The 121,896-nt window shown below is 38.9% G+C and overlaps 1 protein-coding gene and 1 pseudogene across 1 annotated transcript; both read left to right on the top strand.

Annotated features, from left to right (window-relative positions):
• The first annotated feature begins 10,023 nt into the window (after nt 1-10,023).
• On the top strand, nt 10,024-118,605 carry CPE (carboxypeptidase E). Its single transcript, XM_029236056.1, has 9 exons — nt 10,024-10,494; nt 88,645-88,841; nt 90,501-90,668; nt 99,785-99,902; nt 101,331-101,513; nt 107,960-108,099; nt 113,221-113,320; nt 115,887-116,005; nt 117,586-118,605. Exons 1-9 carry the CDS (start codon nt 10,191-10,193, stop codon nt 117,682-117,684), a joined length of 1,428 nt encoding a protein of 475 aa, XP_029091889.1. The 5' UTR covers nt 10,024-10,190; the 3' UTR covers nt 117,685-118,605.
• Nucleotides 86,532-87,126, top strand: LOC114903215 (annotated as a pseudogene).
• Nucleotides 118,606-121,896: the final 3,291 nt, after the last annotated feature.

Below are 121,896 nucleotides of genomic sequence, written 5' to 3'. Positions count from 1 at the left end.
ATACACTAGTAGGCGTGAGAGAGGTGATTCCTGCCTTCACAAAATGTAAAGTATAAGGGAGATAAAAGTTGATTAAACAAGTAATTATGAAAGAGCTCTGAGAAGGGAGAGAGGCACGAGCAACTTTGGGGTCACAGAGCAGCAGGATCTTTCTTGCCTGATGGAGGCTGTTAGAGAAGGTTCACATAGGAAGTCATGTTTATCTGAGACCTGAATGACAGCAAGTTACCCAGGAAGTTGGGGGGGGAGGGAGGGCAGAAGGGGATGATTCATCCAAGTCAGGGGACTTCATGCTACGATCTGGTGATGAGAGAGTATGGAATACACTGCCATACACTGAAAGAAGGATGGAAGCAATAGGGGTGAAGGTGAGAGAAGCTGTGCTTGTGCTTGGAGTTGTTTGGGAGACACTTTAGACAAGAGAGATTGCCCTGCCCTGTGGCCGGCAACTAGAGGCGAGCTGGATGGAAGAATGGCCGAGGGTCATGTGGCTCATTTTCCATCAGAGCACCCGTGACTCTCACTGGCTCACTCTTTCCTCTCCTACGTAATCCCATCAGTTCAAGGTATCATTTCTGTGGTGCTGTTGCTCAGCCCCTGTCAGCTGCCCTGCTGAGCCTGAGTCACTCATAGACATCCAGGGGTGGATGAGTTAAATGGCTAATGAAATAGCAGAGGTTGGTAGGCAGCCTGAACAAGATAAGGAGATAAAAACTAGCTCCTAGGAAGAGGTGAAACTAGACTAAAGATGGGACAGTAGTTGGGCTATCAGGGTTTCGCAAGTGTAAAATAAAATATAAGCAAAGTCAAGAAGTCAAAAGGTTAATTTCCTGAGGCCAGGAATCAGACAGAAGTAAGACACTGAAGTTTGGAAGAATCTTTCATAAAACAATTTGAGCAATGTGGTGGCTGAACCTAATTTCTTTACCCAACTAGGAAGACTTAATGACTCAGTGTGTTTGGTGACACTTCCTGCCACAAGTGGGTTCCCAAACAGCTAGAGTGTAGTGCATTCTGAATCTGTGAATTAATTACTTGACCAATCTAGTTATTGGATATTTATTGTATATCACTTTCCAGGTGTTTAAAACACTCAACAAGTCACTTCTTAATAGTATGTGTTTTTCCCAGACTTTAATTCTGCTAAATCCCAATTAAAACAAACTCTCCCATTCACAGTGAACACACTCATCGTGGACAAGACTATCTTGGGTTTCCACACTGGAGAGTGAGCTCTGAGCTCCTCTCTGGCAGGAGCTATGTGTTAATCAATTTTGTATTCCTCACTGACCACATTCCACCAAGTAACTACCAAGTACCTGGTTCTAAATAAAAGTTTGTTGGATGAACAGGTGAATTTAAAGCCCTACAGTACTCCATGGAAATAAAGCCATGTTTCTCTACCATCTTGCTCTCATCACTTCCTATTCATATAAACTTGTACTAATTATTTAACCTCTCTAAACCTTAGTCTTCTTATCTGTAAAATGTGGTAAGATGCTGGAGGATTAAAGCCAATAATTAGTACAGTGCTTAGTTCAAAGATTTTAGATATTGAGACTATTAGAAATGATACTCTTCTTTTAGAGGTAAATTGGTTATTTCCATGAAATCTTTAAAGTTTAAAAGGCACAAAGTTCTTGTGGACTTAAATTAACATGTTAGGACATGTCTCATTTTTCAACAAATATTTATTATCTTTTTTATGGGCTAGACTCTGGTGGTAGGGGCCTACCATTAAGTTGCTCACCTTCTCAAGGGAAAAGAGACAACACAAGTAAAGAAACATTACCTTGTGATGAGTGTGAAGATGGAAATGAGCCTGAAGACTTGACAGGTGGTAACAAGGGTGCCTGGGAGACCTAGGAAAGGAGATGGGAGAGAGGAGATGGGAGAGGGAGGGGGAGGGGAGAGGTGATGGGAGAGAGGAGATGAGGGAGGGATGTGCCATGCACACCTGGGCAATGTTTAGAGTTACCACTGTAGATTCCTGAGCAACTTAACTCACACCATAAATAAAGATCTTATTTATTTACAAGACTGGTTAATTTATAATATTTAAAAATTTGTAAGATGGTCAACATAAATATCATAGCTAAAGAGTGTATTTGTGACGTGGTAGACATAAACTGACAACATAGACAATAATAATGAAGACAGAAATAGGAACTACATTATATAAAATGAGAACATTAGCAAACGACTTGTTACATGCAAGCAACTTGGTAAATATGGTTGATGAGTGCAGAGGGAACTGAACTGGCTGTGTCACACCTAGGAAGGGATCCTGCAGGAGAATGTAAGAGCCCAGGAGTTTGCAGAGTGAGCAAAGCATTAAAAACACAGGCATAAGTCTGAGTGCCAAAGGTAGAAGGTAGATGGTGGCAGTAGTACTTCATCCACTCATGGCAAGCATACTGAGCCCCAGTGGCCGTGGCTCTCACTGTGCTGGGCTGTGGAGGCAAACACACAAGCAGGCCAGTCTCTGTCTCTCAGTGGGAGGGAATAGATATAGGACTCAATTTTAGGAGCTACAAACAGGGCAAAAGAGAGGTGATACTTGACACCATGAGCACGGATAAGTTCACCCAGACAGATCACGTGAAGAGAGAGCAGAACAATAGGCTGAGTGTGGGCTTGAGGAAGCCCAGGCAAGGCCAGAGGACGTTAAGTCTGGTTGGGTGGGTAGAACCCACAGAGTAGAAGTCGAGTGGGAGGGGAATGAGCAATGAGAAAGTTGAGGTGTTTGGATGATAACTAACGGGGAAAGGAAACTCAAATGAGAATTTCAGTTTTTTTTCCAGAGGAGAGAAGAGGGTTGACCAAAGGGAAGTGCAAGGAGAGCAAAGAGGTGCAGTTTCAGGAGAGAGGAAGCCTGCCTAGTGGGGACGTGGGGCAGGAGTTGGGTGGGGGATTAAGGCTGGCCTGGGGAGGGGGAAGGACGGCACAGCGTAAGGATGGGGTAGGTGTAACTACGTTGTTGCTTGGGGGATGACGGTGCAGGAATTTGAGAGAGAAAGTGTGGTAGTGAAAGAAGCAGGAGGGGGCACAGGAAGGAAGTGAGCTTTCCTAAGGCTCTCTAAGGAATTCTTTGAGGAAGAGGACCACGGCTTTGGCTTTGATCCCTGAGTGATGGACAGGACAGGATGGTGGATGGCATAATCAAGGTGAATGATGGAGAAGGTGGTTTTGGCAGCAAGATTAGAAACTGAGATTAACTGGTGATGAGAGGAATAATCTTCAGGGGAGGATGTTGCCATAGTCCAGGCAAGAAATAACCAGAGCCTGGACTAAGGCATTAACTGGGAAGATAAAGCAGGAGGAATAATTTTAGAAGATAGCAATATAAGAACAGCAATATATCTCAACTGTCCAATACAGCTGTCACCAGCCACTTGTGGCCAGTGAGCTCTGGAAATATGGCTAGTCTGAATTGTGCTGATGTGCTGTGATGTGAATTACACAACAGGTTTTCAAGACTTAGTATGAAAAAAGTATTTCATTAATATATTTCTATTGTTTACAAGTTGAAATGATAATAGTTGGAATATATTGGGTTAAAAATTTTACTATTAAAATTAATTTCCCCTCTTCCTTTTTACTTTATTTTTTTTTAACAACATGGCTACTAGAAAGGTCCAAATTACATATATGGCTCAAAATATATTTTTGTTGGGCAGTGCTGCTGGGAGGTCAGTAATACTGGGGTGGCCACTGGGGTACAGAGGAATTGGTACACGGCAGAGCTGTAGTGATAAACCATATTTAATTTGAGTTGGTAATTAGGTTTCAGGCTGTGATACCTATACATGGAGTTTTGTCCTGCTGATCCATTCAGGGGGTTCAGAGTGCCTTTGGCTGTTACCTGCCTGCTATGGTACATCCACCTTCTCGGCTGATAGAACTGGAATATGCAGTGGGTGGTTAATGGAAAAAAAATCAACTAAAGAAGAGAATCATAAAAAAAGAAGCACAGGGCTTCCCTGGTGGCGCAGTGGTTGAGAGTCCGCCTGCCAATGCAGGGGACATGGGTTCGTGGCCCGCTCCGGGAAGATCCCACATGCCGCGGAGTGGCTGGGCCCGTGATCCATGGCCGCTGAGCCTGCGCGTCCGGAGCCTGTGCTCCGCAACGGGAGAGGCCACAACAGTGAGGGGCCCGCATACCGCAAAAAAAAAAAAAAAAAGAAGCACAAAGCACACTTTAATTAGTTTATTTAAACTTAAAACATGTGTCCACTCATCCATCAGTTGGTTGTTGGTTGTTGGAACGAGGCCTTCTCCCCACAATGTATTTTCTACTGTTACAGCTTCTTTAAAGTGACAGGTTTTGAACAAATTTAAGAGCAGAATCTTTAAAGATTTTTATCTTTTCCTCAGGCCTTCACTGTTTTTTCATTCACACCTAATTCCATTTTTAAAATTCAAGTGTTTCCTGGACTTTCCTGGTGGTGCAGTGATTAAGAATCTGCCTGCTGATGCAGGGGATACGGGTTTGAGCCCTGGTCCAGGAAGATCCCATGAGCCGCAGAGCAACTAAGCCTGTGCGCCACAACTACTGAGCCTGCGCTCTAGAGCCTGCAAGCCACAACTACTGAGCCTGCGTGGCACAACTACTGAAGCCCACGTGCCTAGAGCCCATGCTCCACAACGAGAAGCTACCGCAATGAGAAGCCCACGCACCGCAACGAAGCGTAGGCCCCGCTCGACGCAACTAGAGAAAGCCCGAGCACAGCAACGAAGGCCCAATGCAGCAAAAAATAAATTTATTAAAAAAATTTAAAAATTCAAGTGTTTCCAAAGCACCCAACGTTTTTCTACTCTTGTATTTATCAGTTTACCCAGTTTTTTAACTTAATTACACAATGACAAGTAAAAGTGGCATGAACATTTTGGTGACACCTGCCTGACACTTGGTTTGCACACAACCCAGTGATGAAGGAAATGGGAAACGGGAGAAACGAGAGACCGGTGAGACGAGCTGCGGCCCCGGTCAGGTTGGGGACACAGACTCCCGACAGTGGGTGGCTTCATGGTGTGGACGGGAGAAGGTCAAGCAGAGTTTGGTCAGAGGATTTCTTCAGGGCTTCCCAGGAACGCCCGGCACTGGTGCTGGGAGTTCACGGGGGAGGGAGGATTCTGAAGCAGGATGTCTGGATGGGGCTGCAGTGCCAGTGAGATGTACCACGACTGGGGTCTGTCCCAGCAGGGAGTGAAGGGGCTCAGAAGGCTTTGTTTAGCCGGCACTCCTCTTGTGCGCGCCTGCCTTGCAGGCGTGGGAGGACGGGTATGACGTCGAGCTCAGCCCTGTGGACCAGGGCACACTGAGTCTCCGCTGGCCCAGAGCCCCTTCGAGGCTCTGTCTGGGCTGGGATCCAGCAAGCCGTACAGGAATGCGGGGACGACCACCTGCCGCCCTCATGACCTGCGCCCGCCTGCGGGGTGTCCATGCGGCCTCTGTGTCAGAAACAGAACAGTGTGGTCGTTGAGTTCTTTTACAGAAAATGAAGTGCGTTTGTATGTAGATAAATTCTTATTTATTCAGCACGTAAGCTGGGGAAAAAAACCAAAAAAAGGCCTTAGTTCGTTTTCCATCTTCTTTCCCCGGCCTTCCTTGGCTTGGCGGCTCTTTCCTCCATCTTCCAAGCCAGGAGCATAGCATCTTCTCTCTTTAACTCTGCTTCCCTCTGCTTCCATTATCACGAGTTCATGGGATGCTCATCGTGCCCCTCATTTTGGGGTGAAGTCACTGAGCAGCTTCCAGAAACAAGCAGACCTGGGATTAGCACGCTGTCTGTCAAACCTCAACACCAGTCTCCTGAACCAGTGTCCCTCCAATCCTACCGTGCATCAGAGTCACCCTGAGGGGATGGGGGTGGGGGGAACTTATTCAAGCGCAGACTTCCAAGCCCCACACCCAGCTGAAAATTGGATTTAACCGGTCTGGCATGTGGCCATGCTCACCAGGTGATTCTGATGCAGCAGGTTCATGAACCCTGAAGTTCAATGCAACATGGCCTCTCCGGGGGGCCATAGAGGAGGGCCAGACAGAAAGGGATACTGCTGAGTGAGGAATGGGGCCTGGAGAGGGAAGAAGAGAGATTTGCTGGAGCTGGTCATACCAGCTTGTGTGGAAGGAAAATCAAATGCAGGCGGGACTGCTAAGAGAGCTCTGAAACGAAGCCTCAAGGCCACTGAGGAAGTGATTCCGGATGAAATCTGACCTTTTGACCACTTATTCTCTTAACGCGGGCATGCAGAACATCAGCCCAATGTTCCAGAAACTCGAGATGCTTATTGGACCCTTACCCCAAATATCAGCTTGCACCAGGGTCAGTCATGATTCTTGCCAGACAACTTTAACAACCTTGTGGCTTTTGCCTTTATAAGCCCCTGACTCTTTCTCTTCCTTGGAACACTCGGTTTTATCTGAATCTGTGTCTCTAGTATTGCAATTCCTAAGACCCCCCAATAAACTCTTTTCTTATTTGCAGCCTTGTGTGTTTCTTGGTTGACACTTGCAAGAGCCAATTGTTAAAATTAAAGGAATCTTATGAGTCACTTGTTAAACACAGCCATTATTTATAAAAAATAAATTATATAAACTTGCAATTAAATAAATTATATGAAGAAAAAGGGAATAAACACTCAAAACCCACCACTTGTTCATTATGCTGCTATATTTTATTATCCTCTGTGCTCTCGAGGTTTTTTGTGTCTATTGTATCTGTACAGGAGAGATGCTGTATGTATTAGTTATCCTCAGCATATGGAGCTTGAAACAACACACATTTATTCTCTAACAGTTTCTGTAGGTTGGGAACCTTTTGCTGCCTAGCTAGTGGTTCTGGCTCAGGGTCTGTAAGGAGGCTAGAGTCAAGCTGTCAGTCAAGCAGCCCTCCCAGACTTGACTAGGGCTGAAGGATCTGCTGTTGATAGCCCTCAGTAACTCACAGCCGCTGGGCTGCAGACATAGGTCCCTCTCAGGCTTCCACAGAGGCCTTCCCAGTCCTTGCTGTGTGCATCTCCACAACATGGCAGACAACTTGCCCAGGACAAGTGATATGAGAAAGAGGGGGAGAGAGAGTTTTGTCATAACCTAATTTTAGTAGATATATCCCATCAGTTCTGCCATATTTTGTTCATTAGAAGCGAGTCACTAAGTCCTGCCTAAACTCAAGTAGAAGGGAATTAAGCTCCCCCTCTTGAAAGGAAGGAGTGTAAAGAATTTGTATAAAAGTGTGCTGTGTGCCTCTCCTCAACGCTGTGCTCAGTGATATCACATCGGCAATTTGGAATCAGCCACGGTGGGAATATTAGTACCACAGAAATCAGCAAACACTCTAAATCAGATTTTACCACGCATGGAGAGCTGAGTGTCAAACATTTACCAGCACACCACTAACAGGATATAAAGCTATGTGTTTACAGAACCTTTGTGGACTAGATGAGTTTTAGACATGGCTTTGGAAGGAGAGAATACAGGGTTTGGGATATAGGAAGAGACAGTTTCTGGGTTTGAAAATAGTGGAGGTGATGCAGGAAGTGAAGGTTTGGGGAGCTTAAATATGCTCATACAGATGTTCAGAAATAACACAAAAAACAGATCTCTTTCTTCCTTGCATGCGTGTGCATGCATGTGCATGATTTAAAGTGTGGGTGCACACTAGATTTAACTATGGGTACACAGGGTCAAACACATTAGACAGTTAGCATGCAAGATTTTCTATGAAGCAATTGGGATGGGTATATAACCTTTTACATAATTGCTTATGAAACCACAAAAGTAATTATGCTCCGGTGAAGCTGTCCTACACCTAAAATTGCCCAGAAATTTAAAGACAAAGTTTTAATTCCTTTGAACTGATTCCTTGGTGTATGTGGTGTGTCCCAGAGCTTTGGTGAGCAGGAACTTTTCTCAAAAAGAAAACTTCCAGGATCACAGCATTTGAGATTTTGAAAAGACTTCAGAAAACCCATAGAACAAACACTTTGTTGAAGTATGTTTGTCAATCAAACATCAAAATCAGAAATACCTGGTATTCTTGTTAAAACCTGGAACCTTGTTAACACCTGAAACCCATCGCAGACTTTCTGCATTGGTGGGCGCTTGGGAATCTGCATACTTTACAAATTCTCTAGATGATCTGGCTGCACATGAATGAATCCAAATCTTTCATTTTATAGATAAAGAAAACAAACTTCTAAGATTCACAAAAATCTCCCGCAAGTGAGGCCACAGAGCTGGTGGGATTCCACCCATTTTCAAAAAAAGTTTAAAAAGAAATCCATAAAACTGAGATTTGGGAGAAAATAGAAAACACCCTTTGTTCGAAGAGAAGCTTAAGGGCAACAAGACTTCACTGAATCATACGTTGTTTATGTGTGTCATTACCAGTATATGGCCCACCTTGCCTCAAATTAGTGTGGTTACCTTAAATTGCTAACATGAAAATCCTAACCTTCTACTTCTGAAGTTATTGGCTTTGGCTACACTGTTTTCTTTTTCTAGATTTCCAAGATTGCTCTTTTGGGCATGATTTTAGAAATCTAAGTATAACTCTGGTTTCAAACTTCTGGACCATGTAATCAAACTCAGACTGGTCATAGAGAAAAATATATGGTTCTTAGCTCTGCCTACATTGACAAGGATCATGGTGGGGTCCAAATTCAACTGAGTGGCATGTCTTTATAGTGGCAGCTTTTTCCAAAAAAAATCCAAAAAGGAAGATCCATGCTGCTGTGGAAACGTAGACAGTCAGAGGGTTTTGAAACCAACCTCTCCAGCAGCATTTTTTTTTGATCCAATAAAATCATTTAAATATCTGGATTCTTTTCCAGAAGAAAGTTTTTATTCAGTGCACTGCACTGTTAGACAGGTGGAGAAAGAGTAAGTTAAGAAAAAAATGGCTAACGTGAAAAATCACCCACATGATGTCCAGTTTTACTGTTTGGTTGAAATACCCAATGGATTATTTATTTATTTAGATTTGTGCTATTTTTTAATCCAAATGGCAACCTCTTCAGAATAACATCTGCTCCAGAGTTGTTCCGGGACTACAAATCCTGTGTAAAGGCTGGGTATTTAAAGCTGTAAATGATTTTATATTTTTGCAACAATTATGGGAATGGAGATCTTATCTTTCACCATCAGAGTTTTCTTTCTATAACAGGATTTGATCTTTTATTTTTTTCTTGGATGAAGACTCTCCAGCCCCATTCAAGCCTTTTAGATGACTGCACTCCTGGCCAACATCTTAGTTCCAACCAGGTAGGAGACCCTGAGCCTGAACCACCCAGATAAGCTGTTCTGGAAAGATTTAACCTTAATATCAAACTAAATCCCTTGTCCAGCACTCCCCAGCGGCACTCTGTTTTCCCACAGGAGTTAGAGAATGGGGTTGGCATAGGCACTGGCAGATGACATTATCTCACTTGTGCGTCCCCCCCCAAGAATCCAGGAATGTGCATAAATACAATTAAAGACAGTATCTACAAATTGATAGAATGCATTTTTAGTCTCTTAAACCTCTGAGTCACAGTGCATTGTGTTCTGTTTTCCAGCCAGACCTTGCAATCAATGAACATCCAACCCGTGGGTTTGTGTTTGGACTATCAGTACAGTTATTAAACACACATCACGGGGAGAAGGCAAGCGGCTGCCAATACTTCTTTTGTGCTTCTTTTTTTCTACAATATTCTCTAGTTTTTGGAGCATCAAGATAGAAACCTGGTCGGCTTGGGATTGATGGCACATTAAAAGGCTGCACTAACAATCCCAGAGTGTTTTTTCCATAGGCAAGTATCACGGGTCTCTCAATGACAGCAACATATCCAGACCCAACCTTAGCTGTCATCCCACCTGGGTCGTTCCGGCGCCATTTGGCTCTGACGTAGCTCCGAGCCCGCAAATCGCGCAGCTGCCCCCGGTTATCCGCAAATCCGGCCCGCGGCGCCGCCCCGCCCCGCCCCGCCCGCGCGCCCGCGCGCCCCGCCCGGCTCCGCGCCACCTCCCCTTCGTCCCGCGCTCGGCGGCGGTGCGTCCTGCGCTCCGCTCAGGCTCCGCGCTCGCTGCTCGGGTCTTCCCTCCGCTGTCTGCTCCAGGCCGCCTGGAGGCGAGGCAAGGGGACCTGCGGGCTGTGCGCCCCGAGGCGCCGGGCACACAGGAGGCCGCACGGGAGACGCGTGGCGCGATGGCTGGGCGAGGGGGCCGCGCGCTGCTGGCGCTGTGCGGGGCGCTGGCGGCCTGTGCGTGGCTGCTGGGCGCCGAGGCCCGGGGGCCCGGAGGGCCCCCTGCGGGCGCGAGGCGGCGCCGGCGGCCTCAGGAGGACGGCATCCCCTTCGAGTACCACCGCTACCCCGAGCTGCGCGAGGCGTTGGTGTCCGTGTGGCTGCAGTGCGCCGCGGTTAGCAGGATCTACACGGTGGGGCGCAGCTTCGAGGGCCGCGAGCTGCTGGTGCTCGAGCTGTCCGACAGCCCCGGCGTCCACGAGCCGGGTAAGGGCGCCGCGCTGGGTGGGCTGGCGGTGGGGGAGGAGGGAGAGGGGCACCCGGGGTGGACGATGGGACGTGGAGGGAGGGATGGCGATGGGGATTGCCGTCACCTAGTCTCGGCCAGCCGCCCTCCCCAGCCTCGAGGCCCCCCTTGGGTGAGCACAGGCCCGAGGGGCTGCGGCGGATGGAGGTAGGAGCTCAGCGAGCAAATATGCGCGCCTGCAAACCCGCTGTCACCCCCACTTCGCTGTACCGAAGACCGCAGGGAATAACTTCGAGGCCTCTGCAAGGAGGTCGCCCTTTCTTGCAGACAGGAGCAGAACGATAAGGTGCAGAAGGCAGGAGCTTGGAGGAAATGAGGAAAAGTCAATTATCATTTGTTTCCTAATTTCCAGTTTATTGGTGCTGATGACTCTACGTACCCGCCTCTACCTGTATGTGCGCATTAGGTACACGCGCTGCTGGGATACTCAGGGAATGTTAAGGATCTTGGCAACACTGGGTGGTAGAGGGTGAGAAAGTGGCCTCTGGCAGGCATTCCGATCTTGAAACTGCACACAGTTTTTCTAAGGAAAAAGGAATATTCCATTTTCTCTGCTCTAGCCCTTGGAGATGAGTAGTTTGTGACCAGGATCTTATTCCAACAGATGTTTCCATATAGCCATCTTATGCATCTTCCTCCTGAGTGTGTTAGGGCACGTTTTAACTTATGTTAAATGTTATGCATTTGGTATTAATAAAGAGGTATTTTAAAAAATGTTCTTGGTGCTTCTTTTTCATTGCTTTTTGGAAATGATATAACTCTTAAGGCCTGGTCTTATGTCTTATGATCATAAAGGTACTGTTGAAGTTATCTGGGCTAATGACATTAGCATGGGATGCTTGTTTTTTTGTTTTTAATGACAAAGAAAGCAAGAAAACAGGTAAAAATTCTCAATGTAGCGCCAGGTTAGTTTTACAATGATATTTATAAACTGAGAAGGGATGAAAATAGGTGATCGATGGAGACACTTTGATCCTGAACTGGAAATAGTATGGGTTGATAAATAATAAATCTTCAAATGGGAAATATCTCTTATCTTCAAATAATGTATACAAAAATGTGTAATTTTGCAGTCAAAACCCTAAAATCAGATCCTAGAAAACATTTTCAGTAATGCTCTCTAGCAGGATTCAGCATATAGAATTGGAAATTTGGAAAATTAATTTCGTGTTTGTATCTAAAGATAAAGAAAAATTTTAAATGTGACAACTCATTTTCAGTTATTTCAGATAATCAAAGTCAAGACATCCTAGGCTTAGATAAAGAGAATCTAAATATTTGTGATTCTCCTACCTACTTAATTAGAACCTTTTGTTATTCTGTTGTAGGTTGCTCCTCACATTTTGTTGTTTCTTCAAAGAGATTATATGAAAGCGAATGTTAACTTTTTGTTGTCTTGCTTCAAGTTTAGAAACAAAATTGTAAAGCGATATTACTGTTAGAATGCGATATGCTTTTGAAAATGAAAACCATAATTTTTTTCTTAAATATCCGGAATGTATAGTCTGTCAAGATCTGCAGATCCCTCTCAGACTACAGGCTCCATGAGGTAGGGCTGTATCTCCAGCATCCAGGCCGGGTCTGGCACATAGCAGACACTCAGGTCACATTAGGGAAAAAATGAATCAGTCATTTGCTGAATAACACAATGCCTTCAATGTTTTATTCCTTTTAAACACAAAATACACCCATTAAATTCATTTTAAGAAGGTGGACAAAGAAGCGTTTACATGTTAAATGAGGGAAACTAAGTTCATGGTATTACTTAATAAATAGAATACAAAATGTCTACCCATTGTATTTTTAAAGGTTGAAGTAAACTATTATGAGCAAACACTAAAAAACTATAGGGTGATTTCCCCCTCCACCACCTTTTTAGAGGAGCTGAGCAGGTTGGAAATCTTCAGGGAACTAGTGTTAAAAAAAATTCAACTGGGTAAATTTTAAAGATCTTATTGACTTTATTCAGTGATTCATGAATTAAACGTCATTCAGTCTAGCAGATAGAAAGGTGTTCTAAGATCTGTACAAAATGAAAGACTTTTATAGGCAGAAGGGAGCAGGAACAAGGAGGTTACACTAGGCAAAAGATGGGTTGGTTATCACAAGATTACTTTCTTTTAGGGAATGGCAGGGGTCCTTGATTACCTCACTTGTGCTGATCACAGGGTTCCTGATTGACCGGTTTAAGTTTCAGTTTGGTGATGTGGGACTTAGCATAAGTGACTCCATTTGGGGCCTATTGTCTTGTTTTTAACATTAGTGAATGCAGAGATCTGATCAGTATATGAGTTTGATAGCACTTGTGGGGATTAACTTTTTAGGAAGTTTTGAATGAAGGAAAGTATTCACCATTCTTAAATGGCCTTCATATTCGTTTTTAGATTAAAATATTTTAAGAAATGAGAAGGGAATTTCCATACTTATTTTGAGATAGAAATGGATGCAATCAGTGTGTTTTGAACCACCCACACACTGTAGATGAGGCAAGTCGTATGGGCTGTGCAGTGATACACAGGATGGTCCTTGCCCTGTGGGGGATTGAGAATTGGGAGGTTGGAGGACAGTGTCAAGGTGGTCAGTGCTGCAAGAAGGGAGTGGGGGGCCCAGAGAAAGGAGGCTGCGAACCTTAGGTCAGGGCATTTGGTTATTGAAGAATAGATGACAAGAAGGCAGGAATGTACAGATCAGTGAAATTTACCAATTCCAGTGTAGCTCATATAGATGTATGTTTTAACAGAGCCCCTGTTTTTGAAAGAGGGCAACTGTCTTCACTGTTTTCACATTATAAGTGTTTTGGGGAAGGTTAAAATAAGGTTTCTGATGATGCTATTCAGAAATAATATTTAGCTTAACAAGTTCATTTACTTGACTAAAACTTTGATCAAGTTGCCCGTATTCATTTTATCCTCCAACAAGAGAGAAGTGTCAGGTTTGTTAGTCCTCTTAGTCTAAATTCTTTTTCTGAACTTTAAAAAAATAGAGCTGACGTCTAAGTATTTATCATAATAGAAACACTCTCCCCAAACAAAACAACATATACATCAAGTCTTTCCCTGTGGTAGAAGTTGATGTGGTTAGATTTGCAGATTAGGGACAGAGGGAGTTCCTGGATCCCACCAGCTCCCTTCCTGAGCAGAAAAAAGTGATCATTGGACTTGTTTGGTACCAGGCCATGGGCTGAATTTGAACTGATCTCCTGAAAGTGATCAATTCTCTCAGATATTCCACATTTGAATTCATCAAAAGGGAAAGAAAATTCTATTTGGAATTGGTCAGGGAGGAATATCCATACCTATTCTGTCTGCTTGATTCCTGACCAGCTGGACGTTGGGTCTCAGTTTTCATTTTGATCACTTTGGAGGCCTGCACAAATCTACTGGAGGAGGGTGGTGGGTCTCAGCCATTCTCAGAAGAACTGCGCGTGGTCTTGGCCCCAGTCTCATCTCCTCACACATCATGAATCTGGACACCAGACATGGGGCTGGGATGGAGCCTTGGCTAAGATTGAGTCTCTGCTCTTGGGTATGTTCCCATGAGGTGTGATACCTGCCAAGCCTGATCATGTTTCCCGTTTTTCTTTCTGTTTGCTTATATTTTATACATTTAAAATGTTTCTACACATAGGGACTCATGTTCTCAAACCCAAATATATGCGCTCCTAGGCATGCATGGCAATTATTGCAGTACTCATAAAAGAAGCCTTTCTTAATTTATGTCTAAGCAATAGAATCTGTATTCCCAGACCACTCCTCCTAGGGTTAAACGTGAGTTAAGATTAGTTTGTTTAAAACACTAATTCTTTCACGTGTAGTTTAAGATTGCTCTTGGGGAGAATATCTGATTTATAGCTAAAATGTTATCTTAGAAACATTCTTTAGGGCATAGATTTTCCTCTCTCAAAGGCTGGAATGATTATTTTGGACTTGTTCCTCCCCAAATATGTTCACATTTAAAGTGTATGAATGCCAGTGTGCATTTGCCAAATATCGTGAGCAACACTAAATGCTGGCAAAATTTCTATACAACTCAAAAAAAAAAAAGTGGGGTTTTGGTTATTTCATATGGCCTCTTTTAATACCAGATTAGTGTGAATTAGTGGGCAATGATTACAGCTGAGTAGCACCTTACAACTGGTGAATATTGACATTAGATTCTGGAGAAGGATCTAGATATACCACATGTGGTCAAGAGTTATTTTTAGACCCAAGTGAGTCAATGTAGCTCTTGCCAGAAATAATGTACTTGATTGACTTGTGATTGGCCAAAGGAGGAGAGGAAATTGAGTTGACCCCTAACATTATATCCTGTACTCAGACAAAATAAGTGTCTTTCTATGGAAACTGATTTGAGAGGTGGCAAAGGAATCATCTGCCCGCATCTCCCTCATTGTGTAGCACAGAGGATATTCCAATACCCACCCACCTTTACCGTTCTTTGGGAAAGATATTTTTGACAAATACAAAAACAGCTCCAGTAAGAAGCGGTGATACATAAACCAGCTTTTCCCAAAGTGTATTCGATGGAATATTAGTTCAGCTTGGTTTGAGAAGGATTAAGTAAACAAAGATAAACAGGTTTATATATTGCAAGACTTATCAGAGCCTTTAATATGCTAATGTATGTTTCAAACCTCCAACTTAGATGTTTGCTGTACAGTATTTTCCAACCTTTTTCAGCATGGAACTCCCTTTTATCCCCCAAGGAGCTTATTTTGTACCTGGTATTGCACTAGTTAGAGAAGCACAGCACTAGCTCATTATTATTCATTATCATATTTTGAAGGATTGATTTGGTAATTCTGTAGCAGAGACACTCAAATAGGGAGTTCCTTAGGGGTGGGGAGCATATGTTTTCCATTTTTTTGCCCATAAACAGCTGACTTATTGATTTATGTAGAGTAAGCTCTTAAGTTATGCTTATTGAATTGAGAACATGATTTTTGAGGCAACGAGGCATAGGACAGATGCTTTCGATTGGAAAGATTAAAGTGACGAATGCATTACCATTGTTTTATTGTTACGTAGCTTCATGCTTTTAACTTCTGTGTACCTCCTTTTCTTGTCTATAAAATAGGAATACTTTAAAAACTCAAACCTCACAGGGCTGCTGTGAGGCCAAAGTAGTATAGAAAAGAATTTAATGAAGTTGCTTTCATCTAGTTATTAAGAACATGGGGTAATTTGTTAAAATGTTTCTTCCCAACTGGAAGTTGGTCTGGAGTGTGCTCCATCGGCTTTCATCATTGGGAGGGGGCCTCCTTGGTGTGTCATCACAGGAGACCTTGGATGCTTACCTGTTCCAGTGGAAGCCCATCTGCACAAGCCCGGCAGGCGGCCCTGATGGACTTCTACCCTCTCATCGTCAATGTTTCCTCGTTCACAAACGTTTGTCTTCTATTGATTTTTAAAATTTAGGACATTCCTGCTTTGCTTCAGCTTGACATCTTATTTTGCTTCATTCAATGGAAACAGTGTAAGTGTTCATCGTTATTTGATGAACTATATCTTCAGGTAGCTAAACAAATCTAGGGCAATTCCAGCATTTACTTTGGCAAACTAACTTATTTTTCTGAAGAATTTATAATAAAACTGCTCAGGTCCTGACTACTTTATTCTTTTACTGACTCAATGTAAGTGAAAGATCTTCGAAACCTCCTTTCTCACCCCTCCCTAATTTTCTTACCCCTACTGGGGTCTTTTCTTTGTGTTTCCACAGTTCTTTGAAGAGAGGTGAGGTAGCATCAAGGTTTACAGTATATGCTTCAATGTCAGGGGACCTGAGTTTAGATCAGGGCTTCCTATTTTAAACTAAATATTCTTGGGCAAGTCACTTAACTTCTCTCAAAGCCCCAGATTCGTCACCTACAAAATGACAATAATGTGATGATTAGATGAAGTAGTAAATGTAAAGCTCTTAAGTAAGTATGTCAACAATTATTATTATCTTTATTATGGCATTTTCTGTTGTTGGTATACGTGTTCCCCCGGTAAGCTGTGAGATCCTTGTGGTCAGGAGTTGTATTTTGCGCATTTCTTTATCCCAAATGTCTAGTTCTATGCTTAGGACATAGCAGCCACTCAGTGAATGTTTGTGGAATAATTGAAATTTCTCAAACAGGCAAGAATGGGCATCACAAAACAAAGCTGTGTTGAAGTTCGGTGTTGAGTTAATACATGTTAGCATGCCAGAAGCATGATATCAAGAAAGGATCGAAATGGTATATTCCTTATGTGAACACTTATATTTTGTTTTGATGCATCCGGTTTTGCATAATGGAGAAATCCATCTACTGCACGTCTTTTCGAGTGTGTTTATTGTAAGTGAAGTAGTATGAGGCTCGTTTCCTCTTGGCCTGTTTCCTCTTGAGACATTTTATTGATAGAAAGTTAAGCTGCTTTTTAAGCGTTAAATAAAAGTTCTGAAGATAATTAGTAAAAATTCACTTAGTAAAATTTTTGGCTTTTAAGATATCTATTCTGATTCCTTAGTATGGCTGTTTTACACATAGAAGCCATACATCTCCAGGTTTTAACTTTCCTTCCCTCATGAAAATGGCATTCAAATCATGCACTTGAAAATGCTGAAGAGGAGGAGATTTATCTGAAAGTTAGCTGATGGGTCAAATGAGCTCAAATTTGAGACATGTTTAAATTTGCTCTTTCCTTCCCATCTCATTAATTGCAGGAATTGCTGCCAGTCCATTGCTCTGCAAATGTTTCTTTTGAAATTCAGGATGTGGTGTTTTGTAGGCCTTCCAGCAGCCAGCCCTTTCTAATACAATGTGGCCTCAGAGAAGAGACTGTGTTGCCAGTACCTCTTACTGTGTTCCAATGCTTTACCTACAACTTTTAACTGTCCCTACGTAGTAACTTTTAAGGTGGCTCATGTAGAGAATTACAAAGTTGATTCTTAAACAAAAATAAATAAGTTAATTATGATAATAAACCCTGAAACAACATTCTACTACCGGTAAATATTTTGTTTTTTTAATAGAAATCTGTTTACTATGAAATCACTCTGAGCATCATAGTTCAATAATAATAATGCCATTCACTTTAAAGGTGTTTGAGTTCAAACAGAAGCTGTTTATTTAAAAAGTGGATACAGATTACTTATTTTTTAAATGGGACCTTTAACTTAAATCCAGGTTCTAAAAAAATCCCTTGCTGTGGTGATTCATGTCAAGGTAATTGGGAAAAGCAACAATTATCTCATGTATTTGCACATGCAGGCAGCTACTCAGATGTTCAGATCCCAAAGTGATGCCACCAGAATGGGCCTACACAATTTCCCTTCCTGCATAGCCTAAAGTATTCAAAACCAGAAAATCTTCCTTCACTGCCATTCTGTAATTTTTCCCCAAGGAATATCTTGTTTCTAGAGCTCAGTTCAGCAACTTGTACAAATCATAAGCTTTGACCATGAGTTCAGGGTAGGAAAACTTGAATATACAGGTTGGACCATCACATCCCTGACCAATGTCCTGAATACTGTTATTTTTATTTTCCTAGCCAAGGGGTAATTTTTAAAACAACCTTTTCTCATAACCTTTATAAAAATTGCTGTGTATCATTCTAAGCTAAAATTGACTTTCCAAGAGGAAAAGAAGCTGTAGGCTTTTGTCAATATAGCTAGTACTGTCAATTTAATTTAGGGAATAGTTAACAAATGCCCACTCTGTATATGCTATTTTACTCTATCTGCCGGTCACCCTTTTAAGAAGTTCCTTTGCATATTGAAATGTGTATTTGGGTACTGGTCTTGGATTCACTCTTTCGCATGTTGAGCTTAACTGACGTGTTTTATAACCAGTGGACATATCCCTTGATTCTACAGAATATATGCTGCATATAGATGCAAGGGTCAAATAGTTCCCTATACTATTCTTGATGTAGCAGATATAAAGACAGTATCTGTAGGTGAAACTACTGGGAATGTTAGACATTTGCAAAATAAAATGTTTTTTGCCCTTTTTGTGTTTTAGGTGTGGTGTCGGACATCTGATTTTAAAGTACAACAGATCTATTGAAATAGTTCCATTTGTCTCAAGTCGTGACATTGTTCAGCATAATTTTTTAAAATTTTATTGGAGAAAACCAGTGTTATTCATTGTGGGAACTCAGTAAATGTCAGGCCAGATTCTGCACATAATCAGCATCATGGGAATTAAGTTAACGTACTTTTGGAAACAGCACTAACTCTACGTAATCAGCAGAACCTATACAGCAAAATATTTAGAGAGAAATTGCTTGTTAAATGTATTTTCTGGAGTCAAATTCAGTTTTTGGAAGATGTTAAAGCAATATAAAATATAGGTAGATATTTCTCATGTGAATATTTTATAGATGTATAGTGACTAATGCTATATTGACACATGGACTGAAATACTGTATAGACATTTAGGTTTTGTCTAAGTCTTGACAGCAGGATAATCATGAGTGGAGCCGTCATTTTACAGTATTTTAAATTTCACTTGCATCTATAAAATACCCTTCAATTTAATTGTTTTTACTTCTTTCTATAGCTTTTATCAGGAATTGAAGAATTTTCTCTTTTATCTAAGTGGCTTATATGGAAAAAATCATTTCTCAAAAGTTTTTTTCTTTCAGGAAGTTTTCTTGGGCTCTTGTTGCCTTCTTTAAGTATGGTCAGATATTCCACCAGGATTTTAAGTATTTGGCCAAATTTGCCTTTACTTTCACGAGGATTCTGACTGGGTACCCACTGAGGCGGGTTTGGAGACCCTAACAGATGGATGTGCCCCTGCCTGTTCTTCTCCCCCGAACCCCTCTGCTTCCCCCTCTTCTGTGGGTATTAGAATAAGAAAGGGTCATTGTCTGGGTATCAGCTGGGAGGCTTTCATCTGATAAATGTGGGTCATGAACCCACTGGGACATGTGTTGGCTCATTTGTCAGCCATTTACTCGATGGTTCCCCATAAACAACCTCGTTTAGTCCTAAATGAACAGCTTTTTCATACCTATCACAGGTGAGGAATTAGATAATATTTACCTTTATGGGGACTTAAAGATGCAGGAAGAGTCTGCCTATTGTGGAAAAGTATTTAAAAGAAAAATTAGAAATGTGGATTTTCTTGTTTTTTAAAGATCTTGTCACAATGATCTTAATTCCCTCTGAAAAGTTACATAAATTGCTGATATTTATGGTGTTATTATGCTGTTATTTATGTTTTGGAGAATCTTGTGAGTCTTGAAATATGCACATTTTGGTTAAGTCTGTGTAGTCATCCCTCATCTACAGGGGATTGGTTCATATGTGTGAGTTATACACAATCTTACTGTATCTCTCAAACCCACGTTAGTGCCTAATTTGCTCTTCACTGGTACCTGTGGACTGGCCTGGAGAAACTTCGTTGACAGAGTATATTAATTTCACTTCAGTGTCTACATGGGGGGCTGTATGTTGAGTACAATGCTAGGCCCTGCACGAGTGGTAAAAGCCATGAACTATGTGATAAGTGTTTTTAATATTTTTGAGACCTCTTTTCCATTATTTCTAGATTTTTTGGTGTGTTTTTCATAGTTGATTCAAATTCCTGGATAGATGGGAGTTGGGGGCACCTGGTATTGTTCTAATAAACCATTTCCCCTTCTCTTTGGACTCTACTTCAGTTTGCACAAACTGTATTTTAAAAAGTGACATGTAACTTTTAGGAACATCAAGCATTTTTCCTGAATAGTTTTAAAACTTGTATTGTTGCTGTTGTTATTTTAACATTGAAGCTGAATCGCTGGCAGCGGTAATTCTATGACCTGTGTGCACAGGGAGAGGGAATGAATGAGAATGTTTTTCTGAAATGAATGTACAGAGGGTGAGACTGGCTGGTATTTTCCCCAAACTTATAGAATAAAGGTAAAGTGTTTATAGCCTCTGTAAAGACAGTAGCATAAGCAAAACATTCATACCCCTACCAGCATTTCCAAGAGGCCAAGAAGGCTCTCCTTTATAGCCCATACCACATTTTCCATGATGTCCTCAGTTCCCAGACCAAGGTAGTAACACTTTATTATTTTTAGACCCTACTAACAACTTGCAGGTATAAATCACCCGAATTGGACAAATCACCAAGAAAACTAAAGTCATTCATTCACTAGACATTTGGAAACACCAGATAGAAATGCTTTTAAATCAGTTCACATTTAGAAATCAAACTCTTGAGTACTGCAGGTCAGAACGAAGTACATCTTTCATTACTGTGTGTGTTATTATATTTGTAGTTCAAATGTATTTCACAAGAGTTGCCAAGTACCTGCTATATTAGTGATATTTTGCAAATTGAAGAGATACTTACAAAAGGAGCAACAAACAACAGTATTTTACAGAGTACTTAAGATGAAGATATTAATTCAATTTCCACAGGAAGTTGAGAGAGATCATCAAAGGAGGGCTTTCAGAAGGAGGCGGGGACTTGAGCAGGTCTTAAAGGATGAACCGCATCTGGAAAGTAGAAGAGAGGACTTCATTCTATGCCAGTGTAAGATCATTCACGCTTCTTGTGTCTTTTTCTCCACTATCCCCCATAGCGGTGACATACCAATATTCAGTAAGTATTGTGACAGATAATTACATTCCATTAACATGTGAAATTTCCACCTTGTTAGAATATAGTTTTTAGGGTGTTGTCCTTTAGGGTTGATTTCCCTCATCATGAGGGTAAAACTATTTGGGATGGAGATTATGATATATATATAATGATATGGCTATATATATCATATAATGATATGAAGCATATAATGTATATTGTAATAGGCAATAATTGATTACAATTCCTTTTCCCCTCTAGGTAGCTGTTATTGAACACTCTCTTGAAGGCATGGAGTAAAATGATGTCAAGTAATTTTGATTTTATTAGGTCAATTTCCAGCAGTTATATACTGCTCAATTCATGTTCTGTTTTGATTATGCATTTCAAAAACTGTATTTAACAAAAATAAGAACCACAGCAAGGAAGTACTATAGTCTGAGTTATTGAAGGAGGATGCAGCCCATAGCTGCATCCATGCCCTGCAGCCACTCCAGAGCATTCATCTAGCTGCTCTTGTCTAACACTTATATATGACCATGTAGTTTGTTGGATGCTTTTGGGAGAAAAATTCACTATGCAGAAATGTTTATTATTTAAAATTTCCAAGTATACATTTTTGATTAGGGTAAATTTATTTTGAATCACTCCTTGTGTTAAGCCCAGTTTTCATTAATGTTACATAGAACTGTGAACATTGAATTATAGTTTTTTTTTCCTAGCTGGAAGGAACACTTTTATAGATGAATAAATTGAGTTTCAGAGAGATTTTAAACAACCTGCTCGAGCTTGTGTAGCCTCGGAGGAGGCTAGAACCCATTTCCTGATACAGGAAGTTGGGCATTCTTTTCAGAATATTCCTCACAGCAATGTATACAGATGGGGGATAAACATAACTTCTGTGGCCCTTGAGGGTCATGAATTATTTACGTGGACTGAAGTCTGTGAGGGAGTGTACAGGAATGTAACTTATCAGTGTGTTTTCAATTTCTTAGAGCAGTTTCCTGACCTATGTGCTGTAATGGGTATGGGTGTTTCCAGGTGGAGGGACCGGGCCTGGGTGGTGGGAGAGTATGTTGAGTGGCAAAAAAATCCAGAAAGGATTGAAGTAAATCACTTTAGTATACTGTAAGTATATACAGAAAATATTATTTTTCTTGGCAGTAGAATCCTCTCTCAAGGAAGAAACAAGCTTTTGTTGAAAGGCTGTTCTGATGAACTCTTTTGAGGTCTGGGCCTTCAGGGCTCAGGAATGGGCTAAACTTACTCAGTTTAAATACATAAAAATATTGAATAAAAAGAAGAGGCATATTTTCAGAGGCTGGGTGGAGAGTCAGAGAGGGAGAAAAAGACTTAATGGCTGGTGGCTTACAAGAACTTTGGGGATAACAGACATGTTGAATGGTGACGTCACAGAATCTTCTATGCTCTGTGATACTTTGTGTGGTAGATTGCTTTGGGAGATGGGATGAAATACTTAATCTTGCTTCAAGATTGGCAAAACCAGAGGTTGTCCAAGGAAGGACAGTTACACAGAAGTTACAAAACAAGAACTTATTAACCTTATTAATAAAGATCAGATATATACTATACCATAGTGCTTCCTAGAAGACATAAAGGCAATTTTTTTGGAATGTCAGCCAGACATCCCCCATCTCACTGAACATTTACAGTGAAATCCCACATTCCTGAGTTGTGTATTCCAAATTGGGATCCTGATCCCAGGAGAATGTAAACACTGGGAGAGAGCCTTTAGGTTATGGTTTGTAAGCCAATTCGAGGTTCGTGTGCGCCAAGCAGAATGAATTATATGTTGGAGATTAGGGGCGTGGAGTATAAATAACTTAAATTGGGTGAGGTTTCCTTTCAGGAAAATAGTGCTCATGTTGACCTGTTCATGTGTCTGCATTAAATTTTAATGTTAAAGAAGTTATTTGTGCTGAAGAGGATTACGTATTCAGAATTTTTCCAAACCAACAATCAGCATACAGTTTCTTAAAGAACTTTCTTTCCATATTTGTGAATCCTTTATAAAACATTACTATGGTATAAGAATTATTGATATATTACATATCTAACAAACAGCCTATATTAAAAAAATAAATATGTATAGGAACTATACCTGGAATAAAGTGCCTCCTTAAATTATTGTTCAGGGGCTTCCCTGGTGGCTCAGTGGTTGAGAATCTGCCTGCCAATGCAGGGGACACGGATTCGAGTCCTGGTCTGGGAAGATCCCACATGCTGCGGAGCTACTAGGCCCGTGAGCCACAACTACTGAGCCTGCGCGTCTGGAGCCTGTGCTCCGCAACAAGAGAGGCCGCGATAGTGAGAGGCCCGCACACCGCGATGAAGAGTGGCCCCCGCTCGCCGCAACTAGAGGAAGCCCTCGCACAGAAACGAAGACCTAACACACACACACACACACACACACACACACACACACACACACAAAAGTATAAGGTAGAAAATAAAGTTTAACGATGAAATAGAAAGGCTAAACAAGCGTATTTAAATGTTGTGAAAATGAAACGAGTATACTTTTTCTCCCTCATACTTAAATAATGCTTAGTATATGTCAAGTACTGTTTAAAGGTTTAACTCATCTAATCCTCAACCCCTATGGAGTTGATACTATTATTAACCCCATTCTATAAATTAGGAAGCTGAAGCGCAGAGAGATAAGTGATTTGTTCCCTTACCTGAGAGATCATGGGCTTATAAGTGGCAAAACCAAGATACGAAAAATATATTTATATATAGCTACATTGTTAAATAAATACAAAAAATCAGTGCATCAGATACCATTTGCTTCATCCCCTTTCCTTCTTCTGAATTGTCTCCTTTCTTCTTGCCTTTCTCCCTTTCCTTTTTGGAGAATTCTTCTTACCATGTGATTTGAGTGGGAGCTGCTGCCATGTTCTAAGATACCCTGTCTCCTTGCTTCCAAAGTAAGCCTCCTTTCCACCCCCCCCATCATATCTTGATTCTACAATATATTTCCAAACATTATTTCAGATACCCTGCATTTTCATGAGGTAAAACAAGATCATCTCCCTTGGGGAAAATTATCATTTCAACTTAAAAATGAGGCTGTATTAAAAGTAAGATTTAATTGTTACTTTGAACATTCATATTGGGTATCTTAGGTAACAATACAAATGTCATTCTGGTCTTTCCACATTATTTTTTTGATTATTCTCTTGAGTCAGATATAATAACAGACTGATAAGAGTATGTACTGGTGAAAAATTTCTAAGACAGTAACATTTGTCATTATATTTAGAACTGTTAGCCTGCAAGTATATGCACATACACACACCCCTTTAAATGGAGTGTGTTTATCTAGGAAGTCAATAAAGTTAGAAACTGAATGTACATAAATATTTTTAAATAGAAGGGCAAATGGCTTTTCATAGGTAGACCTGTTTTGAGATGAGTGAGAAGATCTAGGCAGTTCTTTTAGCTGAAGTATCTGATCATAAGCTTGGAGGATACTGGAGTTTTAAGACGGGTGGCCCATTTATCTTGAAAATCCAGTATTTTTTCTGAACTAGATGTTGCCATGGTGACAGAAAGGCTTAGCAACTGAAGACTAATTTCATTGGTTGAGTGTCTGCAGACTTGCTTGTTGAGTAGCATTAATATGTTGCCTCCTGCTGTTTTGTTATTGAGGAGACCATCTGGCATTAGCCGTATTTAAAGGTACAGTTCTGTTGGACAAAGAATACCGGGTGACACACACTGAGGCGTTAAAAATAGGTTTTGCTGGCGTTCATTGTTTTAACTAATCAGTGACTAAGAAGTTCTACTTCAAATCACTGCCTATTATAGCCAATTAGTAATTCATAATTCTAGGCTATGACACTAGGAATGAAAGGGCTTTACTTTTGAGCTTGCTTAAGTTATACAAATTTAATTGTTTAAATGTACACCTTTACGTGGTCACATTATTTTTGATGTACCTAAAAATGGACCCATTCAATAAAATGTTCTCTCACATTGCATGTCCATAAACTATATAGTTAGAGATATATTTTTCAAAATAATGATTACTAAGGATGCTTAATATGTCAGTTTTTCTTTTGTATTTGAGGGTGATAAACATAATGGATTTTCAAGTAAGGAATGAAAAGGTGTCAAGTGCATCTATTACACCAATGACAACTATCCATTCTAAATAATAAATAGCTGTTGTGTATCTATTAAGAGACATACCCTAATTTTAAGGAGCTTCCAATATAGTAGGGAGGATAATGTACATGTTATGTACATGTTGTGATAATCAAGACAGAATATGTCTTAAGGACTTGCAGTGCCATAGAAATACAAAGTTGAGTTTGAGATTAAAGAATGGCGTGGGACATTCAGTAGGGATACCAAGAAGTCCCTGTGGAAGAAGTGGGGCCCGATTGGCCAGAATCTTAGCCAGTGTAAGATGAAGGGAGAATTCTAGAAGAAGCAGTAGCATTCATTAAAGTTATAACCCCCACCTCTCTAAGAGTGGGTTCCCACATAATGTGCAGTGAATACTGACAGAACACTTTGTGTCTAGGGCTTACTGCATGTGTAGTAGAAGCAAAATCTTAACAGGTAGGCTCTAACCATACCTTGACTACCAGGCTGAGGGTTTAGATGTCATCTGTGTGGCAATTTGTAGAAAAGAAAACGTACAGATTGCTGGTTTACAAAGAAGGTAATGTGCAGTTTTGACAGGTTTGGTGATGTGTTGTGGACCAACTCTTGGAGAGAGATGTATGGTCCTTCGTTTGAAATGAGGATCTTCATTTTAGGAGAAAGTTTTGAGGACAGAGGAGAAGATTTCAGACTCATTTGTGTGACTGGTGAAGGTGAAAGTGGTGATAGTGGATGAGACCACGAGGGAGAGAGAATAAACAAAAGAGAGAAGGTGTCTCAGGGCAGAAACTTAGGATATATTGATGATTTTAAGGTTAGGAGAGGTAGATGAGAGCAGAGAGTAGTCAGAGAGATAGGGACAATTGATAAAATTCAGTGCCTCAAAATCACGGCAAGAGAGAGTTTGAAGGGCTAGCGGCGTAGGACAATGCAGATGCTGTGGAAGTGGCTGAAGCAGAGGACACTCATTCTCTGCCTGAGCTGGTTGGAAATCACTGGTGCCATTTGGGGAAGCAGTTTCAGTAGAGTTGAGAGGAAGGAGCCAGACAAAGGAAGAAGGAGGAAGTGGGGGGCGGGTTCCCCTCCAACAGTAACCTTTTTGTTACCCATCAATCAAACCAAAGTTCTTGAAAGACTAGTCTCTCTCTCTCTACCTCTTCATCGCACATTCATTCTGAACGCACAGCAGTGTGGCTTGCACTGCATCTCTCTGTTGAAACTGTTTGTATGAAGGGCACAGGTGACCTCTTTACAGGGTGTCCATGTGTCCTGGTTTGCACGGGACAATATTCCATGGTCCTGGGATATTTGCTAATAGAGCCCTCTTTCACTTTGAAAACTGTTCAGGTTTGGATGATAAGTTCTGAGTCACCCTAGCTCTTAACCAACAATTCCAGTGAGCGGTTTTCAACCTTTACCTTACTTGACCTTACTTAATTTTTTTTGCTTTGTGGGTTGATCATGCTCCTTAACTGTGACTTGAAATTCCTTTTCTCTGACTTGTGCTGGGTAACTCTCCTGGTTCTCCTCACATCTTCTCAGTATTTTCCGAGCTCCCCTTTTGCTCAGAATTCTGTTCCTGTTTTTTCTCTTTTTATTATACTCCCTCTCTGTGGACAAGCTCATTCTTAGAGATAGGTACAGCTAACCATAAGACAATAACTGCAAAATATCACTGTAGTTTCTCTTCTTGAACTTCAGATTTGCATATTCATCTGCCCAGTGGACAGTTTCGCTGTAAGTGAAATTCAACGCGTGGGCAAGAATTTGAGTATTGGAGTAAGACAGACATAGGTTGCCAGCTGTGCCATTTAGTTGCTTAGAAGCCTTAAAGAAGATATTTAATCTCTATGTGGCTCAATGTTCATTCTGTAAAATCAGGAAACCTCTCACACACACATTTATGTAGGGAGAGAATGAGATAGCACATGTAATGTGCCTTATGTCGTTCATGGCACATGATAATCTTTAGTAAATAATGGGGACTGTTATTATTCCCCAAACCTCATTCTCCTACCATATATCCCACCTTGATGAAATGTAGAACACCTACCTGTCTGAGTGGAGGAGGGTCCATGGTTGCGGGAACACAAAATATTTTTGAAAAGACTGAGTGTTACTGCAATATATGAGACCCTGAAAGCTGGACAAAGAAGCTTAGAGACGATGGTGGATAATAGGGGCATCTGTAAGCTTTTAAGTATAGGGGTGGCTCTATGAAAAGTGGTGTTTTACTAAACTTAGTTATTTTATTATCAAGCCAGATGTATTAAAAGTTGGGACAGGGAAGAGGGCCAGGAGCCTGTTGAAATAATAGTGGCATAATTTGATGAGGACTTAGAAGAGGGTGGTGACAGTGGGATAAAGAGGAAAAGATAGGTAGGGGAAGGTGATAAATCTGTAGATTACTTTTTTTTGTATCAGTTTTTCAGAAGACGATAACTTCATTGATATATTTATTAAAGATTTAGTAAAACTTCATTATAGATCAAGATATCATGATTTTTTTGAGCCACTATATGTGTGAGAGAGAAGGAGAATGTGTAATAATGATGGAAAATGTCTTCAGCCGGATTCACCCACTGTTTACTTAGGTGTTAATTTGCCTCTTCATATCTTGCATGACTTTTGTAAATGACTGTTTCCAGTTGTGATGTCTTTATTATTCTTACAGTTACAGAGACTTCTCCTGTTACATAATTCACTTTTGGAGGATATTTGTACCTCAAGTGATTCTGGCCTGTTACATGTTACCATGTGAGTTAAGATATAGACTTCCAAATATATCACAGAAAGATTTATCTCTACTGAAGAGGAGGAACGATTCGATATGGAAATCTAATAAATTTGGCAAGTTGAAAAATGGAAAGGAGAAAACTACCTATGTCTTTAAAGTACTTGTAAAAGTTTTTCTTTTTCTTTGGAATAATTATTGCTTTGAAATCTGGAATGTAAATTGTCAGACTTCCTCCTCTTTTCAAGATTTGAAACAAATACTGGGAGATGGTCTTGAACTGAAGTGTAGACACACCAAATTTGAGCTCAGATTTAAGAAGTCCAGCACTGGGAAAGAACTAAAAATGAATGGTGATTATGAAGAGTTTTTAGGTTGCTACTTGATTCTTTTGTAGTTCTGTATAACTATCTAGACAAGATATTAAAAGGAAAAAGCTGAAGGGTGAATGGATATGATGTATGTATATCACAAAGAAGACCATCACCACCTACCAAAACAACAAAGATTCAAATGAGCAAAGCTTGAAAAGAAGACAGTGTGAGAAAATTGAGATAAAAATAAATCTGCATACTTGAGGCCATGAAACACATGTTCCAGAAGACAACTTATTAGAATTGCATTAAGTAAAAACTAATGTTTGCATACTAGAGGGGAAGTAATGTGGAATGGTATAAAAAATGGTAGAGAAGTTTATTTTTGTAGAAACTGGGAGTTGAAATAGACAATCACTAGGGCCCCAGCTCCAAAATCTTGCCATTACTATTAATGTGACAATGGTTTAATTTTTGAGCAAGATTTAAATGACAATATATGCCTTGGGAGATGTATTTTCTGGTTGCTAATGACATAAAAATATGAAGTCACTAGCCCCTTGTAATTCACATTTTTAATCTCATTTTCATCTTTTTAAAAAATTTCCTTTGACACACTGTAATCAAGAAGAATATAATTGAACTGACGTCACAGTTTTTTTCCCTGAGATTTCAGTCATACTGTTCTCAAGCTGTATCCTAAACCTTGCTTCTTTTATTTTAATGGCCAAAAAGCCTTGCTGTTTTATTATTTTATTACAGTATATTTATTACAATAAATTTTATTTATTGAGATAGATATCACACACCAAACAATTCACACATTAAAGGATGAAATTCATTGGTTTCAGTGTATTCACAGTGCTGTGCAGCCATCACCACAGTCAATTTGAGAGCATTTTCATCTCCCTAACGAGGAACCCTGTATCCATTAGCAATCATTCTCCATTTCCCCATTTCTTCCAGCCCTCGGCAATTACTAATCTACCTTTTGTCTATATAGATTTGCCTGTTCTAGGTATTTCATATACATGGAATCATACAATATGTGTCTTTTGTTAACTGGCTTCTTTAATTTAGCATAATGTTTTTAAGATTCATCCATGTTGTATCATGTATCAGTACTTAATTCATTTTTATTGCCAAGTAATATTTCTTTATATGAATATTCCACAATTTATCCGTTCACCTTGATAGACATTTGGATTGTTTTCCACTTCTTGATGATTATGAACAATGTCACTATGAACATTCATGTACAAGTTTTTGTGTGGACATACGTTTTCATTTCTTTTAGGTATATTCCTAGCAGTGAAATTGCTAGGTCACATTGTAACATTTAGCTTAACATGTTTAGGAAATGCCTGACTGTTTTCCAAAGTGGCTGCACCATTTTACATTCTTACCATCAATATATGAAGGTTCCAATTTTTCCACATCCTATTGACCTTGTTATTTTCTGTCATTTTGATATGGCCATTCTACTAGGTGTGAAGTGGTATCTCATTGTTATTTGATTTGCATTTCTGTAATGGCTAATGATGTTGAGCATCTTTTCATGTACTTATAGGCCATAGTTATATCTTCTTTGGAGAAATGCCTTTTCAAATCTTTTGCCCATTTTTGATCAGGCTTTTTAGTGTTAAGTAGTAAGAGTTCTTTATATATTTTGGAATCAAGTCTGTTCTCAGACATGTGATTTGGAAACTTTTACTCCTGTGGATTCTCTGTTCTTGATGGTGTTTGAAGCACAAATGTTTTTAATTTTGATGTAGTCCAATTTATCTACTTTATCTTTTGTTCCTTGTATTCTTGGTGTTACATCTGTTACATCTGTTACAACTGTTGCCTAATCCAAGGTCACAAAGATTTACACCTATGTTTTCTTCTAAGAATTTTATAGTTTTCACTCTTTTACTTAGGTCTTTGATTCATTTTGAGGTAACTTATATATGGTGTAAGATAGGGGTCCAGCTTCCTTCTTCTGCATGTGGATATCCAGTTATCTCAGCACCAGTTACTGAAAATTATTCTCTTAAAATAACCTTCCCCCACAGTATTTTCAGCTGTCATGAATGGGTTTTATTGGTTTCCCCAGATATCAGGGATAATTCTGTGAGGTCAAACTTTTCTAAATCCCAGACTACAATATGGGAGGAAAGTTAGCTATTTCCAACTGAAAGGAGTTATTTAGCAAATAACTGCTATAGTATAAAGTTTATGTGGGTACCATAACTTATTCCCAGTGAGTTTTACAGAATTTGGGAGATTGATGGGATATTTATCTCTAACAGAGAATGGAATTCTTATTGTGGCAAAGATATGGCAGGAATTTGAGATTATAGGAGGGTCATTTTGAGACAAAGCAGTCAAGATTACTGACCTGGCATATTACCTCATTGGTGTTTTATGTGACTTTCCTCCTTATGCATTACCTGTATCTTTCAGTGGTGTTGCTTGCAGGTACATTACCATTTGGTTCCCAGGGATTGTGTCTATTCTTCTCATTCCATTCAGTTCATTTCATTCAATTAAGTAAGTAAGTATGGAGGGCAAAGTATTTTCACAGTGTTGACTAGACACCAGTTTTGAAGATACAAAATATAAAGGCAGTAGTATTTACTGAGGTCTTATTAAATGTCAGGCATTGTTTAATATTCTCTCCATTTCACAGATGAGGAGAGGCAACTCAGAGATGTCAAATGACTTGCTTAATGTCGTCATCAGTGGTACAGCAGGAATTAGATTGTCTGCTTCCAAAACCCAGACTTGTTCAAATATACCAGAGGTTCTCAAACTTGACCCTGCATCAGAAGCACTTAGAGAACTTGTTGAAACATAGGTTGCTGGGCCCTACCTCTAGAGTTTCTGATTCAGTAGATCTGATTTGGGACATGACATTTTGCATTTGTAACAAGTATCCAGGGATGCTGATGCTGCTGGTCCAGGGACCACACTTTGCGAGCCATTGTAAGACACTGTCGTGATTCCGCTATGTATGATTCCTGATACTCAAAGAACTTTCAGTTGGGATGGAAGGAGACTTGAGAGAAAATAATATAAAGTCAATATAGATAAAAGGGGCCTAGAGGGCACAGAGGAGGGAAACATTAATTCTGGTTAGACAGTTGGAAAAAGTTTCTGTAGGAGGCATTATGGGAATGGATTAATTTATGGGTAAACTCAAGAATGGGAAGAACAGGATCATATGTTAGCTCTATTTTTAGTTTTTTAACGAACCTCTATACTGTTCTCCATAGTGGCTGTACCAATTTACATTCCCACCAAGAGTGTAGAAGAGTTCCTTTTTCTTCACACCCTCTCCAGCACTTATTATTTGTAGACTTTTCAATGATGGCCATTGTGACCAGAGTGAGGTGATACCTCACTGTAGTATTGATTTGCATTTCTCTAATAATTAGTGTTGAGCATCTTTTCATGTGTCTTTTGGCCATCTGTATGTCTTCTTTGGAGAAATGTCTTTTTAGATCTTCTGCCCATTTTTTCCTTGGGTTATTTTTATTTTATTTTTTTGATACGGAGCTATATGAGCTGTTTGTATATTTTGGAGATTAATCCCTTGTCGTATCATTTGCAAATATTTTCTCCCATTCTATAGGTTGTCTTTTTGTTTTGTTTATGGTTTCCTTTGCTGGGCAAAAGCTTTTAAGTTTAATTAGGTCCCATTTGTTTATTTTTGTTTTTATTTTCGTTACCCTAGGAGACAGATCCAAAAAGATAATTGCTGCGATTTACGTCAAAGAGTGTTCTGCCTATGTTTTCCTCTAGGAGTTTTATAGTATCCAGCCTTACATTTAGGTCTTTAATCCATTCTGAGTTTATTTTTGTGTATGGTGTTAGAGAATGTTCTAATTTCATTCTTTTACATGTAGCTGTCCAGTTTTCCCAGCACCACTTATTGAAAAGACTGTCTTTCTTCCATTGTATTTTCTTGCCTCCTTGGTCCTGCAATCCCACTCCTAGGCATATATCCAGAGACAACCGTAATTTGAAAATATACATGCACCTCAATGTTCATTGCAGCACTGTTTTCAATAGCCAAGGCATGGAAGCAGCCTAAATGTCCACCAACAGATGAATAGATAAAAAGATGTGGTATATATGTACAATGGAATATTACTCAGCCATAGAAAAGAATGAAATAATGTCATTTGCAGCAACATGGATGGACCTAGAGTTCATCATACTAAGTGAGGTAAGCCAAACAAAGACAAATATCATGTGATATCGCTTATATGTGGAATCTAAAAAAAGGATACAAATGAACTTATTTATAAAACAGAAACAGACTCACAGACATAGAAAACAAAGTTATGGTTACCAAAGGGAAGTGCGGGGCAGGATAATTAGGAGTTTGGGATTAAAATATACACACTACTATATATAAATTAGATAACCAACAAGGACCTACTGTATAGCACAGGGAACTGTACTCAATATCTTGTAATAACCTATAATGGAAGGGAATGTAAAAAAAAGAATGCATGTATTTACATATATATGTATAACTGAATCACTTTACACCTGAAACTAACACAACATTGTCAATCAACTATATTGCAATACAAATTTAAAAAGTTAAAAAACCACCTCAAGCCTTTGCCTCCAGCTGGTGAAATCACGGAGCAGAACTATCATGTTTGTTTTGTCACAAATATGCCTAGAGCTGCTGAGCTGTTGAGTGCATGGGCAAGCTTATTGTGGAGGGGGTGGTGGTTGGGGAGTGGTTGATGGGAGAAGTACAGAGAGAGCAGCTGGACTGTGAATCTGAATCAGGAAAGTAATGTGAGTGAGGCTGGTTATAATCTTCTATCCCAGTCGGGTTCAGTGAATTGACGCCATTTGTATGAGAGACTAAAAATAAGTAATGGACTTAATTTGATGATTCTTTTTGGCTTTAAGTCTTTCAAAGTACAAATGAAATCTCGATAAAGAAAATATAAAAATAGCAGTGTATCAATGCTTTTCTAAGAAGCTATGAAATACTGTGGTGATCTCGCTCATCCTGCAGCAGACATGAATGGGCCAGTCTTTATTGTTTTACACTATAGTTTATTTAGACTTTATGCTCACCTAGTAACCTTCATATTGCTGAGTTCTGTAAATTCATTGCAGAAGCAATATTAATGGGATTTACAGAATCTCAGGATTGTGTACTGGTTGCTCCTCTATCAACCATACAAGGCTTTTAAATTAATAAATTAAAAAAAATCAGAGATGTTAATGGATCAGTCTTGAACTGTATGAGCAATCCATTTCAGAAGAACAATTCAATTTATAAGCATCAAAAAATAATCATTGACGCCCAGAGCTATGAACTGATCCCTTTTTGATGCAGCCTGACTATTAATGGTCCTATTCACAGCTGTGCCCAAAGTAGAACTCACACCCTTGCTGGGTGAGTAAATGAAAGAGACCAGTAACTCTCTCAGCTGCCAAAGACCCAGCTATTAATGGAGATTTATTTTCATTATACATTTGGATGGATTCTTGTCATCCCAGAATGTGGTGAAATAGAATCTCAGTACTACTTGAGTTGAGACAGAGGTTTTATAAGTTTGCCGCTATTAAAAAAAAAAAAAGAAAAGATAACTAAGGGGACTGGACCAAATTTGTCTTCACTTTTGTTCCTTTCCCCAAATGGAAGGTGGAATAATTTACTAACAGATATTTTAAAGACTTAACTGAAAGCCTGGGATTAGTTTAGATAATGAGAAAATCTTGCTCTAAATTTCTTTTCTTTTCGCTTATGGTGCTACCTTTTGCCCCTTAGGTACATGGTTTCTGTGTGTGTGTTGGGGTTCCCTTTCTGTGGATGCTACCGGATTGAGGCTAAAGGACAACAGTTCAGCAGGAAGCCTGGTTTGGGGGATGTCAAAGGTGATTTCCGGACTACATGGGGAGATGAATCCAGGACCAGAGAGAGTATGAATGGAGGGCATTACTGTCTTTCAGACCTGAAGGAAATAGGGGAGTGATTATTTCAGCATTACCGTAAGGGATCTTGACCACACTATTACTTAAGGTAATAATCTAGCTCATTGTTTCTGAGAGTTGGCCTTTTTCTTCTCTGGAGGAAATACTCCTGCCCTTTTTCTCCTCTGTGAAGAGAAATTATTAAAACAAAGAAGTATTATTAGGGAGTTTTTTTAGTCACATAAGAGAGGTGCCATCAGTACTTGTTTATTTAAGAATGGCCTTTCTTTGTCAACTTTTTTCCTCCATCTTTCCCATTTTCTCTTCCTTTTCCTCTTTCTCCCTCCCTTTCCTCCTTTCCCTCTCTCCCCTCCTCCTAACTCCTTCCTGCTCTTTCCCCTCAACTTCCTATAATCCCTTGTTTCATTGAGTTTATCTCATTCTGGGGCTCACAGTCAACCATCTGGTAGAATCCACTTGACATTGAACACAGTTGGTCAGTCAGTGCCATAGAAATTGCTGAATGGCCAACAACAGCCTTGATCAATGAATGTACCTTCCCCTCCTTATTCTCCATTGAATGAAGAGGGAAACCAGGGTTTCCTCTTTTTTAGGTATGGCCGCTTGAATTCTAATTCTTTATGGTACACAGTGGAAACCTTGTGATGTGATTGAAGCTGCTTTCTCATGGGCATCTAGCTGCCTGTCAGGGGGTAGGGGTACATGGCAAACACATTTTGTTTATGATCAAGTGATTAATTCAGTTTTATTCAAAGTGAAGAGTTTGCCCTTGTTACAGTATATGGTGAATTGTTCAGTGGATTCTGGCCCTGCTGGATGAAGCACTACACCTGTTGCTGATGATTCGAGGAGAAAACCCTTCTTTACCTGAAAGAGTGGGGAGAGGGGTATGTGGAACAGTAGGGTCTTAGTATCTCTAAATTCCTCCACGAGAATGATCCCTCTCTTCAGATATGAAAGCCCTTTCTTTCTACAGTGGAACCATCTTTTTTGTAATCATTCATAACTTTTGGCACAGCAAGTGGCTGCCATCACCCAAGAAACAGCTCTTCTGGTGTAACAGCGTCTGTCCATGGAACAGCTTTTCTGGTGGAACAGCGTCTGTTCATGTGCAGAGCAGATTTAGGTGATGTTAGAGGGCATTTGGGCCCCAGCCAGCCTGAAACTTATGGTTAACAAATGCATTCAACAGAAGGGGTTTTGTTTGAAAGAATAAAGCACATTATGGAAAAGGAAGAAGCAAAGGAGAAGGATGTAAACTTACATTTTATGTTTAAAAGAACAGATGTGCTGTTAACAAAGATTGTGGATTTTTTTAGTACAGTTTGTTGGTGGGGAAAATTGGAGATGATAAATACATTTTATAGTTATGGTGACTCCTTACAATTACATAATCCTTTATAATTTTCAACTTAATATTAACATTAATAAGCACTTACTACATACCAGGCACAATTCTAGATGCTAGAGATAAGGCAATAAATAAAACAGGCATTATTCCATTAAATCCTGTCAACAAACACAATTTATTAGGTACCAGTACTATCTCTATTTCACATATTAGGAAACCGAGGCACAGAAAGGTGACATAACTTGCCCGAAGTTTCATAGAGAAGGCAGAGCAGACAGGATTGGAACCCAGACTTTCTCACTCCCGAGTCGGTGCTCCTACGCACCGCATGGCCCCGTCCAATGCAGTCAGCACCCCGACTGTGTGGTGTCTTAGCCTTAATGATGGCCCATGAAGCAGGCAGGGCAAGTATTTTTCTCCACATTTAAAAAATATGAAAAAATTAAAAATTCAGAAAGTGCCCTATTTGAAGAGGTACATCAGGGAAGTTCTGGAGACTGCTCCTCCATCTGTAGCTTGGTTAATGCCCCAGGCTGCTCACTGGCCTCCATCCCCATTCACCCCACTGTAGCAGAGTGGTTTCCCCCAAACACAAATCTATACTGCTTCTCTGTTCAAAACCCTCCAATGATCCGCTTGTACTCAGGTCGAACTCAAACTTCTTAGCATGCTCTCTCTCTCTTTTTTTAAATTGAAATTTAATTGACATACAACTTATAATGGAGAGTCTGAGGGACTTCGTAATCAGATAGCTCTTAATTGAATTACGGCTTTATCACTTACTACTTTTGAGACTTTAAGCCAGTTACTTAACCTTTCAGAGCTTGTTTTCTGAAATAAAAAAGGGATGACTAAAATGGCTTGGAAACTTTTGTGTGGGAAACTGACTTAACATAATTATGGCGCATGATGCATATTATGGGATAATGTTGTGGGAACACAGAGGATGGCAGCTAGGGCAGCCCAGGGGTCCAGGAAGCCGACATTGAAGCTTGTCTTCATCTTCCTTAGAGCTTCTGGCATAGACGTGCCCAGAGATACTGAACATTGGCCAGCTGTTTATCTCTCTGGAAAAGTGTAGTCCAGGGTCTTTCTGAGTATTGGGATAGAGCAAGTGATCTTCCATTTATGCATATTTATGATTCTATTCTAGGTTAAATTATTAATAGCACTTGGAGACTACTGTTTTTAATATGGACAAGAAGAATGTTCAGTTTGAAACATTTTCTGAGCTTGCTTATAGCTTACTGGGAAAAAAAAAGTCTTAGCTTTATTATTTTCTCAAAAGATTTGTTTATTTTTCCTGGAATAGAATAGCAAAATAAAATCCATGAAGGATTTAGAATTTTTAAAGCTATGTAATTCACATTTTAAGTTTTTACTCTTTCATCAGTTTTCCTAAAATAACTTGAGGAATTACTCCTTGAAGAGGCTTCATGTATCAAATTGGTCAGATGAACATATTTTGAAAATAGTTCTGCCTCTTTGGATAAAATTTATTTTATTCCAAAGGAAGCTTTTTCATGACAAATGCAAGCAAAGCTATAAAATTTAAAGAATCTTGTAATGAATAGGATGACCTGCTTTAAAGAAGGGTGAATTTAAATAATGAGTGTATTTGTATACAACTTAAAGCCAGATGTTCTTATTGAAAAACAAAATTTGTTATGCTTCTAAGAATAGTTTTTATGTAAGAAAAATAAAAAGTGATGCAGTCAGGAAGCTAAGAATATTTTTCTTTCATAAATTGTGTGTGTGTATTAACAGGCTGAACAGTGTTCCCTTGAAGGCTGCCTGGCTCCATCGTTATAGTAGTTTGACAAAAATCAACTGGTTTATACTATTTGTCCAAAGAAATGTTTGACAAAAATAACCTGGATGACATATATGTATATATACATATATATGTGTGTGTGTGTGTTTGTGTGTGTATATATATATAAATATATCTATGGAGTAAAGTAATTCAGAGAAATGCATCCAGAAATAAAATTGAACTTAAAAAGTACCACCTCACATGACCACAGTGACAGCTGGTCATTTGCTTAGAATAATATTTGCATTTTGAAGTGAATTTTAGTGACTTTACAAAGTGCCAGATTGGGAGGGCAGGAAGCCAATTTTTTTGTTTGTAGCAAAATTAACACTAAGAATGAGTTTTCCAGTAATTACTTCACTATTATAAATTAATTCCAAATTAATATGTTTGAGGGCTTCTCTGGTGGCGCAGTGGTTGGGGGTCCGCCTGCCGATGCAGGGGACGCGGGTTCGTGCCCCGGTCCGGGAGGATCCCGCATGCCGCGGAGAGGCTGGGCCCGTGGGCCATGGCCACTGGGCCTGCGCGTCCGGAGCCTGTGCTCCGCGACGGGAGAGGCCACGGCGGTGGGAGGCCCGTGTACCGCAAAAAAAAAAAAAAATATATATATATATATATGTGTGTGTGTGTGTGTGTGTGTGTGTGTTTGAAAGAAACATTGGTCTAGAATCTTTATTTCATCCTTAGTCTTGCTGATCACAAATCTTAAACAGGTAAAATTAGTGAAAATGTTAATAATGCCAAACCTGAAAGTTTCTCTGCATCACTGACCTTCTGGTTGGGAAAACCTTCACAGAAAGGTTTTTACAGGTTTCTGTGGCAGTGAGCTAATCTGCTTCTAAACACACAGGAGTGTGTTTCTTCCCATGTCACTTGTAGAATCAGTTCTCTAGGGAGCGATTGTGTAAGAACAGACTTGGAGTTTCTTTTAAAGCTACTGCTACCTGGAGGGTAATTTTAATAAATTATTTTACCATTTGGATTAAATACAGCAAAATGAAAGCGTCATTAGGGTAGGTGTCACCACAGTCTTTAATACTTTAATACTTTCTCAGTATTATTTTCCCTGAAGGTATGTTTTGGGATAATTAACAATGACTAATACTTAAATTTTCACCACAAGTACAGCCTTTTTGGTGATCATTTATATTCTGTGTCTGTCTCTGTTTCCCTAGCATCACCTAATTATTTCATAACTTGAAAGTATATAATCTTGATTATGTAGAAATGTATAGATCAAAATTAATTCAAGTATATTTTTGTCATGCTAAGTCCTTTGTCTGCTTTGTAAGTAATATGGGAGAACTGGACTAAACTTCATTATCGTATTATATATAGCTCTCAAAAGGAGACAGCCTTTTTGGTTGGTTGTTTAGTTTTTTTTTTTTTTTTAGGATCTAGATCCACTAGATTTAAACAGTAAATGTAAAATAGAGAATTCGAGCTTGGCTTGGGTTCTCCAGTTCTAGGCATGGCACTTATGCTGTTTTGGAGACTTAGGTGCTGGTCCAGGTGAGGCACGTTCCCACTTGTGCTCCCTGCCAGCTCAGTCACCATCCACACTCCTGTGCCAACTCAACCGTAACTTTAACTGAGACCAAATCAGTGCCTTCTGGTTCAGTGCCAGGAGACTCTGGCCTCTTTAGTCAGCCTGATCTTCCATGCTGGGTGATGGAGGGAGAAGATGTTTCCACGGAGGGTGTAACCAAGCCTGGCCCTGACTCTGCCCACTCTCCTTCACTCACCTGCCCCTCTGTGCTCTCAGCAGTTACGCTTTCACCACTGGGCTGGTTCCGAGGGGCTGCTCTCCTAATGCTCTCCCCCACGTGGGGACACAAAATACTGTTTCAAACTTCCAGTAGCACAGCTCATAGCAGGGTGAAGCACTTACACATGGGGGAGGTAGGGTTAACAGATTGGAAACCAGAAAGGGGAGAAAATGCAATAGACGATTTGAGCCCTTCCATGTAACTTGCTTCATTTCCACTGCTCCAAAACACTGTTCCATTCCAGGCTTTGCACATGCTGTTTCTTTTGCCTAGACTACTCTTCCCACCATTGTCTGACTAGCTTCTTCTCATTCTTCAGATTTCACAGTCAGTAAGATGCCCCCAATTCCCAAGGCCTGGCTTAGACTGACCCCATAAGCTCTAGTAAACCCACAGCTGCCTGCTTATCACTCTCTTTTGCAGTCACACATCCCATTAGGCCTTCCATTTGGAGAGGTGGGCACTTTGTCTGTCTTTTCCAGCACTGTATCCTCAGCACCCAGAACAGTGCCTGATGCACAGTGGGCATTTAATAAATAGGACGAGGAAAGTCAGAACCATAAATCATTTTCTGTTCAGTATTAGCAAAGTCTGACTTTTTTCCCCCCCCGTGATTCTGTGTAAGGGGCATTTCACTGAATGTAAATTATGAAGGACTTCAAGGATCAAATTCAAGTGCTACTGTTACACTCACTGTTGGAATGAAATTCTGAGAAGAACTGAGTTTCTTGTCCTCTACACCTTTACTCTAAGACGGAGGATTCCAGGACTTCACTGGTGGTCCAGTGGCTAACACTCCATTCTCCCAATGCAGGGGACCCAGGTTCGATCCCTGGTCAGGGAACTGGATCCCACATGCCGCAGCTAAGGGTTCACATGCTGCCACTAAAAATCCTGCATGCCACAACTAAGCGTCCGAATGCTGCAACTAAAAGACCCTGCATGGATCAACCAAAGATCCCACATGCCGCAATGAAGATCTTACACATGACAACAAACATCCTGCATGCCTCAACTGAGACCCAACTCAGCCAAATAAATAAATAAATATAAAAAAGATAACAAGACAGCATACCAATGCAGCAGTCGTTCAGAATAATAGATGCAGGAATTTAATAAATGTGTTGGCTTAAAACGCAAGCATCATCAGCTGGCAGCAAGGCAAACACATTTTGTGTGAATGAGAGCTTAGCCCATTGATTGACATTCAAAACCCACTGGAAAAACCAGGAACACATGAGTACGAAGAGCTGGGACTTGATCAGACTGCAGCAGCTCTCCGAAAATACAGAAGGCCAGGAGGTGGTGAGAAAAATGCCAGACAACAGACTGTGCAGAAAAGGAAGCAAGCCAAGAAATGTTCTATTTGGCCTTAAAAGAGGCAGAGGGTGACAGGAAGTATTCAGTGAGCAGTGATTGTGCTAAAAATTACAGACTATAAAATTATCCATCGGTATTTTGAAGTTTTGGGGAAAAGTTAAAACTCTTGGCTAGTATTTATTACAAGAAAGGGCAATAGTACAGAAACAGAATATTAAGTGTGTATTTGTGTCAGGATGCATTATTCCATTAGAAGTTTTGTTTACTTAGAGATTGTGATGAAAATTATTTTAAAAGTTTTGTTTTTCATAAAAGGAAGGACTGATTTGTATTAAATCTGTCGCTTTCACATTTTTGATGTAAGAAACAATTCTCCTAAGAATGGTAATAAGTTGCTAGGATGGCAATAATAATTTTCCAACTGAAAGAATATACAAAATATTTTTTTATTTTTTTTCCCGTAGAAAGGTCTTTGGTGTGGGATATAGAAAAGGAGAAATAAAAATGTTGAGACTTAAGGTACAGAATTTTAATTAGAAAGTTGAGGAAAAAATATAACAGTGAGAACCGATCATTTCTCATTATTGGGAGAATTTGAAAAAAAATTCATTGTCAATATTTTAAGGCAGATGCAGTCAAAAAACATTTAGAATTAGGATTTGTTTTTAAGTAAATTAGGACCTAATTCTTTATGCTTCAATTATTTATTTATTTTTATTTATATTGCTTTATTGTCTTATTTTTGATTTTTCTGTGGACTTTCCCCCTCTTTTCCTGACTTCTTTTTGTTTTGAATTTTAGTTATTTATTTATTTTATACAGCAGGTTCTTATTACTTATCTGTTTTCTACATATTAGTGTATACATGTCAATCCCAATCTCCCAATTCGTCCCCCCCCCACTCCATTTTCCCCCCTTGGTGTCCATACGTTTGTTCTCTACATCTGTGTCTCTATTTCTGTCTTGCAAACTGGTTCATCTGTACCATTTTTCTAGATTCCACATACATGCGTTAATATACAATATTTGTTTTTCTCTTTCTGACTTACTTCACTCTGTACTACAGTCTCTAGGTCCATCCACGTCTCTGCAAATGACCCAATTTCGTTCCTTTTTATGGCTGAGTAATATTCCATTGTGTATGTATGCCACATCTTCTTCATCAGTTCATCTGTCGATGGGCATTTAGGTTGCTTCCATGACCTGGCTATTGTAAATAGTGCTGCAGTGAACACTGGGGTGCAGGTGTCTTTTTGAATTATGGTTTTCTGTGGATATATGCCCAGTAGTGGGATTACTGGGCCATATGGTAATTCTGTTTTTAGTTTTTTAAGGAAGCTCCATACTGTTCTCCATAGAGGCTATATCAATTTACATTCCCACCAATAGTGCAAGAGGATTTCCTTTTCTCCACACCCTCTCCAGCATTTGTTGTTTGTAGATTTTCTGATGATGCCCATTCTGACCGGTGTGAGGTGATACCTCATTGTAGTTTTGATTTGCATTTCTCTAATAATTAATGATGTTGAGCAGCTTTTCATGTGCCTATTGGCCATCTGTATGTCTTCCTTGGAGAAATGTCTATTTAGGTCTTCTACCCATTTTTTAATTGGGTTGTTTGTTTTTTTAATATTGAGCTGCTTGAGCTGTTTATATATTTTGGAGACTAGTCCTTTGTCCGTTGATTTGTTTGCAAATATTTTCTCCCATTCTGAGGGTTGTTTTTTCATCATGTTTATAGATTCCTTTGTTGTGCAAAAGGTTTTAAGTTTCATTTGGTCCCATTTGTTTTGTTTTTATTTCCATTACTCTAGGAGATGGGTCAAAAAGATCTTGCTGTGATTTATGCCAAAGAGTGTTCTGTGTATGTTTTCCTTTAGGAGTTTTATAGTGTCCGGTCTTACATTTAGGTTTTTAATCCATTTTGAGTTTTTTTTTGTGTATGGTGTTAGTGAGTGCTTTAATTTCATTCTCTTACATGTAGCTGTCCAGTTTTCCCAACACCACTTATTGAATGGGCTGTCTTTTCTCCACTGTATATCCTTGCCTCCTTTGTCTTAGATTATTTGACCATAGGTATGTGGGTTTATCTCTGGTCTTTCGATCCTGTTCCATTGATCTATATTTCTGTTTTTGTGCCAGTACCATATTGTCTTGATTACTGTAGCTTTGTAGTATAGTCTGAAGTCAGGGAGTCTTGTTCCTCCACCTCTGTTGTTTTCCCTCAAGGTTGCTTTGGCTATTCGGGGTCTTTTGTGAGTCCATACAAATTGTAAGATTCTTTTGTTCTAGTTCTATAAAAAATGCCATTGGTAATTTGATAAGGATTTCATTGAATGTGTAGATTGCTTTGGGTAGTATAGTCATTTTCACAATATTGATTCTTCCAATCCAAGAATATGGTATATCTCTCCATCTGTTTGTGTCATCTTTGATTTCTTTCTTCAGTGTCTTATAGTTTTCTGAGTACAGGCCTTTTACCTCCTTAGGTAGGTTTATTCCTAGGTATTTTATTCTTTTTGTTGCAATGGTGAATGGGATTGTTTCCTTAATTTCTCTTTCTGATCTTTCGTTGTTAGTGTATAGGAATGCAAGAGATTTCTGGGTATTAATTTCGTATCCTGCAGCTTTACCAAATTCACTGATTGGCTCTAGTAGTTTTCTGGTAGCATCTTTAGGATTCTCTGTGTATAGTATCATGTCATCTGCAAACAGTGATAGTTTTACTTTTTCTTTTCCAATTTGGATTCCTTTTATTTCTTTTTTTCTTCTCTGATTGCGGTGGCTAGAACTTCCAAAACTATGTTGAATAATAGTGGTAAGAGTGGACATCCTTGTCTTGTTCGTGATCTTAGAGGAAATGCTTTCAGTTTTTCACCATTGAGAATGATGTTTGCTGTGAGTTTTTCGTATATGGCCTTTATTATGTTGAGGTAGGTACCCTCTGTGCCCACCCTCTGGAGAGTTTTTATCATAAATGGATGTTGAATTTTGTCAAAAGCTTTTTCTGCATCTATTGAGATGATCATATGTTTTTTATTCTTCAATTTGTTAATATGGTATATCACATTGATTTATTTGCATATATTGAAGAATCCTTGCATCCCTGGGATAAATCCCACTTGATCATGGTGTATGATCCTTTTAATGTGTTGTTGGATTCTGTTTGCTAGTATTTTGTTGAGGATTTTTGCATCTATATTCATCAGTGATATTGGTCTGTAATTTTATTTTTTTGGTATCTTTGTCTGGTTTTGCTGTCAGGGTGATGGTGGCCTCAGAGAATGAGTTTGGGAGTGTTCCTTCCTCTGAAATTTTTTGGAAGAGTTTGAGAAGGATTGGTGTTAGCCCTTCTCTAAATGTTTGACAGAATTCACCTGTGAAGCTGTCTGGTCCTGGACTTTTGTTTGTTGGAAGATTTTTAATCTCAGTTTCAGTTTCATTACCTGTGATTGCCCTGTTCGTATTTTCTGTTTCTTCCTGGTTCAGTCTTAGAAGATTATATCTTTCTAAGAATTTGTCCATTTCTTGCAGGTTGTCCATTTTATTGGCATAGAGTTGCTTATAGTAGTCTCTAATGACGCTTTGTATTTCTGCGGTGTCCATTGTAACTTCTTTTTCATTTCTAATTTTATTGATTTGAGTCCTCTTCCTCTTTTTCTTGATGAGTCTGCCTAAAGGTTTATCAATTTTGTTTATGTTCTCAAAGAACCAGCTTTTAGTTTTATTGATCTTTGCTATTGTTTTCTTTGTTTCTATTTCATTTATTTCTGCTCTGATCTTTATGATTTCTTTCCTTCTACTAACTTTGGGTTTTGTTTGTTCTTCTTTCTCTAGTTCCTTTAGGTGTAAGGTTAGATTGTTTATTTGAGTTTTTTCTTGTTTCTTGATGTAGGATTGTATTGATATAAACTTCCCTCTTAGAACTGCTCTTGCTGCATCCCCTAGGTTTTGGATCATTGTGTTTTCGTTGTAAATTGTCTCTAGATATTTTTTGATTTCCTCTTTGATTCCTTCAGTGTTCTCTTGATTATTTAGTAATGTATTGTTTAGCCTCCATGTGTCTGTGTTTTTTTTTCATTTTTTTCCCTGTAATTGATTTCTAATCTCATAACGTTGTGGTTGGAAAACATGCTTGATATGATTTCAATTTTCTTAAATTTACTGAGGGTTGATTTGTGATCCAAGATGTCATCTATCCTGGAGAATGTTCATGTGCACTTGAGAAGAAAGTGTAATCTGCTGTTTTCGGATGGAATGTCATAAATATCAATTAAATCTATCTGACCTGGTCTATTTTGTCATTTAAATCTTTTGTTTCCTTATTAATTTTCTCTCTGGATGATCTGTCCATTGGTGTAAGTGAGGTATTAAAGTCCCCCACTATTACTGTGTTAACTGTTGATTTCCTCTTTTATAGCTGTTAGCATTTACCATATGTATTGAGGTGTTCCTACATTGGGTGCATATGTATTTATAATTGTTACATCTTCTTCTTGGATTGATACCTTGATCATTATGTAGTGTCCTTCCTTGCCTCTCATAACATTATTTTAAAGTCTACTTTATCTGATATCAGTATTGCTACTCCAGCTTTCTTTTGATTTCCATTTGCTTGGAATATCTTTTTCCCTCCCCTCACTTTCAGTCTGTATGTGTCCCTAGCTCTGAAGTGGGTCTCTTGTAGACAGCATATATACGGGTCTTGTTTTTGTATCCATTTGGCGAGCTTGTATCTTTTGGTTGGAGCATTTAATCCATTCATGTTTAAGGTAATTATCAATATGTATGTTCCTATGACCATTTTCTTAATTTTTTCGTGTTTGTTTTTGTAGGTCCTTTTCTTCCCTTATGTTTCCCACCTAGAGAAGTTACTTTAGCATTTGCCGTAGAGCTGGTTTGGCAGTGCTGAATTCTCTTAGCTTTTGCTTGTCTGTAAAGCTTTTGATTTCTCTGTCAAATCTGAATGAGATCCTTGCCAGGTTGAGTAATCTTGGATGTAGGTTCTTCCCCTTCATCAGTTTAACTGTATTGTGCCACTCCCTTCTGGCTTGTAGAGTTTCTGTGGAAAAATCCGCTGTTAACTTTATGGGAGTTTCCTTGTATGTTATTTGTCATTTTTCTCTTGTTGCTTTTAATAATTTTTCTTTGTCTTTAATTTTTGTCAGTTAGATTACTGTGTGTCTTGGCATGTTTCTCCTTGGGTTTATCCTGCTTGGGACTCTCTGTGCTTCCTGGACTTGGGTGGTTATTTCCTTTCCCATGTAAGGGAAGTTTTTGACTATAATCTCTTCAAATATTTTCTTGGGCTCTTTCTCTCTCTCTTCTCCTTCTGGGACCCCTCTAATACGAATGTTGATGCGTTTAATGTTATCCCAGAGGTCTCTTAGGCTGTTTTCTTTTCTTTTCATTCTTTTTTCTTTATTCTGTTCCGTGGCAGTGAATTCCACCATTCTGTCTTCGAGGTCACTTATCCGTTCTTCTGCCTCAGTTATTCTGCTATTGATTCCTTCTAGTATAGTTTTCATTTCAGTTATTGTATTGTTCATCTCTATTTGTTTGTTCTTTAATTCTTCTAGGTGTTTGTTCTTTAATTCTTTCCATGTTTGTTAAACATTTCTTGCCTCTTCTTAATCTTTGCTTCCATTCTTTTTCCGAGGTCCTGGATCATCTTCTCTATTGTTATTCTGAATTCTTTTTCTAGAAGGTTGCCTATCTGTACTTCATTTAGTTGTTTTTCTGTGTTTTTTTCTTGTTCCTTCATCTGTTCCTTTTCATTTTGTCTATCTTTCTGTGAATGTCGTTTTTGTTGTACAGGCTGCAGGATAGTACTTCTTCTTGCTTCTGCTGTCTGCCGTCTGGTGCCTACCTAAGAGGCTTGTACAAGCTTCCTGATGGGAGGGACTTGTGGTTGGTAGAGCTGGGTGTTGCTCTGGTGGGCAGAGCTCAGTAAAACTTTAATTCACTTGTCTGCTCTTCGGTGGGGCTGAGTTCCCTCCCTGTTGTTTGTTTGGCCTGAGGCAACCCAGCACTGGAGCCTAGAGGCTCTTTGGTGGGGCTAATGGCGGACTCTGGGAGGGCTCACACCAAGGAGTACTTCACAGAACTTCTGTTGCCAGTGTCCTTGTCCCAGTGGTGAGCCACAGCTGCCCCCCACCTCTGCAGGAGACCCTCCAACACTAGCAAGTAGGTCTGGTTCAGTCTCTTACAGGGTCCCTGCTCCTTCCCCTGGGGTCCTCATGATGTGCACACTACTTTGTGTGTGCCCTCCAAGAGTGGAGTCTCTGTTTTCCCCAGTCCTGTTGAAGTCCTGCAGTAAAATCCCACTAGTCTTCAAAGTCTGATTCTCTGGGAATTCCTCCTCCTGTTGCCAGACCGCCATATTGGGAAGCCTGACATGGGGCTCAGAACCTTCCCTCCAGTGGGTGGACTTCTGTGGTATAATTTTTCTCCAGTTTGTGAGTCACCCACCCAGTGGTTATGGGATTTGATTTTATTGTGATTGTGCCCTTCCTACTGTCTCATTGTGGGTTCTCTTTTGTCTTTGGATGTGGGGTATCATTTTTGGTGAGTTCCAGTGTCTTTCTTTCAATGGTTATTTGGCAGTTAGTTGTGATTCCGGTGCTCTCACCAGAGGGAGTGAATGCACGTCCTTCTACTCCACCCTATGCTTAAATTTTTTAAATTGAAATATTGTTGACATACAGTATTATGTTAGTTTCAGGTATACTACATAATGATTTGACATCTCAGTACCTTATGAAATGATCACCATGATAAGTCTATTTAGCATCTGTCCCCATACAACATTATTACAATATTATTGACTATTCATTATAGTGTATGTTACATCTTAGGATTTATTTATTATATAATTGGAGGTTTATACTCTTAATCCCCTTCACCAGTTTCCTCCACCCATTCCCACTGCCCTCACTTTTGGCAACCACATTTGTTCTCCGGATCTATGAACCTGTTTTCATTTTGTTTGTTTTGCTTTTTAGATTTCACATATAAGTGAGATCATGCAGTATTTGTCTTTCTCTGTCTGACTCATTTCCCTTAGCATAATACTCTCTAGATCCATCCATGTTGTTCCAAATGGCAAGATTTCATTTTGTATGACCGATTAATATTCCATTGTATATATACACCATATCTTCTTTATCTATTTATCAATTGATGGACACTTAGGTTGCTTCCATATCTTCGCCAATGTAAATAATACTGCAGTGTACATAGGGGTGCATATATCTTTTTGAATTAATATATTTTTTTTCTTTATATAAATACCTAGAAGTGCAACTGCTGGATTGTGTGGTAGTTCTATTTTTAATTCTTTGAGGAACTTCAATACTGTTTTCCATAGTGGCTGCACTAGTTTACATTCCCACGAAGAGTGTATCAGGGTTCACTTTTCTTCACATCTTCACTAGCACTTGTTATTTGTTTTCTTTGTTGATAGGTGTCAGGTGACATCCTGATAGGTGTGAGGTGGTATTCCGTGGTTTTGATTTGCATTTCGTTTTTGGTTAGTGATGTTGAGCATCTTTTCATGTGCCTGTTGGCCATCTGTATGTCTTTCCTTGATAAAATGTCTATTCATATCCTCTGCCCATTTTAAAATCGGGTTGGTTGTCTGTTTGATGTTGAGTTGTGAGTTCTTTGTGTATTTTGTATATTAACCCTTTATCAGGTATATAGTTTGCAAGTATCTTCTTCCATTCACTAGGCTGACTTTTCATTTTGTGGTAGTTTCCTTTGCTGTGCAGAAACTTTTTAGTTTGTTGTAGTCCCATTTGTTTATTTTTGCTTTTGTTTCCCTTGCCTGAGGAGAAAGATCCAAAAAAATATTGGTAAGACTGACATCAAAGGGTGTACTATCTATGTTTTCTTCTAGGATATTTATGGTTTCAGGTCTTACATTTAAGTCTTTAATATATATTGAGTTTAATTTTGTGTATGGTGTGAGGAAGTAGTCCAGTTTGATTCTTTTACACTTAGCTGTCCAGTTTTCCCAATGCTGTTTATTGAAGAAGGTTTCTTTTCCACATTGTACATTCTTGCTTGCTTTGTTGTAGATTAATTGACCATATACATATGGGTTCATTTCTGGGCTCTCTATTCTGTTCCATTGATCTATGTGTCTATTTTTGTGCCAGTACCATACTAGCTTGATTAAAGTACCATTGTAGTAGAATTTAAAATCAGAAGTTTGATACCTTCAATGTATTTTTATTTCTCAAGTTTGCTTTGGCTATTCAGGGTCTTTTGTATTTCCATACAAATTTTAGAATTATTTGTTCTAGTTCTGTGAAAAATGACTTTGGTATTTAGATAGGGATTGCATTGAATCTGTAGATTGTATTGGTTAGTATGGTCATTTTAATAGTATTAATTCTTCTAATCTACAAGCACAGTATATCTTTCAATTTGTTTGTGTTGTCTTCAGTTTCTTTCATCATCTTATAGTTTTCTGAGCACAAGTCTTTTACCTCCTTGGTTAGATTTATTCCTAGGTATTTTATTCTTTTTGATGTGATTGTAAATGAAATTGTTTTCTTGATTTCTCTTTCTGATAGTTTGTTGTTAGTGTGTAAAAATTGAACAGACTTCTGTATACTAATTTTGTATCCTGCAACTTTACTGAATTTATTGATAAGTTCTAAGTTTTTTGGTGATATCTTTAGGACTTCTTATATATAGTATCAGTTGTGTGCGAACAGTGACAGTTTTACTTCTTTCCAATTTGGATTGCTTTTATTCCTTTTTCTTGTCTGATTGCTGTGGCTAGGACTTCCAATAATATACTAAATAGAAATGGCAAGAGTGGGCATTCATATCTTGTTTTGTGATCTTAGAGGAGGTGCTTTCAGCTTTTCTCCATAGACTATGATATGGCCTTTATTATATTGAAGTATGTTCCTTTAGGTGTAAGCTTAGAATGTTTATTTGAAATTTTTATTGTTTCGTGAGGTAAGCTTGTATTGCTATAAATTTCCTCTTAGAACTGCTTTTGCTGCATTCCATAGATTTTGTATCATTATGCTTTCATTTTCCTTTGTCTTCAGGCATTTTCTATTTCCTCTTTGATTTCTTCAGTGACCCATTGGTTGTTTAGTAACATATTATTTAGCATCCACATGTTCATGTTTTTAGAATTTTTTTTGTAGTTAATTTCTATTCTCATTCTGTTTTGGTAAGAAAATATGTTTGATATGATGTCAGTTTTCTTAAATTTGTTGAGCCTTGTTTTGTGGCCTAGCATGTGATCTGTCCTGGAGAATGTTCCATGAAAACTTGAGAAGAATGTGTATTCTGCTGCTTTTGGATGGAATGTTATATATATACTTATTAAGTTTATCTGGTCTAATGTGTCATTTTTATAAATTTTTATTTATTTATTTATTTTTTTGTGATACGTGGCCTCTCACTGTTGTGGCCTCTCCCATTGCGGAGCACAGGCTCCGGACGTGCAGGCTCAGCGGCCATGGCTCATGGGCCCAGCTGCTCCGCGGCATGTGGGATCTTCCCGGATTGGGGCACGAACCCGTGTCCCCTGCGTTGGCAGGCGGACTCTCAACCACTGTGCCACCAGGGAAGCCCTAATGTGTCATTTAAAGCCAGTGTTTCCTTACTGATTTTCTGTCTGAAGTATCTGTCTATTGATGTAAGTGGGGTGTTAAAGTCTCCTAGTGTTCTGGTACTTCTATCAATGTATCCCTTTATGTTTGTTAATATTTGCCTTATGTATTTAGGTGCTCCTATGTTAGGTGCATATAGTTTACAATTTTATATCTTCTTGTTGGATGGATCCCTTTATCATTATATAACGTCCTTCTTTGTCTCTTATTACAGTCTTGTTTTAAAGTCTGTTTTGTCTGACATTAAGTGTTGCTTCCCCAGCTTTCTTTTCATTTCCATTTGCATGGAATACCTTTTTCCATCCTCTTACTCAGTCTGTGCTTGTCTTTAGATATGAAGTGTGTCTCTTGTAGGAAGTATAAAAATGGGTCTTGTTTTTTTAATCCATTTACCCACTCTGTCTTTTATTGGAGTCCTGTTACCTTTAAAGTAATTATTGAAGGTATGTGCTTATTGCCATTTTGTTAACTGTTTTCTGGTTGTTGTTGTAGTTTTCTATTTCTTTTTCTTCTTTTGTTCCCTTCACATGTGATTTGATGAGTGTCTTAGTGTTATGTTTGGTTTCCTTTCTCTTTTGTGTGTGTGTGTGTGTGTCTATTATGGGTTTTTGTTTTGTGATTACCATGAAGTTCATACATATATGAGATTATTTTAAATTGATCTTCTCTTAAGTTTGAACACATTTTAACAACCCTGCATTTTTACTCCCTCATTTTCATTTAATATTTTTGATGTTATATTTTACATCTTTGTGTTTTTTGTATTCTTTGACTACTTATGTAGATATAGATGATTTTACTATATTTACCTTTTTACTATATTTACTTTTTACTATATTTACTTTTGTCTTTTTAACCTTCCTACTAGCTTTACATGTGGTTGATTTACTAGCTTTATGTATATTTGCCTTTACCAATGAGATTTTTCATTTTGTAATTTTCATGTATCTAGTTATGGTCTTAGAGAAGTCCCTTGAACATTTCTTATAAAGCTGGTTTGGTGGTGCTGCACACTTTTAGCTTTTGCTTGTCTGCAAAACTTTTGATCTGTCCATCAAATCTGAATGAAATATAAATGAAAGGTTTGCCAGGTAGAGTGTTCTTGGTTGTAGGTTTTGTCCTTTCATCATTTGGAATATATAAAGCCATTCCTTCTGGCCCACAAGATTTCTGCTGAAAGGTCATCTGAAAGCCTTATGGCAGTTCATAAGATTTTCTCTTGCTCCTTTTAAGATTCTCTTTTTATCTTTAATTTTTGCTGTTTTAATTATAATGTGCCTTGGGGTGGACTTCTTTCAGATCCTCTCATTTGGGACTCTCTGTGCTTCCTGGACCTGGATGTCTATTTCCTTTCCCAGGTTTGGGAAGTTTTCTGCTATTATTATTCAAACAAGTTCTCTGCCCCTTTCTCTCTCTCTTCTCCTCTGGTACCCCTGTAATGCAAATGTTAGTACACTGATAGTGTCCTAGAGGTCTCTTAAACTATCCTCATTTTTAAAAAATTCTCTTTTCTTTTTTCTTTTCAGCTTGGGTGATTTCCACTACTTTATCTTCAAGTTCACTGATCCATTCCTATGTATCATCTAATCTACCTTCTAGTTTATTTTTTATTTCAGTTATTATATTCTTCAGCTGTTTGGTTATCCTTTACATTTTCTAACTCATTTTAAAATTCTCACTTCCTTTCTTCTCCTGAGTTTATTGAGCATCTTTATGATCATTACTTTGAGATCTTTATTGGGTAGATTGCTTACCTCCACTTGATTTGGTTCTTTTTCTGAGGTTTTGTCTTGTTCCTTCATTGGAAACATATTCCTCTGTCTCCTCATTTTAATTCTCTGTGTTTATTTTTATGTGTTAGGTAGGTTGGTTATGTTTTCTGATTCTTGGAGATGTGGCCTTATATAGGAGCCATCCTTTGGAGCCCAGCATCACTCTCCCCTCTGGTCACCAGAGCTGTATGATCTAGGCATGCCCCCTGTGTGTGCTGAGTGGACCCTTTTGTTGTGGCAGGGTTAACTACTCTGGGCATGCTAGTAAGCAGGGCTGGCCACTGGCATACTTAGCTGCCAGGATCTGGTTCATGCAGTGGCTTCTGGCCCACTGGTGGATGCTGCTGGGTCCAGGGACAGCTGGCTGTGGGGCTGGGTGCCCAGTGGTGGGCAGGGCCAGGTCCTGGGGTGGCTGCCTGCCAGGGCTGGGGGTCCCATGCTGGTTTTAGCTCATTGGTGGGTGGGGCTCAGTCTTGGAGTGATTGGATGCATGGGCTTGGGGGTCCATCCTTGCCTCCTTGTGGGTAGGTAAGCCTCCAGTGCTAATAGGCTACAGGGATGATTCTGAAATGGCACTTGCCAGTGCCATTGTCCTCATGGTAGAATGAGATCCTTAAAATGGCTGCTGCCAGCATCTATATCCCCAGGGAAAGTCCCAGTTGCCTCCCACTTCTCTGAGAGGTTCTCCAAGATCAGCAAGTGGGTCTGACCCTGGCTCCTTTCAAAATGCTACTTCTGCCCTGAGTCTCAGCACATGTGAGATTTTGCACACGCGCTTGAAAAGCTGAGTCTCTGTTTCCTAGAGCCCTCTGGCTCTCCTGTACGGAAGCCCTGTTGCCCTCAAAGCCAGACATTCTGGTGTCTCATCTTCCTGGAGCAGGACCTCTGGGATGGGGAGCCTTATGTGGGGATCAGATGCCTCACTTCTTGGGGAGAAACTCTGCAATTGTGATTATCCTCCTGTCTGTGGGTCACCTACCCAAGGGTGTAGGTCTTGAGTATACCATGTCTCTGCCCCTCTTTTCCTTCGTGTTGAGGTTCCTTCTTTATGTCTCTAGTTATGGAAAATCTTTTCTGCTAGTCTTCAGGTCATTTCATAGGTAGTCGCTCTGTAAATAGTTGTAATTTTGGTGTGTCCCCGGGAGGAAGTGAGACCAGGTCTTCCTACTCTGCCATCCTGGCCATGCCTCCTTCTATGCTTAAATTTTAATTCAGATCTACTTATTTCATTTTTTTAGGGCAGTATCCAATTTAAGGAATCAAAGAAGTCTGAGTTTTTATAGCCTTCTTCTAGACCACCTAAGCATTTCTGCTGTGTGCTTGAACATGTCTTTGATTTCATGTGTAAGAAATATTAGATGCTTCACTCTCCTTCTTTAGAAGAAATTATTAATAGTTTAATATATTGGATTCTTATCTATTTTTGTTGATTTGCTCTTGGATTTTTAAACATACTGACCAGTAAGTTTTGTGTTTTAAGTTTAAATGGCTACAGTGAAAGGCTGGGGGGTGGATTGTATAGTGGTGCTTCTGCCTTTTACCTTGAGAACTGAAGGCAAAAAAGCATATATAAAGTTGACCCTTGAACAACATGGATTTGGACTGCATGGATTCACTGATAGGCAGTTATTTTCTCAACAGTAAGTACTACAATACCTCTTGGTCCTCAGTTGGTTGAATCTGCAGATACAGAACTGCAGACAAGAGGAACTGTGAATATAATATGGAGGAGGTTTGCATACGGTGGACTGACTATAAGTTGTACATGTATTTTCGACTGTGTGGAGGGTTAGTGCCCCTAACCCCTGAATGGTTCAAGGGTCAACTGTATCATGAAAATTTATTTTACTTTTTAAATGCACGGTTTTCTAGACAGAGAAACAAGTTTGTATATTGGTATATTTTTAAATGAATCAGAATCATGATATCTAGACACTTTAGTAAGTTATTTAATCCTCAAAATAACATTTTAACAGTTATTATCTTCCCTACTTTATAATTGGGGAAACAAAGGATCATAAAAACCAAGTCAATGTCTTCACCTAATAAGCGACGGAGTCAGGATTTGAATTCAGTTTTGTTTGTCTCCCAGTTCTTTCCATTGGTAGTGCATCTTAATAGGGGGAGGAGTTTTGCAAATAGATCCCATTGTCCCCTAGACTACTTGTCCTTTACACTTGTCCAGGGTAGAGCCTAAGCATATGTATATGGAAAAAGTTTCAGAGGAGATTCTGATTCCAGCCTTCAGTTGGGAACTGCTAAAGTTCAAAGTTTCCAAACCAACCAGCCGACCAACCCACGCATCCACCCACTAAGTCTTATTGTATGGTGGTAGGTGCAGACCTAAACATTATTTTCTACAAGTTGCTAGCCAATTGATCCAACCTCCTTTATTGAATACTATCTTTAAACCAAAGATTTAGAATGTCTTTTTATCAGGTATTAAGAAATATAATAGGTTATTTCTGAGAGATATATGTACATGTACACATAATTGTTTCTCTCGTGCCCATATTTTTTTCACTTTTATGGCTTATATGTGTGGGTATCTCATAATATCTTTCAGGATTAGTGCTTTCCTCACCCTCATTCTCAGATCTCATCTCTTTAATTATTTTCTTTGTTTTGTTATTCTCACCATTTCTGTTCTATAAGAGAACTTCAGAATCATTTTATCATGTAACAAAAATATCCTCTTTTAATACTGACTGAAAATGCATCAAAGAATGAATCTGGAAAAAATGAAAATATTTTATACCTTTTGTTTCTCAGAAAATTCTAGCAGTTTATTAATATTGGTAATATACTTTTCATTATAGTCATTCCTATATAAACAATATTTTTATTACTACTGTGGATGAATTGTCTTTCAATTATATTTTAAAGTTATTGCTGGAGTATAAGAATTATTGATTTTTTGTATATGTATCTTATTTTAGGCCATTTTGCTGAACTCTCAAGTCTAATAGTAGTCCAGTTGATTCCTTTCAGTTTTCCTGAATATATGATATAATTTGTATACAATGTTTGCATTTGTCAAAGTTTATATATCTTAATTTCTTCACATGTGTATATTAAAAGTTAAGAATTTCTAGTGCATTGTTACATAATAATACCATTAGGTGTCTCTTTCCTCTGACTTCTGAGAGAATGGCTCTTCTGTGTCACTGCGTGATGGTCCACATGCCTACACTTCTGTACTTGCAGATTCAATATGTTAAGCCTTTACAATAATTAATTAGTTTTATCAAATGTTGTTTTGACTTGAAATGAGTTTTTATTTAAAAGATATTAAAAACTCTGATTGGGGCAGATTGTTCTTCTAATATATTCTGTTTTCTGATATTTCATTTAGATTTTTATATCTGTTTTCATAAAGGAGATTGACCTTGTCAGTGAAAAAATGTTGCCTGCCATATCAGTAATCAAAGGGTGTTGCAGCCTTCAAGCCATCACATAACAGCCACCCTGACAGTGTGCACTGAGGGGACTCAGGATAGAAACAGGGTGCCCTGCCATCTGGCAGTCAGACACTGCAGCCAACCCCCACCTGTGCACCTGAGGGGATTCAGGATGGAGAAAAGCAGGATATGGCCCTAGATAGCTAAGATGTGTTTCAAAGGAATGATTTCAGTGAGCCCAGACTCTTGAATCTTCCCATACAAAGAAAAGTGCTAAACTCATTAACTTGAGATGTCTGGTTGTCTTTAATTAACAGTAATCTTTTGATGTTCCGACTGCCTGGTCTTTGTTGCAAAAACTCCTGTGTAACCTGGCTCCTCCCTGACCCCTTCAGAGCCATCTTCAGAGCTGCTGAGACCTGTTTCCCCAGCTTAAGTCCTCAGTTTTGTCTGCCAAATAAAACATAATTCTCAACTTTAAGGTTGTGCTTTTTTTTTTTTTTCAGTTGACAGCCTATACTTTTCTATTTTATATAGTTTTTGTCAGATTTGGAATTAGAGTTGTAATTTATTTTCAGAAAATTATTTAATGGAGATCTACATATTTATTAATGTAATGGGAAATGTACTTAGGTCTGTATCATACAGGAAAATTACATAAGTATTACAGTTCTTAATACTCTGCCTTAATTGCCTAAGACTGGTCAAATTAAGCATGATCTTAAGGCAGACATTTAAGTGCAGTAGTAAAGTAAAAAATATTTTATCATCTAAATCTGTTTTTTTCTACTCTCCCTGTAGTAGGATTTGGAGACTTTTCATTGCTGTGCTCTGTAGGCTGATGGTTTCTTCAGGGCACAAAACAACAGGTATATTGAAAGATTTACTTTCAGGATGTGCATGCCTGGCTCCTTTTCCTCCAGTGGGCAGAGAAGGGATTGAATCTTAATTTTTATGTCCCTTGTGTGGCTGGTCAGCAAATAACCTCTGCCCCTATTCCATTCCCTGAACTTGGCAGTTTAAAGCTCCCGTCCCGGTGTCTCACTGTCTGAGGTAGGGCTTATTCCCAATGGGCGAATTCCCTTTTCTTCTCCAAGTTTGACCAAAGTACCCCTAACATTTGCCTAACAAATCCCCTATCCTTGCTTTTAAAAGAGGAACACTTGAAGCTTCTTTGTCTCCCTTCAAATAGCCTATCTTTTCACCTGGGAAAGGACAATTTGAACTGCAGTTATAGAATGCTCACTTAAAATTGGATTTAGGCTAAATATTTTGTGCTCACGTTTTCTTCCATCTTATAATCCTAATTAATATCAGGTCCTGATTTAAAACAAAAGTTAAAATGAGAAGGCAATGCTTTCTTAGTGTGTTCTCCCATTTTAATTAATGTGTGTGCATAGTACCCCATTTTAACACATTTTTCTCTATATATTATTTCCATTTTATTGTTTCTAATCTAATCATTTCTGCTTTTTTCATTAATAGTTTTGCTAGGGGTTTGTCTAGTTCAGCATTTTGCAAGCTATTCTCAGAATACTAAAAAAGAGGGCAAATAAGCTTGGGAAATTGTAGTAAATACCCTTCTTAAGGATTCAAAGTACATATTAACATAAGAAAAGATCTGAGAAGTTTCAAAGTAAAAGGGAAAACTTGTGAAGTCTATTTAATGTTTTAAAGAACTTAAAAATAAAGAACTTATTTGTGTAGAGGAAGACTTTTTCTTGGCACAGTTATTGACTTTCCTTAACACCAATTTGGCAAGTGTTAGTCTATTTCATCAACATCATTATTTCTTCAAGTAAGGAGTTTTGGAATTTGTTTATTCAAGTCATAGTTTTTCTCTCTAATTTTTTTTACTTTTAATTATTTTTAAAGGAATTTTTCTTTTTATAATTTAACAATAGTTTTGTCCATTTATTTTAATATTTAAATATGAAAAAAATAATGGCAGTGTCTCTGAGTACATATACTTTTGACCAATCCTAAAGGTTTTGATAAAACAAACTCATTATTGCTATTTGATTTTAATTTTTTCTTTAATCTCATTTTCTAGGAAAATGTTTTAAAATTTCTAATTATATGCCTCTTTTCAAACTTTTATTAATTTCCAGTTTTATTGTATGGTTATTAGAGAATGTGATCTGTAGTCTTATTTATACAATTTTGCCTTTTGAAATTTCTCAAAAATGTCTTTATGACCAATTATGTAATTAGTCATTATGTTTCATTTGTAAGTTAGAAGGTGAATTTCCCATTTCTAGATTATCAAATTGGATATGTTTTGATTAATTTTCATCTTTCTTTTTAAAATCTCCCCATCCTTCTTTTTGTCTGCTTGACCTACTGAAAAACCGGTGGAGGACAGTTGGTCTCTTATGTAAGTGTACTTTGACCATTTTCTACTTATATCTCCAAAGGTTTTTGTGTATATACTTTTCTTGATGCCTTATTCAGAGTTATATGTACTCAGTAGATATTGTAACTTCAAAATATTACTTACTTCTTAGAAAAAGATAAAGTCAACTTTGCATAATTAGTTCACTTTCTTATTTTTGGGTTTGCTTTATGTGCATTATACATATTCTTTTTTAAAAAAAATATTTCCATGTTATTTTATTTTAGGTATATTTACCAGAAGTTGTAGAATTAGGCTTAGGCCTTTATCATTTTGATAGTAAAATATAAAAGATTTATAAAAGTAAAATATAAAAGATTTATATTGATTGCCATAATTATTATGTTTGATTTTATTATTCTTATGGTTTTATTTTTCATTACTATTTACTTTCTATTTTGCATTTTACAACAAAGGCCATCATCTTTATTTTTAGCTTATATAATGATTTTAAAAGTAGAAGCCTCTTTTTAATTTCACTGTTGCTTACCATAAAGATAATATAGATTTATAATCTTTTTATTCTTATAAAAATATAAATCTTTCAACATTGGTTGGTTCTGTATATTTGTTAGGAGTTTTTACTCTGATTTTTTAGCTTCTATACTTTTATCTTGTTAAAAAACTGCTACAGGTCTTTTTTTACTGCATCTTCTGGTTCTTGAATTAATCTCCTGAGTATACGGAATTTGTAAAACTCTGCTCAAGAAATATTTTGGATTAATATTCCCTTTATGTGCCTACAGATAGAAGATAGGGTGAAAGCTTTGCCTGATTCTTGCTTAGGAAAATAGAAAATTCAACCTGCCTGTTTCTTAGTTGGATAAAGATGAGCCAGAAACGAAAGATAATCTGTCAGAGTTGCTAAGATATTGATAATGCACTCAAAATCATACAAAGATTGCTCAGAGTCAGATATGTTTACAAGCAAAATATTCCTCTAAAAACTACTTAATACCAGTAAGTTCAAGTAGATGTTTTAGATTAGTGGTTTTCAAGGGGAGATTTTGCTCCCCAGGGAACATTTAACAATGTCTGGAGACATTTTTCATTGTTACAGCTCATGGAGAGGTGTTACTGGCACTTATTGGGCCGAGGCCTTAGGTGCTGCTAAACATCCTACAGTGCATAGGACAGCCCCACAATGAATAATCTGATCCCAAAGGGCAATGATGCCGCAGTTATACCTCCTTTAGCTTAGGTGATACCTTAGATTAAGTGGTTATGTACGGTAGTAGATGTTGTTTTTTTTTTATAATGTTGATGTGCATTGTATAACTTTTCTAAGACAGAAGCAAAAATCCAAATACATATCCATGCCTGAATGAATTGCATGAAGACGTCAGCAATAAACTTTTCTGTATTCTCTGTATTTTGGATTTCAGGACTCTTACTGGCTATGATCTAGAGTTTTCAGCCAAGTCAAAATAACTGGTAATTTTACCACACTGAAAAAAATTCTCTTGGAGAATGCCTTTCAAGAGTAGAACTTTAAGGCTCTATTTTAGTGGCTCAACAAAAGCCTATGTAAATCTATAAATACTGTTTCTTCAAGAAGGATGTGAAGCAAACTTCTGTATTTTTAAATTTTTTTAAATTTTTTATTTTTTTGCGGTACGCGGGCCTCTCACTGTTGTGGCCTCTCCCCTTGCGGAGCACAGGCTCCGGACGCGCAGGCTCAGCGGCCACGGCTCACAGGCCCAGCCGCTCCACGGCATGTGGGATCTTCCCGGACCGGGGCACGAACCCGTGTCCCCCGCATTAGCAGGCGGACTCTCAACCACTGCGCCACCAGGGAAGCCCAAACTTCTGTATTTTAAAAAAATAAAATTGAAGGCTAGGTTATTGGAAAATTTCTTTTTACTGAGTTAGTTTCCAAGGTTAGCCTTTGTTACGTATGGTGATTCATTCTGTTTAAACAGGTAGGAAAAGTGCTAAATCCCACATCCAGTTATAGCGAGTAAGTCATCTCAGGTGCTCCACGCCACCTGCTCCCTGTTTCTTTCCTTGCTGCCTAAAGTGTGGTGCCCACCCCGCCCCCTCTACCAGCAGCACTGACAACACCTGCCTTAGAAGTGCAGGCTCTCAGGCCTTAGACAGACTCACTGGATCAAAGTCTCCGTGTTAACAAGGTCCCAGGTGATTCCTATGCACAGTAAAGTTTGAGACACCTTTTGTTGGTCTTGGTTTTACTTTTCAATTTCAGTGTCTAGTTTATGTAATGTTAAATTATGTAAGCTGCCTCAAATTCTTTTAGAAGTAGGAAGAAGTAAAAATCTCCTGTGTCTATCTGAGGTGGACCATTTCTGGTTTATAAAAGAAAGACATGCACACACATTTGGGAAAATTAAACATATAAATAACCACAGTAGTGCTTTGGCATTACTCCTTTTTTTGTCCTCTTTCCATGCATATGTGTATGTAGATATTATAGTTTTGTGTATGTAGGTGTTATAGTTTTGTCTTGCCTTTTTAAAGCATTTTATCAGAAACATCTCCTCAACCATTTCCTACAGGGATTTGGAAGACATATTAATGGTTGCATAATACTCCATTTTATGGATGTAGCATAGTTTACTTGTTTTGTGGAGAGTACTTTCTGAATTAAAAAGAAAAAATTATATGGACATTGGGTAAGAACCTACAAAATTTTTTGATTCTTTCTTTCTGAATATTAGATCCTCTAAAGGAGACCCTGTCTTCTACAGAATGGACAGAACTCCCTGCTGCTGATGCTTTACATCTCTAAGACTCTGTCAGCAGTATCCATTATCCTTGTTACATGAATACAAGTGGATATAACTCATCTCAGTAGTTTTCATCGAATTTCCTCTAGCAATAGGGGATAGTGATTTAGAATCTCCAACAGCCTCGGAGTGTATTCCTAAGCACCCATACCTTGTACATTTGATATTTATTTTAGGTGTAATTTTCTTCTTGAAAAAAATCGTATGAATTTGTATTGCATTCTATAACATAAAAATAATGTGTTTTAAAAATTTTATTTATTTTTATTTTTGGCAGTGTTGGGTCTTTGTTGCTGTGCGTGGCCTTTCTCTAGTTGCAGTGAGCGAGGGCTACTCTTCATTGTGGTACGCGGGCTTCTCATTGAGGTGGCTTCCCTTGTTGCGGAGCACGGGCTCTAGGCGCGCAGGCTTCAGTAGTTGTGGCACGCGGGCTCAGTAGTTGTGACGCACGGGCTTAGTTGCTCCGTGGCATGTGGGATCTTCCCGGACCGGGGCTGGAGCCCATGTCCCCTGCAGGCAGGCGGATTCTTAACTGCTGCACCACCAGGGAAGCCCCCAAAATAATGTTTTTATTACTTATTAGTGAAGTGGACTCTTTCCTTAAGATTATGTACTTTATGCTGTACTTTCTTACTCCTTGGCAAGTTTTAAGTATTCCAAAGTGAAAACACTCAAAGAATGACCTGCTGCTCAAAGAGAAAAGATTTATCTGTAATGGGAGATGATTTTTCCTTTGACGTCATACATAAAGACAGCCTGTCTCCCATATACATGCATTACCCATTGTATTAGTTTCCTGTGGGTTCTGTAACAAATTACTTGGTGGTTTAAAACAACAGAAATTTATTCTCTACAGTTTTGGAGTCCAGAATTTCAAAATTAGCATCGCTGGGCTGAAGTAAAGGTGTTGGCAGGGCCATTGCTCCCTCCAGAGGCTCTAGGGGAGAGCCCCTTCCTTTCCTGTTCCAGGTTGTGGTTGCTGCCAGCATTCCTTGGCTTGTGGCCACCTCACTCCAGTCTCTGCCTTTGTAGTCACACTGCTTTCTCCTCTTCTGTATGTGAAATCTCCTCATAACATATGGAGTCACTATTGCTGAGCCCCACATCACCAAACCAAGACTTAATTACAGTTTCAGCTCTCCCAGAAGTGGAATCTTAACCCAGTCAATTAGGAATCACCTGATCAGCACTAGTAGCACTAGTAACCTGCCTGATAGACCCCTGCCATCCACTGAAGGAAAGTAACCTTGCAATAAGCAACCTGCTTCTTTTGCCTATTATAACTTCCTCATTTGTGATCCCTTCTGCCTGTAAAAATTTTCCATTTTGTACAGCTTCTTGGAGCTCCTTTCTATCTGCTAGATTGGATGCTGCCTGACTTGAATCGATTTTTGCTCAAATAAACTCCAAAAAATTTTAATATGCTTCAGTTTATCTTTTAACAACATCAGTCTTTACTGTTTCTCTTAACCAGTGTTGTCACTCTTCTCTCCTGTATTAGTTTGTTATCTATTGCTGCATAACAAACCACCCTCAAAACTCAGTGACTTAAAAACAATCATTTGATTTTTTTTCATAAATCTGTAGGTCAGCAGTTTGGGCTGGGCTCAGCTGGGCAGTTCTTCTGGGTTTGCCTGAGTTCGCATAGAAGCTGGTGTGTTCATGGCTGCACTTATATCTGCCTGCGCAGGCTGTGGGTTACCAGCAGGCCAGAGGGGATGGCACAGGATGTGGACTCAGGCAGTTGTGATTCTTTGAGAGCCATTAATTTAACAGTTTCTAACAATTCCCTGCATCTCCCATATTTAATACTTTTGGAAATCCAAGTTTGTACAAAAGCATTACCAGAGTAAGCATATTTGGAAGATTCTTTGTTCTTTTACACACACTTTAAAAATTATTAAGCTTCTGTCATGTTACCAACACTTTAAATTTATAAGAAAGATTAAATATACGTACATATAATATAAAAACAACCACCACGACAAACCATAAGGGATTACAAATTCTTGTTTATGCTGTGCTTGTGGTTCTGGATTATTTTTCATGCTGTATATATGACTAATGGTTAGATAAAAAAGGTTTTATGCTTGACTTCTAATCCCTAGGGAAGTCATAACCTCAACTGGCATGAGTCCAGCCAGGATTGTGTTGGGACTCATTATAAAGCTGAGTGTAAATATCAAAGAAAAATAGAAATAATGTTATTATTGCTACCATACTCTTTACAATGGATTGATTTTAGTCTTTTTATCTTTGTATCAATTTTTAATAGATATAGAAATCACATAGCCTAGAGGTAGTTTTCATTTAAAAAAGTTAACTTATTTAATATAAGTAACCATATGTGGCCACATTGATTGCATGTGCTGACTCAACTTTGGGAAGAAGTAATCTTAGTCATACTTGCTACAAGACTTCTTGTTCCTGAAGAAAATGTCACTTTGGGAAGTTTGCACAATTTTTTTTTAAAGCAGTGCAAAACAACGTGTGACAAATTAACAAAAATATTTTTGGGGGGCCTGATTCCAAACCCAAGTGCTTGTGTGGGATTTCAGAATGATGTTTATAGATATATTCTGCAAGATCCCATTTCAGTGACATTTTGAATGATGTTTATACATATATTCTGCAAGATCCCATTTCAGTGACATTTTGAACAGACTAGAACTGTTGTCAATTAATATTAAGCTTCATCATTTCTAGCACAGATCCCAAAAGGAAGATGATAAGAGCTGTCTGAAATTCACAGTATGATTGATGGTTGAAACTGTGTGCTGGTAAAATGTATAGTTTTCATTCCATGTTGGAGTTTGAAAAAATTATAGATCTGCATGAAAGTGATTTTTATTTATATCTACTATATATGCCTTACAAAAGAAATGTAAACAGAAAGTTATTTAAGGATATATACTTTTCAGGCTTACTAAGGGAGAATGAAATTTAGAGTGAGGAAGTTGTATTTCAGAAAAAGCAAAAGGAACAATCAGAAAATGGTTTCAGTTAAATATTTGGATTTAGGTTGAAGGATGCTGACACAGTCCAGAGGAAACTAAGGACTGAATGGGACTCTGGGCAAGTCCAATGCAGCACCTGCATCCTGTTACTGATGCAGCACCTTCCCTACTAGAGGAAACTCTGGCTTTGGTGGTTGCTCCTGACCAGCCCTGCACTCTGGCCTTTTCCAGTAAACTTGCCTCCAGAGATAGCCCTTCAGCACATGGCCTCAGCCCCCTGCTGCACCTGCTCACTCTGGAAAGATGGAGCCCCAGCCCCATTTCCTAATGAGTTTCCCACATGTCCCCTGCCTTTTCCCAGCCTCCTGGCTTTTTTCCCTTAGATCTCCTTATATTGATCTATGAGCCATATTTCCTCTGAGCTCAGGAGCTGTAGTGTTGAGTGACATCCATACCTGTCAGATCCTGCTCTGGTATGACTCCCTCGTCCTGAGGGGACACCTCTGTTGCCCACTGTCCATGCCTACATTACGCCACCCAGGTTAGCATCAGCGTTTGTTTTTGCATCTGCTCCCTACCTGTCTGGCTGTGCTTTAGGCGTGTTAAAGCTACAAAATCACCCTTACACAAAGGGTAAAGGGCTAGCAGAACTGATTGTCTTTCTCTATAAGAGAGAGGAGGGGAAGGGAAGAAGGGGAAGAAGATAACTTGGGGACACTTTCCATATGTAATCTCTGTATTTAATTCCCTCAGCTCTCTATGAAGCAGGTGTTCATAGCCCCATTACGTCAGGACACACAGTTAATAATAGGAGGAATTTTTCTGACAAAAATCATTCTTTTTCCACCACAACATGCTGCTGCCTTACAAGTTTGAAACATTTGAAATGGAAAGTTTCTGCTTTTTCTGTATAACATACAATGGTGATAACTGTAATTAAGTACTTGAAGAACTTGGAATTTGGGGTAGAGACTTGTGAAAGCTGATTAGGCTTCTGTTTGAACATGAAGGCATTAAAATATGGTAAAGGATGATAAAGATCCCAGAGTCATAAGAACAGTTAAATATATGAGAAAAGATCTGAAGGGAAGGGCATATATTTAGGGCTTCACAGAATAAAGTAGATATTCCCATCCATGGCAGAGGCTAATAGAGAACATAGGTAACAAAGGCGAGAGAGAAGAATGTGGTAGATAGAAACACAGAACAAAACACATCCACAGGGTTTGGTGTCCTAGCCATGGTTTGCTGAGGATCCTGCTTTACACTGTGGCTAGTGATGCTTCTTAAATGCAGAGTGAATGGTGTCAGGCCCCTGCTTAACGCTGTTTAATGTTTAATTGCTTCTCGCAGCTCATGGGAGTAAATTGGAAATGCCCGCGTCTTTGTTCTGCTTATGACCCCCTTCCTTCTTGATCATTTTGAGCCAGTCCTTTTGGCCTTATTTCACAGAGGTCCTTGGAAGCTCCAAGTTCCTTCCTGACTTGGGGTCTTTATACAAGTTGTTTTCCTTTCCCTGGAAACCTTCGCTTTCCTAACTCTCACTCAGCTCTCAGCTTACATGTCACTTTCCCAGGGAAATCGTCCCTACCCCCTTCCAGACTAATTTAGTTTCTTTCTGCTATATCCATACCTTTTTTTCATAGTTTTAAACTCAATTTAATTAAATAAATAACTTGTGTCATTGTTTTTTGTTTTTATTTTTTGCTTGCGCTGTGTGGTATGTGGGATCTTAGTTCTATGACCAGGGATCGAACCAGCACCCCCTGCATGGGAAGAGCAGAGTCTTAACCACCGGACTGCAAGGAAGTCCCAGTTGTGTCATTGTTTGTCTAACCTTTAGCCCCTTACTAGACAGTAAAGCCTGAGGGTCAGGAAACATGTCTGGAGTTTCACCTATGAATTCTCAACATCAAATCCTGTGCCTTTATAGTAGGCACTTAGCAAGTATTTGCTAAGTAAATAAATCTATAATTGCTATCTGTAATGTGAAAATTGATATTAGAGAAACTGTTTCTAGTTTCTAGTATCAAGGTGAAATGGAGATTGTTGTAGTGTTTGGCTAGCAGCTATGGAGGACATACAGATTTTGCAAGAAAAACTTTTTCTGCAGAGGCTGAACCATATGAAACTGCTTACATTTGACTATCCTTGACCTACAAAAAAAGGCAATTTCATCTTACTTCCAACACCCAAAGGACTCATTGGAACCAACAAACACCAACATAGGGATCACAGTGCCCACCTGGACCATATTGCCTTTAACACTGGGTTTAATGAGCTATTGATGGAGATGAAATCCTGGAAGTAAGAGTGAGGGAAACTGCCTGTGAGCAGGTACAAGAGCTGTAGCAACACCTGGTGATTGATGTGTGATAACAAAAGATCATTGGAGCTAGTTGGTCAAACCTATAGGAAAAAAGATGGAAAAGTTATAGCCTCAAATACTGTATACAGCCTCCATGAAATGAAAAGAGACCATGATTTTGCACATCATGACTTTCTGGGAGAATTGAAATGCTAATGCTTTTTGGGCTATAGGAGAAAACATACCTTGAAAAATAATTCAGAGATGCAAAGGAAGAAAGGATGAGTTTGTGTTTTTATAAAGAGTAGATATATAATTAACTCATGTATAATTAACTCATTAGTGGAATATGTTATGGGTTGTTTAATTATAGGAAATAATTATAACTATGATGTGAAATATTAACAATTCCTGAAAGTTTTGGAAATATGAGGACTATGACCTCTTGTGTGCCCTCTTAGCTTTATGATTCATAAAAGGTATAGAAAGGGAGCAAAAAATAATATGACACATACATTTGAACATATTTTATATACCATGATTGATACCATGTGTACTGACATTTATTCACTTCATTGGTGTCATGTCCCTCACACATTTTAAATATCAATCTGTGCCATTTTACTGCAAAACCTTTGTGTTGGAATCTTGGCTTTCCTTCCTGTTGAATAAATTCCAGTTAAGCTTTTGCTCCCTCAACCCCAGTGAAAGTTACCATCTCCATCACCGTCAAGACTGTGCCCACGTTGCTGATACGGTAGTAATTGAATTAGCAGTTGACCTTGCTGGTCATTTCTTACTTCTTCAAGCAAACACTTTTTTAAAAAAATTAATTAATTTTTGGCTGCATTGGGTCTTCGTTGCTACGTGCGGGCTTTCTCTGGTTGCAGCGAGCGGGAGCTACTCTTCATTGTGCATGGGCTTCTCATTGCGGTGGCTTCTGTTGTTGAAGAGCATGGGCTCTAGGCGCATGGGCTTCAGTAGTTGTGGCATGTGGGCTCAGTAGTTGTGGCTCGTGGGCTCAGTAGTTGTGGCTCATGGAGTCTAGAGCACAGGCTTTGTGGCACATGGGCTTAGTTGTTCCATGGCATGTGGGATCTTCCCGGGCCAGGGCTTGAAGCCATGTCCCCTGCACTGGCAGGTGGATTCTTAACCACTGTGCCACCAGGAAGCCCAAACAAACACTTTTTGACTTGGCTTCCAGGACTTGGTTTCTTAGTTCTCCTCTTTCCTCATTGGCTGATTCTTCTCTATCTGCTTTATAGTTCCCTTCAACTCCCCAGACTCAAATACTTAGGGTATCTGGGACTTTGTTCTTCAGCCTTTTCTCTGTCTGTATACATTTCCTAGTTCAGTGACTTTCAAACTTATTTCGATTCCTAGGTAGTTAAAAAAAAATACATTTTATGACATTCCTGAGTACACACACGCACACACACATACACACTGAGTCAAAGTCCTCACAAAACAATGCACTTCGATTTATTCTTTTTTCTATTTCATTAAAAATTCTCTTCACATCCACTAAATTGATTGCACTACCCACTTATGAGTCACAACTAGCGGTTGAAAAAACATTTTTCTGAGTAGGTCTCACACAGTCTCATAGCTTTAGATGCCACTTTTGTGCTGATGATATGTAAATATATAGGCAGTTTTCACTTTGTGTGGCAGTATAGGATCATAAAAATGACTGGTCATGCAGAGCAGTCTTCATGATCAATGGGAAAACTTACAGTCTTTAAAACTTCTTTGTTAAAACATTAAAAACTCTTACTCCTGAAATATATAGGGAAATGAAAAAGTAGTAAGCTCGCTATTATTTAGCATGAAGACTGGGAAGAGGCAGAGATGCTTGGACTGACTCCAGTGCTAAGACTGATCCCTTTCACACTGAGCAATCTGGCATAAGACACTCCTGTCTAATATGTGTCCTGGTGTTTTAAAGAGTAAGTGTATTTTTCAGAGGTGACTGATTTGCAGTCAGGAAGAGACTTAAACCTTCAGAGAATCTGGCTCGTATAATTGACACAGAAAAAAAGGAATAATGAGAAACCCTTCATTTGCCTGGTTTACTAAAGATGTTTTTGGATAAATAGTCCAGCTTCATGTTTGAGAAAAACCAACCCAACCAACTCAGTTAACAACCACCCCCAAACAACCCCACCCCCAAATAGCAAAAACATAAAAACCAGTTGTCTGGTAATTGCCAAAAGTGGCCTTGGGTTAAGCCAACTTTAAAATTTGGCAAGGCAACAAAAAGATCATCTGAAAAGGGAAATAGATAAGGTAGAAGAGGGGGAAAAACATAGAATTAACTGGGGAGGGTTAGGGTTAGGGAGGACAGTAGACCGTGACTTTGTTGTTTATTTTATTTATTTTTTATTTTTTTAAAATTTATTTATTTGTTTTTGGCTGCATTGGGTCTTTGTTGCTGTGCGTGGGCTTTCTCTAGTTGCGGCGAGCAGGGGCTGCTTTTTGTTGCGGTGCGCGGGCTTCTCATTGCGGTGGCTTCCCTTGTTGCGGAGCACAGACTCAAGGCATGCGGGATTCATTAGTTGTGGCACGCGGGCTCAGTAGTTGTGGCTCACAGGCTCTAGAGCACAGGCTCAGTAGTTGTGGCGCATGGGCTTAGTTGCTCCGCGGAATGTGGGATCTTCCCAGACCAGGGCTCGAACCTGTGTCCCCTGCATTGGTAGGCTGATTCTTAACCACTGTGCCACCAGGGAAGCCCTGTTTATCATTTTGATTTATAAGTCAAGAGGTGGGTCATAAAAGATCTTGCTGTGATTTATGTCAAAGAGTGTTTTTCCTATGTTTTCCTCTTAAGAGTTTTATAGTGTCTGGTCTTACATTTAGGTCTTTAATCCATTTTGAGTTTATTTTTGTGTATGGTGTTAGGTAGTGTTCTAATTTCATTCTTTTACATGTAGTTGTCCAGTTTTCCCAGCACCATTTATTGAAGAGGCTGTCTTGTCTCCATTGTATCTTCTTGCCTCCTTTGTCATAGATTAGGTAACCATAGGTGCGTGGGTTTATCTCTGGGGCTTTCTATCCTGACCCACCTCCTAGAGTAATGAAAATAAAAACAAAAATAAGCGAATGGGACCCAATTAAACTTAAAAGCTTTTGCACAGCAAAGGAAACCATAAACAAGATGAAAAGAGCACCCACAGAATGGGAGAAAATATTTGCAAATGAAGCAATGGACAAAGGATTAATCTCAAAAATATACGAACAGCTCATGCAGCTCAATATCAAAAAAACAAACAACCCAATCAAAAAGTGGTGGAAGACCTAAATAGATGTTTCTCCAAAGAAGACATACAGCTGGCCAAGAGGTACGTGAAAAGATGCTCAACATCACTAATCATTAGATAAATGCAAATCAAAACTACAATGAGGTATCACCTCACACCAGTCAGAATGGCCATCATCAAAAAATCTACAAACAATAAATGCTGGAGAGGGTACAGAGAAAAGGGAACCTTCTTGCACTGTTGGTGGGAATGTAAGTTGATACAGCCACTGCGGAGAATAGCATGGTGGTTCCTTAAAAAAGTAAAAATAGAACTACCATATGACCCAGCAGTTCCACTACTGCATATACCCTGAGAAAACCATAATTCAAAAAGACACATGCACCCCAGTATTTATTGCAGCACTTCATGGAAACAACCTAAATGTCCATCGGCAGACGAATGGATAAAGAAGATGTGGTACATATATATAATGGAATATTACTCAGCCATAAAAAGAAATGAAATTGGGTCATTTGTAGTGATGTGGATGGACCTAGAGTCTGTCATACAGAGTGAAGTAAGTCATAAAGAGAAAAACAAATATCGTGTATTAACGCATATATGTGGAATCTAGAAAAATGATACACATGAACCTATTTGCAGGGCAGGAATAGAAAGGCAGGTGTAGGGAACGGATGTGTGGACACGGGGAGAAGGGGAGGGTGGGATGAATTGGGAGATTAGGTTTGACATAAATACACTACCATGTGTAAAATAGATAGCTAGTGGGAACCTGCTGTTTAGCACAGGGCGTTCAGCTCAGTGCTCTGTGATGACCTAGATGGATGGGATGGGGTGGGGGGAAGTCCAAGAGGGAGGGGATATATGTATACATATGGCTGATTTGCTTCACTGTACAGCAGAAAGTAACACAGCATTGTAAAGCAATTATACTTCAATTAAAAAAAAAAAAAAAAAGCCTGTGCTGGAAACCCTCACTCCAGAGGAGTGGTTAAGAGCAGATTTTGGAGCCAGATTGCTTAGGTTTGAACATTGGTGCAGCTCTGACTAGCTGTGTTTCCTCGAGCAAGTCACTTAACCTCTCTATGTCTACTTCAAAGGGTTGTTATGGAGATTAAATAAAGCATATATGTGAAGCATTCAGAAAAAATAAGGCAAGAGGAATTCATTTCGTAGTTAAATTGTTAGAAGTAAATTATTCATCTGTGTTCTCTATTGCTAATTTATCCACATAGGAAAAACAAAGTATTGTGGCAGAAGTCTGCTGAAGCAATTTTTTATGTCACTTTGAAGATTTACTTCAGTTTTAAACTTATTTCTCATGTAACAGAAAATTCATGCTGCATTTCCTACTCATAAAAAATTCAGAGAGACTAACAATAAAAGGACACTGTTACTAATGATATAAATCTGCAGTTGCTGCTAGAACTTTCCAGAAGATTGGGGCAACCATCTGGTTAGAAAAGGGGAGCAGATTTCTTAAATTGAGAGAATGTCAGTGTAATAGCTAAAAGAATGTTGAGGTGATGGGGAACTGATGGAGTTATGAGTGAGCTAAACCATTCCCAAGATCAGCTCATTAACCCGATGAATGAACAAAATACAATTTGCTCGTTTGAAGATTTACTTCTCTGCTTTCTAGAAATTTTTAGATTTTTTTTTTTAGAATTTTTTAAGATATTTTTTCTAGAAATTTTTAGATACCTTAGCTCAAACACACTAATTTGCATAATATAATTAGGCTGTTATGTAGCTTCACATAAGACTTCCACATCAGCCTTTCTTGCTTTGTTTAGTTTTTCCTACTAAAAACACTGTGTGTATATGTGTGTTTTCTGTTTTTATTTTCTGTGTATCCTCTCCAAGTTTTCAACATGCTTCTCATGCTGTGATGTCTTTAACCAGAAAGGCTCCTAGTTTTTTTGTCAGTGCTGAATCACTGGGCAGCAGGAATATTGGTGGTTTTAGAGTTAATCTTCACCATCACAGAAAAGAACTTTGTCTCTTTAATTATTCAGAAGTCAGATCAGCTAAGCCCCTCTTATAACATACATGTTGGCAAATGGAAGTATTACCAAGGTATTCATTTGCAGCAGAAATGAACAAAGCATAAGTTTCAGAATTCCCCCAGCTACTGCCATACCCCTTCCCAAGCTGTGGCTTCTGGAGCAGTGGCATGACTTTCAGGGTTTTGGGAAATGTCACTGATTTTATGATTCATGTAAATACCATGCGAATGAACAAGAGTAAATTTTTATAATTTATATACTTTAAGCCTTATCCACTTTACAGGATATCCTCTTCATACCCTCCCAATTGAGCTCCTTTATAGTGTCACTATGACCTATAGTCCTTAGTAAATATAAGCATCAATGCTGGGGGAATTCCAAGGAGTGTGCAAGAAAGTATGGCCACCTGTGTCTCTGTATCTCCAATGGGGAAATGCTTGCCTTGAGGGGCTTGCCTCAGGGACCTGTGAATTTTTGATAAGCACTGGCTACTGAATGTCTGACATCCCTCTCTGAGGTAGGGGCTTCTTGGTTCCCAGTGAGACTCCCATGCTCCTTATCGCATGGACAGCGTTAGCAAACGTCAGTATGAGGTAAATCTTAAAAGTCCAGCCCCTACAATCTAATCTCATCAGTAAAAGAAGAATGTAAAATGCTGGTACCTTAAAGGAACTGCAGGATGTCACTGGATGGAAAATTTCATCAGTACAAAGGAGACAAAGTGAGGGAGATACAGGTGCTGAAACATCTCCTGACCGCAAACTGAGGCCTTTGCACCAGATGCCCAGCATTGCTAGCATAACCACCTATCCTGGTTTGCTCAGGATGCGCTGGTTTATGACTGTTTCCCTGGAGTAAATTAGTCATTGAGAACTCTTGTACTCTCAGGAGTCCCAGTTTGGTTGGTTATCTGCTGAATGTTGAAGTGTTTTTAATGGCTCAAATGCATAAGTATTGTTTATCCAGAGAACTGAAGCAACTTGGAGAAGAGGTGGCTCGTGTATATCCTGAACTCGTAGAGAAGACTGATCAGCACTTGGTGGATCTCAGCTTTCCTGTGACAGAGGACATCACAGTAACTCAGCTCCATTTTGCTAAAGAATGATGCCATCATTTGAATGTCCTGTCAAGGCCTGCCTCTGGAGTAGGCCACTGTGGTCCTTTGAGTCTTCAGGGCACTCAGTCGCAAGCCAGCTCCACACACGCACTAACTCTGTTTTCCAGGTAGCAGTCTAGAACCAATAATAGTAACTTTCAGGGTAGGCATTTTCCATAAGGTCCTGGTTTCAGTTACTCTCAATTATTTAACACATCATATTTGGGCTTTCTTTACAGATCCTTTTTATTTTCCTTTGGCTTCACTCAGAATCTTGGGTTTGACTTTCATCACGAGCTGGAGGGTGTGGGTTATGGTTGAGGACCTATGGATGTTTTGACCACACCAAAATGACCTCTATTGCTTCCATTCTCTCGCTGCTGCCCTAGGTTGTGGATGCAGATGTGTTCAAGGTGACTTTTGTAAATGGTTCTAATCATTGGTCATCTCTGCTGCTAAAAAAAGGGAGTAAATTCTTATTATTCAGATAGAATTTCTGGTTTGGCAGAACCTTTTAAAATTTCCCCACTAAGGACAGTTTCTTTCTACAGCAAAACAATGAGTTTTTTATTCCAAAATATAACTGCAGCTTTTGCTTGTTTGTCCACAGTAGTGCTTCTGAGTTTCCTTCCAGTACTCCTCAAACCTTTCTTTTTGTAATGTAAATAAACTCAGCATACAGGGAATTCATACAAAAGTGCCAAATTCGGTTTCCAGATTTTAACAAACAAACAAAAAAGCTGTAAGGAGTTTAGTCTTGTGTTCTTCAGTATGGTAGCCACATCTATTTAAATTAAAATTAAGTATAATTAAAAATCCAGTTCTCAGTTACACTAGCCACATTTTGGGTGCCCTCGTGTTACTACACTGGACAGCACAGATGTAGAAGATTGCCACCGGTACAGAAAGTTCTACTGGATGGCGATGACAAAGAGGAATAGGCAGAGCTTGTATAAACAGTCCTTTTATTCTCTGGTGAAAATATAGTTGATCAACCTGCAGTGTGTCTTCAGTTCCGAGTCTGTGCCAGTGAGTCAGAGCTCTAGGAGACACCCTTGTGTTAGTTTGAGGAAGAGCAATGAAACCTAAAAGTTGTCCCAGAACTCAGAACCCAAGGTCCAGGAGACTTGAAATTTCATGAACGTAAGGTCTACGTCTGCTTTCTTTTCCATTGTAATTCCAGGGCCTGGCTCATAGCAGACACTCAATAAACACTTCTGTGAGTGAATAAATGAAAGAACTCAGCAAAGACCAATTAAAGGGTCCTTAAGTACAAAGATGTGAGCACCTCTTGCTTGGGGTTTGGATCATTTTGAAGGTTCTCTAGGAATTATGAGAAGGAGCAGGTAAGAGTCATTGGAAGTGTCTTCCATGTAGAAGTCAGAACAAAGAATTTAGCAGACAGTTTTCTGAGTGCTTCCTCCTTTTTCCTCTCTTCCTTCTTCTCCCGTCTATCCTCCCTCCTCTTCGTCATCATCATCATCATCATTATCAAATAGTTAACCTTTTGGGGCATTTATTACATGCGAGCCATTATGCTAAGTGCTTTTAATAGATTTTCTAATTTAATCCTCCCAGTAGCCCTATGAAGTAGTATTATTGTTATTCCTGCATCCGAGTTGAGGAAGCTGAGGTACAGAGGATAAATACCTTGCCCAAAGTCTCCCAGCTGGTAAATGATGGAATGCAGATAAAAATCTATCCTGTATGCCTCCAGAGCTTGCATTTTTAACCCCTTGGAGAGGTACTGCATTTTCTTAAGCTGGCAACCCATTTGGATTTGAAATGTATTAGAAAGAGAAATAACTGTTGATTGAGGTGGAGCTTTGGGGGTGATGATGACCAAGTAGGGAAAACAGGTCACAGGTTAGATGTAGTCCCACTTGTTTATTTATCTTTTGTTGCTTTGGTTTTTTACTACTAATAAAAGTTATTTTAACTTTGTCTACATTTATAGTTCTTTTTCCTTTTTTCTAATAGTATGTAAATTTCTTTTATCTTTTTTTTCTTTTCAGACTCAACAGAATTTATATTTTATTAATATTTCCTACCTTAGTGGTTAATTTTTGCTTGTAGCTTTGAAAATTCCCTACCTTCTTTTGTTGATTTTGACATTTTCTTTGCATTTGAAAAAATAAAAGAAACAACAAAAAAGTTAACAGTTTTTTAAAAATAGTACCAATAATAAGTTACATATCGTATTGGAAAAATATTCCTTTCACAGTTATAGATCCATGAATAGATTTAACAAGAAAGGCGCAGCTTCTATGTGAAGAAGGATGTACAGTTTTTTTAAGAGGAGTTGAATAAATGGAAACTGAATTCACAGAAATACTTAAAATCATGAAATAGTAATTCTGAAACTAGTAATCATGAATATAGTAATTCTTCCAAAATGAATGTGCATTTTTAATGAAATTCCAGCCAGAGTCTTATGTTCCTTATGAAGGAAATTATCTCCACTTTTACGTGAAAGAATGAATGTATCAGAATTCTAGAGAAAATCTTGGAAAAGGAAAATTATATTGTCTTACCAACTGTTAAAATATACTTTTAAGATTATCTAATCAAAACAGCATGGTGTAAAGTCCAGAAAGAAATAACTAGTAGTATAGAAAGACATCCAGAAATAGACTGAAGTATATATGGAAATCTAATTTGTGATAAATGTATAATTTAAATTCAGGGGGAAAATGATGTTGGTGTAATTGGCCTCCATCTGGAATAAGATAAAGTTAAACACTACCTCACATCATATTCATATATGGAAGTGGAATAAAGATCTAAATGCAAAAATTAAAATGATACAGTAATAGAAGAAAATTTAGGATTACATTTGTTTAATTTTTCTTAAAAGAGAAGAAAAATCTAGATGCCATTTAAGAAAAGAGTTGGATAGTTTTTGACTAGCAAAATTAGGAGTTTTTATGTGGGAAAATATATGACAAAAAGTAAAAAATTAAAATTATAGACTGAAAATATTTACAAGACTGCATGATAAACTAGAAACTTGTACTTAATGTACTATGAGCTTCTATAAAAAATAAGAGAAACAGAAACGTAATAGAAAATAGGCAAAACTTGCAATTAAGCAAGATACATATGATGGAATGCAGATGGCCAATACAAATGAATGAAATATAGGAAAAAGGTTCAACTTCTTTAATAAAAGAAATACAAGTTAAAATGAAATTGAAATTATTATTAAAATTAAAAACAGACAATAAGCTCCATTGCTGGCCATGGTATGGGTAAACAGATACTGTCTTACATTGCTTATGGGCATGTGAATTGCTATAACCTTTTTGATAGAAGCTATTGAAATATACTTATCTATCTGTGTAGATAGAACTGTATACATTTTTGTTTGTTTTGATTTCATGCAATTTCATGTGCAATTTTTCTGTTTTTTTTTTTTGTTGTTATTTAATTATGTTCCCAGAAAAGAAATTCTTTCTCTTGTTGGGCTTGGGATACAGTTATTTTTCTTTTTCTGAGCTGTTAAGCAATTAGAAAACCTTTTTAAATGGAAAATTTTGATACACATGATGATTTGTATCATTAAACTTGAAAGCAGACAACTTTATTTTGTTCACCAAGAAATGTTTCAGTAAGACTGTTTTTGACAAGATATCTCAAACCATCCAAATACAAAATCTTAAATAGCTTTAAAAGAATTGTGAATAAAAACAATGATAGCAAAAGCAATAATAAGGTTCAATATAAAACTTTTTGTTGACATTTTGGGATTCTAGATATGGTTTATTTGTGATCACATGAAATTAAAGATGATTAGTTAATATTTAGGACATTATTTCTTCATTGTCTTTATTTCTTCATTGAAGCCATGTGGCTTATATTTTATTTAGCAGAACATTTCAATATTATTTTTACTTTTGAATGCTTGTAGAACATTTATTTAAATTAACATAAAAGAATCCCTAAGGGAAGGAAAAGTTAAAATACTAATATCGATACAAACTAATATAAAATATTATAAGATCAGAAATCTCTAGTCTTTTGGGGGCCACGTGTATCTGTTTAGTTAGTTGTCTACTTGACCTCATATGAGATTTTGTCCCTTATTTTACCTCTTCTCTTCATTGCAAAAAAACCCCCACAAATTCTCTATAGGTTTTATCTTAGTCTCCGAAGAAATAAAAAGGGTAGCAGAAAATGGGTGAGATGGAGTGGGAGGTAAAATTAGAATAGTTTCAATCAGTGAAAATGTTGATAGTACTTTAGTGAGAGAACTATAAACAAAATAAAAATATGATAGTACATAATCCTATATGACTCTAATTACTCAATTTATTCATAACTATAATAAAAATTTAACCCTGTGTATAATTATTTAATGTATATTTAAAGTGTAAACATTGATATTAAAATCGAGAAGAGCAGTGTACTTTCCTATGATCTGAATAGTTCCGGAGCATTATAGGGTTATTTCAGTAAGCCCTGTAATAGTCTACCATCTTCCCACATCTAACATTGGGTTCAGTGTACACCAGCAGATACTTTTTTGGTCATGCAGTTTAGCATTTATTGTGAATCTTAGACCTAAGGCCATGTCATGGCCTCCAGAATTATGCTGTGTCCCTTTGGGGAGGTAGGCACTCAGGTTGGTTGGAGTAACCCAACAATAAGAAGAAGCACTCAAGTTTCTAAAGGGTTTTTTTGTTATTTAAAAGTCAGTCTCTCTTGCTCTTTCTCTCCACTACTCTTGATTTTAGAGGTTTCAAATAGTCTTTCTACACTGAAAGAGTGGTCCATAGACCAGCAGCAGTATCTCTGAGGAGATTATTAGAGCTTCAGCCTCTCAGGTCCCACTGCAGACCTACTGAATCGGAATCTGCATTTTAACAGGATCTCCACGTGATTCACATGCACGTCCAAGCTCGAGGAGCCTGCCATATGGGATAGGTTGACACTAGGCTGAAATTATTATCTACACTCCTGGAAGGACTGGTTAGTTTTCCAAACCCATTTACATTCCATAGCTCTTTGAAAGATCCCAACGCACCTCATATTCCTGTTGGAAGCTTCTAGCTTCTATATGCCTTGAGTAGAGAAGATTGTTCGTATTATAACAGCGTGGGTCATGGGCAATATTATTTCCATTTATTGATTACCTACTATTTGTTGGGCATGGTGCAGAATGTCTTGTCTATATTTTCTCATTTAATCCTCAACAACTCGACAAAAGAGGTTTTAGTAAGCCAATTTATAGAAAAGAATACTAGGGCTCAGGGAAGGGGTTGCTTGCAGAAGTTTAGATATGTTAGAGCTGAAATTCAAACCCAAGTTGGTCTCACCAAAGTCCATGCTCTGGACCTCCCCAACGTTTTAAAACAGTGCCAAGTTGCTGCTGTGCTGCCATGTTCCACATGCAGGAAGGAAGTGCATGCAATAGTCTCCTATTTGTCTGGAACAGAAAAGAAACCTGTGTAAGAGATTGATATTTATGGTGGCTATGATTTCCCCTCTTTCTTGACACGTAACTGTTTAGTATAATATTCCTTAAGTTTGTAAGATCTTTGCATAATTTTGTGGATTTTTTTTCCTTGCAAATGTGAGGGAAGAGAATTCATAGTTTTGTTTAAATCAACTTCTCAAAAAAAGTCCACGACCCGCAAATTGTTAAGAACGATCACCCTACTCAGGCTGTATCCTGATGGAATTGGCTGTTGAAATTCCCACCTGTCTGCTGGCATTATCGACCTCCTCTCTACCTTTAGACTTTTCCTGCACCTACCTCCTTAACCACTCCTTCTCAATCCTGGAAGGGCACCAGAATCACCTCTAGATCCTTTAAAAAATACATGTGTTCAGGCCCCTTCTCAGACTTTTTGAAGTATGATCTTTGGTAATGGAGCTCAGAAATCTGTATGTATAGGAAGTCCACAAATGATTCTGACCTACAGAGCTGTTAAGTCAGCACACTTTTCTTTAAAATCTTTGAAAAAAGAGGATACTTCATGCATGCCCTGGTATGGAGTAATCTCCTGGAGGGAGACCTGGAGTAGACTCAGTCCTCCCACAGGTGAGTCATCACCAGCTAGGTATTGAGGCAGCACAGAGACCAGACTCCATTTGGCCCTTTACTCATCTTTGAAGATTCTACTATGTTGCCCACTTCTGCTGAGACTGGTATATATTTAGCACTGCAAGTCTTTAGTTATGATATTGCAAAAAATAACATCTTGAAGATGTTTTGACAAATAAATTTGACTTTTCAGTTATTCCTGAGAGAGTTAAAAAGAAAGTTCCAAGGAGTTTCTGGGGAGAGATTGTTCAGCTAAGCTTTTACATTGCTGATTTTGCTTTAGGTAGTTACTTGTGCTACTACCTTATCTGCTTATTAGCAAATTGAAGTTTTTCTTCTTCATTCATCCTTGCCTGCTAGAAATGCTTGTCATATTCCACCCGTACAGGTTCTGATGACTTCACTTTACTCATCCTCTCAAATATTCATCTTTGAAGTAAGATGAGCTCTTTATTCATGGGCATAAAGAGAGATGATTGGTAGAAATGGACTCGTGCTTTTCCATTACATTTCATAATCATGTCTTAGTTCACTATGATGATCCACCATTTTCTCTGTTTCAGAGAAATATCAAAATTGTCAACTATCATGTATTGAGGGCTATGATTTGTATAGGACAAGTTTAGAAGCTTGAGTACCAATAGTTTGTCAAAGGCCCTGTTTCAGTGGAATCATAGGATGTTTTAAGAGACCATCCAGTCCAACCTCTATACCGTATCTCTGAGATAGCTTTGTGCCTTCCAGGGGAATTAATGACTTCATTGCAACCATTCTGTCTTCCGAGAGCTCTAGCTGAAAGAAGGTTTGTTCTTCAGCTGTATTAAATGCTCTCTCTCTGAACCTTCTAGTTTCAATTCTAGTTTTGTCCTTGGACTTTGGCAGAGGCAAATCCTTCCCCACGTAACAACCTTAGGAAACTTAAACTTCAACCTTCAGAAACTTGACGCTGCACCTAAATTTCTCTTCTCAAGCTACAAAAAGAGTTTCTCATAAGCATTGTTTTCCAGAATAAACATACCAGTCACAACCAAATACATTAGTGAGAGAGTTGGCAAAGACCTGAATCATAATCACTTGTCTGAAACTGGGTCCTTTCCTGTTTCCTCTCTTCTAGTGCCAGTTCATTTAATTCTGTTCCTGGCCTCTTAGATAAATTTAACTTTACATTTTATTTTATTTGATAAGAATACTGGTGAAAGACAGCAGAATCTTCTAAGAGAGTTATCTAAAATAACTAGAAATTAATATTTCTGAAGGATGCTTTAAGGTCCAAAAGCCACCTTTAGTAAATGAGTGTACAAAGGCATCCTGCCAAGCATTTGGGGAGATCCATAACTGTTGCAGTGCTTTAAAGCAATTCTGTGATTAGTATTACAGAAAGATAATCTATCGTGAAACTACATCATTAAAATAATCTCTGCCTTATCTCATTTCTGTATTAAAAGTTCTCTGTGTTCACTTCAAATGCTCTTAAAGATTTTTCTGAATCTAAAGGCTTTTGTAGGCAGTCTCTCCTCAGTAATTATAAAGTGTTTCATGTTACTAATTTTAATTTAAAAAACATTTAAAAATTTATTTTATTTATTATTTTTGGCTGCATTGGGTCTTCGTTGCTGTGCACGGGCTTTCTCTAGTTGCGGCGAGCGAGGGCTACTCTTTGTTGTGGTGCGCGGGCTTCTCACTGCAGTGGCTTGTCTTGTTGTGGAGCATGGGCTCTAGGCGCGTGGGCTGCAGTAGCTGTGGCACATGGGCTCAGCAGTTGTGGCTCGTGGGCTCAGTAGTTGTGGTGCATGAGCTTAGTTGCTCTGCGGCATGTGGGATCTTCCCCGACCAGGGCTCAAACCCATGTCCCCTGAATTTGCCACAACTGTGCCACGAGGGAAGCCCCATGTTACTAATTTTAAATAACTGATTTCTGTGAGTGGGCACAGAAATTATATTGCCTTTTCCACTGTAAAGATAGCCTCATAGGTCAAGACTGTAGGAAGAAAAGAACAGAGGAACTTTGAAAATGTGAAACTGCTGATAAATATTTTAGAAAAACTATTGACTAGGTTACATTTTTTTCATTGATTTATTATGGGCAGATTTAGAGCAAAGGGTGATATAATCCAGTGCATTAGTCCCTTCTGGGATAATTAACTCAACCAAAAAAATTCCCCACTTCTCTCTATCTTCCCTTCCTCCTAGAATGAATGGATGATGGTGCAGTGCTTAGGAAAACAGCTCTATATGAATACAAGAAAAAACCCAAACAAACCTCTTTTAATTCTTCCTGTATAAAATTAAACATAAAGAAAGACAGTAGAGTAGAGACTAATCTGATTATATTTCTTATCATGTGTTTGAAAAGTCTTCAAATATCCTAGACTTCAGATTCCCCTTCTGGAGGACTTATGAGGAAACTGGGAGCCATACCTCCCAAATAATTGCTGTCCAGTGGTGTGCTAGAGTAGGCTTGTACTGGCTTAGGAGACCTATTTTTACTATTCAGTAAATTTGTGAGCTAATTGACCTCATATAGATAGCTTCAAATTGGCCATGGTAGGAGTATTTACACCATGGAAATTGGCATATGCTACAGATCAGAGCTGGTTGTTAAACATTTACCAGCTTCTCACTGTATCTGACATACTCATGTGAAAACAAACATTTTAATTAAAAAAAATTGAACGTATTCATTAATATTATAACTCTTACATTGTTTTATGGACTTGTATGGCTAGAAATATCTTCTGGTCTTTTGTTTACCCTCTTCAAGTAGAATATTACTAGAAACATTCTGGATGTCATATGTAAGAAGACTTTAAAATTATGTGTAAAGGCTAATACATAATATTTTCAAAAACAATTCTGTAATTCATCTCTACAGAATAATTCTGTAATGTATTCTATTTTGACTGCCCATTAAAAATCAGGTTTCCCTTTCAAGATGTCATTTAATTATTTAAAAATATTACTCTGAAGGAGGGAGTGAGGGGAGATAATATAATCTTCTAATTCTGTAATTTCTTCTGCAGCTGTTTTTTATACTTTTGCCTTTCCTTGGTTTCTCTTTCTCCCTTCCTTCTTTATTTGCTCCTCATCTCTTCTGTAGAAGAGGAATCATTTTTTATAAGCGTATCCATCCTCTTCCATTGTTTCTTTGGACCCTGAAGATTTGCATTTCTTTTAGGAATTTGCTCAGCATTTTAGGTTGCTAAGATGTGCTAAAACAGGAACCAATTTATGACGTATTTGTCCACGAGTTCTAGGAAACTTGCAGGGTTCATTCTGTAAGAATGATTTACAGGCTATAATATGTTAGAATGTCAAACAAGTGGAAACCATTACCAGCACTAATGTCTTAACCCCAGTTTCACAACTGAGGGAGGAACGTCATCGATTAAAAGGTCCATCTGTTCCAAAGGTGTGTTTGACTTGCTTGCCCAGTGTTTTGTGAATCAAGTCAGTTCAGTGATTGTGCTGCTTGCGTAACTGCTTATCAGTTTCTCAAAATCATTGGTTATGAGAGCATTTTACCATGATATCTTTGAGAAATGGGGTTTTGTTTTTAGATGCTATAGTTGTTCAGCAGTGTGTTTAGTATATTACATGTGCCAGGAACATATATTTTGAAATTGTCCCTAGCTCTAAGAATTATATAATCAGTGAGTTAAGTATATACACTTCGAAGGAGTTAGTGAACTTATATTTTGGCAATAATATGATGTTGGAGGATTCATCTCAGTGTGAGTTTCATCTCTATTTACAGGATGAAAGATGAAGGGTTCTGTTACTATGATCAAGTTCTTTCTTAAAATACGCTTAATCTACTTATATTTTCTAAATAATGACGCTATACCTCTTAGATAGAACTTCACAATTTACCACCCACTTTCACATTTATCTCATTTTCCATTAGATATTTTCCCTCTGCAGTTTTCTTCCCATATAAGGTCATTGAATAATTGACTCTGAGATGTGAAAGGGACCTTACATTTATCTGATCAATTACTCTACCCAATAGTCAGCCTGTCTGCTAGCTATTTTGAGGAGGAGAAAATGTTAGAGAGACTAATTGGGTCAAATAAGGAGGTGAAAGTAAATTTTGCTTTTTGTGGGAAAGGCAGACAGTATTATTTTTTTTACTTTTGCCCCTTTATTTGATCATTTTTTTCAGGATCAGCCTATTGAGTATGGATTTTGCTTCAGAGTCTCTGGTCACCTTGAGACCATTAATTCTCCCATTTGGGGGCTTTGCCAGTCTGCTGTCAGCTGCATACTTGCCTCAAATGCTGAGCCTAAGGGTGTGGGGTTCTGGGGTGTAAAATACTTATGTTTTATTTTTAAAGCAATAGAAATTCATTCCTCCCTCCCTCCCTCCCTCCCTCCCTCCCTTCCTCCCTTCCTCCCTTCCTCCCTTCCTCCCTTCCTCCCTTCCTTCCTTCCTCCCTCCCTCCCTCCCTTCTTCCCCTCCCCATCTCCCTCCTTACTGATTTAGTTATTTCAAATTACATCAATACACAACTGGGGCAAATTAAGAGTTACAACAAGTATGGAATTTAAAATTATTTGTTTGCTCCAGGTGGGGATTTATTATTTCTGACTTCAATAAAAGTTTGGATCTTATGTTTAAAAAGTCTTATAAGTTATTCTTATCTTGTTCTGATGAAGAAAATACAGATCCACTCAGGTACATTAATTGTTCTACGGCACAGATGAGGAAGATAGAAATGCAGCCCAGCCAGGCTGAATGTGGTTTGTGAGTTGATTGTCTTTTAATGCTAGCTTGATTGATGACTGTGTGCCATGTGAAGTGACTGGAAAACTGAAAATTGGTGCAACAGGGAAACTGTACTTCCTGAGCCAATGTGATGCAGGCTGTGCAAGTGTGATTCCTCAGGAACAGGGTAACTACTTTGTAAAAAGATAATGAGGGAAGTAAGATGAAGGTAAAAACAACTGTCCCCCAGTGTACTAGGAAGAGTGCCTGCTGCCTTTTCCTCCCGTTGCCAGGAGAGAGATGAGCCAGTGCCTGGGTACATGTGCATCACCAGTTATAAACACAAGGAATGACGTCTTGGTTAAACCTGGCATCTGGTCCACGCAGACACTATAAACAGGAATGCATATGTCATCCTGTTGTAAACTCCATCTTTATAGCCACAGAAAAGAAAATTAAGTGCTGAGGAAAAGCTGTCACCCCTTTGTTAAACAAGTTGAAAGTAAATTGACAGCGAGAGGCTTATTCCAAAATCTTCCATTTTATCTCTATTTCTGGATTAAACATTATGGAGGCAAAGTCTTTTCAGAACCCTTTGTTTAGACCTTACAACAAAAATAGCCTTAGGGAACTGCATGCCTGGAGAGCTTTATGGTTCTCTGTGACCATGGAGATTAATCTTTTTGGGAAATCAGCTATCCACAACACTGCTGCCTTCCTCTCCAAAGAATTTCCATTCCTGTCTGAGAATGCGGGATGGGGCAACAAGCACTGAGGACTCGGGGCGCAGCCTCCCTGACACTGCCTCAGGCCCCCTTCAGTTATTCCCTTCACTGTTCCAGAAAGGAACATCTCAAGGGGAAGCTCTACTCTCAGCTATGCTGCTGGGAGCATGGGATTTAGGAAAAGACCATTCCTCTATTCATTTAGTCATGAATTTATTTAACTGATATATCTGTGCTCTCACTGCATAGATGCCAGGCACAGGTGATACATACATGAGCTGACATAGACACCATCTCACTACATACAGTGTGGGATGGGGATTAAGCACATAATCACACTGATTAATGTACATTTTCCAACTGAGGTATTAAAAATAACAGAGGAACTGGACTTGGATGAAAGATACTCTAAGGAAACCATAGTTATCCGTGATCAGAGGGATGAGAGGGCAAAATATATGTGAGGAGTAGACAGCATCACAGAAGAGCCCTGTGCTGAAGGAGGTGTGGCTGGAAGACTGGAGAGGAGATGGTGCCTCAGGAGATGAGAGGTCCTCAGGCCAGGCCCCTTGGGGGTTAGAGATCCTATTGTTCTTGTGAAAGTAAGGTTCTTGTCTCCTCACAGAAAGAATTCAGAAAGGAGACAGGGAGGTTAAGAAAGTAAAGTGAGAATTTATATAAGTAAGAATATGCTCTCAGAGGGAGAGTGGGCAGACAGGTAAGGAGCTGCCCTGGGTTTCTTTGGCAAGCCAGTTATGAGGGCCATACAAATGAAGGGGTGGAATTTCACTGGGGAAGGAGAGGTTTGGGGGTCGTCTTCCCTGATTTTCATCCCAGCTCCACCTTCCCAAGGGGAGGAGGGATTTCTGTCCTTATTTAGCTTTGATTGGAAGTGTCATAGCTTTGGTGCGTGATGGGAATTTCTTATCTGCAAGGCTAATTTTACTGTAATGAGAGCATAATGAGCAACAGGTTACATTCAGACACTGGAGATTCCTGCCTTTTCCCACCTTTCTTTGTCTGTTTCCAGGATACTTATAACCCCAAAATGTGTGGTTTCCTTTCAGTCTGGAAGTTCCTGCTTTTCTTTATCTGCCCGTGAACCCGCACTGTTTACAAGAGGCGTGGTTTCCTGCCACCTGGCCTCTGCTTACACCTAGTTACCTGCCTGTTCTAACACTGTGGAGAACTTTGGTGTTTATGGTGAAGGCCAGTGGGAAGTTAGCTGATGGATTTTCAGGTAGAGGGAACTATCTTTTGCAAAGATAGCTCTGGCTTTGGGAGGATAAAGGGCCAGAGAGAGGCCAGAGAGGTGGTGGTAATATTTCATTTTGGAGTCTTGAAGATGGTTGGTTGTGGATCCAAAGTTCCTGCATGGTTGCCTCCCTCATAAACACTGTTCGCATGTCAGCGCCCTCCTCCAGACCCTGTGTTCCCTGAGTTCAGGAATGCTGCTTTACTTGCTTTCGGGGTCCCTGTAGTGTCTGACACTGGGCTTTGCATACATTCAACAAAGGCTGTATTTAAACTGTGGCTCTTCCCCAACTCACAAGACGTGTCAGTCACCTTAAAAGATCACAGCCCTTCTGTATTCTGGTGACAGTATTATCTAGCGATCTAATTTGTTCCTTAAGACAGAGGAAGTGTATAAAAATACACTTTCCTTTTCTTTTGCTAACTCATATATGCCTTGTACTTTATTTCCACACGTTAATATCTTCTATAAAATGACCTTTAGAGTCTATCTTTATGTCAACCTAAAGCATTGCTAGTGTCATTACTACCTCCTTACAAATATAATAGACATATTGGGGAGATTGGTTCCTGAGACTTCCTACAGAGCAGGAAGCAAAACCACATTGGAAATTTTCTGACTCTGGAAACATAAATAAATAAAGCAGTGATATGGAGTGGTACGGCCTGTGGCAGACTGGAAAAAGCACGCTCTATCCCAAGCATTCAAATTCAAACACAAGATAGTCTCTGATAGCCAAACAAAACACTGGGATGCTAAGTTTACCTGCGTGACTATGAGTTTGCTATTCCTCCTTCAAGTGATTAAAGAATTTTAGTTTTTCAATCCAGAGGAATAATAGGAAATTTCAATGTGCTCACGTACTCATTATGAGTTGTGGGCCAAGCTCTTTTGAGTGACAAAAGCTCCAAAGTTGTGTTGGGGTAAAGCAGCAGGACCAGAAAGCCTCCAACACTGCAATCTTCTCTAATAACTTTGGCAGGGAGGCTTCTGAGACCCCACTGACTTCCTGGTCTCTTGCTTTCTTCCATAGTGGACTGGTGCAGTGTCCCCTGTGCCTCAATCCCACTAAGACACACACTGAAGGGGTGAGTTTGACAGAAAGGAGGAAGATTATTATGACTTGAAATCAGAAGCAAAGAAAATATCTCTTCCCACATGCATACCTTTGGCGCGTGTCTCTGGAGGTGGTTTAAGTGAGGCTTTCTTTCCCTCTAAGTGAAAAATGAGGGACATATAAATACAGCCCTGACCCTGCTCCCACCTGATCCTTAGATTAAGATTAGCTTCAGCTCAGGCTGAGAGGTCACACAGGACATGGTTTCTGCAGCTGCACTCAAATCACACACCCAGAAATCTCATGCAAAGAATATTTAGGTAACATATTTCTAAGAGAAGGATAATTCCAACTTCTTTTTTTTAACCAGGGGTGGGCAGTCCTAGTGATTTTGTAAATGGGAGGATCTTGTTCACTGCAGAAATTGGGTCTTTTGGATGGATGAAGCAGAAAGGAGAAGAACAATAGGATTAATTAAGATTATTTTGGATTTTGGGGGCCGGGTGCGGAGGTGATTGCACACTCAGGAGAGCACGGCGGCAGGGGTGGTATTGGCAGCGTTCGTGTGCTCGGGTGTGAATCGTCGAGGGAGGAGGCGGTGTAGGAAGAGGTGGTGGCGGTCATAGTGGTGGCGGAGGAGGCGGGCACCAATCAGCTGCGGGCGGAGACATGGCCAACATCGCGGTGCAGCGAATCAAGCCGGAGTTCAAGGAGGTGCTGAAGAGAGAGCAAAAATCAAACTAAAGTAGATCTTGTAGATGAGAATTTTACAGAATTAAGAGGAGAAATAGCAGGACCTCCAGACACACCATATGAAGGAGGAAGATACCAACTAGAGATTAAAATACCAGAAACATATCCATTTAATCCCCCTAAGGTCCGGTTTATCACTAAAATCTGGCATCCTAATATTAGTTCCATCACAGGGGCTATTTGTTTGAATATCCTGAAAGATCAATGGGCAGCAGCAATGACTCTCCGCACGGTATTATTGTCATTAGAAGCACTACTGGCAGCTGCAGAACCGGAAGATCCACAAGATGCAGTAGTAGCAAATCAGTACAAACAAAATCCCGAAATGTTCAAACAGACAGCTCGACTTGGGGCACATGTGTATGCTGGAGCACCAGTTTCTAGTCCAGAATACACCAAAAAAATAGAAAACCTATGTGCTATGGGCTTTGATAGGAATGCAGTAATAGTGGCCTTGTCTTCAAAATCTTGGGATGTAGAGCCTGCAACAGAATTGCTTCTGAGTAACTGAGACATAGAGCTGCTGATATAGTCAAGCTTGACCCTTCTTGAGGAGCGTCAACGTCTGCTATTTTTAGGATTCTGCATAGATTTCTTTTAAACTGGCATTCTTGCCTAATGATGTTATCTAGGCACCATTGGAGACAAAATAATCTCTGCTCTGTAAATAAAGCTAATTAAACGTCTCTGTAAATTAAAAAAAAAGATTATTTTGCTGCCATGCTCTGCAATTTTATTACTCCTCCTAAAATGCAGTGGGATAGGCAGCATGATTTATGTTTGAATTCTGGGGCCTTCAGCAAAATTTATCCTCTTTGGCTGCATTTCTACAATAATGATAATAAAACTATCTGTCTCCTGTATTTTAGTGGGCTGTTATAAAGAGAAAACTAGATTATGTATGGTAAAGCACCTTACAATGACAAGACAATGTGATGTAATGATAATAATATTAAAAAATATAGCAAACACATAGCACTGTTTTTTGCCAGGCACTGTTCTAAGCACTGACACTCATTATTTAACTTTATAATAACCTTATGAGGTAGAATCTAGGATCTCATTTATAAATGGGGAAACAGAGCCACAGAAAGCTGAAGTAACTACTTGAGGCCAGCCAGTAAGAATTGGTGCCAGGATTTGAAACTACCCAGTCTGGCTCTAGAAGTTAATGCTTTTAGTCACTATGGTTTAAAAAAGAATGAAAAAAAAGTAGATTTTTAACTAAATGAGAAGACCAGCATTTGAATCCTGGGCTCATTGGCTGTGTAACTGAAGTCAGGCCTCTCAAGCAGTCTGAACTTTAGTTTGCTCACCTTAAAATACAGATGGGTAATAATACCTATTTTTAGCTGTTTGGTGGGGACTAAATAAGAAAACATGAAAGTTCACTGTTTAATGGTAGGATGCACACGATGTACTATTATTAGTTATTGGGGGGGTGTATATTTGTCTGCTCGGGCTGCCATAACAAAATACCACAACAGACACTTATTTTCTCACAGTTCTGGAAGCTGGAAGTCCAAGGTCAAGGCACCTGCAGTGTTAGTTTCTGATGAGGCCTGTCTTCCTGACTTGCAGGCAGCTGCCTGCCTGAGGCGTCCTCATATGGCCTTTTATTCATGCATGTGGAGAGAAAGAGACAGAATCTTTGGTGTCTCTTCCTCTTCTTATAAGGACAACAATCCTTCTGGATTATGACCTCATTTAACCTTAATTACCTCCTTAAAGGTCTTATCTCCAAATACAGTCACATTGGTACTTAGGGCTTCAACCTATGATTTTGGGGGGCATAATTCACTGCATAACAAGTGGGAAGCTGGGGAGAGAGAACTAGAAGGACAGAGGGGCATTTGGAGTATTTTATTTTTAGTGCAGATTTCTTAGGCATCAACTGTGGAGGGCAAAGAAGTTATCAGCTGTGTGTAATAAATTGGTAACTATACAATACTTTTTACACTATATGTCATTTGCCTTCTCTTTGGTGCGATAGAAAAAGTCTCCATACTATTTATTTTTGCGCTTTTAGGTGAGCCTGAATTTAAATACATTGGGAATATGCATGGCAATGAGGCTGTTGGACGGGAACTGCTGGTTTTCCTGGCCCAGTACCTGTGCAACGAATACCAAAAGGGGAATGAGACAATCGTCCAGCTGATCCACAACACCCGGATCCACATCATGCCCTCCCTCAACCCTGATGGCTTTGAGAAGGCAGCATCTCAGGTGGGTGTGGGCCAGCTCACAACAGGGCATGCTTGCTTTTTTTTTATGGTTTGTACATATATGCTCACATATAAGGAATATACGCTCACATGAAGCTTACAGATAGTGCAGGGGCGGGTATAAGTGATATGGTGTTTAATTTGCTGGTAAGGAAAAAGTGCAGAAGGTAAGGGATGGTGGGCGAGGGTTTCTTCAGCAGAGATTGCGAATGAGAAATTTTGTTAGTCAATATTAAATTAATGTTTTGTTTTCGTTGTTAAATGAATCATATTTATTCATTCATGTGTGTGACTAGGTAAATTTCTTCCTAAAAATCTAGAAGTTTGAAAACTATCTACTGCCATGTATTGAAGAGTGAGGCCATTGCTATCTCTGAATGAGGCGATATCATAGCGCCCTCTACTGAAATCAAGGAATGAGGATTTTTGGCCAATGTTTCACTGATGTTTAATCCTTATCTATATGTGATGTGTAAAGTAAAAACAAACAAACAAATCAAAACAAAACCCTCCTATCTACAAATCAAAATTAATTTAATACATTTTAACTGTTAGAGAAGCTGGGAAGTAATTATGTTTTCACAGTTAAGTGTGCTCCCTTTTTGTTTAGACAGGGATGGAGGACATTTTATTTTCTACAGTTTGAAATAATTTTCTTATTTTACGGGAACATATTAAAGCATATATTTAGTATGTTAATCTATAGTTAAGAAGTTGTTTTGTACCTTAAAAATAAAAGATCAAGTGACCAGACAGTGAATTTCTGTAAGTATAATATTGATATAATTTCTAAAGTTATGAGAGAAAAATTCTAGTAACGTAGAGAATTAAATTATTGACTATTTTAAGGTGATATTCAGAACTGTAAGACAGGATAGACAAAAAACTGTCATTGCTATTTTCTGTCTTATAGGTTTTGATTCCTCACAGTCTAAGGTATCTGAGTTTACATGACTTTAAGAATATGGGCATTATCTCTATATTAGAGATCTAGTAAAATTTAACAGTAAAACAAGAAAATCTACATTATGGAATATAACTGAATATTCTGGAAATTTATTAAATTTCCAGATTATATCATTAGTGAAATGAAAGGTTTCAAATTGAACGAAAAATTTTCAACTTACAAAGTTGAAACAAAAGTTCTAGAGCTCATATATTTTCATGAAGATGGTAAGAGAGAGGTATATTATTAATATGTAAACAATTCATGTTAAACTCACTTTAAGCATCTAACCTTCTTTAGTAATTTATTCTTTTGAATATTTAGAAGTAGTTGCTGTGGTTTTCAGAAGCAGTGAGTATTTTACTTAAACCAAGTACAGAGTGGCATGCTGTGAGATGGCATGCCATCTACTACTAACACACATGGACTTTTTTTGCAGTTTGATGTTGAATATCTTTTAAATAAAATTATTATTGACATTTAAAATATTGTTCGTTGAGAATATTTTCAAAATATCCATAATATATACTTTAAACCTGATACTTTCATGTGTATATCAGTAAGATAGTGAAAATGCCATTGTAGGAGGATATTGTTGAAATGAATAATCTTAATAAATTATTTTAAAAACCATTAATGAAGACCTTAAATAGATGGTAACAATAATAATAAATAACTGATGATTTTCCTCTGATTTTTTTTTTTTTTTTTCAGCCTGGTGAGCTGAAGGACTGGTTCGTGGGTCGAAGCAATGCCCAGGGAATAGATCTGAACCGGAACTTTCCTGACCTGGACAGAATAGTTTATGTTAATGAGAAAGAAGGTGGTCCAAATAATCATCTGTTGAAAAATCTGAAGAAAATTGTGGATCAAAACACAAAGGTAAAGAACATGTATGGTTTTCCTGGGTTCTGTCCTCCAGCCTAAGGAAAGATGTCTATTATCTTCATCACAATGAAGGACACAGGAGTGTTGTGAAAGCTTGTATGGGATAGTTCACTATGGCTGTGAAAGTCAAGGCTGGGACGCCTGGGGCCTGGAAACTAGTCCTGCCCCTAGAAGTGGTCAGGGCTTTAGGGAGTGGGAGGCAGGGACAGGGGTAGGAGGGAGAACCCAGTTGTCTAGAAAGTCTTTTTGGCCTCTTTAGAGGCCCTTTATCAGCACATCTGATTAGCAACTCCTACAGCATTCCACCTTGTTGAACTTTTTCTTATTTTCCAGAACTTTCTCCTCTTCTGCCTTGCACAACTGCACTTCCTCCTACCTCTTCTAGTACCTTTCAAACCACTCCTCAGTTTCTTTCCCTGCTTCTCTTCTGCCTTGGCCTGAACGCTGGCCTTCAGGGTCCCATCTGCTACCCTCCTGTCTCTCCTTGGGTTTCCATCCTCTCCTGGACCTTCAGTGTTGTCCGTTATACAAATTCTCCCAGATCTCTTTTGCCTGCTCACTGAGTCCCTTTATCTGGTGACACCTGGGGCCTCAAGCTCAGCATGACCAGAAATAAATCATTCCCTAAGAAAACACTATTCTCTCATTTACTTGATCGTCAAAGCCTTGATTTTTCCGTCTCTGTCACCACTCACCCCCCCATGTAACCAGATCTTGGCGATTTGGCCTCCTGACACCTTTCAGCCTCTCCTTCCTCTGCCAACTCAGGCCCTGTGGTTTGCTCTGACGAGGAAGGGAGCCCCCATTCCTGTTTGGGGTTCAGCCTCTCCCAGCTCCATTCAGTCTTCTCAAATTCCTCCAGATTGATCTTCATACACAAATTATTGCTCTATTGCTGAAAAACCCTAACCTTGCCGGGTCTCCACCGCCCAGAGGATAAAGGAAAAGACTCAAAATGTCAGAATAGTGTGATGGTTTAGTGTGGAGGCTCTGGAGGCAGCCACTTTGCTTCAAATTCTGGTTCTGTCCTTGCTGTGTGAGTTTTGCAAAGTTCTGTAACCACTGTGTGCTTCCTCCCCTTCATCCGAAGTGTGGACGTGACAGTAGCATCCAGCCCATAGTGAGGTTATGAGGATTGGATGAGCCAGTACATGTGAAGTGCTGGAGGCCAGGACCTGGAATTGTCAGCGTCATTGCTCAGTGCTCTGTTATGGACCACAAGGTCAGATGGACGCACACACCCACTAAACACTGGGTTTGAACACTATTTTCAGTTCCACAGAGGGGAGGCGAGCCCATCACAGAGGAATGGCAAGGACTGCTGGGGGCAGCCCCCACTGCGTCTTGTGTCTTTCCAGGCAATTCAACTCTGGCTTATCAGCTTCTTCTAGTATTTTTCCTAAGTGAGAGCTTGGAAAAGACGGTGTCTCCATTTTATTACAGTTCCAGGGCCATTCAAGTTTCCCTTGGCTGCTGGCAGCTGCCAGCTCAGCCACTCTTTAATCTGGCTTTGATATGCCATGTACTCCCTAAGCATACTGTCTTCTACTAACTTTATGTTCACAGTGCTCTTCCCTTTCCTTCCATGTCACCTCCTCTGTGAAGCCTTCCTCTCCTCCTCCAGACAGATCCTGTTGAGCCTGCCTTTATGTTCTTTATATATATTTCCAGTCTGGTGCTTATAGTTGTATAGAACTTTATAGATGTTATATTATTATTTGTTTACACAGCTGTTTTTCTTTGATTCTAGATTTCAGTCCCTTGATTACAGGAATTAGAATTCCTATTTGAGTCTGACTCATAATAGGCTTGAAGCCTATTATGAATGAGTGCAGTCCAGCCTGGCAAGCAGATCGCAACACCAGCTGCTGGAGTTCCAGACACGCACTCAGCACGTGGCTGGGACACTGTGTAGAGGATCCAGGAGAGAGGGAGTCTCAGCTTATTGGTCTAAAATTCTTCACATTCTCCTGCCTGTATTTAAAGTTCATCCCAGAAACCTGGACTGAGCCTATAAGTGGGGACTGGTCTGTGAAAAGGGCTGCCAGGGGCTGAGGATTTTGGCAGAACTTGATAAGTGACTCACTTAAACACTCCTGTTTCTTATTTTTTTTTAAATTAATTAATTAATTTATTTATTTTTGGCTGTGTTGGGTCTTTGTTTCTGTGCGAGGGCTTTCTCTAGCTGCGGCGAGCGGGGGCCACTCTTCATCGCAGTGCGCAGGCCTCTCACTGTCATGGCCTCTCTTGTTGCAGAGCACAGGCTCCAGACGTGCAGGCTCAGTAGTTGTGGCTCACGGGCCTAGTTGCTCCACGGCACGTGGGATCTTCCCAGACCAGGGCTCGAATCCGTGTCCCCTGCATTGGCAGGCAGATTCTCAACCACTGTGCCACCAGGGAAGCCCCAACACTCCTGTTTCTGAGTCACAGATTTGCAGTTTCTCAGCCCCTAAACCATCTTTCCCTGGAGAAGGGAGAGCTGGAAAAGCAAAGGGCAGGGGTAATTAGAGGGGAAAAGAGGGTAGTCTTGTGTGATGACCTGTGAGGCCTAAGACTGAAATGAAAAACTGTTCTGGAAGCCCAGTGTGGGTATCAGCCCAAACCTTCCCCCTTGCCCATGCTGTCTGTTAAAACTAAGAAATGAGAGAAAGAATTCCTGTCACCTATCATAGAAGAATTGTGAAATAAACTCACGTTGACAGGATATGAGATTAGCAGCCTTCATGTAAGTGCCTTCATTTTCAGCCAGCACTGCCTTCCTCTTCCTCAATGGGACTTGTATAATATTTATATTAGATGTTCTCATATTTCTAGTTTAAGCAATACTTTTTAAAAATGATGCTTGTTCAAGGCACTTTAAAAAAATTAGAGCTTTTATTTTAAATAGTCTCAATGTCAATACTTTTTCTGGGTAAAGGTAAAATTAAAAAAATGCATAAAAGTTAAATTTTAGTCTCTTTTCTGGAACAGAAGTAAGATTTGTTTACATTTTACTAAATCTTCAGTAAACCTGCTTAAATCACGGGATGATATCGCCCACGTCTGGCTCATATCCTTTTTCCATCTTTGTCAATTAGACACAGATAGTGTTTGGACCCAGCCCAGTACAAGATACATAGTAGATATTTCATTAATGTTATTACACATCACCCCTTTCTCACTTTGCCTTCTTGGCCTTGTAGTGGTGTGTGTGTATGTAGGTATGTGTGTGTGTGTGTGTGTGTGTGTGTGTGTGTATGTATTTACTGAGGTATAATTTATAGCACTATTTAATTTGAGGTGTACAACATAATGATTTGATATTTTATATATTGTGAAATTATCACCATAATAAGTCTAGTTAACGTCCATCACCATACAAAGTTACACATTTTTTTTCTTGCGGGGAGAACTTGTAAGATCTTCTCTCTTAGCAACTTTCAAATATACAGTACGGTATTATTATCTATCTACTCTATGCTGTACATGGCATGCCTAGGACTTATTTATTGTTTAACTGGAAGTCTGTACTTTTGACTCCCTTCACCTATTTCATCCACCCCCAGCCTCCTGCCTCTGGCACCCACCAATCTCTTCCCTGTTTCCTTAGAGTGGTTTTAAAATCTCTATGGTTGTAGGAATCAGGGGTTAAATATACAGATTCCTTATTTACAACAGCCAAGATATGGAAGCAACCTAAGTGTCCATCAACAGAGGAATGAATAAAGAAGATGTGGTACATCTATACAATGGAATATTACTCAGCCATAAAAGAGAATGAAATTTTGCCGTTTGCAACAACATGGATAGACTTGGAGGGCATTAGGCTAAGTGAAATAAGTCAGACAAGAGAAAGATAAATACTGTATGATATCACTTATAGGTGGAATCTAAAGAAAGAACAGGCTAGTGAATATAACAAAAAAGAAGCAGACTCACAGATAGAGAGAACAAACTGGTGGTTACAGGGAGGGGGGAGGGGCAAGATAAGGGTCGTGGATTAAGAGGTAAACTACTATGTATAAATAAGTAAACTACAAGGATATATTGTACAGCACAGGCAATATAGCCAATATTTTATAATAGCTACAAATGGAGTATAACCTTTAAAAATTGTGAATCACTATGTTGTACACTGAAACTTATATAATATTGCACATCAACTGTACGTCAATTTTAAAAACTGTAGATTCCTGTGATTGCTGAATCAAGAAGCCTGGGGTGTATATGCTATGGGAATGAGCGATAGAGAGGAACTTACATTTTACCAAGTCCTCCAGAGGCTCTCCTTGCTCTTCCGAACCTCTCTGAATACAAGGTCTCTCCTGCTCCCCGGGGTTTTTCCTGCTAAGTCATTTCTCATCTGCTCTCAAGCTCTTCAGCCTGGTCACTTCCACTATTATCTGGGCTCGGTACATGAGCCTTGGCTTGGACTGCATGGAAACAGAGTGATTAAATCAAACAATTATATTAAATACTTGCCTTTAATGGCTAGAATGGTGAAGAAAATGGAATAAATATAGCTTTGATATATTTTAAGAGCCAAAGCCATCTACTTATAGAGCATAACATTTGAGTTATATTTACAGTCTTTATGTAGTTTTTTTTCTTTGCTGTACGCGTGCCTCTCACTGTTGTGGCCTCTCCCGTTGCGGAGCACAGGCTCCAGACGCGCAGGCTCAGCGGCCATGGTTCACGGGCCCAGCCGCTCCGCGGCATGTGGGATCTTCTTGGACCAGGGCACGAACCCGTGTCCCCTGTATCGGCAGGCGGACTCTCAACCACTGCACCACCAGGGAAGCCCATATTTACAGTCTTTAAATGGAAGTTTTAAAGATAGGTCATAATTGGCTCTGGATTCTGTTAAGGGCTCCATCTAAGAGGTGCTCCAAAGCCTTCTCTATGGATTAGTTAAATATGTGATTACAATACCCAGGAGATTTCAGCATTTAGTCAGCCTAAAAGACTCTATTAATAGTCAAAGAGAAATGAGTTCAACTTATCAAATTGTGGAGTTTGCTTGCTTGCTTTTGAACATCTAGTAACATGAATATTAGCAATAGTGTATGTATAGGAACTAACAAGAGGCTAAACCTAATAGCCACATACGACTTTGTGTATTCAGGACTGTATCTTTTTTTTTCTTTTTCTCTTTTAAAAAAACAGCTTTGTTGAGATATGATTTACATACCGTAGAACTCACCCATGTGAAGTGTACAATTCAGTGGTTTTTAGTACATTTACAGGTAATGAGCAACCAATACCACACAGTTTCGGAATATTTTTATCATCTCAGAAAGAAACCCCATACCCTTTAGCTATCACCCCACTATCCCTCCATCCCACTCCAGCCTTAAACCACTAATCTGCTTCTGTTTCTGTGGGCTTCCTTGTTCTGGCCACTTCATATGAGTGGAATCGTATAATATGTGGTCTTTTGTGCCTGGCTTGTTTCACTGAGCATGTTTTCAAGGATCATTTATGTTGTAGCGTGTGTCAGTGTTTCATTTCAGGACTGTATCTTTAAATTTGCTTCAAAAAACATTTTCTTTAAAAACTTTTTTATTAAAAAATTAATATTTTATTATAAACAAAAAGATAAAGCAAATATAAATAAGCAGAAAAATAACCCATTACCCAACATTCTTAAATGACCACCATTCACATTTTGGTATGTGTCCTTCAAAATTATTTCTTACACATGAATCAACATATAAATATATGGAAACATGCCATTTTGAACCCTTTCAGGTGAATAATAAATACAAGAGTACAGTCTGCCGCAGAATGGCGTTGCCTCCTGAGCTCACATTCAAACCTATCCTTCGCTCCAGGGAGTATTTGCTTGCTTCTCTTTCCAAATCTACCTTATTTTTCCCCCGAGACATTGTGAAGTTCCATCTCCTTCCTGAAATCCTCAGTGATTTTCCAAACCACAGAGATTTCTGTCTCGTCTGAACTCAGTGAAATATTTGTCAGAGCCAATCACTGGGTTTTGAATAAATAGGGAAGATGGGGCAGATGTACAAACAAGAGGACTGACAAGAAATTCAGCAGTAAAAGAAAAACTTCTGAACAGAATATTATAGAAGAATGTGTGACAAACCCATATCATATAATATTAATGCCATTCTTGAGCAATCGAGCCTAATAAACTGTAAATTCATTGCAAAAAAGCATAAACGTTATAGATTTTTTGATTAAATTGTCCTATATTAGTTATTTTAAAGTTGATTTAAATTAAAATTTAAACTGGATTTGATTTAAATTAATTTAAACTTTAGAAACAAATTTAAGTGTGTATAAGAATTTAGTTTATGATAAGGGAGTGTTTCAGATTATTATGGAAAGAATAGATTATTCAAAAAATGGAATTGAGACAAATCCATCTCACAAATATTAGCATAGATCAAAATAAAATCTAGATGTATTATGACTTAAATATAAAAAATATGAACCTAGTAAAAGAAAACTTTGGTAAATTTGTCATTTTTGGAGTGGGATAGAACTTTGTAAATCCCAGTATAGAAAACTGGCATATGGTGGCCGCTTAATAGTTTTTGAATAAAGGAATGAAATATAAAAGCAAAGGACGAGACCATAAAAAAAGATCAGTAGATTTGACAACATAAATATCTTAATGTTTTATATTTTAATTATTATTCTTAAATTTGAAAGGCAAATAAGAAACTTGGACCATATCTATAATATGTAGTAGATAGAGGGTTAATGTTTTTAATAAATAAACAACTCTTGCAAATTAATAAGAAAATATGCATTTTAATAGAAAAATCAGTTAAACCATGTATAAACATGTCACCAAAGAATAAACCTAAATGGTCACTAAACATATAAAAAACTGCTCTAGTTTTATTAATCAAAGAATGAAAATTAAAAAAAGTCTATTTGTCATGTATCAAAGTGACAGACTTAAAAAACACATATCCCATGTTGGTAAGAGTAATTACAAATGACAGGTTTATTATACTGTTGCTGGGTATATTGTTGTATCTTTCAGGGGTGCAGTCTGGAATACATTTTAAAATTTTTTCTAAATGTGCTTAGTTTTTGGTCAATTCTTTCCATTTCTAGTGAAATTTCCCTTAAAAAAATATGGATCTGCACAAAGAGTGCAGCTACAAGTGTGTTCACAGCATTTTCTTTCATAGTAAACAAGTCAATACCCAGCAATTGGCGATCCACCCCCCACAGCTCTATTGAAGTATAATTGACACATAAAAATTGTATAGATTTAAGATGTACAGTGTGATGATTTGATATACGTATATGCTGTGAAATGGTCACCACAATCAAGCTAATTAACACATCCATCACCTCCCATAGTTACCTTTATTTTTCTTTTGTGGTGAGAACGCTTGTGACCTACTCTCTTAGCAAATTTCAAGTACACAATACAGTATTATTAAGTCATCTGGGGATACATTAGATTCCCAGAGCTAATTCGTTCTGTAACTGAAAGTTTGTACCCTTTGACCAACATCTTCCTATTTTCTCCTCCTCTTCCACCAAGTGGAGATCGCTAGTGCTCGTGTAGTAGCTCTGAGCCATACTGCTGGGTTTGAGTCCAGTCCTACTACTCCCAATGGGGTGGCCTCATGCTATTCCCCGACTTCTCTGTGTCTCACTTTACGCATCAGTAAAATGGGGGTATGTGCAGTCCCTATCTCATAGGGTGGATGTGAAAATTCAGTGTGTCACACAGAAAGTGTTTAATAAGTATTAGCTGTTATTTTTTCATGTTTAAGAATATGTCCATACATTGGATACTACTCAGCCATTGAAATAATAATTCAGTGACATGAAAAAGTGTTATCTGTTGAGCAAAATAGGTGGTATACAAAATGGTATATAAATGATATTAATTTCCTTTGTGTTTATCTCCTCTACATTTTTTACAATGAACATATTTTTTTATAGTGAGAATAAGATAAACCAAACAAATAATAAAGACAATGTCCTATTCTAAATCACAATCACACTTTTCCACAATTAGGCGTAGCCTACATGAAAAATAGGATAGTTTTGATACATTAAAGCTGACATACTGAAAATAATGTGGGATTTATAGTTTATATACTGGGTTTGAATCTTAAATGTCTGAACTTGGACACGTCATTAACAGTCCCAGCTCTCAGATTCTCCCCTGCAAAATGGGGATGTATATCCCCTATCAAATGGGGGTGTTGTGAAGCTCAATAAAATAGTGTATGTGAGAGCTATTCATAAACTGAACAGAGACATACAAATACAAGATCTAATTATAACCATCAAAACCTACTGATGCTTTTAGTTATTCTGTCCCAAAGAACAATATGAATCACATCTCCAGTAAAAAGCTTTCTTTTTTTTAAATCAGAGAGGTACTTGGTAGTTTGAGAGTCTTCCTAGTTGCTATTAAAAACTCTTCACATAAAAGTATCAAGCTTTTGGCTCAGTTTAATTCTTTGGTATACATTTCGTTCCTCCTTTGTTTTGCTTCCAAGGTATGAGGGGCTGTGAATCATTCAAAAGACAACATGAATTCCTGAAACTTTTGCCTTTGTTTTAAAATTTAAGGTGATCATCCCAAAGTAAACTATTTGATGGTGACATCTGGAAGAGACCCAATTTAATGTTTTTCTTAGGAAAAATGTTTAAAGTAGTTGAAGGGAATTGGAAAAATAGTAAGCAAAAATTGGAAGGAAAATCAACCATGTTTCTTCAGTTGCACCACCACAGAGAAAGAACCCTGTTCTGCGGCTCAACTATTTTCTTTTCTCCTTGTCTTATCCTTAATTATTATTAACAAAGATCAGATGGAGTTGTGCCCAAATTTGTAAGTGATTTGTATGCTGTTTTTCACGTTACAAAGAAAGAAAAGCTGGCAGCTTTTAAGTAGAACTTTCAAGGAAATTGAAATATTTTTTATAAGTCTGAGAAAGATAGAGATGGGGAATGCTGCTCCTTTCTTTCTACGAAAACAATCACAGAGTGCTTGGAATATGACCAGCTTTCAGTTGTTGTTTTTGGTTTTTGTTGTTGTTTTTACCTTTTCTATGTCTTTTCTGTCAAGTGATCCCACCAATGACTGCCACATTTAGAATCCTTTTAATCTCCAATCTTTAATACAGCTTGCTCCTGAGACCAAGGCTGTCATTCATTGGATTATGGATATTCCTTTTGTGCTTTCGGCCAATCTTCATGGAGGAGACCTTGTGGCTAATTACCCATATGATGAGACTCGGAGCGGTAGGTGTCCTTCCTGCTTCTCTAATTGGTTCAAGGTTTACAGTTCTTTTACAAGAGTTTATTGGATGATTTCTGTAATATTCCTTTAAGGGACTGGTCATTCAATGATTTTGCCTGTAGAAATACATCTACTGAACTGGAATATCCCCTATTTCATGTGGTATTGGCATATATATCTGGCAGAAAAAGACTATAAATTAAAAAAAAAAGTTTAGGTGAAGAGAAACATGATCTTGACTGAATACTTAGAGAAGAGAAAGGGAGAAAACAGAAGTCATGAACTTGGGTCACTCTTGGACTCTGGTAAAATGGAGGAGTAATGGAATTTATGTAGGTTTATGTACAAGATAGCTTAAAAATGGAGGCAGCCTTTTGGCGCTCCATCAGGGCCCATATACATCTCTGCATGTGTCTTTTTGTGCACTCACGCTTATGCATTTGTGGGTTTTTTTTTTTTTTTTTCGGTACGTGGGCCTCTCGCTGTTGTGGCCTCTCCTGTTGCGGAGCACAGGCTCCGGATGCGCAGGCTCAGCGGCCATGGCTCACGGGCCCAGCCGCTCCGCGGCATGTGGGATCTTCCCGGACCGGGGCACAAACCCGCGTCCCCTGCATCGGCAGGCGGACTCTCAACCACTGCGCCACCAGGGAAGGCCCCACTTCTGCATTTGGAACTGTTTCTTGGTGGTGTCAGGGAGGGGAAGTGATGCTTTGGTTTCCTTTAACTAGTTTTAGTTAAGCTCTAACTAGTTTTAGTTAAGCACAGCAAACTTTAGCCAGATAGATATTATCAGCTTAATTTTTGTTGTTCGAGGAAATTTCCTGCTTTGAATGGATTCTTAGGAGACTTTGAAAAGTTAGGTCTTTGTAAATACAGGATAACTGTAGGTATTGGAAACTGAGTTTTGAAGAGTCTTTGGTAAAACATCCTTAAAATTTGGAGATTTTGTGGTTTGTCAATAGCTGGAAATTTAAAGGACTGGCATAGTTGATAATACAGAATAAGAATACCGTGTACTAAAATATTTATTTCAGTAATACACATAGGAGATTTTTTAAAACTGTAAATTTAGATACTGAAAAATATGTGTGAGAGTGGTTCATACTCCCTGTGGAGTTAACAATGGAAATCTCCTTGCTGTCTTCCCAAGTCCAATTTACTATGAACTTGTCACCTTTTCTTGTGAAGCTTTCAATTCATAAGCAGAATGTACATTCTACCCAGTTTCTGCTTTGTGGTATTAGAAGTGGACGTTATACAACCTAAAAACTAAGGTGTAATTGTTGAGTACGTAAACCTTCACTCCTTTCCCATAGTGATGTAGCTAAAAAATACGTCAGCAAGAGATCAACACCAAATCACTCTTCAGAAAACACGCAGTGCTCCTCAGCCTGTGTCAGTTTCTTTAGTCTTGTGGGTTTATTTTCCAGGTAGTGCTCATGAATACAGCTCCTGCCCAGATGATGACATCTTCCAAAGTTTGGCTCGGGCGTACTCGTCCTTCAACCCCCCCATGTCGGACCCAGATCGGCCCCCGTGTCGCAAGAATGATGACGACAGCAGCTTCGTTGAAGGAACGACCAACGGTGCAGCGTGGTACAGCGTGCCTGGAGGCGAGTTTCCCTTTCGCTCTTTATGTGATTAGTGGCTTTTAAAAAATAATTACTGTTTACATTTAGGGAAACTTCAATCTTCAATCATTAAGAAATAGACTGAACCTATAGTTCATCCATTAAAATTAGTCCACTTTCTGCATGAATGATTGCTATTATAGTTTTTTGTTGATTTTTAAGAATCAAGATGCTAATTGAAGAGCTGTAGTAAACGAACTGAAGACATCCGCTGGGAAAATATAGATTGAATATTGTTAATTACCCTACTTTTCAAATTCTGGCCTTAGGGAATAAGATACCATCCCGGTTATATGTTAGTCATGCTTCGATTGTAGGTAAATGTATATTTTAGAGGGCTGGCTTTGGCCTTTAGTATATCTTGGTCCACATACCGTTTGTTTTTATTTAAAAAATTTCACTTCATGTGGAATGTTTATTTTGTATTCACTGCTGCAGTAAACACTATTATTAGATCAGGAAGCACTTCACCTTTTATTGGGTCTGAAAAGGGAAAAGCCCACCTCAGCACAGCTGGAGGAAGCATCTCTAGACACCAAGGCAGCTCATGTGGCAATCTAGCATGGACTTTGAAGAGCTCTCATTTTTTGAAGAGCTCTCATTTTTCGGGCTACCTGGATCACTCATAGTTGTGTAATATTGCCTCTACCAAGGATGAAGAGTGAAATGTAAAGATACTGATTGTTTTTTCCTCTGCCTAAGAACAATTTTCTGTGGCCTACCTGGAAGTGAAAAGAGAATTTAGGACAGTAGCAGCAGTGGCTAATTATAGGATTTTGGTTTGTTTAATATGCTTTTTTTTTTTTAGTTGAATTATGCCCTGAGAAAAATATTCTTCCAGATTTTTTCTTTCTGATATATGTTTATTCTGTTTTTTTAAAAAATTGAGGTATAGCTGATATGCAATATTATATAAGTTACAGGTGTACAACATAGTGATTCACAATTTTTAAAGGTTGTACTCTATTTATAGTTATTATAAAGTATTGGCTGTATTCCCTGTGCTATACAATATATCCTTGTAGCTTATTTTATATATAGTAATTGTACCTCTTAATCATCTACCCCTATCTTGCCCCCCACTTCCCTCTCCCCACTGGTAACAACTAGTTTGTTCTCTATGTCTGTGAGTCTGTTTTGTTGTTGTTATAGTCACAGCTTTATTTTTTAGATTCCACATATAAGTGATATCATACAGTATTTATCTTCCTCTGTGTGACTTATTTCACTGGGCATAATACCCTCCAACTCCATCCATGTTGCTGTAAATGGCAAAATTTCATTCTGTTTTATGGCTAAGTAGTATTCCATTGTGTAAATATACCACATCTTCATCCATTGATCTGTTGATGGACACTTAGGTTGCTTCCATATCTTGTCAATTGTAAATAATGCTGCTATGAACATTGGGGTGCATGTAACTTTTTGAATTAGTGTTTTTGTTTTTTTCGGATATATACTCAGGAGTGGAATTGCTTGGCTGTATGGTAGTTCTATTTTTAGTTTTTTCAGAAACCTTCAAAATGTTTTTCACACTGGCTGTACCAATTTAAATTCCCAACAACAGTGTTGGAGGGTTCCTTTTTCTCTGCATCGTTGTCAACATTTGTTATTTGTGTTATTTTTGATGATAGCCATTCTGACAGGTGTGAGGTAATATCTCAGTTTTTTTTTTTTTTTTTTTGCGGTACGCGGGCCTCTCACTGCCGTAGCCTCTCCCGTTGCGGAGCACAGACTCCGGGCGCGCAGGCCCAGCGGACATGGCTCATGGGCCCAGCCGCTCAGCGGCATGTGGGATCTTCCCAGACCGGGGCACGAATCCGTGTCCCCCGCATCGGCAGGCGGACTCTCAACCACTGCACCATCAGGGAAGCCCTCAGTTTGGTTTTGATTTGCATTTCTCTGATGACTAACGATGTTGAGCATCTTTTCATGTGCCTGTAGGCCGCCTGTGTGTCTTCTTTGGAAAAATGTCTATTCAGGTCTTCTGCCCATTATTTAATCCGGTTGTTTGGTTTTTTTTGATGTTGAGTTGTATAAGTTCCTTATGTATTTTGGATATTAACTCCTTATGCAATATATGATTTACAAATACTTTCTCCCATTCCTTAAGTTGCCTTTTCATTTTGTTGACCATATCCTTTGCTGTGCAGAAGCTTTCAGTTTGATGCAGTCCCACTTATTAATTTTTGCTTTTGTTGCTTGTGCTTTTGGTGTCATACCCAAAAAACTTTACTAAGACCAGTATTGGGAGCTTTGTCTCTGTTTTCTCCTAGGAGCTTTACAGTTCAGGTCTTGTATTTAAGCCTTTAATCCATTTGGAATTAATATTGGTGTATAGCATAAGATAAAAGTCCAATTTCATTCTTTTGCACATGTGTATCCATTTTTCCCAAAACTTTTCGTTAAAGAGACTGTGTCTTATTCCCATTTAGTATTCTTGGCTCTATTGTCAAGTATTAGTTGAGTGTATACATCAGGGTTTATTTCTGGGCTCTTGATTCTATTACAGTGGTCTGTGTGTCTGTTTTTATACCAGTACAATTACTGTTTTCATTATTTTAGCTTTGTAGTATAGTTTGAAATCAGGAAGTGTGATGCCTCCAGCTTTGTTCTTCTTTTTCAACATTGCTTTGGCTAGTCATTGTCTTTTGTGGCTCTATATGAATCTTAGGATTGTTTTTTTTCCCCCATCTCTGTGAAAAATTCCATTGGAATTTTGATAGGGATTGTATTGAATCTATAGATAGCTTTGAGTGGTATGGACGTTTTAACAATATTAAATTTATGAACATTGGATATCTTTCCATTATCTTTGTATCTTCTTCAATTTCTTTTATCAATGTCTTATAGTTTTCAGTGTACAGCTCTTTCATCTCCTTGGTTAAATTTATTCCTAAGTATTTTATTGTTTTTGATGCTATTGTAAATGAGATTGATTTCTTTATATGTTTTTTGGATAGTTTGTTATTAACATATAGAAATGCAACTTATCTTTGTATGATGATTTGGTATCCTGCAACTTTTATGAAATATTTTATTAGTCCCAACAGTTTTTTTTTTCTTTGTGTGTGTGTGTTTGTGGAGTCTCTAGGGTTTTCTATACATAAGGTCATATTGTTACAGACAGAGATAATTTTACTTCTTCCTTTCCAACTTGGGTGTCTTTTATTTATTTTTCTTGCCTCATTTCTCTGGCTGGAACTTCTAGCACTATGTTGAATAGGAATGGTGAGAGTAGGCACCCTTGTCTTGTTCTTGATCTTAGAGGAAAAGCTTTAAATCTTTCACCATTGAGTATGATGTTAGCTGTGGTGTTGTCATATATGGACTTTATTATGTTAAGATATGTTCTTTTTATACCCAATCTGTTGAGGGTTTTTATCATGAATAAATGCTGAATATTTTCAAATGCTTTTTCTGCATATTTTGAGATGATGATATCATTTTTGTCTTTCATTCTATTAATGCAGTATATTACATTTGTTGATTTGTGTATGTTGAACCATCTTTGCATCCTAGGGATAAATTTCACTTGATCACGGTATATGACTTTTTTTTTATGTACTGTTAAATTCAGTTTGCTAGTGTCTTGTTGAGAAATTTTGCATCTGTATTCATCATGATAATTAGCCTGTAGTTTCTTTTCCCGTAGTGTCCTTATCTGGCTTTGGAATCAGCATAATGCTGGACTTGTAAAAAAAGTTTGGGAGTGTTCCCTTCTCCTCAGTTTTTTGGAAGAGTTTGATAAGGATTGGTGTTAATTCTTCTTTAAATGTTTGGTAGAATTCACCAGTGAAACCATCTGACCCTGGGCTTTTCTTTTTAGGAAGTTTTTGATTACTGATCCAATCTCCTTACCAGTAATTGGTCTGTTTTGATTTTCTGTTTCTTCATGGTTCAGTCTGGGTAGGTTGTATGTTTCTGTGAATTTATCCATTTCTTCTAGGTTATCCAGTTGTTGGCTTATAATTGTTCACAGTAGTCTTTTATGATCCTTTGTATTTCTATGGTATTAGTTGAAATGTCTCCTCTTTATTTTCGGATTTTTTTTGAGTCCCCTCTTTTTTTTTCTTGTTAAGTCTAACTAAAGGTTTGTCTATTTTGTTTATCTTTTCAAAAACCAGCCCTTAGATTTGTTTATCTTTTCTATTGTTTTCCTGGCCTCTATTTCATTTATTTCTGCTTTGATCCTTATTATTTCCTTCCTTCTGCCAACTTTGCCCTTGGTTTGTTCATTTTCTAGTTTTTTGAAGTGTAGGAATAAATTGTTTATTTTACATATTTCTTTTTTCTTTTAAATGTAGGCATTTATCATAATAAACTTCTTTCTTAGGACTGCTTTTGCTGCATCTCATAAATTTTGGCAGGTTGTGTTTCTGTTTTCATTTGTTCAAGATATTTTGGCTTCCCTTTGACCCACTGGTTGTTCAAGAGTGTGTTGTTTACTTTGCTACATGTTTGTGAATTTTTCAGTTTTACTCTTGTTATGATTTCTAGTTTTGTAGTACTGTGGTTGGAAAAGATACTTGGTATGATTTCAGTCTACTTAAGTCTGCTGAGATTTGTTTTGTGACCTATCATATGATCTACCCTGGAGAATGTTTCATGTATGCTTGAGAAGAATGTTTATTCTGCAGCTGTTGGATGGTATGTTCTGTATGTCTGTTAGGTTCATATGGTATAAACTATAGTTCAAGGCCAGTGTTTCCTTACTGGTACTCTGTCTGGATGATCTATTTATCTATTATTGGAAGCGGGGTACTGAAGTCCCCTACTATTATTATACTATTGTCATTTCTCCCTTCAGACCTGTTAGTATTTGCCTAATATATTCAGATGCTCCGATGTTGAGTGTTAATATATTTTTGATAGTTATATCCTTTGATGAATTGACCACTTTATCAAAATATAATGACCTTCTTTGTCTCTTGTTTCAGTTTTTGGCTTAAACTGTATTTTGTCTGAGATAAGTATCACTACCTCTCCTCTCTTTTGGTTTCCATAAGCATGGAATATTTTTTGTCATCCCTTCAGTTTGAGCCTACATGTGTTCTTAAAGCTGAAGTGAGTTTCTTGTAGGTGCCATATAGTTGGGTCTTATTTTTTTATTTATTCAGCTACTCTATGCCTTTTTTTTTTTTTTTTTTTTGTGGTACGTGGGCCTCTCACTGCTGTGGCCTCTCCCGTTGCAGAGCACAGGCTCCGGACGTGCAGGCTCAGCGACCATGGCTCACGGGCCCAGCCGCTCTGTGGCATGTGGGATCTTCCCAGACTGGGGCATGAACCCATGTCCCCTGCATCGGCAGGCGGACTCTCAACCACTGCACCACCAGGGAAGCCCTACTCTATGCCTTTTGATTGGAGAATTTAATCTATTTACATTTAAGATATTGATAAGGACTTCCCATTTTATTGTTTTCTGTTTTGCAGTTCCCTTGTTCCTTTCTTCCCCTCTTGCTGTCTTTCTTTGTGAACTGATGATTTTCTGCAATGGTATGCTTTGATTCCTTTCTCTTTAGTTCTTTTTGAATCTACCATAGGATTTTGCTTTATGGTTACCAATGAGGCTTACATAAAACATCTTATAGCATAACAGTCCATTTTAAGCTGTCAACAACCTAACTTTGATTGCAAACAAAAACTTTACCCTTTTACCTCCTTCCCCGCACATTTTATGTTTTGATGTCACAATTTACATCCTACCATTTTGTGTATCTATGAACAAATTATTGTAGCTATTGTTATTTTTAATATTTTTAAACCTTTATACTAGAGTTAAGTGATTAATACACTACCATATTAAAGTATCAGAATATTCTGAATCTGACTATATACTTACCTTCACCAGTGTGTTGTATATTTTTATATGTTTTCATGTCACTAAATTAGGTCTCTTTGGCACTGAGCTGTGCCACCTTAGAGAAGGGGGTGATGCACACTCCCTTCAATGTGTCCAAGCTTGGATTTTTTTTTTCTCCAATGATGTGCTTTAACTTTTCCATTAGATTCCTGAGCTTCCACAAAGGCACTCTATTCATGGGTAATTGTCAAAATTGGTGTTCTTTGGGGAGGGAAGACAGTAGAAAACTCCTATTTCACCATTTTGATGACGTCACTCTAAGTCTTCAAAGCTGATTCCAGCATTGTGGAATGTGGCTGATACTTGCTTTAGCACTGTAAAACAGCAATGTGTTACACTAAATGACTGCTTAAGAACCTGAGAGAGTTTGTGCTTGTGAGGTGGTAACTATTTCCCAAGTATGTTGTTCCATCGCTTATGGTAGGTGATTTCACTTGCGATTTCCCACAGTCTCCCCAAGATGCATTGGTTGATACATCTTTTATTTGGCCCTCAGCAGAGCAGTCTGTGTAGGGTTTTAGTCACCACATGCATATTTTGACTTTTCATTTCTTTTTTTGGGCAGGAATGCAAGATTTCAATTACCTCAGCAGCAACTGTTTTGAGATTACCGTGGAGCTTAGCTGTGAAAAGTTTCCACCTGAAGAGACTTTGAAGAGCTACTGGGAGGATAACAAAAACTCCCTCATTAGCTACATTCAGCAGGTAAACACAGTCTCTAGCATAAAATGGGAGATTTAAGAACATTTAAACCTGGAGTACAATAGTTTCCTAAGAGGATCCCAGCCTATGGGACTCCATCTGACCCAGAATGAGGATGCTGCATTTGGAAAATGTGTCAGTAGTGATTCAAATAGGCTTTCATTTGTCATAGGTTTTGTGGTTCATGAATATTCACTGAGAACTGACTAAACTGGAGAGTTGTGGAGAAGTGAGGTGACACCCTACTTCCTTTCATATTGCACTAAGCAAGGGCAATCCTAGGATCCTCCTCCACCCTTATCACCTTGTCTCTCAGGCATCTGAGGCAGGACCAGAACTAGAATGAGGTAAGTGAGGCACCTGGGATGCAAATTTAAGGAGCCTCTCAGGGTCATGCAGGTATAGGATGTGAGTATCTCCTTAAATTCTGTGCCCCACATGCCTAACTTGTCTCACCCTAGACTCAGCTGGATCCATTATCATCTTCTACTCCCTCATCATCATCATACCTGAATTAAAAATGAGGAATCAGAGGCACAGAGAAGTTAAACAGCCAGAATGTCTAGTTCCAGAATCACCATGCCATGTTGCCTCTCATGACATAAGCTTAGATCTTTACCAGAGAGTCACTGTACAGAATTTGGGGGACTCTCACAATGTGTCAGAATAAAATACCTACCTAATCAGACTTAACCCAGGCCAGTGCCCTGATAGCCCTAGCCCTCTGTACCAGGTAGACACTGGCACGAGGGGCAGTGCTGGTGGGAAAGACCTAAGGACTCTTTTTTTTGCCTGCAGTGCCTTGACAATTTCACATTCCATTCTGTATGCGGCCATTTACACCCAAAGTCAGGGAGAGTGATGTTATTTTCACATGCTGGCAGGTAGTCCAGACTAATGTTTAAGCTAATTTAACATAAACAAATGCTGTTTGCATATATAGGTACATATAAACATATACACACGAACCCAGTGCATTAAAAAATGTAAAATCAGGGCTTCCCTGGTGGCGCAGTGGTTGAGAGTCCGCCTGCCGATGCAGGGGACACGGGTTCGTGCCCCAGTCCGGGAAGAAACCACATGCCGCGGAGCGCCTGGGCCTGTGAGCCATGGCCGCTGAGTCTGCGCGTCCGGAGCCTGTGCACCGCAACGGGAGAGGCCACAACAGTGAGAGGCCCGCGTACCACAAAAAAAAAAAAAAAAGTAAAATTAGCTTAAGAATTCTTTTACACATCTCACGTATACATATAATACCTTACCAAAAGGGATTATCATGGAATAGATCCACTGATGACAGACAGTGATTAAAAAACACCCATTACACAGGATTTTTTAAATCAGTGGGATCCTGCTGCATGTTAACATAAAAAGGCATTTTTCAACAACAAAACTAAGGATAATTAGCCATGTTGACCCTGGAACAAACTTAGTGGGTACCCCTGTAGAATGTCCTTTGAGGAGAGCTGTATTTGGATGGACCTTTATTTATTTATTTTTTTATTTTGCGGTACGCGGGCCTCTCACTGTTGTGGCCTCTCCTGGTGGACACTGCGCCACCAGGGAAGCCCTGGATGGACCTTTTAAGAGCAAAATTTAAACATATAGTTTTAGGCAGAGGAAGTAAGATGGGCCAATTTGGTGTGTTCTTTGCCTAGGTATCAAAGAATGCCTCCTTAATACAGTGCTTTTCATTTTATGTACATATTTGTTCAACAAAAATTAAGCTATTTTCATATCCTAGGTACCCTGTGAGGTACTGGGGAGAGTGCCCTCAAGAAGGCTTTGTATTAGTGAGGTTCAGATATCAATACCTAATTACAAGAGAGGATGATAAATGCTAAAATAAAGAGCAATGGCAGTACACAGAAGGGTCCCTAACCCAGTCCTGCCAGTTCAGAAAAGGCTTATTGGAGGTATGCTATAGGATTCCCTATAGTCCATGTCAATAAGATTATTACCCTGTCAACAATTAAAAAACTAGTTCAGCTGCTACTTAAGTTCTCTCTTAGTTCTTGAGAAAAAAATGCAATATAAAACAAAACCCAAATGTGTGCCGTTGGAAAGAGGAGAATGCTTGTCATATTTATGGTGGCAGGTGCATTAATTCATCTAAAAGCTGTTACAATTTATGTAAGAATAAGCTGAAAAGAAGAGGGACCAGGTCATACAGTCCTGTTGTATGCCACTTGGAATGAGAATTTGATCTGTCCACAGATACCTGTGACCCACCCTGGCATGACATCAGTGTTATGGTGCAGACTATATAGAAGCAGTAAGAGTGGTATTTGCAGTGAGCTCACACAGCTTGCCTCGGAGGACACTCTAGTTTAGGGAATCAAAGGCTGGCGGAAGATTAGTGAAGACTGCCAGAAGTTCTGTGTTGAAATTTCCTTGACAATGGAACAATATGGTGGTGGTTAATGATTGAACACCTGGGCCTAAAATCTAAGTGTGGACTAATTTTACAACTCGTGGAAAGTAGGTGATTAGGAGATCCAGTTCAGTAATTGGTTGAGAGGAAATCTCTTGCAGAGTTTTAAAGGAGTGTTTGCAGGAACTGGAACTGTAAAGTTAATTAGGGTGAATAGTTTGCTAAGAAGAGCTCCCACACAATAGCTTTGGAACCACCTAGTTCTCAAAATTTCCAAAGAATTTTTCAAGAATGGTTCATGAGCACCTGCATCAGAATCATCTAGATTCTTGTTAAAAACGAGTTTCCTGTACCAACACCGAATCACACTCCTAGCAGGGCAGGACCCCAGAGTCTCCATTTCAGCAAGCTCTCTGGGGGGCATTTAAATATTCGAGGATTTAAGGGCTATTGACATAAACAGTTCTAGTAACAATGAAGAATATTCTGGATTTTTTTTTAAAGCCTTGGTTGATTGAAATGTCCTGGAATCTGGGGAGAGAGAATTATAGGAAGGACAAGTGTAGTAAAATAGCTTCCCCAGGTATGAGTGAAATTTGAACTTCTGGGATTTCTTTTGCAAAAGTCATAAAGTGACAGTATTTTCTAGTCTGCATTCCTGTGGAGTCGTGACAGCCTATAACACTTCAGTTGAGATTTATTCCTACAGTGGAAAATTTCAAACAGAAATATTGTGCTTCACAATTGGCATATCAGAGATAGACATTTACTTATTTAACTATTTGTTAATCACATACTGTAATTTAAGTCTTGGGTTGCAGAGGCAGAAAAAAGTAAAGTTATGAATATTAACTGGGTATATTTGTGCCTAATGTAGGTGCATTATATGTTTTTGAAATGATTGATTTATTTTCCAAAGATGAGGAAGTTTAAAACTTTCATTTCTTTAAGGTTCATAATATATCAGGATTATAGTGCCTCAAGATGAATAAATTCATCTCCACAATTTTTCTGATCCCAGTGACTTTTACCTTGTGAATTTCATTCAGAAAGCTAACTTTTCTTGTTTCCAGTGGCTAAATTTCAGCCTCTTACAATTTTGGTTAGCTAATCCATAGGTAAGTCTTGGGGAAAAGTCTAAGAATGTCTTTTTGTTTTAAAAAAGTGTTTACTCTCTTCTCACTATACTGGTTGCCATTAAAATATTATTTATTATTACTGACAACATGTATAGCTTTTTACCACTGGTAAATTGCCTTTAGAGAAAAGAATTGTGTGTTACTTTTATAGAGTTTCAGAGGTTTTGCTTTTTTAAAAAACAGCAAATGGGGGCTTCCCTGGTGGCGCAGTGGTTGAGAGTCCGCCTGCCGATGCAGGGGACACAGGTTCGTGCCCCGGTCTGGGAAGATCCCACATGCCGCGGAGCGGCTGGGCCCATGAGCCATGGCTGCTGAGCCTGCACATCCGGAGCCTGTGCTCCGCAACGGGAGAGGCCACAACAGTGAGAGGCCCGCGTACCACAAAAAAAAAAAAAAAAAAAAAAAAAGCTAATGAAAAAAGAATTTGCTGATATCCAGGGCTATCTCTGATAAAACATTGTACCACTGCCAAATTTATTCTCCAGTGACAAAGGGATACATGAGACTTATTCTGCTTTCTGTAGGGAAATATTCAAATATCATCAGTAGCAAAAGAAAATTCATTTTCTGGGGCCAGATGAGTGAGGAGCAACTGGAGCATTGGGGAGGGGGATGTTTTGTTAGGTAATCAAGCTTAATAGATTATCATTTGATATTTCAGAAGCAGTACCTTCTCAGAGACCTTAAGTGGCTCTCCGTCACTTCAAATACATATTGACTTAGTTGAATTATCATTTAAAAATAAAGCTGTTTCTGGGGCTTCCCTGGTGGCGCAGTGGTTGGGAGTCCACCTGCTGATGTAGGGGACATGGGTTCGTGCCCCGGTCCGGGAAGATCCCACATGCTGTGGAGCGGCTGCGCCCGTGAGCCATGGCTGCTGAGCCTGCATGTCCGGAGCCTGTGCTCCGCAATGGGAGAGGCCACAGCAGTGAGAGGCCCGCGTACCGCAAAAAAAAATTATAAAAAGAAAAAGAAAATAAAGCTGTTTCTGTAGTTTGCATTGCAGTAGTTAGTTGATGACAGCAACTTAATTCACGGGCTTGTCTCAATAAAAACTCTTCCATTTTATTTCTAAACCCAGTTTTCAGTTAGTAAGTTCACTGACCTTTCATGCACTGATTATCAACCAAAATGATATTATTAATTGGTTTAATGCAAAAGTATTCACAGTGTATATCCTTTCATCTAGAAGTAAAAAGTATTGAAGGGCTGTAATGTGGTTATCTTTTTAACTGACAGCTGCCATATAAAGTATATGCAAGTGACCAAATTTAAAATAGAGAGAAAGCAATGAAATGTGCTAAGACCAGAACTGTTTTACACATTGACAGACCTTTTTGTTTTGTTTTTGTTTTGGTGGTTTGGAAGGTACTTCAAAGTCTTCTTTGACTCAGAACAAGATATCAGTTTTCAGGGGATTACTTCTCATTTGTCTGCTTGCAGAAAAGCAGAGTAAAGAGTACACAGAAAATTCAGTGGCTTTTTTTAGCCTGTTTTGATTCTTAAACAGTGGGGATCTGCAGTATTTTGCTAGAAAATAAGAAGATGTTTGATTGAAGCATGTTTTTAGGTCGTTTCTAATACAGAATGTTTGGTTGTTCTTGACCATCACAGATACATCGAGGGGTTAAAGGATTTGTCCAAGACCTTCAGGGTAACCCAATTGCCAATGCAACCATCTCCGTGGAAGGAATAGACCATGATGTCACATCTGGTGGGTGTTCTCCGCCGTGATCGGAGGCTCTAGTATTGCACACGAGAGCGTGGTTACTTCTTAGCATAGTTATACTTCTTACACTGTTCTAAGCAAAGCAATTAAATGCGTCATGTCTCTTTACCCCGTCTCTCCCCCCAGCTTTGATCTAGTTAAATTTTTTCTGGGGAGCAGGTCAGGCAATTACTTAGGATGGCTGCTGCGCTTAGAAATTGGGGTGCAGCAGGTGGCGCCCTTTCCTCAGCTGTCTCACCCCAGAGCTGTGAGGCGGAGCCATCTGCGGGAGTCTCTGCAGTTGTCGAGGCAAAGGAAGATGAACCAGCTGGAATTAAAATACCGATCTCTTCTAAGAAGTACTAATGAGCTGTTAATTGGTGAACCTCAGGAGGGAGCAGAAGAGTAGGAAGGACGGTAACTGCCAGTGTATTGTGTGTCTAAGATTTCCCATCCATTTCTTCATTTAATCTGTATCATAAATCCAGATGTATTCAAGACTGAACAGGATGTTACAGGATTGAGGTTGATGTTAGTTATTTCTAAGTTTAAAGCCTCATTTCCATTTTCCTACTTTGGGGAAAATGATGTATTTTCCCGGCAAACCTACCTACTCTTGTTAATAAATATCTATCCAGCTCATTTTAGTGTAACTCTCATTTGTTGGGATCTTTAAAACAACAACTATATCTTTTTAGCTATAAACTCTACATGTTTGTAGACCTTAGCATTAATTAACCTTTAGTGCCCAAACATCCTATACCATTACCTGTTTCTTAACCTCCACATTTATAATGTGTATTTTTTAAATTCTGAATATTTGTTCTCTAAAACTCCATTTATTTATTCATTAAACAATACTTATCAACACCCCATGAAGTGCCAGCCCAGCTTCCAGACCAATATGCCAGAACCTGTGCCAAGTTATTGCTCCCTTCGTCCCCAGGGAGGGGCTCCTGAAGGACCCAGGCCATGTCCCCTGTGGCCACAAGTAACTGCTTCTGTTAACTCTAGCGTAACATACAAACATTATTTTCTCTGCATTCCAGATGTGAAAAATTTAGAAAAATCTGGACGTTGGGAATAATTATAGGTAGAAAGGAATGAAATCTGAGGAGTGGGCTCTGGGACACTGCGGCTTTTCTAGGGCAGGGTGAGGTAGTAGGGAGGGATGAGCAACGGGGTCTAAGGTGTAGAGAAAACCCAGTGCTTTGTTCAGGAAGGCTGGAATGTTTCAGGAGGGAGAGAGTGTGAAAAGTGTCAGGAATGAGGCAGAGTGGAGAATCTTGTGGATAAGGCAGAGTGGAGAGTCTTGATGAGTCTATTTCAGTGGACCAGCAGAGCCCGATTGGGGAGGGTCTAAGGAGAGAGGAGGAGACACATTTGAAATGAAGAGTAGACAAGTCTTTCCAGAGATTTTGCTGTAAAGCAAAGAAGATAAATGAGGCACTAGCTGAAAGGAGATGTAGAGTCCAGAGGTGGAATGGAAGAGATGGTGATGGGGGTTTATTTTTTTCTGATGGTTTCCACATTCACAATGAAATACAAAGTGAAGCATCAACAGGGTGAGGATGAAGAGGTTGCTTTACAGGTGTTAGGAAAAGGGAGACTGTCCACTAGGTCCTTGGTATTCAGAGTATGACCCCTACCAGCAGCTGAATTCAGCATCACCTGGAGCTGGTCAGAAATGCAGAAGCTCAGGTCTCATCCCAGAGCTAGTGAATTAGAATTTGTACTTTACCGTTTCTCAGGTGATTGATGCACACTAATCTAGGAAATGGGAGAGTGAAAGGGCTTGGGAGGAAGACAGGGCAGGACCAGGGCCTGTGGAAGGCTGGTGTTTGTGGACAGGAGACAGCCCAGCTTGGGTATGTGTTTTCCCCAGCCCCTCACAGCCACAGGGGCAGGCAGACAGTAGAGGAGGTGGGTGTTACTCAGCGCTGGTGGTTTGCCAGGCCTATAAGCAGGTGGGGAACAGCACATAGGTTGAAGGATATGTGTATCGTTGACTGGGGTGCCCAGGAACCTAAGCTGCTCAAGGAGAAGATGGGGGTGTGAGGGGAGGAATGGGAACAGAAGTCCTCTGGAGGGCTGATTGAAAATGCAGTTCCTAGAAGGCAGCCAGACCAACTATTCTGAGTCTTTAGAAATTTAAATTTCTAACAAGTCCCTGAGGGTTTCTGACGAGGTGCCTTCAGCCACACTTTCTGAGACTGACCTAGACTCAGACCACCGGGTCCTCACAGCCAGATGCTCGGCAAGAATCAAAACATGGTGCTAGATGGTGGGATCCCACTGCTTGGGGACTTGATATATCTGTTAACCTGTGTTACTCCTGACGTGATTATGATGATTCATCATATTAGAAGATTTATTAGATAACTTAACATTAATGTCTGTAAAATTGCTGTAAGTAACGACGCCCTCTAGAGAGTGTCATGCTCTTTTCAATGGAATTTCATTAAATTCAGTAAACATCTACTTTTAAAACAGGGAATCAAAATTGAACTTAGATGGCATAACTATGCATTTCATATATGTGCCTGTGACTTGAAATTTTGTTGCCCTGCAGCAAAGGATGGTGATTACTGGAGACTGCTTGTTCCTGGAAACTATAAAGTTACAGCCTCGGCACCAGGCTATCTGGCGATAACAAAGAAAGTGGCAGTTCCTTATAGCCCCGCTGTCAGGGTAAGTGATCGTGATAATAGCTAAAATGTATTAAGCACTTACCATGGGTCAGGCATGTTTAAGTGATTATATTTAGCTCTCATAATAATTCTGTGAGATAGAAGCCATTATTATCCTGTTATCCATCTGTTAAAAGATGAGAAAACTGAGGCCTAGCAAAGTTAAGTGACTTGCCCAAGGGCTCAGTGATTGATTTAACACCACTCAGTGTGAAGCTCTATTACCATTTCTCAGTTTTTGAAGAGATCCACCAGAAAATCAAATAAAACCTTAAAAAAATGAAGCTTTTATTTGCTGACCTTGATTTCAATCTCAATAATATTCTGTTCAATTTATCTTTTTATCCCTAGCACCTAGTATAATACCTTACTCAATAAGTATTTGGAAAAATAAATTAGGCCTGCAGGGTAAATTTAGGCATTAACTAAACATTTATTAAGCACACACTATGAGCAAGGTCCTCTATGCTAAGAACTATCAAGAATGATACCTATTTAAGTAAATACCATTTATTTTACTAGGAAGGTGGTGGTGATAAGACCAAAACTCCTTTAGAGAAGGATTTTACTATTGTTCTTGTATTACATTACTATGGAATGGCCTACAGAGTTTCCAATTAAAAAGCTTGAAAAGAATTTATTGTGTTTTTGTTTATGTCCCCAAAGTTTGGAGTATAAATGCTTGGTTTTGCAAACTAAATATCCTGAGTTTTTAACTGTTGCTTTGGTTTCGATTGTGTGTATGTGTATATTAGGCTGGATATGTATTAAAATCAGGAGGTAAATTTGGGCAAATAAAACCTGGACAAAAGTAGCTCCAGAGCCAGGTTGTAAAAGGTTCAACTATTTTGACCCTTAGCCTTTCTAGCCCATGTGAGTTCAAGGAGGTATTGAGTAGTCACTTTCTTAAATAACCACAGGCTCAAGTGGCCAGATCTAAGAACTCTTAGATCCATGTGGAATGGGGCATGGCTATCTCCTGGGCCCGGGGAGGACTGGGGTTTGGAGCTGCATATTTTGAATAGTCCTTTGTGCAGAAGTGTATGAATTCTCCATAGACCTGATGAGATGCCCAGTTCATAGGAGAGCTGAGTTCCTGGACTACTGGCCTTCGTGGTGGTTTGGAGATGTGTGTATTTCCATCAGTTTCTTTAGCAGATTCAAGGTTCTAGAAAGCAGAACCCTGTGGTTTGGAACACCAGGACACCGAACTGCCTTCTTCCATATTTCCCCAGCTTTTAGGAGAAAATTCAAGGTTGGCAGGAGAAGCTCACTGAATAGTCAAAGGCAGAAAACTAATTATAAGTTACATCTTTTTATGGGGGAAAAACTGCCTTTAAACAATCTGCCTCTAAATAATCTGCTTTCCAATAATTCTAGAAAGCTATTAGATCAAAGCACATTTGAAACATAATGGCTTTTGATATTTTTTTTCCCTAAAAGTGTCTTGTTGCTTATCATGAGTAGGTTTTTTAGGATACACTTTAATTCAGGTGGCTGGATTCAGCCTATTTTAATAAACTCTAAACCTGCTGTTCTTTTCTCAGTTTGATAACAATATATCCTTATTTTCTCCTTTAGGTTGATTTTGAACTGGAGTCATTTTCTGAAAGGAAAGAAGAAGAGAAGGAAGAATTAATGGAATGGTGGAAGATGATGTCAGAAACTTTAAATTTTTAAAAAGCCTTCTAATAACTGCTTTTAATCTATATAATGTAGTATGATGTAATATGGCCATTTTCTTTTAGATTTTGTGCAATTAATATTTAACATTGATTTATTTTTTAATCATTTAAATATTAATAGGCATTACTTAAAATAGACTCAAGTAAAAATATAAGAACTTGGTCTATAATGTTCATTTTCCTACATATAAGACACAGAGGACCATAGAAGAGATTTAAGTGATTTTGCCATTTTAGGTGTAGATGCAATAGTCCATGTATTATTTGCAATACAGAACTTTTTGAGTAATTCTAGCTTTTAAAAGTTAGTGAGTCCTTTTAATGTAATTGGTGACAATGTCACATAATGAATGCCATCGGAAAGGTCCACAGCTATAGCTTGAGTTGTGAGCACTCTACTGCAAGACTTAAACCAGACCTGTGTAAATTGTCATTGTCTTTTGTGCTGACTAGCTATATAAGCATGATCTCGTTAATGCATTCTGTAAACATTTAGCAAGAGGTTTTATGAAAGGAATGGAAATTGACTTCTTGCTTGTACATATCGGAGCAATACTGTTATATTATTCAGCTGGCTAACACTGCCTCACAGTGTAGGGTTTCTCTTGGTTGTCAATTGTCCCAGAATTGCATTCTGAATGATTAAAGATTAAAAAAATCCCTATGATTTATATTTTAATTCTCTATGATTTTTGGTCTAGAGTTGCGGTCTTGTGATAAAAAACATATGTATTCCCTTGAGAGTGGCCTCTTATTGGTTCATCCTGTATATTTTTAAATTTATTAAGTGACTGTTGTATGCCAAGCACAGTGCAAGCTCTGTGTATATTATTTTGGTGGACAAAAGGTTCTGATTCCATGGATCTTATGGACCAGTTGTGGACATAGACTTTAAATAAATATACACACAAATGAATATGTAATTAAGCATTGTGATGAGTAAAGTGACAGGAAGGACTAGTGTGTGGAGAAAGAGAATGTCATAACAACTTAATTTAGAGTGGATGAGGGGATTCAGGGATGGCCTCCCAATGCATGTAAGCCCAGACCTAGGCTATGAGTAGGTGTGAGCAATGCAGAGTTACTGAGTGTAGGGGTGTGTGTGTGTGTGCATGGTGGTGGTGGTATGGTTGAGCAATGCTCCAGGTACAGGTTTTTGATTAAATAGTGCTAACCATTGTAATAATAGACCCCCAAATATATACTGGCTTAAACACAATAGAAGTGTGTTTCTTACTCAGGTACCTGTACTGGGCAGAAGACAGAAAGATGAGATTGCTTTTCTCCCCCAGTCATTCTGGGTCTCATTCTGACAGATGATCTTCCATCTTCTACTTGTGGCTGCCAGAGTTGCCTGGTGGTCATCTCCATTGCAGACAAGGGGAAAGGGGAAAGAGCACGGAGGAGCATGGAGGGGATGTCTGTATGGGCCAGGCCTGGAAGAGGTATACGTGACTTATGATCACATCATATTGTCTAGAATTGTATCCTCTGGCTATAATGACTGCAAAGGAGTCTGGGAAATATAGTCTAGCAGCACACCTAGGCAGGTGAAGAGAATATGATCTTTGGTGAGCATGTAACAGCCTCTGCCAGATAGAAGGAAGAGTAGGTGAAGATGCATTAGGGTAGGAAAGAACATGGCTTGCTGGAGGACTAGAAAAAGGACAGAATGACTGGAGCAGAGATGTGGGAGGTGGGAAGTAAAGGCCAGGAAAGTTGACAGGTACAAAATCATGCAGGACCTTATGGACCAGAATTGAGGATTCTGTTTTTAGAATCACTGGATGGTCTGAAGCTAGGAAAGGACATGATCTAATTTAAGTTTTAAAGGTCATTCTTGCCGCTGTGTCCAGAGTAGAAGCAAGAGTAGAGACTAGTCAGGAAGCTATTGCAGGGCCCAGAATAGTGGCGACTTGGATCAGGTTGTGGCAGTAGAGATGAGAAGAAGTGCGTGGTTTGTGATGTATTTCAGAGGTGGAATTGACAGGCCTTGGTGAGACATTGGATGTGGGTGATGAGGAGGCAGGTGTCACAGATGACATCATGTTTCTAACTTGACCAAATGGGTACATGGCATGTGGCATATTGGAGAAGCAGCAGATTGCAAAGGTGAGAAGAAAAAATTTCAGTATAGGAAATGTTAAGCTTGAGATGCCTATGCTTGTGATATATACAAATGGAGGTGTTGCTTGTATGGCTGCATAGTCTATGTGTGAAGCTCTAAAAGAGGCCTGGGATTGGAAATAGAGAGTTGACAGTAGTTGACATATACATAAGGTGCTATATTATTTAATTATCCGAACCAGGGCAGTTTTGAGAATGAAAGGGGCACAACTAATTTTGCCAGGATGGCAAGTACAATTCAGAACTGCCAAGGGCAACTTGGGAGTAGGCTTACCTACCTATAGATGGTATTTAAAGTCATGGGAATGTATAAGATCCTCTAGGAAGAGCCCATAGAGTTAGAAGGAAAATAGGATCCGGACTGATCTCTGAGGAACTTCAGAATTCTGCTGCCTGTGTTTCATCTCAGACAGGATAAGCTAGGCTATGCTGCAGTAAGAAGCAAAACCCTAAATCTCAGTGGTTTAACTTAGTAATTTCATGAAATGCTTATAGGTCCCTGTAACTTTCCAGGAAAGTTGTCCTGCAGCGTGTAGTGACGCACCAGGAATGTTTCAGGCTCTGCTGTGGCTCTGCTGTCTCAACATAAAGTTTCCTTAGTCTCTTGTCTTAGATGCAGGGACAGATACCTGGAGTCACTTCCGTCCACAGCTTATTGACAAGACCTCGGCGCTTAGCCTCGTTGAACCAGAGAATTTGGTGAGCAACACTGTCACCACCTTAGTCTTTGCTTCTGGCCACCAACATACCTTTGCTCTTCTTTTTCCAAATATAGATTTCACCTAGCTCCTCCACAGGGGAGGCAGTAAAAGTCACAGCAAATCAAGGCTTTGAGCTTCAGGTTTGGGATTTTTGAGGAGTCCCATGATAGCCTCTGTATGAGGCCTGCATATGGTCACTCTAGCTCCAGAAACTTGTGAACTAAAAAGAGAGGTTCTTTGCATCCCTCACACCCAACATACAGTGACAGAACAGAGTTAACACTCCATTCAGAATGGTAAGGAGTAAGAGGTGCCCAGCATTCACTGATCTGCAGCAATTCTGAAATCTTGCTGAACAGATATTTTATAGGCCTCCTCTTCAGGGGATGACGAATGTTCCTGGATTCAGAATTGATTCTACGCTCTGGGAAGCACTTCCTTCCTCATTGTTCCCCGTGGCCATGGCCTTGCCTTCTTGAACGTCTCTCTCATTCACTCAAGACCTAGGTTGACAGAGGCCCCAGGTCACTGCAGCAGTGGGTAAGAGAGACCCAAGAACCAAGAACAGACTTGCCTTAGGCTGCAGGTGACACGTCAGCCCTGCTCACAATTCACTGGGCAGGACTAGGCACATGGCCTTGCCTAACTGAACAGGATGCAGGAAATACTGGGGGGCAAGTAGAATTTTGGCCTCTGCCACAGGGCCATGCAGACAAATCCACCACTCATTTAGCAGTTGGAAGGAAGGTGTTAATTTCACATAGTTCTACCCTTACAGCAATTTGTGATTATGATACAGGGTTTCAAAGGTCCGAACTATCCTGGTCATGGTCTCAACATGCTCAGATTTTATCTGATGAGGAGTCTAGAGTTGAGTGTTGTTGAGAAGGACTCTCCTTTCATTTGGTTAAAGTTTCTATGTTGAAGGACCCCTACTGGAATGAGACTCTTGGCCTCTAGTCCATCCCTCACTCACTCTTTCCTACAGAGAAGCCAGCCACTCACTTGTTAGGTGATGACTGGTGAGCTAATTGGGTGGAACAAATCTATTAATATAAAAGGACAGTAATCTTCCCTTACCCTCCCTTCCCTGCCCCAGGCAGGGCAGCTCCAGACTCTCCCCCAGTCACTGAGGGAGGCTTTGTGTGTGTGGGCGGTGCTGGGATGCAGGAAGGGCTTGTAGGGTACAGTATTAATAGGCTCTTTTGTCCACACATCTAAGGTCACTTTCTCCAATCAGTTTATCAGTAATAAAGCTGACAGTTTAACCTGTTGGTCTCCTGTGTCTTATTTTTTGGCTGGTTCTGAACTCAGGAATGGAAGAATCCCTAAAACCTTTAAGAGATATAAATAATATGTTAGGTGTAGTGCTTTTTTTT

The sequence above is a fragment of the Monodon monoceros genome, unplaced genomic scaffold, assembly GCF_005190385.1.
Source record: "Monodon monoceros isolate NGI ecotype Baffin Bay Population unplaced genomic scaffold, NGI_Narwhal_1 Super_Scaffold_20, whole genome shotgun sequence".
NCBI classification, from domain to species: domain Eukaryota; kingdom Metazoa; phylum Chordata; class Mammalia; order Artiodactyla; family Monodontidae; genus Monodon; species Monodon monoceros.
This window is presented reverse-complemented; position numbering and strand designations above follow the sequence as displayed.

What these genes read in the sequence shown, in the direction of transcription:
- CPE (XM_029236056.1), top strand. Translation starts at nt 10,191, where the DNA reads ATGGCTGGGCGAGGGGGCCGCGCGCTGCTGGCGCTGTGCGGGGCGCTG. An exon ending in TTGTGGATCAAAACACAAAG is followed by an intron (nt 90,669 to 99,784) that starts GTAAAGAACATG and finishes TCTTTAATACAG; the next exon opens with CTTGCTCCTGAGACCAAGGC. An exon ending in GTGGTACAGCGTGCCTGGAG is followed by an intron (nt 101,514 to 107,959) that starts GCGAGTTTCCCT and finishes TTTTTTGGGCAG; the next exon opens with GAATGCAAGATTTCAATTAC.